Raw genomic sequence first — 144,179 nt, 5'->3', positions numbered from 1 at the left:
TCCCTGGCAACATTCCAGGTCAGGCTGGACGGGGCTCTGAGCAACCTGATCTGGTTAAAGCTGTCCCTGCTCACTGCAGGGGGGTTGGGCTAGATGGCCTCTAAAGGTCCCTTCCAACCCAAAGCATTCTATGGTTCTATGATTCTATGAATGTTGGTATTTCTCAGTCCCACAGCTAGATCTAACAGCCTGGCTGTCCGGGGAACTCCCATGTATCTGTACCATACCTAGCCATCTCTCTGCTTAAGACAAGTGTTATTGTTACTTTGAGGTTATTTTACTGTTATTTTTTATAGGTGCTGTAAAAAGGTTGTAAAAATGAGTCCTCCTATAACGTTGCCAACCCAAGAAGGTTGAGAAACATTATGATAAATGGCTTTAGCCGAGCCTTCGGAGGTGGGTGGGGTCATCATCTTCTGTTTCCTCTCCTGATCAGCCCTTTGCTTCTGTGGAAGAAAACATCCAGAAGACTCGTAGTAAGGTGGGGTTTTTTTGTAGTCTGTTAAAAAAACCCATGTATTTTTATATATGTGTACTATATGTATATACTATATATGCATATACTATATAGACTATAGTGTATATACATACACACTCTATATAGACTATAGTGTATATATTTACACACACACACTACATGCTTTCTCTTTTTCCTTCTCTCTAGTATTACATAGGAGCAAAGCATCCTAACCTGTCTAGTGAAAATACCTCTACTGTTTGCATGAGAAGAGGAAATCTCCTAGCTGGCAGCTGTCTTCACGACACACGCAGCTGAGTAGTTACCTGCTGTAGCCAAGTAGACAGTGATGGACACATGCGTTTTCTATTTTAGATCACAAAACATAACTGGGAGAAAAGGCAGACAGAATTCTGCACACTGACAAAAAACATCTCCTCTCTGCTTCTCAAACTGCTGTTGAAAAACTAAGGACAATCCACTTTTTAAAGCTGTTGTGAAGGTTAAAGAATGTGAGTGTGCTCAGGCACTTTGGGGATTGTTTTGATTAGTATATGTAATTTTATTCATATTTTTTCAGTGATAGGATGGTTCTTAAAAAAGGAGGTGGAGATTTGGGATTAACCTCTGAATTTTATTGAAGTATATCAATAGAGGTTTTGTTTGTACCGACCTCAGTAAGGTGGGGATTCCACCCTTGACCGTAGAAGAAGTTTTTCATTGTATGTTATTTTATGATACATCAAATTGGAACTTAAAACCCCCTATAATGGAACAGCCTGCTAACAAACAGTATGGGTACATTAAGTTGAGCACTTGCATTCTGGGAATTTTTGCAAAATGTTTATCTTCACAAACAGCTTTAAAAAAATGTCTGAGGCTATCAGCCGTGCTGGGCTCAGCAATAAGGAGAGGGATACAGATACATGCAAACTGACTTCAGTTCTCGAAACAGGAGAAGGTGAAAAAAACACATTGAAACTTTGATCTCCACAATAGTGCAGCAAGCTTCCTTTCTGTATTGTATGTGAATTTATAAATAAGATTCATTATTGACTAAGGGAAGTTGATGCAATTCTCCAAGTAATGAGTCTTGAGATAAAAGTTTTGGCTACTATGTCTTCTGCTGGGCTGCTTACCTTCCCATTTTTGCAGCACGACTGTTAAATTAATCCAGCAGTTAAGCCCTTGAAAGAGTCGATTTCTGAAGGCTTGTGGAAAACACAGACTACAGTATTTCCAAGTATTTGTAAGATGTAAGAGGTGTGTGCATTAAAGAATTGTAAATGTTTAAACAGAAGGTGATTTTAATTCTAGACGAAGATAGAAAACTTTATTACTTTAAAATGCAAAGAAAAGACACGCTCGCCTCTCAGGCACCCCCTGACTCAGGAGTTTCACAGAAGGCTTTTAAACCAGTATCCTCTAGTCTTCGGAAAGAGGTTACAGAGCACAGAGTGACTTCAGCTGACTCTGCAGCCATCTGGGATCTCCGCAGGATGGGAGGGACAGAACATACCTTCTCCTGGTTCCTGTGTGAAAACCTACCTGGAGGAAGGGAGAAATTTGGCCTTGATCCCCGTATTAACAACGTTATATCCCTAAACCATGAAGGTACCCTGGTGCCCCGGGGAAAAAAAAAAAAAAACACAGACCTTGGCAAACACAAAACAGAACCCAAAGGCTTTGAAGTGACAACCCAAACAAGTACACACATATACATGTGTGTGCGTGTATTATACATACATATACATGTATAAAGAGCAAAAAAAAAATGTTAGCTCGCCAGCCTTATTTTTTGAGCCAGTTCATGGGTTTTATGCCTGTGGCTGACAGTGTGCCCAACTCCCTGCAGTGGCTGAAACAAATATTTAAGAGTCTTTGGCATACAAGCTGAAGAGCGCAACGCGCTGCTGGTCCCGAGTGAGCAGGCGGCGGAGCTGCTGGTGCTCGGCCAGGCAGGGACCAGCAGCGAGGCTGCAGGCTGGGCCAGGCCAGCGGCGTGCCAGGTGCTGCATCAAGGTGGGACACTGCACCCGAGACCAGTTTTCAAAATCGTATTAAAAATTCTCTGCAGTGATTTTAACTGAATTTAAAAAAGGAAAGCACTGTACTTCTGGGAGGAAATATTTGAGGAAAATAATTTGGGTAAAATTGGGCAAATATTTGTGACAAATATTTCTAGCAGTGGGATATGTAGAAAAGATGGTAAATTTCTTTACCAGAGTACAGACACCAAAGAAATTATTTTATTTAACATTGCGCTCATATTCAGCGTCTTGTATGTGGTGCTACTGCTACCCTCACAGCTCTCATCTTCTTATTCTAGAGAAAAAAAAAAAATCTAATTCCTGAAACATGCAGGCCCAAACCAGAAGCGATAAATGAAGAAATCAGCTTGATGCATCTCGCAAAAGATGAGCTCACATACCTTGGCTTTAGGAGTTGGTATTGCTGCATATCTACTCTCAATTAAATTGACGACTTCTCTGATTAAACCTGTTCAACTAGTCCTGTTTATTTTTTTAAAAACAGTAATTTAAATGTTAATTAACTCTTTGAACTTCAAGAGCTATATTTCTACTAGCATGTTAAAATATATACATGTACTTAAATTGTCCACTGTGTTTTCTCAAGATGGAGGCTTCAAACAGACGCTGGCAAGAAACAAACAAAAAATGGAAGATTCGTTCAAATGTGGCCACCAAAACTGTAAATCCTGCACATGCATCTGGACTGGGTTCTCATTATTTTCTAGTATCTGCCACTGAAACTGTCCAGTAGAGCTGGACAAAAGCAAAGATGTCTAAAATCCAAACTAGCATAAATACATCAAGTTATGCATCTTAATAAATATTAGTAATAAGTAAGTATTAGAGCAGCGCTTCAATGTGTACATGTGATCCTTCCTAAGCATTTTTCATTGCTCAGCTTTTAAAAGTCTTGTTACAAAACACATCCACATAAAATTAGTTTCATTAGAAGCAATTTCAAGTAAATTAATTGGAACCCGTCAGAGCAGAATTTGCCTGTACAAGCCTACGCCTCCCTCATTTCCATATCTTTCTTACTTCCCTTCCCTACATTTTAAAGTCTCTGTATCTATACTCTGGCCGTCACTTTGTACATGGCCCATTTATAGCACAACAACAACTTGATCTCCAAGTTCTTGGTTAAGCAGCGAGCAGCAAACACCTGGAACAGAGGAGCTGAAAGACAATATTGATGTGAAAAGTTTCAGTGAGCCAGTACCTGGAGACAGATAAGAGGCAAAGATAGTTGCATACTTCAGAGTCTTCTCTATTTTTCCTGTCTCCGTTTCTCTCCAGTTCTCCAATTTGCAAGGCAGGATGAACTGAGCCCAAAATGTGAGTTATGGGAAGCAGAGGCTACTGTCAGACTTCTCATTTAATTAAAGGTGAAAGGATAATTAGGATGGTTTCTAGGCTAAACTATACTAAAAAAACAAATTCATAATTCTGGCACTAGGCAGACTGCCAGTTTTCAGATGCTTCTTTCTTATGCTAAATTTTAAATGCACAATCATCCCTGGCTGTTAATGCAATAGTCATCTGTTCCCACCGTGGATACGGCTGTAACTTTCAGGTTTCAGATAGCAGTCGCAGGCATTCCCAAGCAATAAACGGGTCAGTGTTCTGCAACGAATGACTCGGATCTTAAAAAAAAAAAACCCATATTTCTGTTGGGGCCAATTCCCACACAATGTTTATTTGTTCAGCGCTACTTAACCACACACGCACAAAAGGAAACTACATTTTGTTCTTAAAGAAAGCTAGCGTTACCACAGACATCGGTGCCTTGGCTCAGAGTCCCGGTAGAGCAATTCAGGCAGCTCACAAATATTTTTCCCAGCCTGTGCAGGGCTGAGCAGTCCCAGAGAGCTTTGGCAAGGTTTTTAAGTCCAGAATTAGACCGTTGTGCACACAACGCAGCTGGCATTTTCGTGGGCAGTAAGTAGTAGGATTAGGGTTCCGGTTTAAGAGTCGTCATTGTTAAATACACTGTTAAATACAAAAAAACCCAAAGACACAGGCACGTGATACTGAACTGCATGAAGTTGCTCCCCCACTGCCAGGTAGGAGGGTCTCGCTGCCGGAGCAAGCCATTACTTCTCTTGGCCAGAAAGCACCTCAGCGATAACCTGACCTGAAAGCACCCTCCCGTGCACAAAAACAAAGATGCTTCCTGCTCCTACGTGCTTTGCATTTCTGCCAACAGGCAACGTGACTCACTCTGTTTACTTTCAAAGTGTGCTTTCCCTTCAAAATGACTCTGGCTGACCTGGCCTGGACGGATCCCTGCCACTACCATGGCCAGAGCCACGGCGGTGCACAAGCCTGCACGCTGGAAGACCCAAGGATCTTAGCAGCGCGTAAAACCGGGCTGTGCTGGACTCACTTTCCTTTTTACTCCGTTTCTCTAAGGGGAAGCTGCCGTTGTGTGGCTCGGAGGTTGTTCCCTCAAAGCCTCGGCGTTGCTCGTCTTGCACACACCCCGCTAATAAAAGCAAACGGCATGGGGCAGGAGGACCTGGCAGCGCAAAGGCAATTGGGGAACTGAGCCTGAAAAACACGCTGCAATCTAAAAAATACCCGATTCGCTCTCTTGCTTCTCTGTTCCTTTTCTGTCTGCTGTATAAGAAAAACATCACCCGGCGCACGTTCCCCCCGGTTACCACCTTTGCCGACGTTGCGCTGGCCTTTTGGTGAAGCTGTGGTGGCACAGCGCAGCCGGCTGCATGGGGATTTCCTGGACTAGCTGAGTCTGGGCTCTGCGGAGATGCAGCGTCCAGCCTGCGTTTGCCTGCTGCTTTGGCACCGAGGCACCGCGTGAGCTTTCCCCTGAGAGAGGGAGAAAGAAACAAAGCCCATGGAGTCACGGAACAGCTACTGTTGGCCAAAAAAGCCAGGGCCGCTTTTGCAGGCTGAAGCAGGTGGGCTCTAGGCAAGGCTAAATCAGGAGAGCATCGCTGTGTCCTCAAGCCTTGCTTCAAAGCTGGGGTTTTAAAGCATTTTCAACTTTGAAGGAAAGATTTTTTTCTTTTTTCTGTGCAAACAGAAGAGGATAAACCAGCATCAGCTGACACGAAAATGGATTTTTCAAATAGTCCTGGTGGCTCACATAGGCTTGAGTGGCAAAAACGTTCCTGTTCAGGGAATCTGGAAACACCTTACAATGTTCAGGCCGCTAAAGCTCGTTTGTAGGCAGCTGCTACAGCCCCACCTTCCCCCTGCGGCCCTCACTTTAAAAACGTCAAATTCGTAAATGCACAAAATCTGGGAGGTTTCTCGTATGGCTTCAAAAGAAATCCTCAGGGAAAGGCCTTTCTCTAAGTGCTTTCTTACCTACATATTTACATTTCAGTGAAGAAACTGCATAGGTCACCCAGACCAGAAACTTTGCCAATCACAGGCTGCTCTAGTGTTCACTTGAAATCGAGTTTTGCTTTCAAGTTCAAGAGGAGACGATTTTCTCTTCCTGCACACAGCTGCCAACTGCTTCTTGAGCCCTCTCAAGCGCGACACATTTCCTTCGCTGGGAGAGGGGAATTTCCGCTTTTCAAAGCACCGAGACCCTCCCCGCACCCCAGTCTATCCCCCGGTTACTGTATACAACCTCTCAGAAGACCAAAAAAAAATGCAAAATGCTAATTTGGTTGGCCCCTTTGTATTTATTCAGTTGCTTTGTTCATTAACTGTACATGTCTAAACCTTCCTTTCCTCCCCAGAGCAGGCACAAAGAGTTAACTTTAGTACTTCACTGCAAAAGGGAGCCCAGCTTCTGGTTTGCTTCCCTCCTCACGCCCCAGGTCTGGATAAATCAGCACCAGTGATTGCTGCTGACTTGCCTTTGCAAAATGAGAGCCCTGCTAGTCGTTAGAGACTTACGCCTACTTCTCCTATTTCTTTTACTTTATTTTTAATAGCATGGTAGAGCTGGCACATGCCCTGCGCGGTTCTGTTTTGGCTTTGCAGTACTGCAGATAGGAACTTTGCATGCTTTTCATGTGCATGCAAATAGACAAGGTAGCACAGCTCCCGACGGGCCAGGGAGGGACTGAGTCATATGCTTGAGAGAAGTCTTTAACTCCATAGTTAACAAATGATGCTGAGCAAATCAGAGATTACAGGCTTATAAACATGTGAGAAACTGTGTTTATAAATAGGTAAGAAATTTCTAAGTGCAAGTTTATGTAATTATATAGACTATATATTGCACATAACCCACAATATATTATTAATATAGGATTAATAACTATACAATTATGCACAATTATATAATTTAGAATTATGGCATTTGTAATATAAACCCCCATTTATTATATATATGTAACATAAGCACTTCAGAAATTGTATAATAAAAATTTTACTTGGTAAAGCCAGTGAAGAGCTTTCTCTGCAATTCTGGAAAGTACTTTTTACTTGAAATCTACACACCGCAGTTAAAATGCAGTTTAGAGCTTCAGCACATTCAACATGTAAAAATTTTGCTTATAAAGCAAGTGTTTCCAGAAGCAACGCGTCTGGGCCTTATTGTTTTGCTCCTCAGACAGGAAAAGCATTGTACCGCAGGCATCCTCAGCAGCTGCCCTAGGATTCTGAGATATGATCTTCAGGAGTCCTGCTTGTCAAAGTAATTATTCCTAAGCTGCTGCAATTTACCCAATTTGAAAATGAGGCACAGTGCAAGTGTAAAACAAAACACAAAAAGAAAGGGGGGGGGGGGGGGGGGTGTGTCAAAAAGAAATAAAGAAAAATAAAAAGAATGAAAAAAGAGAAAAAAGGAAGAAAAAGAAAAAAGAAAAAGCATGTCAAGCTTTTCATTTTTAAGCAGTTTTCTTTATTTTGTTACTTTGCACATTTCTTCCAACCTCTCTTTATCACATTGCAAAGCAGCCAGAATTGCCTAACATCTACGCTAGCGGCAGAGGAGCAGAGCTGCGCTTTGATGTTGTTCTCTGGATCAGTGAAGCTTCACGCGAGGAGGAAAACAAACCCTCAACCATTTCTGCTAACTAAATTTCATCCTCAGGGTGTAAGTGCTTGGCTGCACGGCACAGCAGGGGACATCAGGAGGGAAGAAGCAGCGCTGGGCTGTTCCCAGAGCAGCGTTACTGCAGCCACACCACAGACAGACAGACTCGTTTCCCACACCTAAAGTATTGAGGGGCTTTGATTTGGGACCATCCATTTGGGGCCTGGAAGCACCACAAGTTAAAAGAGATTTTTTTTTTTTAAATGCAACATGTTAGCTCTCAGTAGAAACACCATTTTTAGAGATGTTCTCACAGAAACCACTGACATCAATATCATGGGGGGCTGCCTCTGGTCTTCACCTTACGGTCTCAGGTGTTGTTTTTTGTGGGGAAAAAAATGGGACCAGGTAGAGAGGAGAAATTCTACAGTGAATTATACATCTTTTGCACAAAATACACGTAGTTTATTCACAGCTGTAGTACTCTTACAGTCTATGTATTTGCTCTCTGGTATATATGATACAGAACAAAATAATACTTTAAAAATATTAGGGGTAAAATTAACAGCTACACAGAACATTAAGGAAGAATCTTTTTGTGGGAACTAGAACAAGAGCTTCACCTAAATTGATGGAAGGTGGAGTCCTGCCTGTCATGCTGACAAGAAACACGGAAGCATTAGCCGTATCCGATAGGACACCAAGGCTGTGGACTACTCCACGCCTCGCTGGTATTCCTGTAATTTCACGTTCTTTTGGAGCCCGTATTTCAACTGCTGCAGTTTATGCACGATTATTACTGAGCTGGATACCAACAGCCCCCTCGCCTGTCTACTTGATGTGCTTACACTGAAGTCCTGCCTTGGGAACTGGCTCCCTGTGGACATTAGCTACTACAGGCTGGGGGCTTATTTTAGGGATGAACGCATAAGAAAAGGCATAGAGAAGTTATCCTCGTTTCTTCCCTTTCCTTCATTCAATGCCACTCCTCTCAGCTGTCTCATCCTTCTCTAGAGAAGCCCTCTGGAAGATGATGGGTGATGCAGAGCGCTCGCACGCGTGGCCGTGCCATCTGCGCGAGCACATCGCCGGGCTCCTTCCCAAAAGCACACCGGGTGAAGAGCAATGACGGCCAAGTCCCCGCCACAGTTTTCAGCCCAACCAAACCCGAGGACTCTGCACCGTCAGGTTGTTACGGGGCTTTCGCTAGATCAAGGGGAGAGGTATGCAATCCCAAAACTGTTGGCTCTGAACTGGGGACTCACTGGGCATGGGGGAGGATGTGGGGAGCCAGCTGGGCAGGCATCTGCCCACCGCCGCAGCCAGCTCTGCCCCTCCTGTGCTTTCTGAGGTGCTTTTAAAAATCTTTCAGGGAGGCTTTCAGGGAGGCAGAAGAACAATTCTTACGCCACAGTTTACTTGTCCTGGTATCTTGACAACCCCAGGAATTGTTCTGACTTAAAAAAAAAAAAAAAGGCTTTGATTCGGTAGCTTGATAAATTATTTTTATCTAGTGCTTACATGAAGTTTCCTCTAAATTTTGTCTATCGAAATTGTAGCAGCAAATTCAGTCTGTTGCAGCTTCAGTGGCCATTCCAACTCTCCATCCACAGAGCTTTCATTACTAATGTTTGCAGGGAAATGTCTAGGACTGGATAAAAATACACAATTCACTGACTACAGAAGTTACTATTTATCTGAACCAGAATTAAATGACTGCGTGACATGCTTTTTGAACCCTGCATCTACTGCCCTCTCAATACACGTATTTCTTTTTTCTCTTCTTTGAGGAAGCCATCTGAAAGCCATCTCAAGTGCAACTTGAGACAGACATACACAGGGGGATGATACTCGGTAAACTTATTTTTTCACATGCTACCTGAAAATGAGGATTTATTTGTTGTGCACATCTAACAAGCTGATGCCTACAGCTCTGGCTTGAGTTGAGAAGGCTGCCCTGTGCCAGTGTTGCTATTACATTATTACCTAAAGGGTATTTCTCAGTGTTGAAGCAACCACACTGTTTGCTCTTTTAAAATACGTATCTGGGGACGAGAGACAGGCTCCAAGTGTTTTTGTGTCCAACCCCAACGCTCCACAATAGCCTGCAGGTCACACGAAGCACCAGGTTGGCAGAGGGGTGTGCAAGTGAGCTCCCTGTGTTCTTCAGCTCACTCCCCTCATAAAAAAACCCAGCTGAAACGGCATTTCACACGTGTATGCACGCAGCCAACCTGCAAGCATCCGGGCTGTGGAAAGGTTTTTGCAGCATTAGAAGCCCGCTCTGACAGACTAGCACACAGCACTGAGAGAGTTCAAGGTAAACCATGCTTTTCTCAGAAAAAATCCTAAGCAGCACACCTCCACAGCAACCTCACATACAAAACTGGAGAGGATAATGCAAGGGACCATTTACCAGCACCTCTCGTGCATGTTAGAGCATGCACTGTGAACATGTGGTTTCTGGTTTGAGGTGCTGCAATTAGAGCAGGGGAAAGCAAAGCAATCTGTGTAGGCTCCGACCTCTCACACTAAGTGTGTATTAAACACGTCGCAATTAGCATGCTAATTATCCGTGAGAAAAATGGCCTGTAAAGCCTCCATCCCTATCTTTTCCGGGGGGAGGTGGAAGGGTGGGGAATGTACTTTCCATCAACTTGCTAGACTGCCTATATCTCTCAGTATTCAACTATTTTTTTCCTGTTTGCAGATTTCTAACAAGTTTTTCAATGCAAGCACAAGCCACTGCTTCGCAGACGTAGGATGCAACAAAAGGCTTACGTTTCTTCATTCTCCTCTCTGTTTTCCTTGGAGTCATTGGCAGATCACCAAAGGGTCATCGGCTGAGAAGGGCAGCGCTGTGTTACAGAGCAGCTTGACCTGGTGGCCCCTGAGGCAGAGCCCAGGATACCCTCCCCACACCAGGCTCCCGGTGCACCCCTGAGCCGACTTCCAAAACCAGGAGCCTGCGAGTGTCCCCCTCTTGGATGCCAGCCGGGGGTGACAGCCACTGCACCAGGGTAGAGAGCCCATGTGGAGAACCAGGAGAGCTTTACTTACGTAGTCCCTGGTTTCCCAGGGCACCCCATATACTTTTAGGTGAGGTGTACCTTTGCTAAGCAGCTTTCCTGGGCAGTCTCGTGAAAGAAAACAGGGTTGCGAGCCAGTGAGATGAGTACAGAGAGAGAGTGAGAGAGAGCGTGCACGCACACCAGGAGTTGTGCAATCTTCCCCATGTGCAGCTGTGACTTTGTCCCAGCCTATTTAGATGTCGTTCTCGGGCTCATGCCCCGCTTCCCCAGTAAAACCGGGCGTGATTTACTAGGTGTTGGCCTTACACAGGCTGTGCAAAAAAAATCTAGAGGTTGAGGTGCTTCTCATCCCTGCCCTTTCTCCCTCCCCACCCTTGTTTGTGGGAAGGAACTTACTCACAGCGTAAAATCTTGATCTGACACTTCTTTCATGGTGTCTTCCTTGCCTGTTTTGTGACCTGTACCCGATGCTGCATAGAGGCCTCCAAGAGCAAAGACTGCATTTGCTGTGCCACAGTGCTGGTGTGTTATTACCTGTATTACACTTTTAATAATAATAAACTGAAACGCAAAAACGTTTCTTACCGTTTAACAAGAGTAATTTCAAGCTGTGGTAATACAAGGTCTCAATTTTTATCTATGATTTCAGCATTGTGAGATTTACTATTTGCACATAGGTTAATTCACATACGAAGACGCTGAGCAGCGCAGAAGAGATTGATTTTGTGCTTACTGGAACCATTGTCAGCTTCCAGATAACGCAGAAAGCTGGGAAGGCTGCTTTGGCCAGTAAATTGGAGGAACTAATTGGATATACTCTTTCATTGGGAAACAGCATCCAGTTCTGAGCATCACACTTTGAACAAGCAGCTGAATTTTAATCCGGAGAGAGTTCATAAAATCACCAACCTTGTGGACCCTGAGGGAGCGGATGTCATCAGAAGCTGCAGGTGACGCACAAATCAAAAGCCACAGTATAAATGCACAAGAATACATTTTTCCTGAAAGCCCAGGAGACTCCAAGGGCCCTAACGGACTGAGTTGTTGGGAACTCAATGCAAAAACCCCAGCCACCATCAATGCCCCCACGAAGCAGTCCTGAGACTGCTCTGACACTGCTCTTAAAAGCTGTGCTCCAGCTTCAATTAGGCTCCGCAGAAGCAAACACGCAGCCCTCGGCTCTCGCAGCGGCAACCAGCTGATGCCGCATCATCAGCAGGTCTGGCAGCCCATAGAGAAATAATTACGTGCATTATGAAGCAGTGACAGTGATGACAGGCTCAGAAGGCAGTCCCGTAATCAAGTGAACGTATAGATGAGAACAATAATAGCATACGGTAATTCAGAGGAAAATAACAAGCGGGTTATTGAAATATGCTTCAAGCAGTAGAAATATCAACTCAGATAGGAGGAATCAAACTGGCATTTCTTTTGATTCAAGTTCAACCTCAGCTATAATCTATATATTCAGGGTTAGGTCCAATTCAGACTAGCAACAGATACCCCCCACCCATCACCACTTCAGCTAGATCACTTCAGACTTCAGCTTCAGTAGAAATATTTTAAAATGTGAAATAGTATTCCAAAAGCATTCAGAAATGAATTTTTCTTAAGACCATTTTTGTGTTGCTAAGCAAAAGATGTAGGAATCATTCTGATTGAACCTTAGACCCAAGGGGCAGAATGATAATTTAAATCTTGATTTTTTTTCCCCCCCGATTGTCATGAGTCACTGAACCTGTCTGAATTATGGCACATTGAAAAGCATACTTATACAAGATTTTAGAAGTATTGGTAGGCTGCAGAAAATGAAAAATTTTAACATACTGGAAGTTATGTAGGAAAAACCAGTAGCATCCCTTTAATGTTACGCCTGTGGCCTCACCAGCTGCACTTGGTAGCAAGTTGTGCAGGTTTTGATTTTGGGGTGAGATACAGCATTTTAACCTAAATCCTGAAGACCATCAGTTTTCGTTGTATCCCGTTGACAGTGGATACTTCTAGACAAATATGCAGCAAACCAGCATCAGCTCTTGCAGTACCTGCCTTAGAAAAAAGGGACAGAAAACAGCAGCGTCCCTGTAGACTTTCTGGGTGCAGGTATGCCTATCGTCCTCTGTAGATATGTGGACATTTACTGCTTTCTTTCCTCCCCTCCCCTGAAATAAGCAGCACGCACTTCAATGTCATGTATTTAAATTCCTACAGTTCCAACAACCAGGGCAGGATCTTCCCAGCAACGGGGCTTTTTCCCCTCCTATTAAGCAATTTAATAAATAAAATAAAATAAAATTTTAAAAATCTCTGGTTCGAGTTCAGTAAATTGGATAAAATTCAGATCATCCCCTATCAGCACGTCTGGAAGCTGTAGGTGGCGTGCAGGACACTGGACGCGTAACAGATGCGCAGCTAACCTGCATACGGGCACCGGCTATACATCCAGGACTCCCACACCCATTTCTGCACCTGGACTGCTGGGCTGCATGAAGTCAGACCCTCTTCCACAGGACCCGGATTGACAAGGAGGACATTACTACTCAAAGCAGAAGAGATGGCGAGTATGAAAACGGTGATCCAAGTTCAGTGAGAGTTCATGTAAAACAATGGTTTAAGTTTCCAGGTGGAGGAAGACACCGTGCGGAGTCAAGCCCCTTTCAGAAGGAAGTGAATTTGCTGGGGTTCGTGAGACTGCACCAAGTAGACAGGCACGCTCAGGACGTGGTGCGAAGGTTTGCAACGGCATTTCCATCTTGATTCAGCTCTTGCTCACTGTCAGGACAGGCTGGTAGCATCTGAAAGGTGGGGAGGAAACAGCCAGGGGTTTTGTTCGGGGTTTGGTAGGTTTTTTTTTTTGGTGCTATGGCAGATGAAAGCTTTTCGCAGTGCACATAACTAGCTGTCCCAGCAGCGTGGTTTCTGTGCCTCAGATCGTTTCCTGTGCACTGCCACAGGCCCTTAATTTCCTTGCGTTACTGCTGAAGTGCTCATCATGCAGCGAGGATTTTTGTCAAAAACAAATGAAGTTTCAGTAAGGTGTCAGGAATCAAATGCCCAGATGGTACGGCAAGAGTTATTTTAAAATAATATATTGGATCATTTAGGTCAACATTAAGTTCCTTTATGCCTTTTGTTATTCTGTTTCAAAACAGATCCCGTTATAATATTTCCAAAGCATAATATACTGTATCAGAGCATCAGTCCTATTGACTTGACTCAATAAAAACCTCAGACTACTTAGGATCATATTCCGCTCTATTAAAATAGTCTGAGTTGTGGTGGGTTTATGCTGTTGCAGCTCTGAAACATAACACAGAAAAAACCCATTTCATTTATATAGCACCAAGACTGTACACAGTAAGTTTCACAAAGCTTCATCAGCTCTTTGCTGTGTAATTTCTCTATTGTTTCCTGCTGTAGAGAATAAGTTACATGTACAATGGCTCTTGCAACTCCGCAGATAAAAGGTAAACAGTATTTTTATGATGCCTTTGATTTATTCACCAACAATGTGTTTACTTGCCAAATTATTATGCAGTACAACAGCATGCCTATCTAGCTAATATAGTCTTTCACTGCCATAATTATAAAACGTATGTGTATATTTTCTATACTAATCTGAAACACTGAACCCAAAGAGTATCTGTGCAGGTCTACTATGCTAAGTTAAAATTTTCCCAGTGGGAAAAGGTATCTTTCAGATTATTCGCTTTTTTTTTTTTTTTTGTAATTGCTTGATTATGTGCAATACATTTAATGCTATTTTAGATAAAATATGCAGCTTGAAACCAACCATACAATTTGGGTCTGCAAAAGACATCAGTACCAGACAGTGCTGCTTTGAATTATATGATAAAACAAGCTACAAAGACTTTTAAGCTCCTATTACAACTGCTTCTCATTTACCACTGACACTGTAAATAAAGAGATGTGTTAACTGAATGCATCTTTTTACATTACCTCCAGAAGAGTGAATCCCTTCTGTGTTTAAAAAGCAGATGTTGCATTCTTTCACGTGATGTGTGAAATTCAGATGACCCTCTGTCTTCTCTGATTGAGAGCCTTGGGGGAGAATAAAGGAGAGTTTTGCTTGTTTACTTTAAATCCCTGAATGTTTGTCTAAAAAGTAACTTCTTCCAGCATTTAAAATAAGCTGAGTCCCACGTGGTGCAATACAATTCCCCAAACTTGCACAGTATTTGACGCATTTTCACAGCAACATCAAGAGTGATTTGCATTACATCTGTTCTCTCTTCTATGTGTCCGCATCAATGACTTAAATTAACCTCCGAGAGAGGCTGCACACGTATGGATGAGCGCCAGGGAAATGCTTACACACGCAGCTGGAGATGTGCTCAGTATTCTTCAGGTACCTCCTTTTGCTTGCATTGCTCCTTTCTGAGGACATATGTCCTTTGACAGTGTCCCAGTGAAAAATACTGAAATTACCCAGCCTGACTAGGAAAACACATTTACATGGTTCAGCCGTTTTTCATCTGTGCCAGACCGCAAAGAAGGGCGACTTCAGCAGGGCTGAGATGTTCTAGGACTGACATTGATTCAGGGAAAGCAAATCCTTAAAATAAGTAAGTAAATAAAAATTAGTGCATTTATTCCATGATCTTTAAACTAAAGAGTTAACCTTTTAAGTGGATTACAGGGAATTTTCAGCTGGACAAACCTGAGGAGTGCCTCGTCCAACCTCTGGCTCAAACCACGGTCAGCTGTCAGGTCAAGCCTGCTCACTCAGAGCTTTAAATGTGCTTGAGAGGGCATTTTAAATAGGTCAATAAAACATTCTTTAGTGCCTGTACTAATACCCAGCTATCCCATCTGTTATCACTGAAAATGCTGCAGTTGTAAACCTTGCCAGCAGATGCCACTACAGTAAAGTTGTTATAAAATACATAGCAGAATCAAGATGAAGACCTTTTGTTCCTTGGTAAGTCTTGGTACCTACCACCCAGCAGCTTCACGGAATTACTTAAATCAGAAGCTGGTCATTGGAATAAAATCCCCCAAATCCTGCACCACCACCATCCCTCCTAGGGGACTGAGTTTTCTTGGGTTTAGCACAGAAACAAAACCACAGCAGTGCAAAATGTGAAGGTATTGCTTGATAGAAGCAGAAAGGCTGGACGTGGCAGATGCTGATCACTGCATTTAACCTATCCTGGAAGATGCTGAGGCAGACAATGAGGGGCACGACAGAAACCTCAAGAAACAGCCACACTTGGAGCATCCTGCCTGCAGCTTGTGCTGCCTGAATGCTCGGAGACCTGCTGGTGCTCAGGCAGCCTGAGGCATCTCAGGTCCTTCCATAAGGAAGGGACTAGAAAAGGGCTTGGGTTTCAGTTTTGGTTTGGGTTTTTTGTCGTTCTGGTTTTGAAGTTTCACCATAAACTCTTGCTTCTTGATACAAGAAACCTGGCCAGGCACAGGCATCAAAAGCCAGCAGTCGGCAGGCAGCAGTAGCCATGTCTAGGGAAGATCAGGCTCCACCTCAGCTGGAGTATTTTCTTGGTCAGGTCTTCATTTGGCTCGCCATCTCTGAACATCCTTATGCTTTTGAGAGGGACAGAGCAGTGCTATTGCTAGTAAACTAGCCAGATGATATGCGCCTGTCCTTGAAGAGGCTGTGGAAAAGTGGTGGAAGAACCCATCTGCTTTTCTTGGCCTATGTTAGCTAGAGACAGTGACTCCGTGATAGGAGAAGTCCAGCTGCAGAAACACCCCTGCCTGCTGCCAGTTAGGCAGCCTGAGAAGCCTGATAAGGCTCAAAATACTGTGCTGGGTCGCGACAGCGGTGGCCTATGACTTATCCATGGAGCAGCTTGCCACAGCAGCAAGGCAGGCAACGCCACGCCCCAACCTCACGCAGCTGCCTGAGGATCTTGACTTTATTTTTTTTTAAATGAGACTTATGGTTACAAAGGCACTGTAAAGGAGGTGGGAGGGACATCATGTACTGTGGGTCATGTACTATAAGAAAGGTTGAATGACGTGGAGTGGGACCTTCAAATCACAGAACGATAATTCACATATCACCGCTTCTGAGGACAGTTGTGGTGGGTGCTGGAAGGCAAGAAAACACATTTATAATAGCTTTACTTAAAAGGGCAAATATGAACAAGGCAGACATTCAAACAAAAAACACGGCGTCCATGCAGTTCCTGGACATCCTATGAACTAAGGGAGCCCACCAGCTTCTGAAAGAGATGGAGAACACAGGAGAAAAGCTCTCTCCTGCCAGGAGGAGAGACAGAGAAGTCTTCCCTGGGCTCTTGGCTTTCCCAGAAGGGAATTTCTCCGCTTGCAATGGCCTCGGGGAAGGAGGCACGTCCACAGGAATCCACCCTGAGTCTCTCTCCCTTTGTAATCTCACTGATCTCAAATTGGATGATAGAAACCTACTTACGATAGCACTGAAGCCACCAGCTGCATAGCAGTCAGGGAACTGGAACATATTCCTTGGGAGAAAAAGAGTGAAAAGGAAGAGCTCCTTGAGCAACTATGGCCCCAACAGCCCTTTATTGCCAAGCCACAGCCTTCATCCTCTGGAGATGCCGGTTTCTCTCCATTGACTATTATCTAGGCTGAACAGTTTACAGTTGAAGATCTAACCTGGGTGTGAAAATGGAGATGGTGCCAATCACTCCTGAAGCTGTAGGTTTCCTTTGAGGCTATCAGCACTACCCTAGGGAATTAATGCTCCTGCTCTTCTCCTGTTCCCAAGAGGCAGTGATTTCTTCCAGCCACGCTTGGGAAAAGAAGATGCCTCAGCACCACTCCCAAGGTGCTTCTCTATCTCTCTATGGACAGAGCAGACTTTCAGGGAGGCTGCAGACGGCATCTGTTCTGCAGCAGGGTGCTGAGGATGCCGTAACTCCCCAGCACACACCACTGTGTATTAGCACCAATATTCAGCCAAAGAAATAATACTCCCAGGCTCCTATCAGCCACAACTCTACCTTTCTAACTCCCCAAAGCCTTTCTGCCTCACCAGCCTCAAACTCCACTGGCCATGGGATGGTACCACTTGTATGTCTTGATTCTGAACACACTGGCAGCTCTCCACAAGGCAATTTTCTGTGAACTTCAATTAACTGTATGTTTATGGCACATGAATGTGTTGCCTCATGTCAGGAAATAACATAACTCAAACCGCAGAACAAAGATTTCCTTCTCTCTTTTTTCTCTTGCAATTTTAGCAGCAGGTTTGGGTCAGCTTTTAGAAATACAATGGTGTCAGTGTTAGGCTTTTGTTAGAAGGTAAAATGAATTTTTTTTTTAATGGTTTTTGTTAGAAGATAAATTTTTTTTTTTTTTTTTACTGGTTAATTATTTGAAGGATGATTATTTTTGCCTTTCAGAAAATTCTACCTGAACATAACACCAAGGGCTGAGAGCCATTCCGTCACTGGAGTAAGCCAAAAGAAATAGAGGAATCCTTTAATAAAATCACTTAGAAGAATGAATGCACTTGAGTAAAAACATCACTAATTTGCATCAACTGCACATTTGACAGAACTGAAGCAGCAGATGCAGACCTCTTCTCCTTTCCCTCCACCGATTACTGGTATTTGATGGTACTCTACCATTATCACTTGACATTTTAACTGTTCCTTTTGTAACACAACCTAGCATTTGTGCATGCTCAACATAAATTTTGGGCCACAGGCAAAGCAGACTAAACACACAGAGTATGTCTTGCTGCCCAGAAACACAAAGTCCACTCATCTGCATCTTTTCCGCTCTTGAAAAAAGCGGAAGCCATTGTAATTGTGGGCTTAGGTTAAGTAAGAGTTAAGATTTATGGATGAAAAGCCCGTCAAGAATTAAATTGCTTTGCTAGATTAAGAAAATAGCAGATGCTGATGTAATGAGAGGAATGACCACAGTTTCTTGTGATAACCCCCATGTAGTTTGCTAGGAATATTTAACACGAGTATGAAAACCTCCTTTTAAAAAGTCTAATCTTGCAGTCCTCACGCAAGCAAGGCTTCAGTTTTGAATGAGAACTAAAGGATTAGATCCTCTAATCAAAATCTTGTTATTGTCACATGCTACTTTGTGTTCTTGCATACAATTTCTATAGACAAATACAACAGAAATGTGGGTACGGATGGGACCTCCAGGCGTCATCCAGTGAAACTCCTGCAATGAGATGGGATTAGGGAAGCCTTGGTCAACATCATTGAGATCTTACGATAAAATCCTCCAGTGAAGAAAAATGCAAGACTTTTGTAACCTGTTTCAGGATTTCACCCCGTGAAATAATTTTAAAGCTTAGATAAGTAATTTTTAAACTTAAAATTATTTTAAAAAGTTATTTTAAGTTAAGCTATTTCTTAATAACCTAGGTCTTCATTGCATCTAATGAAGATAATTATCTTACTGAAAAGCAGCCATGGAGAACATGGATCTTCATATCTTTATAAAGAATCTTTTCACATTGGAAGACCAGTGTGCCTTCTCAGTTGACTGTTTTCTAGAATCAACACAACTGTTCCTTTCTGATTTTCCATGAAGGTTGTCCTAGCCCTCCCTCCTCTCTTATCGCTTGAATAAATTAAATTAATCTATTCCCCTCCTCCCCATTTCCAGGTAGGATGGAGTGAATACTACCCATGCCACCTGTATATTATGCTTTTAAATACCTCTCAATTATTTCCCAGGAATCTTCATTTTGTCTTTCAACAAATACTACATCATGGGCTCCCATCAGGTGTGAAACCCAGCTTACTCCCCCTGTTTTTCCCACAGTATCCCATTCAACTCAACCCCCCCACCCACAGCACCAGGTGAATGTAACACAACCATGTCTGTGTGTCCCTTGCACTCAAGTATTCTGCAGCTCATCTGCACTGAATATCATATTTAGATTTTAGGCCATCTCTTCAATTTATCAGACTTATTCTGAACCCTCAGTCATTTATTTAAAATGACTAGAAGCAGCGAGCCCAGGACAGATGTTCTTCTGGATTCCACTTGACAGCATGTCTTCTTCCCTCACCATTTGGGCAGGGAAACAAATACTCCTTGCAAGTATCTTCTTCCTTTCGTCCTCCAAAGCAGTTTGAGCCATTACCATAACAGTAGTGAGCTCTAGACTACACTTTCAATTCCTTTATGGGGTCTTGTGGGACACCCTTGGAGCATCATTAAAGTTAAGATCCAATCCTGAGCTCTTCCTCCTTATCAACTAAGTAGATGACCTCATTCAAGGAAATGGTTTGGATAGGTTTGCTCTCTTCAAATACACACTAGCTCTTTTTTTTTTTTTTTTCTTTTTAAGTGAAATTACTTTTTGAATACTTACAATAACACTTTTTAATAATTTCAGCATCTTTTGAGGATCAGAGCTATACTGATGTGTCCACAATCCCTTCAGTCCTCCTTCTTCAACCCTCTTCTTGGTAATGTGTAGACTGTGTTACCAAAATCAGCTGGTACAGACAGAGCTTTAAACAATCATTTATGTTCAAATGTCAAACCATGTCTTTCCGGAACCTATCAAACTCACATTGTAAAGACAAAGAGGCTGTGAAGCTACAATGATGTTAATCTTTTCTTGTAAGAATGCCACCATACCTTAGAAAAGCCTCTTTTCCCATACACTTTTACTGCTGCTTACAGTGCAGTTCTGCAAAAGAGATTTATAAGAGCATTGTAAAGCATCATGCTTTTCACATCAATCTTTCTACGACTTGTTCATTTTACAAACTAAGAGATGACTCTTCCAATTGTCAGTCCTAAACTTTAATCCTGCCTCTGGAAGCCAGCTGTTTCTTTTCTGGGAACCCACCACTATCAACAGCAATTAACCTTTATTGGCAATAGCAATCCCACAGCTGGAAATGTGCCACTTCACAATTCTGGGGGCAATGCAGAAAACAGAGTGTAGTTCAACATTACGTCATTGGCTCTGCAGGATAACAGGCACTAAAAAAAAGTCCTCCCGAAAGCGTAAAGGCGTAAAGTGCGATATTCTACCTTTCCTTACAGTCAGGAAAAGAAACTGAAATTATGAACATAGATGCAAGCAGTCCAAATGAACTGCTGGTAAGAAATTAGCCATTTTAAATAGAGGAATTAAATAGGCATTAAAATACCCAGCCTTTACTCCGGGGCTTCTTCCGAAAAGGAAGAATGGTGCTGACCAACAACGCCTGCCTCTTGGCAGAGAGGAGCTGTATTTGCTGTCCCAGCAGCTGCACAACAGCTGGGAGGTCAGAACCACCCTTTATTTCTTCTTACTTAACCCCAAACAGGTACAACCCTTTCTTCAACTCTCAAAACATTTCCATCATTGCTTCCCAGTTCCTGTTTCATGAGATTGTCTCTGCCATTGGTGACTTTTTTTCCTTATCCCTGTCTTGGTCCAGCTTTGTCAGTGATAACTTTTGTCTCTCTGCATCCCACACAGACTGCCATTTCAATCCCCTTACAGCCTGAGATCTTGGAAAGATCTTTGTTCATTTTTTTTCATTTTAAACAGAATCTTCTGTATTTAGGAATAGGGATCATTTGCAGGAGCGTCTTTTCCTAATTGCCCCATCGTATTTTTGCTGAAGCTAGCAGAGTCTAAACACATCCACCCAAGCCCATTACAATTAAGACCTCTGTTCCCACAGACCTTATTTTTCCTCTTCATTGGCTTCAGCTATTTTACACATTTCCCATGACATGGCACAATATTGGCCATTGTATCTGGAGTGGAACCACCCTGCAATTTACTCCAGCTGCTGCCTTTGCTGGGTGATTTCACAGCAAATGATTATTTGCTCATTAATATACAGTCATGTGAGTAACAGTCCAGTTTGAGCATTCTTGGGGGGTATTTCATAGGCTTTTATTTTTAAATTGCACTCTTGATACTGGAGTGAATGCTTGGGCATTTGTACTGCTGTGTCCTGAGGCTTGTCAGGTATTTTTTTCTACTTGTTTAATAGCAAAGAACATTATGCCAAGCAGCATAGTCCACATCACCTGCCTCCTCCCTCCTCCTCCATAACTGCAGACAGACTATTTTTCCATTCATTACAGCATCACTCTTTTGGGGTACAACAGAAGAAGATCCTGATATGGTGGGGCTCTGGCTGCAGGGAACCCATACAATACTAGTATATGATTGCTAATAAAGCCCCAGTGAACTATGGTGAGCTGCAGGTCTTCTGGAACCTAAACCTAATTACTAATTGCTATAACTCAAAGCACCTTACCAAAAATTTGCAAAGTAGCTCCATATCTAGAAGCTCAGAACCACTCTTTGGCTGATGAGGCTCACCAGAAAATCCCCACCTCTGCCCTGAAGTGAGCAGAACATCTCATCTGCTGCACCCCTGAAAGCTCTGTAACTCTGAAATACTAAACTCTGGACCAGAGTACATGGGGAAAAAAGGAGAAGGAAAAAAGGAGGAGGAAAAGAAAAGAAAAAAAGAAAAAAAAAAGAAGAAAAAAAAAAAGAGACTCTCAAGCTCATATATATGATCGGTAGTGTAGAAGTGTCTCTAAACTCCGAGTTGAAGACCCTTTCTTTGTGCAAACCTGTATGAATCCCTTTGTCCCCCAAAACATATAATTTAAATATACAGCACATAAAGAAAATACCGTGCTATGGAAGAAGGGCAATTGAGGCATCAGCAGAAAAGAATGCAACTCTATAATCAGTATTTAGGTACTTAATGGTATTAAGTACCATGAGAGAAAGAGAGAGAGAAGTTAAGAAATCAAATAGTGAAGTCAAGGCAGAAAGCCAGAATACACAACTGCCTTCTTAAAGGAGGCTCACCCTGCTCCAACAGTCTTAGAACGTGAATAACCTATACGTAAGGTAGCTTCATGTGGCTTCAGACTAGTGCCATTCTCAAGAGCAGCCTCAGGGCTCTCCCTTCTTGGTGTCGTGCTGTTCTAAAAGGCTTGGTACACAGCACAGGCGAAGTATTAATAGAGAAAAAAAACCCTCTGATAGTAAAGAGATGATTCCTGATTGACATATAGGGAAAAGCACTGCATTCTCTGTAGCCCAAACAATGGAGTTGGAGGTGAAGGCTGTTCATCAACTAGCATTTGGATGAACTGGTGGGCCTCCAAGTGTGTGTGTGAGGTTCTAGATTGGTTTGTGGTTCTAGACCAGGTTCCTGATCACGTTCTAGGTCGGAGGGTGGTTCTAGATCTGCTAAAATGGAAACTTTAGTAATTGCTTAGTTCAGCAGCCTGAACTTCATTAAATTAAGTACATTTCTGTAAATTGTTGTGGTATTGACTTTGTATTTCTTCTGTATCTCAAAAGACCAACAAAAACAGTCAAATCTTGAGTTCACAGGAAGCCACAAAAAGTCTTTTGGGAATATTTTGATAGTTGAGCAATGAAGCCACATGATTCATGGCAATTTCTAGAGTATATTCTACTGGTTTGCACAGTGATCTGACTTGAAAATTACATAATTTATGTTATCCACAAGCCCTTAACACTGCAAGGGAAAGAAATCAAGATGGCTCAAAGATCTTAAACGAACAACACCCATCCTCCAACATACAAGACCTGCCTTGTGCCAGCAAGTTCTGTTTGCTTTGGAAAGAAAAAATGCTAAAAATACATTAGCCACGTAGAGCTTTTGCGCTTTATTATACAACTGTCATCTTTATCTTCACAGCACCTAGGAGAAATTTAGGTGTCTGATTCTGTACTGTTCCCTACTATAAGCTTTGCAATTTTTACATATAACAAAATTGATCAATGTTAAGCATGACCTGCAAGAAAATAATTTTATTTGACCCACTTCACATTCGCTTCTCATCCTGTCCTCCAAAAATCTTCATACCTTTTGTCATACCGAAGATTGATTCTATTTGGGAAGATGAAGGTCTAGATAAAATTAGTAAAGGACACCAAAAAACTGCAACTGTGAAAACTGACCAATGGAAAACAGTAAATTTAAAAGTCTCTTTGAACCCATGCAAAGATTGAGTAAAGCAACCCAGTCCCCCCCCCCCCAAGCATATTTAGGCCTGTACATTCCCACATATTGTACATTTATTAAAAGTTAAGATAGACAACCTTTACAACGTACTTAACCAGATGAGATGAAGATTTGATGTTCACATCTCCAGAAACATTTCAAATATATAACCAATGGCTACAAAGATTTCGGCTCCTACACTTGAAAAATTACTAGTCTTGAACTGATGCCTTTTGGCATAGAATCATTCAGGTTGGAAAAGACCTTTAAGATCATCCAGTCCAACCATTAACCTAACACTACCAAGTCCACCACTAAAGCAATTCAGGGGAGAGTCATAATTAATTTCATGTCCTGGCTTGGTGGCTGGATTATATTTTAATGAAAGTAAAACTAGAACAGAATTCATTAAGGTTGGAAAGGACCTCTAAAATCATCAGTCCAACTGTCAACCCAACACCACCATGCCTACTAAACCACGTCCCAAAGTGCCACATCTACACATTTTTTTTAACGCCTCCAGGGATGGTGACTCCACCACCTCTCTGGGCAGCCTGTTCCAATGCTTGACCACTCTTTCAGTAAAGAAACTTCTGCTAATAACCAACCTAAACCTCCCCTGGCGCAGCTTGAGCCCATTTCCTCTCATCCTATCGCTAACTACATGGGAGAAGAGACCAACACCCACCTCGCTACAACCTCCTTTCAGGGAGTTGTAGAGAGCGATAAGGTCTCCCCTCAGCCTCCTCTTCTCCAGACTAAACAACCCCAGTTCCCTCAGCCGCTCCTCATAAGGCCTGTGCTCCAGACCCTTCACCAGCTTCGTTGCCCTTCTCTGGACACGCTCCAGCACCTCAATGTCTTTCTTGTACTGAGTGGCCCAAAACTGAACACAGTATTCCAGGTGCAGCCTCACCAGTGCCAAGTACAGGGGAACAATCACCTCCCTGCTCCTGCTGGCCACACTATTCCTGATACAAGCCAGGATGCTGTTGGCCACCTTGGCCACCTGGGCACACTGCTGGCTCATGTTCAGCCGGCTGACAGCCAACACCCCCAGGTCCTTTTTGGCCAGGCAGCTTTCCAGCCACTCTTCCCCAAGCCTGTAGCGTTGCATGGGGTTGTTGTGACCAAAGTGTAGGACCCAGCACTTGGCCTTGTTGATCCTCATACATTTGGCCTCACCCCATCAGACCCCTTGGTCCAGCCTGTCCAAATCCCTCTGCAGGGCCATCCTACCCTCGAGGAGATCAACATTCCCACCCAGTTTGGTGTCATCTGCAGACACCAATCACAGAATCATAGAATCGTTTGGGTTGGAAAAGACCTTTAAGATCATCCAGTCCAACCATTAACCTACACTACCAAATCCACCCCTCATCCAGATCGTTGATAAAGATATGAAACAAGACTGGCCCCGAAACTGAGCCCTGGGGAACATCACTTGTGACCAGGCACCAACTGGATTTAACTCCATTCACCACAACACTCTGGGCTTGACCATCCAGCCAGTTTTTTACCCAGTGAAGAGTACACCCGTCCAAGCCATGAGCTGCCAGCTTCCCTAGGAGAGTGCTGTGGGAGACTGTGTTAAAGGCTTTGCTGAAGTCCAGGTAGATGACATCCACAGCCTTTTCTTCATCCACCAGGCGGGTCACCAGGTCATAGAAGGAAATCAGGTTGGTCAAGTAGGACCTGCCTTTCATGAACCCATGCTGGCTGGGCCTGATCCCCTGATTGACCTGCACATGCCTGTTGAGCGTACTCAAGATGAACCGCTCCATAATCTTCTCTGGCACCGAGGTCAGGCAACAAATGAGATTCCTGCAACCCTCACCATCAAACAGGTGACAAGGGCAAAATGCAAAATGAAAGGGGGAGTTTATCCTTAGCATTGTTGTTGATGCTTTGCTCTCTCTCCAGGCTCTCTGCTTACGCTTTAGGAGTTTTCTTTGCAACCAGACACTGAGATGATGGCTAACACAAAAGCAGTTTGGAGGAACAGCTGGCACATAAACCAGCCACATCCAATTTCTTTCGTCTGTTATCCGACAAGATTAGAGGAACTGTGAAAATAGAGTCCCACCAGCAGTCTGATAGTACTGCTCATGATCACTAGCAAAACTATTAAATGCTGTAGCAGAAAGTTATGCATCTGGTTTTGTTCAATAACAAAAATCAACGCAATAGAAGTACTAAGAAAAGCCAGCTCACTGTAGCTTAGAAGAAAGATTCTATGCCAACAAAGCCAGGAGCACAATCCAGAATCCATATTGTGTGTCCTTGACACAACACTGTTTTCTAGGTGAGGTCAGACAACTTCTGTCCTCCCCTCCAGCAGCTGCAGCACAGAATTTAAGTTTATAAGGCCACAGCTAACTTTGAATTCACACATACTTTCTACGTTAGTAAAAAAAATGCCTTTTAACTATAAAAAAAGCCTTTTTAGCTTAAATAAAAATGCCTTCAGGCTTACAGGGTTAGTCTCTGCAGCTGACAAACGGGGACTTAGAAACAGCATAGCCAAGTTTAACAACTGCTGGATGATGGCAGACTCAAGAAAGAGAGCCAATGAGCTCAGTATGGCAGCACCGGAGTGACCATTACAATTATTTCCTACTGCAACCTATGCAGAAATTAAGTTTCAGCAGCAGTATTTCAGCTTTAAGGTTGTTTTGGTTAAATTGGAGTTGTTCCCTCACGAGTATGGGACAAATAAGTCGCATTTTCTTGAAATGAGCTCTATGTGATGAATATACATGAGAAAGGATGTAAAAGTTCATAAAGGAAGGAAAGCATTTTTCACATTTAGCATTTAATCGGGCACCTGGAGGCCTAAGGTTTTGGTAGGAAGGTTAATGTTTGCTTCACAAGGTGGTTATTTGTATAAACCCAGACCTGATCACAAAGAGGTTAGAGGTTATTCCCATCTCCTGGCAGTCCGGCTGATCAACTGCCAGACCAGCTAGCAGAAACAAAGTAGGTAAAAAAAAAAAAAAAAAAAGGCTATAGCAACTGAAATGCCTTGTTCCTGCCTCAAAATCCAGCTCAGGATCTGCTGTGTGTGCGGTAGGAGAGGACAACCTTGGTCAACAGGCAAGTGAGAGGCTGCTGAGGGAGAAGATTTTGGGAAGCTTGGAGGAAGAACATGAAGCCATATCCATGTATCTACCTTTAAAGATTAATTTAAGCCTAAAAAGACCCTGGCTGAACAGTCATCCCCTGTCTTTTCTGAAACTATTTTAAGACTAAAAATACATGAAGGAAGTTGTTCTCCAGATTTTGAAGGGAACAGTTCAATTAACAGTTCAGCGATGCTTCCACTGCACTGTAGGATATCCTCTAGGCTGAAACTATAATGACTATGAAACAAATCTAGTTTGATTTGCCTCATTGTTCTACACGTTGAGCATCTAAATCCTTTTGTTAGAAGCAAGGCACTACAGATCACAGACTTTTCAGGTTTCTGCCCTCTCTCAAGTACTTCAATTACCTTTCTACAACACCAGAAAAAACAGTACTTCATTGCTAGAAAAGAAAAACCTGCTCAACTTACATTCATGCCAAATAATCAGTATTTATTTCAAAGAGAAAACTGATACTGTGCTGTATCAAAATAGCAGCTCTTTTAACCAGGAAAGCATGGCTATGAGGAGGAAAAGAAAAGTTAATCATTATCACCAAGAAACTTGAAATACAAGCTTTTTTTTTCTTTCTTGTCTTTCCAAACCAACATATTTTCAAGAGGAAAAACTGAAATTAACGGGAACAGTGAAATCTATGTGCAGTTCATAAAATATAAAAGGACCATTTTTAAGTCACTGTTTGCAATACAGAATCTCAGCCCAGCTCGGATGCACCTTTGCAGCAGCACTGCACTGAAGTTTTCCTCTGGGAGCATTAGCTTTGGCAACGACATCTAAAAAAAAAAAGAGACTCTGAGATAACTCTGTAATTGGAGCATTTTCATTTTTATTCCTTTTCAAGCAGACACCAAGCCATTTCTGAATTATTAGCGAGGACCTTCTCCACAAAAAGCTGTTTTCCTTACCTCTAGCAAATTTAGTACTACTGAAACTCAGTAGCAGAGTTCAAAAATCCCCTGATGCTTGTTATGGCTGCATCACCCTGTAACGCTGGCTCCAAACCACAGCAGCTGACAATGCTATCCAGCTCCTTACTCAAAAAGGAGGTGTTACTTGTAATTGCTATTTATTTATTCAGTATTTGTATCTCAGTTATTTTGCAAATCAATTTTAGTTTAGAAATACTGCCAAATGCCTTTTATTCTTTACTCGCAGCATACTATAGTTGCTATAGTATAGTCATACTATAGTATGTGAAGTTACTAGAACATTGGTAACATGCAACATCACTTACTATTCTCTTTAATAGCAAAGACACCTCCGGATCATCAGACGAAGCCTGAACGTGCACATCCCTAGCTAACTGCACTCTGACTTCGGGTACACAGTATTTATTAGGCACTGCACCTCTGATGCACCTGAACTTCCAGTGACTGACAGGATTGCACTCCTCAGCTTCCCCACTGCTTCTGGGTGCAGTGGTCATCTCCTCTTTACATATGCTCCATTAAGTCACATAGAAAACCAAAATCAGCACTGTTAAGTGACGAAGTCCTACTTGGAAAGTCATTTTTGGGAGGTCAAACATGTAAACTGGCTCCATAACTAAGACATCCACTCCCATAACAACTAACAACACATAGCACAACAGTAGGATACAAAAAGATTCTCAACTCTGACAATCCAAACACTCTGGCAAAAATCTGAGTTAAAGAAAATAACATTTAAGGCCGTGTTATACACAGAATACAAAGCTTTGCCCTTTGGGTTGGGCTACGAGGAGCATTGCATTAATGCAGATCGTTCCAGTTGTTCTTGAAGATCTGCTGACAAAACCAGCATACGTGACAACAGTCCTTCATGAATGCCAGTGTCTTCACCTGGCAGTATCAGCTAGCACTCCTCAGCGCTGCATTTCTGTAATTGCTCACTCTGAGCAAGGGAAAGGATTTTTTACTTACCCTGTGAAGCCCCTTGATGGACCCAGTCCATTGAGGCTGGACTCGGGCCCCTCTCCGCTTCTTAGACTGTAGAGTGTTGCCAGCCTGTGGGACTGAGAGCCATGGAGAGCTTTTCTCATTAGCGGAGCAAAGATTACCGGGCAGAGGTAAGGCACATTTTTGGCCAATTTTGCCGCAAATACGAGCATCGTTCATTGGCAGAGGTAAAGGTCTCAGCCTAAGAGCCAAATAAAACTGTTTCTCGTCTGCTGCAGCCACAAGGCTTCGGGGCAGCGACAGACTCCCTGAGATCCACATTCAGGAGGCATTTATGAACGTGTCTGCACTGCCCCTTTCCTCAGGGCTGTATTTCAGCTGCTGGGCTGGCTCTGCAGCATCACAGGACTTACTGAGCTACATAGCGTCAAACTGGTTTCACAACACAGTACTGGGAAAAAATGTCAAGCAGCAGATAATTTACCTTCAACAGAGGTCATCTTTCTTTTTCTTTTTTTTTTCTTTTTTTTTCTTTTTCTTTTTTTTCTTTTTCTTTTTTTTTCTTTTTTTTCTTTTTCTTTTTTTCTTTTTTTTTCTTTTTCTTTTTTTTCTTTTTTTTTCTTTTTCTTTTTTTTTCTTTTTAAAATGTACTAGGCCTGCAACAATGGGCAAGCAGCCTTAAGATTGCCCAGAAAACCACCTCTGCTATCTAAATTTGCGGATTCCAGCAGCGTCCAGACTGGGTTCGAAACCTGTATGCAAGTTTTCAGGCCTCTTGCAGCCCCCCTCGTTTCTAGCTGCTTCCTTCCCTGCAGGTATCAGCCTACACTGAACGCTTCCAGAACTCCCTTACACTTTCTCTTCTTACACCCACACTTCCTCACTGCTCTCTGTTTTTCTCTGCCTGTGTCAGCACCTTGCGGACCAACTCTTAGAGGCCCTGCAAAGACGACCAGGATACAGTTCAGCACATTCACAGCATAGTTAGCATAGATAACTTTATTGCCGAGTTGAAAGCTGTTCAGAGAGTAGGTAGGGACTTAAGTGGCTCCAGCTCACTGGTGATAAAAAATTACGCTTAAGATTTAAGATGGTAAACATAGGGCCATGATGTGAGATCACTTCCAACTCTATTGTCCTCGAGCAGTTGCAGAAGAGACCTGCAGTCGCAAAGAGAAGTGAAAACGTCACAGAGGAGAAGGTCCATATAACTGAACGATGACAGCGGCAAAATTAAGCATCTCAACACAGAAAACTGTCAGCCTGCAGCTGAGAGCTGCAACAGCCAGAGCAGCAATACAGTTAATCTGCAGTTGCTCAACATCTTTGCCATTTAGCAGTTTCTCGAAGTAGGACACCCGATGAAGAATATTCATTGAGTAAGATTCAGGACCCCAAGCTCCGTAAAATAAACGTTAGAAAATGCATTTATTGACTGAGAGTTCAACTGGGCTCCATTTATAAAATGGAGGTAATCTGACAAAGCTCCTGACTTTCAGCATCACTGTGACAACCAACTACCTGCAGAACCACCTGTGCAGTGAATGAAGGTGCTGATTACCAGGTAACATGCAGACACTAGTGCTGTAACTTTAAGGTTTTGCTGAGCTTTCCCAACATCAAGAACTAGACCTCCTCTTCCATATCTTGGACAATTATGCCAAGTTCTATTACACATGTTTTTATTAAGATTACAAACGTAAATCAACTTGAATATATTTTCTAACATGACATATCAATATCAACAGTCTTATGTGACCATCTCCAAGGAATTAAAGTAAATATTTAACTCCTGTCAGGCCTTCATATGGGGTGACTTAAAGATATACTCTTTTGAATGTGTAAATATGTATTGTGACCGTTGATTTAACAGACTTCTCTCTCCATTAAGACTCTCCTGAATAGCATGTAACTGAGCATTAAATAATCCTCAGCACTTCCATACCCAAAAATCACCCCCTAAGACAAACGATTTAAGTGAACTTCAGCCTGTTCTTCAAGTACTTTGCACTGGCCCCAGTTCCACCAAAATGACCGACTCCTTCCCTTTTCACCTGCTCTCTATCAACGCCCCCTACAGCGATAGCCTACAGGCTCAGGAAAATTTACAGTTCTCCAAAAGAATTGTTAGTCTTGGGTACAAAGCCAGTTTGGAGAACTGTTTCCTTACTCCCCATCTGCCCAGTCTTGTTCACCTACCCAAAACAGAGGGAATCTTCTCTGGATTTTGCAAGCTTTGTATGATTAGTCGCAAGAGACACGCTGGCAAGTAATATTTAGCACTGGAACTGAGCCCAATCAAACATTTTCAGAAGAGCCTATGTAAAGTGCTGATAATCACCAGTTTGATTAACCGCAGACCACCTTCCTACTTTTGTAATACCAACTTTTAAAAGTAGATACTGTACATCTCTTGACACAGATGGACAGATTTTGTAACACTGTTCAGAAATTTAAATCAGAATTTTTTTATACTTGTTGCCTAAACACTACCCCAATAATAGCAGACCATTTTAGAATCTAGTGATAATTTTATTTTTAAAAAACCCTTTATAACTGACTAAGGTTGGTGCCAAAATCGGCACTTGGTCCAACAGTTTGCCAAAGCAGGATTATCCCATTATCTCTCTCTCAACAAAATACAACAGCAGAAAAGTACAGCTTTCAGGATACTAAGTCAAGGACATTTAAACAGCTACTTTCAATATTCTGCTGTAAGACAAACTGAGCAAAACTGTCCTTAGTGTACAGAAAGCTATAGCAATCTTTGACGGTAGGTTTTCTTTATTACCAGTATTGAAAATAATTCATGAACATAAAAGCCGCAAAAGAAAAAGCCCAACTAACTGCAATTATTTTTCCCCCAGTCTTTCCCTCTCCCTCCCTTCCAAGTTCTGCATGGATACAGAGACCAAAATGTATGCCATGTGAGAATGTAAATTAAATCATACATTTAAAATGGATTTTAATTTATGTACAACAGTAACCATTCATGAATGTTACGCAGTCCCTGCAGTTACATTCTCTGTAACCTAAGTCTTCACTTTTGTCTACTGAATCTTCTGATGGAGAAACAGAAAGGAGGAGGGGTGGAATCAAGGAGTAAGGAACGATCACAGTCATTAAAAATTTTGCGAATTCAAGTAGTAAACTTCAGAGAGTCTTCTATGCAGTTCCAGAAATAAATGGTGGCAACGTTTATATATTGCAATTTTATTTCATTCGCTCAAACAAAACGTTAGCATGTAAGAAATTTAAAATGACACAGTATGATAAAAATAGCAGAGAATGAACTGAGAAACTATAAAGAAGGTAAACCTAAATGCATGAAAAGTCAACATTCATTAGTGATCATCTTCAGTCTTTGACACTTGATGCTCGATAACTTTTTAAAACAATGAACTGGAAATCATTATGACTATCTGAAGAGATTTCAGCACCAGCACTAAGATTTTTACATTCAGTTGGTTTGCAGTTGACTTGGTAGCCACTTGTCTATAGTACAGGTTTATCACAGGTCAGATCACAGTGTTGAGGAAAGCAACGCCTTCCTGGCATTAGAAAGGATCCCTTAAACTGCCCTCAGCTTAAGACATCCATTGTACAAAAGCACAGAACCACCACAATATGGTTTTTAAAGAACTTAGTTACCAGTAAGCAAAATAATCTTAGCTTCTGCAGTTCATTTTCAATACTGAAATCTCTGGAAACGGTGCAACTGTCAGTAGGACAGGAAATGTCTACAGTAATCTTTAATTCCATCAGATTTTCTGGAAAGAACCAATTGGCAGATTGGGATTACAGAAAGTATGTATGTAGAAGCAGCACAAAAGACAACATCTGTTCCTTTTTCTTTTAAACAGAAATCATGTTAATTGTAGACCAAGGCACAAAACGTTTAGTGCATAAGCCAGTTCCTTGCACAATCTAGTAGTTCAGCCTTTAATTTTGGACCACTTATACCCATTCACGCTATTCCACTATGCTACTCCTGAATTCTCATAGAAACAAATCAAAGATGATTTCTGACAAGGGTAAATTTCCTTAATGCTCAAAAAGTCCGTGTAAAACAGAAAGTTACATCAACAAAGATGAAAATGCCTCCTCTTGTTTTGAGAAAAACAGTACTTGACAAGCTTACTACGTTTTTTTCTTTAATGCCTTCAATAAATGCATGCAGAAAAATGTTTTTGTTTTTCTTTTTACTTTTAAAAAATGATTAACAAATGGAGTTAGGCAATATTTCCACTGTAGTCTTCTCTTAGAATTTGAACGTATGGAAACAGGAAATGTTTGAATTGGAGAAAAAAATTCCCATTGAAGCCTTTCTAAAGCTGTAAGTGCTGTTTTGCTCTGGTGTTCAGCACTTAAGACAGTATGTTATTGAAAGCATTTGTCCTACGAATGGAGCTGCATATACTTTTAAGATGAAACATTAATGTCTCCAAAAGTTGTAAGTAAACTTTTCTTTTGGATCAACACAGATCCCAAAGCAAACATGGCACTGTTACGGCTCAGAAAAATTGACAGTGCAAAGGAAAAGGGAAGATTTTGATCCATATTCTTTATCCAAAGCACTACAGATCCAATTCACAGAATTTCTATTCCACTGAACTGTACCACATTAAAAAAAAAAAAAAAAAAAATTACAAGCATAAAATCTGAATACCCTGGGAAACAGAAAGGTATCATCTCCCCTAAAAATTATTCTCAAATTGTTGAGTGAAACCCAATGGCATACCATTGCTGTTTTTCAGGGTTTGGGTTGTGTGGAGCTGTGGGGTTTTTTGTTGGTTTCGAGTTTTTTGGAAGGAGGGTGGCAGATAAATTAGGAGGAGAAGGGGACAATTACTGTGACCTGATGCTCTGTCATTCTAAGGTAACTAACTGCTGTCCTGTTTCATTAAACAATCAAAAAAGGAGTCTCAGAAAAGAGTGAAGCAGAGGGTCATGGTAAAAAGGTAAAGGACAACGCACTTATGCAAGGGCATCCTCAGTAATTCAGATGCCTACATGTTTGTTCTCTCACTGAGAAATGAGTTAGGTTCACATGGAAGTTTCAGAACCATTATGGAAGTATTACTGAATTACAAATAGAAAACTGAAAAAAGATACAAAAGGATTAAGTACTTGGTTCCATTAACATGGTTACTGATAAAAGTCACGTTTTCCTCATTATTACACATGCATGTAAGATGAAGAAAAAGTGTAGAAAGTAATAAAAATGTGTCACCTTCCCCCTCCCTCATCCCGCATCTTTCTGGGCATAAATTAAGCCTTACAAATGAAAAGGCTACTCTGTGACATGCAATTTTTCTTTTAATTAAAAAGCTGGCTGTGTTGTGTTACATTACAAAAATGTCCACATGCATAAATCTAAAAAAAGCCCCAAAATCTACTGTAAATCTACAACATACTAATGATTTACATTTGACTGCTGATTCGCATTATGTAGAAGTCTTAGATTTGGTAAAGCATCATAACAATGTAGGAAGGCATCTACATCTTTAAACTCTGGACTGTATTTGCTTTTTTTTAGTTTCCTATAAAATTGCATGAAGGCTAACTAGAGAGGCTTCCTATCATAAAATTCCAAAACCTTGATATGTCATCACTGTCTAGGTCATTCACTTACAAATATTGCCCTTTAAAAGCACGCATTTCTAATTGTTCCATGTTTTGTGAACTGAACTTCTACACATCTGATCTTTTAAATTATTCATGGAAATATCAGATACGATAGGAAGACAAACCTGAGATACATTTGAAGTACAACAGTATAACTTGCTAACTCCTTCATTAAGAAAACCTCTCTGAAAAGCCTTCCCAAGCTTCTCCCTGTTTTTTGTCTTAACAACAAATTCTGAAACATGTGCAATTTTATCCTGACATGAGTAGACTTCAAAGCACTGTGATCTTGTCTGATAGGTGTAGGAATTTCTGCATAATCATTACAGTAACTTTAAGAGTCTTTTCCACCCTGCTGTAAAGGTCAGAAAAAAGCTGCAAACTAGGAGGGGAATAGCATATCACCAGAGTGATGTGTCTGAAGCTTTTCAGAATAGGTTGTTTCTCCCTCCTTCCAAGTGTCTCTCTGTCTCCATTTTCTTCTAACAGCTCACAAAACGTAGTCAGTTTTATACCAAGTTAAAGAGCCACATCGGCTTAGTACTAGTCTTTCTATGCAGTATTCGATTTGCTGAGTTCCTGCCTGATAGCTAGAGAGAGAGAGAGAGAGAGAGAGAGAGAGAAGTTAACAAATCAAATAGTCAAAGTCAAGGCAGAAAGCCAGAATACATAACTGACCCCTTAAAGAAAGCTCACCCTCTCAACCTGCTCCAACAGTCTTATAATGTAAATAACCTATACATAAGATAGCTTCATGTGGCTTCACGCAAATGTCATTCTCAACCAGGTAGTACCCTTTTTCCTCCTGTAAAATTTTTGTTAACATCTTATTTTTCAGTCCTGCATCTCCACCAAGTCTATGACCTTACCTGTTGACAATCACTACATTGGGATTATCAAGGAGCATATGTGTGAGCTCATTTATTTTAATTTGTTTGTTTGTTTGTTTTAAGAGCAGCCTCAGGGCCCTCCCTTGTTTGCATTGTACTGTTCTAAAAGGCTGCAGTACACAGCACAGTCAAAATATAGAGAAAAGTACTGCATTCTCTGTAGCCCAAAACCAGCCAGCTCTTTCTACAACATCAGATGATGACATTTGATATTTTACCAGCAGTGGTATCAATTTAATGAGACTTTTTTTCCGTCCCCCCCTTATTTTGGTACTTTCCACAAAGCAAAAAAAATGGGCACCAAGGCAGTAAATCACACACAGAGTTTTATTTACTTCTTGACTGGTGGACCTTTAAGATTATGCTTTCTCAGAGATTTTCCTTAACTACAGAAGACTACATAGGAAAGTATCTTCTGTTAAAATAAAAATGAAAATTGTAAGAATTCTCTTCTTTGACTCTTATGTTACAGACCAAAGAGAAGACTGAAAGCTGGAATCCTAGTCTGAATATTACCAGTTTTGAAATATGCACCTCAGCAGCTCTGGATTATTTAGAAATAACCCACCTACCACCACATGATACAAGCGTAACTGCAAATCACTCAAATACAGCATCCCTCCAACTACTTTTAAAAGATACTACTTGGTGTCAATGAGCTATTAAAACAAAAAGCACAGGAGAGAAAACATACAAGCACATCAATAAGAACAGGTCTGGCACAAATGGAAGTATGCCACCAGACTAACAACAAAGCTACTTTTACTAATATATCATTCTCGGCTAGAAACACATTATATTTACATTGTTGTGCACCTGTAGCTACTTACTGTAAGACTGAACAACAGCAGCAAATAGATTGATACCTACCATCAATGAGTTCTTCCTTTAATTTTGTTAACTCCTTCCTCATTTCATCTAAAATGTCCTACGGTGTCAGAGCATAAAAACTAGATTAGTTTTGCAACATGAACAGATTAGTTTTGCCCCGTGTAATTTTCTGCTGAGAGAAATCCAAAATTCTTTCAACCTTTCATCAACCTTTAACCCTTCTGAAATGCATAACCCAGCCTTTATCTTCCAATCTAATCCCCCAAACCTAAAGCATCTCTAAAACATTCTTATTGCAGGTACAATGAAGGAAAAAAACCCCTTCCATAGGGTCCTACAAATTGATTCCTGTAGAATTTATGAGAGAAGAAGGGACATACTGACATTAGAATATTGCACTAATGTAATTGCTAAATAAAAAAGGTAAAAAAAAAAAATTGGCACATCCCTTTAAAATAAGAAAGCTTTGCTACAGATGAAATGGGATGTGGAATGCAGAAAAAGTAGCTAACAAACTCACAAGTCAACGAAATATTCAAAGAAAAAAAAAGGCGGGGGGGGGGTTGTTTAAGTTATCAAGTTATTCCCAGTTGCCAAGTGGAATGTGAGGGAATGAAGGTGACAGAGTGAAGTGCCGTCCCCCACTTGCTGTTTTCTCCAACCTTTTGTCTAAGTGATCATTTGGTGACAATGTTTTTACAAGCAGAGTTGGGGGTAGTGTCTGTTTCTGCAGAGGAGATTGTCACCTCCTGCCGAAATCTGTAGTCAGGAGGAAACTCATCCAGAAGATTTCAGCTGTTTCTTTTTCAGCTTTGGGGTTAGCATGCTGTTTGCAACTGAGTGTGCAATTTACTCTAGTGTACTCTAGACTTGCTTAGTCCTTTATGAGCTGTGGGTGGGAGACACACGCATGGACACACCTTCCCTGCCTGAAGTCATTCCTGGCGTAAGGGCGCGTACCAAAGCTGCAGAGGTAGGTCTCCCAATTTGCCAAGTCTTAGATGAGACTCTTGGACAAGTGGCAAGAAGCCCTGGAGCAGAAGCATGGCCACCAGTTGCTGGGAAGGGCAGCGGCAAGTAAGAGCTTGCCACGTGTCCACTAGAAACAGCGTGAGACGATTTTGCTTCCAGAGAAAAGAATCTTAACAGAGGCAGCAAAAGCCAGCATGCTGGCAACTTGGGAGAGCTGTGCTTTATGGGATGATAGGATCCCCATCCTCTGCACCTTCAACTCTAAAGAACCACAGAGAAGAAAAAAAAAAAAAAAAAGCACCCCAGAAAAAAAAAAAAAAGAAGAAACCAATGCACCCAGACTGCTATCAGCAGCAGCATTTCATGGAAGCTGTAACGAGTACTGCAAATCCTCTTGAGATGACAAAACAGGAGTACCCCGTGAAGTAGATTCTAGAACAACCCCCACACATGCTCCAGAAGCACCCACTGGGCCAGAACCCACTGTAGAACTGCACATCAAGCCAGAACCCAATCTAGAACCAACCAATGACCCAAAACACACCCTAGAACTTATTGCTGGGCCAGAACATGATCCGTACCTGATCACTGGGCTGGAACATGCTCTAGAACCAATTGCCAAGCTAGAACACACTCTAGAACCAACCACTGAGCTAGAAACCTGCTCTAGAACCTCCCTCCCCACTCAGGGACCAGCCCATTGATCCAAACACCACTTGAGGAAGATCCCTCACCTCCAACTCCACAACTCACACCCCCTCTAAAAACCACTGCTGCCAACACCAACACAATGGCCCTACAAACAACCATCCCCGGAACCTGCCAGGTCTGGAACCCGCCTACTGTACAACCAACCACTGCTCTATGGACTCCTGAATGTAGAGGCCCCCAGCAACAGCAAGCACATCACCTTCCCCTTTTCAAGGACAGAGATCCGACTTCTGCAAAGCCTTGCCTGAAAAAGAGGCAGATCACACCCACAATACACTGTGTGCTCATAGTCTCTGTCAGAAAAGTAACTAGCACCATCTCAACATGCTCCCCAAGAAAAGGAGCTTCCACCAGCTCAGCATGGACAAATGTGGCCAAAAACCAGTACCAAGACCTCAAACATGACTTCCTATACCACACTACGCAGATTGGCACTAAGAAAGTACACTATTGCTTTTGCCTGAGCCTCACTCAGCAAGCAAACACCAGGCCAGCTACCCCACTCATACTGCCCCTCTACACCAGGGACACCATGCTGAAATGCTGCTCAGCTATGGGAATCAGGCTTCCCTGCTGCATGTTGTCCTTGCAGTTCCCAAAGACTCTGAAGATTACTAGACACACCATGAATCACAATGGGGCAAAAATACACAGCAGCATTCTCGCACATGGACAACACCAAACACCTTACACAACAAGTCTGCTTGGGTCAGCATCAGTCTGGTGCCCCAGGCAACAACTGCTCTCAAAAGGACATCTGCACTGAAAGCACCTACCAGCAGCAGCGAAGATCTTAGGGCCTCCTCAGCAAAGGGGGACTTCTGAGTGTCAGACCAACACAAATACCTTATATCCACTTGCTCCTCTGAGGGCTCCAGTTCTTAGGAGCACCTTAGGAACATCTGCTTAGTCTAAAGATCACCAACACTCTTAACTGATAGATCCTGTCTTCATACAAGTCACAAGAGATCCCTTGCCGAGCCTCTGGTTGCACAGCTCTGTTTGGTAAGTGTATTTGACAAAGGCCTGTCACCTACAGGTAACTGTTATCAAACAATTTCCAAAGCATCCCATAACGTCTTTTCCTCATCTAAGAGCAGGCAGCTGCCACCTTCTTCCCAGAATACTCTCCTCTGCTCTTCGCCAGGATAGCTACACAAAAGGTGGTATCACTGGATGCTCTTTCACCACCAAACTCATGACCATGGGTGCTCACATCTAACATAAAACATGGTGACAAAACATTGTTCTGTTAAAACTGCTCTGAGGACTCGTTGTTTGCTTGCTTGCTTGTTTGGGTAGAGAGAAGATAAGGAAAGGTCTTCCAGGGAAACTGGTTTCCCAGTTCCATCCAGAGTATCAACACCATCTTGTGTGTGCTGTCTAATGCAAAAGCAGGAACAAGCATCTGTGAGAAAGTAACGGGGCTGTGTAAGCCGCCATCCTACAGTTACAGCTTCTAAGAATACTGAAACACATCTGTGGAAAAATAATGACTAATAATTATGAAATCATTATTTAAGTTTGGAATTAGTTAAGAAAACAGTTAAAAACTGGTACTGGACAGCTACAAGCCCTAATACCCAAGTTTTCTTTCCAAAGCATTATATACGTACCTGCTTCAATCTGTCATAATCTAGACCTTCTGACTGTACTCCATTGGCACTGGGTTGCCCCGTTGGTGTAGATTTTGGTCTGCAGTACAAAAACACATCCATGAATTACTGGTCACTCATTACTACAGGATACATAGGACTTCCCCACCAAACTCACTAACATTCATCTATCAAAGCCATAGTAAAGAATCAGAATGAAAAAAAATCTTGGGAGTGGGAGGGTGGGAAAATCAGGCAGACCCAAAATACCACACAGAATAGAAAGCAACAACCAAGAACATTTTCCACATTCTGGAAATATAAATTACCATGAGAATAAGAGTTATTAGTTCAAAACAAGAACATTGCAAGTATCAGACAGATTTCACTGTCAGTGTTTCTGATTTTTTCATAATGGGCATAAAAAGCTGAACGCCTTCAAATGTCAAATACTTTCCCTTCTCCTTTTTCAACTGCTTACTCATTTCAAAAGAGGCCCTCTCAAAGAAACACTCCCATTAACTAATGACTACATGTTGATGCTGTAACTGTATGAATGCTGTGGCATCACCCTGGCAGATTTTCAACATTTGACAGGACAAGGCTGAGCAACCTTATCTAACTCCCTTCCAACATAAATTATTCCATCAATTGCTTTCTAAAGCTACTGAAAGCAAATACTGTAACAGCAGCAAGATTTATAAGATAATACTTGAGAGGAAGTTCTAGTGTTTTAGGCTATGTCATGTTCAATGTTTGCTTATGTAATACTCTCCTAAGACATCAAAAACTTGCTTAATGAGATTATCTTGCATTTTTAATGCACATTCCAGAAGATGCCGGTTTTCTACCTTCTCACTTCTCTTTTCTGATCCCATTTGTTTATATAAGGTGTAACTCAGACTCAGGTACTCACTACACTTCCACAGGGCCTTGCATACCTACAGCTGTGAGCAGAGACAGAACGTAGATGCTAACAGCAGGAATACAGAAACTGTTCTCTAAAGCAGGGATGGATGGGTGGGTGGTATGGGACAAAGAAGGAGGAATGTTCTGCTGTTCTTAATTACTTTTTAAATCTTGGCTAACATTCTCTCTCCATTACTCTAAAAAAATGTTAAGCCAAAAGCAGTCAATAAATTGCTGACAGTTCATGTCAAGAGGTTTCCCCAATGTTTAGAATTATGGCAAAATGCTAACATTAAGGAAGGGTAGGGTGTTAGTAGACTAAACTTGGTCCTATTTCATTGTCCTTGTATGTGGCATCACTGAACAAAAAAGCCTGGCCGAAACTCAGCACCTCACTTCAAAATTCTTACATAGGATGAATTCATTAAACACTGCATTTTTCTGGATTCGTTACCTGAAGGTGCAGCCTTATTTATTACAATGGAAGGTGGCCAGGAACAAAAAAAAGACAAACTAGCAGGAAAGGCACAGTTCTGTGCTTTATCTTCTCTCAAATACACAGTATAAAACTTTTTTCAGAATAAAGCAGAATGTGAGGAACACAAGCAGTACATCCATTGCTTTAATTTTTCCTTTTATTTATGTATTTTTAGTTTAGCGAACAAAAAAAGCTGTGTTCCCAGAAGAAAAAGAATAGTTAACTTATATATATATATGTTTGTTTTTACAAAACCACTACCTTCAGCTTTCATGCATCTTCCCTTACATGACAGCAGTTCATCCATGAAGAAACTGATTGCTGTTCAGTATGAGCAGAATAAGCCTCATAATTGGATTGTCTTGATGACTTTTCTAACCTGACAGGACTACTTTCTTATTTGCTAACTGAAGGAAAACACTCAAAATGCTACTCCCAACAGAAAAGGGCATGCATACCAAAATGTCGTTTTGATACTACAGAAACTTCCTCAGGTTTGTGCTCTCCAGCAGACACTTTTACCGCTTGTAGGTTCCCAGTGTGAAAAACGTTACAAAACAACATGGGACACAAGAGTTGCCTATTTTTCCTCACCCTCACCTGTAATAGGGCGTGCCTGTTTCATTGAAGAGCTGGCACATGAAAAAAATCCATTAAAACCTTCATACACATTCATAGCTACCGAGTAATTCTGGTGACACGACATTTTAAATTGGTACACCCAAGCCCACTCATCTTCTCAAAAGGGAGTAAGTAACTCCAGTGTAGGTGGTAGAAACCTCTTGACAATTTTCTTTAATGCTTCATGATTATTTCTGTGCACTGACAAGTTAGACAATTTTCTTTAATGCTTCATGATTATTTCTGTGCACTGACAAGTTAGTTAGGTCAAGCCTAGTAGCACCCATTTAGGGAAAAACTGCCAGCAGTTAACTACACAAAACACAGTCAGCAGAAGACACTGTATTAACTGTCCCTTTGCTGCTGGACTTTGCATCAAAGCGGAGAGGTGCAGGAACATCCTGTGTTGTTTTACCAGCTCAGTTCTTCACTGGGGATCACAATACTCAATTGCTACAGCTGTTTAGACCTAAGTCTACAGATGTTTAAATGTTAAGTTCCAAGAGAGAAATTGCTAACATTATTATTGCTTGAAACACACCGAAATTAAATACATGATCCACAGAGTAAGAAAGAAGATCAAACAGTAAATAACTTGATAGTGGAAGAAGCTGGAAAATAGAATTCACTTTGCAACCACCAGAAAATCTACAGTGTGTGCTAATGCTATGAAGACAAACCACAGTTTAGGATCTTTTACAAAACTCTTTAGATATCAGCAGTGCTTAGTTCATTATGTAAGAATTCCTTGCTCAAAAACACTTGTCCAGATGAGATCTTTGGCAATTGCTGCTTCATCACATATCTGATATTTAAAGTGTTACTTGCAGTTTACACCTCGAACTGTGAACACTGACTTACTCCAAGCAGAGTAGCATGAGTTTTTCAGATTCTCTATATATAGTTTCTGATCATTTCCATTGACTACCACTTTGTTCCCATACACTATGGCACTACAGCATTTACTCAACATGACTGAAAAAAGAATCAGTGTCTTCTCAAATGCAATTCCTGGCAATTGATAACAGGCACCTAATACCTACCTTAATGGAAGAACCCAAACAAGAATATACCTAATATTTTAATAAAATTACTTATGAATTTAATGTTTTAATGAGATAATGTTAAAGAGCAGCTCTCCACAGACAGACAGCTTCAAGTTTATTTTGCTTCAGATCTTTAGAATAAAAAGACAGCTCTACCAATTATACAGTATATACTCTTCCTATCCGTTAAAAATCTAACAGGAAGGCCTCTTTATAAACTCTGCCACTCAGTCTTAAGAACGTATTCCATTTTTGCTTTCTGAAATGCAAGACACTCTTCATTCAAATATGAAAGACTAATTTGTAAACTAGATAATTTCTAATCTCAGGCAAATCTAGCTGTCTTCTTCCCCAAATTATCCTATTTTTCCTTCTTCAGCTTGGTCAGAAGAAAGATTAATGGTGAATGCAGTTTCCGTTAAGAAAAACATTAACTATTGAAATTTAGTGAATAAAACATCCCAACCATTTGATCCTAAGATGGCTAAAGAGCTCTCCCGTGTGGTTTTTCATAGCATTGCCTAACAGGACAGTGAGGCAACCTCGATAGTCCCTAAAACACCTTAAATCAAGCATGCAAAATAAAAATTTGATTCATGCCAACATGCAGAATACACCACCCAAGATAAGTAGCTAAAAGGGGAACTTTTCATACAAAAGATTAAGTAGTCACCACAGTGAGTGCCTTCATGAAAAACAAAGCTGGAATTTGACTCAGTAATTCTGAGGGGGTCTGTAACACATTTACCTGTGGAAAGCTCTTAAAAGTGGAAGGCTTTCAACATCAGTATTTTATGACTACCAAATACACATGATGGGAACATATTCACTTAGAGTTAACAACAGAAACATTAATTTATGTTTAACCAGTCCTTTTTTGGGGTTGTTTTTTTTCTTCTTTTCCAACGTTTAAGTCAGGCAAAATCTATTTGTTATCTCTCCTTAATTTGCAAAAAGCAGATGTGAAAACTCACCTAGAAAATTAATTGCTATTTCTACACTTACATTTTTTAAAACCTGCTTCTCAAAGCACTGCAAATGGTTCACTAAATCCTGGCATATCCAACAGGAATTTGTACTTTTGCAGGTGGCAACTGCCAGAAAACCAGTATTTAATATGAATTCATAGCTAGTTCTTAAGCCGTCTCAATTTGCCTTTGATACCATCTGCTTTTAACCAGTCCAAAAATGGGCTCAACTGGACAAACAAAATGTGAAGAGGAACCTGGTAGTGCGTGTGGTGATTACCAATCCATGTAGAAAAAGTCCAACCCTGAACTGGTCAAAATGGTTATTACAAAGTCTCAAATCCCAACAGGATGATACCTGTTTAATGAATCATAGAACCTGTTTTCAGAAGCAAGCAGATTTTTCCATGGAGATTCCCGTCTACGAAGGGGAGAAACACTACCTTAACAAGCTATAACAAGTCTTAATTCTGTTCAGTTTTAGCACCTTAAATACCATGGAGTTTCACTAGTTGTGTTCCAAGAGTTCTATTTGAATGTTTCTGGAAATACTAAAAGCGCATAGCTTAAACCCTTTCAAAGTCTACTACAAAAAAAAGGCCTGATTTTAAACAGGACACTAGTTATTTTAAAATACTTATAACATTCATTCTGAATAACAACTCCTTCATTGTCTACCTGTTTGGAAGCTCTGAAGAGAAAATTTTGCTTACTTGCCAGTTTCTTAGGTATGCTTTGTTTAATCCCCATGACTCGTATCCTCTCTGTAGAGGTCAGAAGCAGGTTCTCGAGCCTTACCAGGTTTAAGATATCCCCTTTTGGCAAACACGGCATTAGTGTTTCAAATAGCAGCACCATTCCATTAACTCACTTAAAGAAAGTTACTTTAACAAGCTGCTTGCCAAGATAGACTTGCCAACTGTAGAGAATTAAGACAAATGCAAGGACATTCAAGAGAGACTTCTACTAATACCTTTTCTTTCTCAGTCCATGAAACATTCCTCATCCTGGCAGGGCAAACTGTCAACACTGACTAGAAAACTGTACTAGCAGGCTTAAAATATATTCTATGGCACCTTCTAGCAGGTTATGACAACACTGGAAAATAATACTGACATTCAATAAACATGGAATTCTTATTTTGGAAGTACTTTTAGAGTATACACCCAGTGAGGCTCTCATCAAGCTGAATTCTATCAACATTTTCCCCTGGATGACTAAAGACAAAAGCTTGATGGAGAGATTTTCTCAATAAGTCTCAAGAGAAGTCTCAAAACTTCTCTGTACTCTTCTAGGTCAGAAAACATTTTTAAACAGACCTCAGTAACCTCTGAATTTCACCAGCTGAAACAAGATCAATGAAATAGGATGCATAAAACAATTTACAAGAAGCTGTGGCTGTAGGGACAGGTAGAATGAAGTCTTAAGGACATCCCAGACTCCCCAAAGGAGTCTGACATGGAGAGTTGTCCTATTTATTAATCCCTTCACTTTCCTTTCTTCAATTGCTTATCCACAGGGTATCTATAGCCAAAGCGCAAGGTCAGCAACTGTCTTAATATGAAATCTAAAATGCTCTTTAGAAGACTCCTCACACAAATTATTTCTGTGACAAGTTCCCCCTCAATGCCATCTATTGATACCCTGATCTGCTTGAAAACAAGAGACCTCAGTTAAAGCAGGTAAGACCTACTGGGGGTTGAGGGGAAAGAAGGTAGGGGGAAGTCAGAGCTAAAGGTAAAGCAGTATTTTGTTACACTGACAGTACAGCAGAGAGGACATTACCACCAATGTCACCTGCTTTTTGACCAAAAAAAAAAAAAAAAAAAAAAAAAAAAAGCAAGCAACCAGATAGAATCAAGGCTGCAGACATTTTAAGTGCCTGGACTTAGTTATTTCTGAAAGACAGACAAGGGATACTGGTATAGGCTGAGAGTGTTTAGTGCTGCGTTTTAGAACTGAGAACCTTGATGGCAACCTTGACCACAAGTAAAGCCACTTAGAGAATAATTTGGTTTTCTTCTCTAATCACTGAATCTTTCATAGCTGTTTCCAACAGGCCAGAATTTTAAGGAGAATTCAAGTCATTTCAAACACAGCATTCTCAAATTTAACATGTTTTTTTGTTTTGTCTCAAGAAATTCAGGTAACTTTGTCAGATTATTACAGGTCAGAATCCTTTAACCTCTGTATGCAGAATATACAGGAATTCTAAAATGAACCACAAGCCTTCTGCTTAATGTAAATGGCAATTAAATACACCTAAAAAAAAAAAAAGAAAAAAAAAGCTAAAGCAGCCATTTCACTCTTCTCCATTACTGAAATGCCTACCAAAATGCCCACTGCCTACCAAAGTTCCAGCTGACAAGCTACTGAAGATTGGTTAATGCACTGAAGGATGTATATTTCTACACTTCTTTAGGATGGACTTCCTTGGATTGGTATGATAGCTACTGAAAATTGTCACAGAATCAAATCTTACCAAGATGGCTTAAATATCTAGATAACCATTCTATGACTAGCACAGAAATAGAAAGGAGAAAACCTGTTCACTACATTTACTACTGAATACACGAACAGCAGCACTGAATTTGGTTTTCCCTTGCAGGAAATTTCAGACTTTAAATTTTAAAGAAATAGAAAGAATTAAACATTGCTGTAGGCAAACATACACCTTAATATTTGAAGTTATACACCAGAAATTGTTTAAGGAATCTTTTGGGGTTTTACTTTTGACTTTACTGTCAAAAATTTCACTTACTAGCATTTTCCAAAAGCAGCTCTTCATTCTTAATTAAAACTGCCAAAAGCAGTTTCACAGCAGTAATTTTAAACCCATACATTTTGCTTTTAATACTGTTAAGGTGATTTTTGCTATTTTATTCCAATATCTTTAGCAGCATGAGCAACAGCAGCAAACATAAGGAGAAGATAGCTGGTACAAAAGGGAGTACCTGGAGATAACAGGTGACTTGCTTCCATTCACTGTATTTGTTCTTTCCCAAGGCTTTCTTGTTAGTTCTGAAAAACATAACGAGAAGATCAAAAACTGATTTTTTCTATTTGTTGTGTAATTTACATGAGGAAACTCCAAGTACCTGGCAACTTAAGTCAGCCTTTTTTTTTTTTTTTTTTTAACTACATTGCAGTAGTTCTTTCATATTAAGCTACCTCCTGTTGTATTCATCTTCTTTTTAGTCATGCTACCATTTATGTTGTGATAGCATCTTAAAGTTTCACTTTTGTTCTAGTTATTGTAAATGCCATCTGATTCTTAATCCAACTGGGAGAAGGTCTGCCTATACTTTATATATTTTATTGCTTCAGTTGTGAAACATGGAATTCTGGAACTGTAATAAAATAGTAGCTTCAAATACTGGGGAAAGATGTTTTTAAGCTAAACGAGTTTTCCTAAGCTGTTAATGAATTACATAAAATTAATTCAGTATGAATTTCAGTGAAGGGATATTAGGGATAGTACAACGTCACACAACTAGAATACCTTTCAGCAACAAGGTATTTATTTTCCACCAAAGTCTTGTCCCCAAAAAGATACTTCTCAAGTTGCAATATATCATTTTCCCCTTTCAAAATAATACAGACTCAAAACTAAAGGTACCTGGCCCTTGGATCCAGAAGAGTTTGTAGTTTACTTACCACCTGTGATACCAGACAAAGCTTTACTGTGCATCTCTTCTCCTGTCTGGGTAGCTTATATTCTGTGGGCAAGCACTCTATTATACGCTGCAGAAGAGGACTTTTGTGCCTAGTCTATAGACATGAGTCTAATTTGTAGTCAAATTTTAAAAGCCCAGCCTATCTTTGTATATGCCCATGCTTCATTTTCCATTCCAGAGCCTGCTTTTGGTTCTGCTTAGAATCCTCTCCAATAAACTTTGGCTCGTGATCCTGAGTTTATTCCAGTGATCTAGAGTCACATGTGAAAGCTAGCTTTATTATGCAAGTTTGTTTGTCAACAGCAGACAGACAGAAATCACAGCTGAAACAAGGCAAACAGTTCAGTTAAGGGCTGTTTATTTTGTGTTCTTGCATGGTGAATGAGATTTTTTTTTTTTTTTCCCCTCCTTAAGTGGTCTCACCAAAGCCCTTCCTCAGAACATACCTATCACCACAAATGCTTCATTCCTTACGGATTAGGTTTTCATTCCCTACAATCTGCACAAGTTAAAACAGCCTTTCTGTAGTGTGAATTGTTATTACTTACTTGCTATCATTACTTACGCAGAACTTAAACGTGCCACTGATCTTATCAGTCTTTATTTCAGATTTGGGGGTTGTTTGTTTTGTTCCCTTTCTTTTGTATTGCTCAGCTCTACTAAGCTGGTAAGCTAAGAGGCAGAAATGCCTTTTCAGAGTCTCAATATTGACCAGGAGGTTCTCTGGGATGCAGCTAGATACTGAGAAGAATATCTGAATTGCAGAAGTCTGTTAGCATAGCCGGTGACCCAATCAACTACAGGCTGCCAGTGCTAGTAGTAAGTGTTAAGCTTAATTTGATATACCAGGCTTCAGGACTTGTCCTACCATAGGAGTTATTTTACCGGGATTTTAGCTGTATCTGCAAAATTGAGAAACTTCCGCTATGGCTGCGGCTTGCTCAAGGACCATGTGATCATCCTTACCTAGCTGAAACAGCAACATTATCCAAGGGATAATGTTGCCTATCCCATGGTTTTGAGCTTGTTTTGTTTATATTATTACTTAACATGTTTTAACTTAGGTTTTACTTTGTGTGACTGTGTGTTTCCTCCCCTAAAAGGAATATACCAAAAGGACTAATATGTGTAAGTAATCATGGTGTAACTCTCCCTGTACACAACGGGGGAGAGAGAGAGAGTACAGCCCCTTAACAGAGTTGAAGTGTATCAAAATAAATGCAAGGACATCCTAGCTCAGGACAGAAGAAATGTCTCCCCTTTCAACATCATACCCCTCCTAACAAAGAAGGTGGCACTCTGATAGCTCACCACAACAGTACATAGGAAGGGTAAGTGCAATGCCAAAGAGGTAAACGCTAGCAAGTCTGCCTATAACAATTTCAATTGTATTACTAATTATATTACATATATTACATATTACTAATATGTAATTAGACATAACTACACAAATTTTTGACCTGGCCTCTGCTCAGTATGCCAAGCATTCCTCTTAAACATTTAAAAAATGTATTCCAATGATGAGGCACAGCATTACCAGAGCATTTTACATCATCAAGAAATGAAGTGAAATCTCTCTATTGGAAGGCAACAATCAAACCTTGGGATGCATTAGACATTGTAAAAAAGTTTGGTGAGACTTCTTATCATGACAGCCAATTAAAGGAACCACTTCCACTGTTTTTGATTTCTCTCTTTTGGGCCTAAATTATTAGAAGTGTTCCAAAAGCAGTCACTTCTCCAAGGCTAATATCATCTCTGTGTTTAACAGAATGAAGCAAACTCCTAAGCTAAGGTGGGGGGGTAGGAGGAGAAGGGATGAAAAACATGATTTGTATTAAGTCATGTATTGCCTTGCAGTCTAATTTCTTTAGACTACTGGCTGTATCTCAATAGTAACAGTTTTCCAGTTATTTCCATCTGGACACACTTCACTCCTAGCTCTCCTTTTTATCCCACAGCCAGTGGCTGCCTGGGTTTTGTTCACCCTACAGCAGTGGTTTTCAATATTAAGGCCTGCACACCATCAAGTGGCTGAATCATCTAGTGAAGTAGTATACACATGGGCAAGCAATCAACAGAAAAAGCTAGAACATACTGAGGACAGGTATATTCATTACCCAGTCATTTTCCTTCTGCTTCCAATATCTTTTGGGATGACAAACTGCAGGTTATATGGCACATCCTCCCCCTTTCGTATGCACGGAGGGGGAGGTGGCCAGGGAAGCTAAGGGTATGAGAAGGTACTCCTAAAGGACAGGAAAAGGAAGTTGAGTGTCACTTGAGTCCTTTTACCACAAGCGTTTACAGTCTGCATACGCATGCATGCTGACAGTACATCTTAGCCAGCTACTGAATTGGTGAGATGTAAGCTCTCCTTACTGACCGCAGCAGAAGTGTTGGCTTACACAGTTCCAAACCCTGCCACAAGCATACCTCAGCAGAGGAATCATGGCTAAAAAATTTCTACTTATATTGATTTAGAAAGGACACTTGCATGTGAGGGAATCTTTACTAAAGTACCTGGAAGCAGCAACTATTTCTGTCCGACTCTGATAGTCTTGTATCTCTGCCTTGAAGGAAACAAACTACTGTCCCAACTCGTGTCCTGCAATGACTGAGACAACTTGCTTTCACGTTCACTACCAACTGTTTTCTGTGCATCAGCCCCATAGGTTCGACACAGGACCCTATACCAAGTGCAGTGTTCCAGTGGATGTTATTTTTATCTGTCATCATCATCTGCAACACTTCTGAACCAGGACCCATTCTACAGCAAAATCTCAGGCTGTAATCATGGGAGAAGAGGCAGGCTCCAAAATTCAGCACAGCTGGCTGAGATTTCTCATTAGGTTTTAGCATTACAGAGTCACAGCATTCACAAACCTGTGCTACTTACCAGGTGTGCTTGTTGAAGAAACCTTAGAAGTTGAAGAATCTGATTCTTCCTGATTAAAAGGGAGGAGAGAGGGAGAAGTGGGGGAGGTGGAAGAGAGAAAAAAAAACACCTTTGACTGTTGTGAATCTAACAGATTAATCTCGACTGTTCAAATATTTATTTCACTTTTTATATAGATCTAAATGGTTCTGCTCAATTGCATGTAGAAAATGTGCAAGCACTATGCACTTCAGAAAACAGTGATTATGTGTGTATATATATGATAAAGTATAAATAATGTCTCATGTACACCATTAGAATCTTTCTCCTAATCTAGTATTGAATAACATGAAGTCGATAAAATTTCTCAACTCACAGTTTTATCTTCTTTCTGCTCTGGTTCTGTTGATCCCTTTTCAGCAATTCTTCTCCTATAAGCAGAGACAAAAGTTACCAAGATCATCATGGCTTTAAGATGGAAGAATGTTGTTTAGTGTAATTTAAGACATATACAGCTTGATAGCTAGAGAATTGGAAATTAGTGTTTCAAAAAGTACTTTCAAAATACTTTCAAGGACAAAGCCCTCCTGCCAAATGACTGTGCAATTCTTGAAGTCTGTATCCCCTCCTCTACTGCTGCACAAAGACTTACACAGAAGAAAAGCACTCATTTACACTCAAGTCAAAATGGCTATTCACAGAACGTTATTAACTTCACAAAGCAACCACAAGAGCAAGCCGATATTTATTTGATCCTTAGCCAGCTGAAAACAGGCATCCAAAATCCTACCTCTATGATGACCAAGCAGCTACAACACAGGAACAGCTCCTTACCTCCTGGCCAGCAGGGCACTCATTTCTTCCATCAACCCACTGCCTCCCAAGGGAAGTGGTCCATTGCCACGGCCACCATCTGTTTTAGATGAAGCAGAGCTGCCGCCTCCTCCACTTGAACTGGAGGAGTCTTCACCCTTCATCATACACAAAGTAACAGTAGATGTGCAAATAAAATGATAGCCAACTTAATGAAAGAACCAAAGTTCACAGACAAGATAGAAACAGCTGTATAAAGAATGTGATGGACTGGTAGTACATCTTGTAATGCTTTTTTAATAATGAATTAAGCCTACTCCAAAAGTCTTGATACTGCTGTTAATCTTGAACAAAAATTACAACCAGTTCAGGAAGACAGGATTTAGAGACAGGAATTGGAAAAAGAAACAAGAGTTGCATTTACCCGTGAGACTTTCCTAAGTTTGGCTCCAGCAAGCGCAGCTGCTAGTCCAGTTAAAGGGCGATTTTCTTCAGACACGAATCCCACTGAAAATCCAGAGGTGGGGAGCGGGGGAGCAGGAGGTGGAAGGGGAACGGAAGGAGCTTGGCTAGGAAGTGGAGGAGGTGGTGGTGGTGGCGGTGGAGGCCCTGAAGGTGGAAGTGGAGGTGGTGGCGGTGGGCCAGGAGGAGGTGGGGCTGCTACTGAAGACTGAGCTGGGCCAGGGGGTAGGGGGGGTGGGGGAGGAGGTGCAGGTGGTCCTTGGACAACACCTAGTATCAAAGAGAAAACAAACAGACTATATTAAGGATTTAGAAAAGAAAGATGTCCACTGAAACACTGGTTCTTTTGCTCAATGTATGAGACATTAATACTGGTAAGGGTCCTTTTCATAGGCAAGAAAACACTGCAAGTTTCATCAGGAGAGAAGCATCCTTATCAAACGCACTAAAAATACTACATAGTATGCTATAAGACATCAGACAGTTTCAGAGACTTTTACATACAAAACCCCTCCAGTCAGGTTCTGTGCTGCAACCAAGAAGAATCTTACACTGGGAAACAGGCAAAGCTTTTATAAAGAGTCAAGTAAGGCATGAGCACCAGACCACGTAGGAACAATACTGTTTGTCCAAACAGTGCTAAATGCAGTGACTTCTCTTTGTACTAACAAGCATTTAACACACTGCCCAAACATCTGAACCCTTGAACTGTTTGAATTCCAATGCTAATTTCTAAGCTGCATAAAAATCTTTCCTCTAAAAAACATTTCAGGAATCAACTTAAATAATGTTATACAAACACTAATTAGTGAGTTAGAAGACTGACATATTTTAAGCTGATGGGAACAACTCTTCCTTTTTAATCTACCTATCTTTAGTGCTTTAAATTCACATTAACATGCAATACAAAATGTGTTTTGAAGGAAGAATATTCTGATGATTACTGTATTATTATTATAGTCACAATTTCTTAAACTGTTGCTAAAAAAACAGCCCCACACATCCTCCCCCCACCTCACCCAAACTGCCATAAGCTACTAAAAATGCTGCACAACCACCTTAAATGACCTCTACGGGCAGGAATTTCACACATGAATCTTTCTGGTTTCCCACTCTGCTAACCACTGTGTAAATTTAAAAGCCTTTTAAACTCTCTTGGTGTCACTCACCATCCAAGTGCACACTTTTTTTCCATAGTACAAGTGAGGCCATTCACCCTATTTCCACCCCATCACAGAGTAGCTCACACCTTCATTTTAAGACGAGAGTATGGTATAAACAAGACCTACTCTGCATGGCCTGTGTTGATGAAGCCACAGTCTACTCATCCCCCAGGAGCCCCTCTGCCCACACCTTTAGCTGAGCTACTTCAGACTTATGTACAAAGACCTAAATCTATTAAATCAATATAAAAGCAGAATTCAGCTTAACAAAGACATTTACATCTATGTAAAACACATTTCTATCATATTGGTAGAGTGTCCGTTAAGACTGTCACCTGCTTAAGCAAACTTTTTTTCTGAAGTCTTTTTAGCTATGCTGGTAGAATACCACAGGAAGACCTGTCTCATATAAATAAACAAACAAACAAACAAACAAATAAATAAATAAAATGTGTGTGTGTGTGCACACATACAGTCATATATATCAAAATATGACCGCTGTCCAGAAAGAAATGCTGTAGGTGTTACATACTACTTTCTAAACTTGAAACTACATAGAGTATCAAAGTGGTTCGGATTATTCCTTGCTTAAGGTCATTCACACGTCCAAAGCCACACATATGTTCTTCCATGTTGGCTGCCATTAGGAAACTAATGATGCTACCTGTTAACACCATGTTCCAAATAAACTAACAGTGCAAGACTTACCAAGCAAGTATTTGACAAGCTGTGTTCTCAACAGATGAGAGCTTAAGAAATCAGAATTTTACTTATGACAGGCCACAGAACACCAGCTCTTTTCCATGGAGCTTTAAAGTTTCCCTTACCCCAGTTTTCCAAACGGTATTTCGTTGTGGTATTAAGATCACTGCAACTTTGGAAGCATTGTATTAATTCTTCGGAGCAGTTACGGGCTTTGATACCCATTGGTTTCAACTGCATTCCTGATTAGTGCATTAGTAGCAATAACAGAAAGCCTTACCCTGCTGGGTCGTAGGTTCAATCGGCTGAGAGGCTGCCTGCAAGACTGGCTCAGAAGCAGAGGAGTCTCCCAGCACAGAGTTTAGAGAGTTCTCAACAGAGGCAGGGGTAGCTGCAGAGGGAGAAGGGAGAACACTAGGCTTGGATGAGGGAGTCGAGGCATTCGGGGAGTTGGGAGAAGGAGAAGCTTGAGGTCCAGAGAGTGACAGAGGCGGAAAGGAAGGCAGTGGGGGGGGAGGAGGTGGCGGAGGCGGAGTTGGACCTGAGGTAGAAGGTGAAGGAACCGGATAAGCCAGGTTTTCAGGAAGCCCGTTAGAAGCCGTGGGAGACGTGGACATTTGGGTCACTGGATTAGAAGCCGACACTGGGAGGACAGGTCTCGGACCAGTAGCTTTGCCTGGTGGACTGCTTATCATTACTGGAGGAGATGGGGGAAGTGGGGCAAAACTGGGCGCGGACCAGGCAACAGGCTTTGTATTTGGAGGCAAAGTCGCCGGGGCATTGACAGGAGAAGGGGGCCGAGAACTTTTGCTCAGCGGACGAGGAACCGTAGCATAATGGGGGAGAACAGGGTGGAAAGCTGAGCCTAAAGATGTAGCAAAACGTGATGCAGAGTGCCTTAGAGGCGGTGTAGGGGGAGTGGAAGTCGGTGGTGCAGAAGTCACTACAGCGTACTCCGGTGTGGCCTCTGACATTGGTGCTGAGACTGCTTTTGCATATGATGGAGGAGGTGCTGAAGGAGGCTGGCAACTGGAGTATTCAGGAAGTGGAGTGCTATACGGGGAGTTGTCGAAAGATGGAGCTGGACAGAAGATGGAAAGCAGCAGCAAAGGCAGGATAAAAAAAAGGAGAAAGAGAAAAAGGGAGCTAATGAAGCAACAAAACCAGCATTCAAACAAAATGTATAAATGTAGACTACAGTTAGTACCAGAGGATTAGGCACAAGTGAAAATACTGTTAGGAAAGTTTTACATATTATCAACAGCTGCTTTTAAATTTTACCAACTATTTTTGTGCCAACATTTGAATTTACAAGTACGTTCCAGAGTAAGTTTTCTCAAATCCCATCTGTGAGATGGATTAGATACAGGGTTGATTGGTGAGTTTTTATCAGCTTTTATCTTCTTGTTTGGTTGCAAACTGCAAGCAAGTGTAGTGATCTTAACATTTGTTACAACTCCACTAACAAAACTCATACCATAGGCAGCAGGTAAGTATCATCTTTCTCTTCCCCAGAAAAAGCTCCATCGCAAACTTGAAAGTACTGGGAATAAAACTACCAATAAAATCCTCTGCTCTAAAGTGACTAGCTCTTACATAGTACTCCTCGACTTTTACCATGAACTGACTTCTTATGTAAATTGAGTTTGTTACTAAAAAACAACCAAGTGCTTGACAAATGTTCCATTATATTACCAAAATGAGAAAGCTTTCAGTTATCGCTGGATACATTTCCGCAGGCAGTGCATTATCTTATCTACAAATACATACAATACATTTCATTGAAATGTTACTACAATGATAAATTAAGCAAGATTTCATACCAAAAGGCATTTCTCGCACTATTACTTTGCCTTATGTAGGTACATACCTTCTACATTAACACACTCAACCTGATATATTTGGTTGTTGGGTTTTGTTTGGTTTTTGTTGGGGTTTTTTTTTTCCAACTATGTAATGAGAATACATCTTGTTTAATAGAGCAAACAATGATAAGGTAGTTAGAAATTTTAACTCCTCATACTTTAACCAATGTTGGAGGTGCCCAACATGATTCAAGTTCTTCAAGCAATCACAGTAAAGCAATGGAGTGAGCAAATAGTGCAAAAAAAATTATTTCAGAGTTAATGGAAAATTATGACAGGAAAGTCAAAGATCTTGGACTTCTTGCCATAAAAAAAGGAAGCAATTCCAGCAAATAGAAGACTGAAATACTGACTGTTGTTGCACGACTGTACTCACTGCCCTTTGTTGCTTCTCTCCCACTCCATCACCCAAACACATAAAGAGTGGTCTGAAAGAGGTACTTGAATACACTCAAGTTTTGAAATTCTTACCAGCATTTGAAATTCTTCTCTCTCTTTCCCATTCCAATTGTTCCCTTTCCAACTGTTCTTGCCGTTCTCTTTCTTGCCTTTCCCGTTCAAGTCGTTCAAGTCTTTCTCGATCCTGCCTCTCCTTCTCTTGTCTTTCCCTTTCTAGGCGTTCTTGCCGTTCCCTTTCTTGCCGTTCTCTCTCCAGTTGCTCCTGTTCTAGGCGCTCTCTTTCAAGTCTTTCCCTTTCTAGCCTCTCTCTCTCCAGCCTCTCCCGTTCCATTCGTTCACGATCCAGCCTCTCTCGTTCCAGCTCCTTCTGCCTCTGTTGCTCTTGCAACTGTCTACAATTGTGAAAAAAGGAAAAAGACTAAGCTGCAAAGCGAAAACCAAAAATATCAAGCAACGGTTAGAGGAGAAGAAGAGATAAACTAATCAACAATCTTTGCACCAGCGAGAACAAAAGCACAGCATTTGTACCTACATAAAATTCTTAATTCTACATGTTATTTTTCTGAGCTGGATAATAGTTGTATTATGCTTACAGTAAAAAGAATCATATATCCAATTTCCTCTTAATTTAACATTCTGAGAGAGCGCTTTCAAGAGGTAAGAATAGAAGGCTGTTGCTGGTAGTTTACTAACTGATGCGATCTTCCCAGTTTGGAATATGGAGTTACGTTTGTTCTTTGCACGGTATTTTATACTCGAAGCAGTGAACAGAAGTACAGTGAAACAGCAGTAACACAAATACTCATAAAAAATCCCCACCCCCAAACAAATTACGTTTTTCAGATAAACCAGTCAGCTAGTATTTATCCAAATTTTACAGAAGCAACAAAATGTATTCATGTCCCTCTCCACCTGCCTACTGCTACACGCACATACAACTTAACTGGCATCAAGATGACAACACCCTGAAGGCAGGAGAAAACTGGACGTGGTCAGAAAAAAATCCAGGGTGTAGCAGCCAGGGAAACACTGCAGGGAGCTGGCAGGTTTTCCAGCTCATGGGAGTCTTTGCAAAGGAAAGCAGAGAGGGGCAAGACGTGGAGAGGAAGAAAACAAGTAAAAGCCAGGCATAGGAAATATAAAGAACTTCCTAAGGGTAAGAAGGAATCATGCAGAATTTGCTGCCAAAGCCACTAGGGTTGGCTGAAAGAAAGGACTTTCCTGCAAAAATACAGTGCGAAAAGCTGTAAACAGCCCTTTTGCTTTTTTCCTCAACGTGTTTTATATTTTCTTCAGGTTGGGTTTGTTTTTTTTTTTTTAAATTATATTAAGAAAAGATCTAGTTGGCTAAAATACAGCTTTTTGATTTTTCTAAGCTTTTTCATCTCTTGGGGGAACTCACTACTAAAGCAAAAATTAGGCACATCCTCCGCAAAGCTGTGGCCAGTATGTTCCTGTCAGTACATATCACTTAAAATGTTGTTAATTACCATCCTCTGTTTGAATTCTTATTTTTTAAAAAATAATCATGACATTTAAAAAGAAAAACTTGTATATAAAGCACACATCCATTTTTTTCTGCCATGCTTCAGATGCAAAATGAAGATAGCTTCTCACCAAATAGAAAGCACAGGCAACTTTTAACTATAAAGCAAAAAGGGGACCTCAATTTTGACACCTTAAGCTACTAAATATGTGTTTTCTATAGACTGCCACTGGGCAATCTTATTTGGAAAGGTCATTAGTAATTCTATGCTATACGCTTACAGCCATATAAAACTGAAGCTTGAAAATGAAGGGAACTTCAGCAATTTCATTCCTATTCTTGCTCAGAAAATACTGGCAGAGCTGGAAACCCCATCTCATACATTGTTACTATTGAAGTCCATCCTCTTCCAGAACAATGTTTTTCCTTTAAAAAAACAAACAACCCTCCTCCGTAAAATATTGAAATTTCATAATTGCTACAAGCAATTACATTCTAGTTATGTACAGCAAAAGGACTTTTCCCTACTGAACTTGTTACCCAACATCCTCAGAAGCTGCAAAATAGTTTTGCTCCTGTATCAGTGCTTCCGTCAGCTCCTGCTCTCCCATATAATAAAGTTGTAATAGCAATCATTATGAAATCAGGGCTGCAACTCAGCTTGTTAAATGCTTGATTTTTAGCCTCTGAAGTCCACCAAAAAGTCTGGTAATTGACTGATACATATTTGGAACCAGCAGAGGATTTCTACAAAACATCAAGAGAATACAATATAAACCACAGAAATTTAAGCTCCAAAAAGGATATTAAAATTTTTTTTTGGTATTACATTTTTGCTTGCTCTGTATTGGACAAAACTAGTTTTAGCATGTGCTCTTTTTCCCCTCAGATAAAATCTATTATTAGAGGAAAGCAGAGTTTTCATCACTGATAAGTTCAGCTTGGTCATCTTAGGCTCTTTTTTTGTAAAGGAGAGGTGGATGCCCAAGTATTTGTAGCTAAGAAAATATTTAGAGCAGGAGCCAACATTTACAGACTCCAAAGCAGCTTTTGTTTATTTTGTTCATTTTTTTTTCATTCATTTGCCAGAAACTAGCATATTCTACCTGGAAATGTACACACTGTTAATCCTAAAACTAAAATGTAGGTAAGGCATTTGAGGTTGTAAACACTTCATGCTATATTTAATTTATGAAACTAGAAGGTATCGATTCACTGGGCTTAATAACACATCAAGCAGCTGCCAGATATTTAAGTTTTCTTTTTCTTAAGTTCTTCATTTCTTTACAGAAATAGAACCTTGATATAGGTCACACATCTCACATAAGAGAAGTGTCACCAAGGCAGTTCTGCAAAAAGCCATAGCGAGGGCTGTGCCATTTCATATTTTCAGAAGCAACCTGGAAAAGAAACAGTGAGGTGCTCTTGACTAAGATTCTTAATATTATGTTACTTAGGATAGCAAGGATGATGACTGATTATGAAGAACTAATGATGGATCTTCTAATTCCATGTAACTGGGCAATAAAATTGGCAAATAAAACTCAATGGAGATATAACTGAAGTGATGCAGGGGAGAGAAGGGAAATCCGCTAAATTCATATATAAAATGCTGGACTACGATTTGACTGCTGACTCGGGAGTGAGATATTAGCGTTATGACAAGACAGTTCTATGACAACATCCATTCATTGATGTGTTCTGTTCAAAAACATAAACCAGATGTTACACATTAGGAAAAGATTACAGAGCAGTATAGAAAATACCATCATCCTGCTTCACAAACCCCGCATCTCTGTTCTCATCCCAAAAGGAGGGAAACAGCAGAACTGAAAAGGTTCAAATAGCACCAACATTATGATCAAATGTACCAGTTTCCATTCAAAAAAATAACTTAAGAAGCTGGAATTCTGCATTCTGGAAAAGACAGGTCTATAAAATCCTGAGCAACGAGAACACCTCTCTGCACATCAGGCAGATGAGCTATGGAACTCCTTGCAGAGTGACTCAAAGAGGGTAGGAAAAAGCACACAGAAGAAAAAACAACATGGAAGGTGATTTAGAAAACAGAAATTGCATCATGCTCAAAAGCTGTTGAACCCAAAATGCCCAGAGGGTTGGAGAGTACCAGGGGGAAGTACTCCAGGTGTTTGCCCTGGCCCAGAAGGGTGGGGGCTTTTGTTAGTTTTTACTTAAAGCTCTTCTAATTATTGAGAGGGGTATGTCCATGTGTGTGTATGTATGTACTACATACAAGGAGGGGAGGAGGGAGACACTGATGACGAGACCGTATATAAATGTGTACTCTGTCTCTATATCACATATAATTACATGCAATTTCAGCTCAAGTGTAAGATGTATGTCTAAATCAAACTGTTTGGGATTGACTAGTTCTCCCAATATGTGTGAACATGTTCCCGAGGCTCACCTGGGGTTTTTCTCCTCTCCAGAGAGATATAAAGACACACAATGCCCATGTGTCATAACAAAATGCATCTAAGAACTTATATGCTAATTTATATGCTAAATAATCACTATCAAACTGTATTGACTATCTACTAAGATATAGATAAATGGCAGTGAGATAACCACTTTCACCTACACAGGACCTAAATGAAAAAGTTCTCATAATTAAATAAATATTGAGTGATTCAGTATTTAATGTTTTATTTTTGTAAAAGAACCCTCATTTTTCCAATTCTTCAGGAAATAAAGGAATAAACCCAGGATTTTTTAAATGTACAAATAAAAACTATGAACAAGTTGAGCACTTTGCTTATGATACAAATGCTCTACCAAGAGAGGGCAGCAAAATACCTTGCAACCATTTCCTATCTTACACAAAATTTGCATGCAGTAAGATATATGAGATGAAATAAAATTATCCTTGAGAATAATTTTAAGTTTAAATTATTCTCATTATGTATCACTGAAGCATCCCTCTGTCAACAAGGAAAAAACCAACAAAAAAACCCCTAACCCCCAAACCAAAACCCAAAACCAAAAAACACATACTGCAACCCACTACACTTTTACAGTAGTTTTAACTATTTTAATACACCTTTCAGATAGAAAACCAGAAGTGGCACAGGTCAAAAGATCAGTACGCCAGTAATGCAATCAATTTGCTTCAACAAAACTTAGTGAAGAAGGATGAATTTCATAAACTAAGAAAGAACTATAGCTTAACAAGCGTCTGTAGCTTAAAAAGATTAAGAACTTATTTTGCTAATTAAAAAGAGTGTAAATTTGTTTGCATTAAAACCCCCTGGTTTTGTTTAGTTATCATTAGGTTATGTAATTTTATTTTAACATTTTGTCAGAGATCAAAATTATATTATGCAAAAGTATTAGTAGATTAAGAAGAGACACTACACATCAATCATAGCATTTCTGAAATGTCAAGACTTTGGTAGTTCTAAAGCATGGGAATGTTCAAGAACATTGTGAAAGCAATACATGAAAATCCTTCTTAGGAAAAAGAAAAGCCTTACAAAGCACAGTATCTAGCTACCAGGACAACTTTTGAAAAACCTAGAGGTACTAAAAATGCCCCAGAAAGCTATCTTATAGTGAAATGCTAATTATGCTAAGACAAAGTGATTCTAATTATTTTAAAGGTGTAAATTACTAGAATCTATTGAACAGTTGAGAGAGTGCTACAAAACTGAACAGCACATCAGTCCTATGCAATGTAAGTACTGTTACATGTGGGTTTAGATTCAAAGAGTCAACTTCAGAATTTCAGAACAGCTGCTAGCTTTACCACACACTCTCCTCATGAAACTTTCTTTTTGGATTTTAATTAGTTCCATGCCAAAAGCATCTTAGGAAACTTCACTGGGGGGGGGGGGGGGGTGGGCGTGGTGGTGGTGGTGCGGCAGTGGCGGCAGGGGGAGATCGGGGATGGGCATAGGTTGTTTTTTGTTGTTATTTTTAAATTAACTTACTTTAATATTGCAACAGCTTTTAAAGTTATTTCCCCTGTTTTTCTTGCCCTTATACTTTTGTCCAATTAAAGAGGTATCAGGAGGTATAGTCAGAGGATGAAGAAAGAATCATATTTACAATGCTAACTTGTGACTTTGAACTCTGTCAGCATTAACCCTCCAGTTCTTTGGGCAGCCAAGAATCAGGAGCATGACTACATTCTTGAAATAACACAAGGAGAAAAATGCAACAAGCATTAAGTACACACTGTTGCATCGCTGCTGAAAAACACCCACATTTTGCCATGGTGAAGGCGTTTACAATTTCTCCTGCATGACAACTGCAAAACAGAATTGCTGTTAGTTTACCCAGGTATACACAAAACCTTCTTAGTTTGTTCTGAATCAGAGGATAAAGGGGAATAACAATTAAGAAGTAATGCTACTATCTCAGCTCTTGATGTTATACGAAATGAGCAAATACCTCATGTACACCAAGATCACTTTCTGTCATGCCTTTCACTAGCAAGTAACATCACTACATTCAACAGATCATCACATGCAGCAACTAGGAAGCTATCCCAAAATAATATTATTCAATACCTTTAGATCTGCATTTTTTTGGGGAAAAAAAGAAATATATATAGGTTGTTTTAGCTTCTGCTCCTGGAGGTGAATGACTGACAGCGATCCTCTGGTCCCTTTGTTAAGGATTTCAACATAGTCATTCAAAATAATTGAAGCCTCAATCAATTTTCTTAAAATATGACCATTACCATATGGGTTGAAAGGAAGACAAAGATCTCAACTAGATTAAGAAATTTCAGTGTTTTTTGGTAAAACAATATTCTGTGTCAGAGCAGACTTAATAACCAGAGAGAACCTGTCTTTTTTCTGGAACACTTTTCACGTTTAAGCCCATATCTTGGTCATCTGCAGAAGAGTTACTGCAAGTGTCTCAGTTTGTGGAAAGACTGCCCTTCCACCAGAGAAAGTATGCCTCAGCATTAAGCAACTCTCATTGCGTCAAAAAACAGAGCTGCTGTCACAAGGGCACCAAGAGGAAAAAACCTACATGTAACAAATCCATTGCTGAAACAGTCTATGAAAGCAAATAGCTGTCTGCTCTGGCAGGTCACCTTGTTTCCTCAGGTGGAAGTTTTTCTGTACATTCACATAAATCTTCAGGGTTCGAACACTGGCTTGCTTTGCTCTTGGATGCAAGATCAAGCTATTAAATTTTTTCCTAAAAAGATGATGGGAAACTGCACCAAGACGACCGTATATCAACCTGAATTACAGAATTCAGCCACAAACCCAAAAGGCTTCTTGTCATGAAGCCAGATACATTAAAAACGGAGGTATTTCCATGAACAGTACAGACAGAAGCATCTTTGTATCACATCCAAATTCAACAGATGCTAAGCTGATAGACATTCCAAGATGAACAGAAACTGGTTCGAAGTATTTGATCTTAAAACTCACTGTAGAAAACAAAGATCCAAGACAAAGCCTCCAGAAAAAATATCTTGAGGAACAGACCTGACTGAAGTAATTGCTGCATTAAGTGAAGAGGTCAGCTGCAGGCAGATAATACAATGAATTTGACAGCTGTTAGTCATCATTTATGAACACACCAATTTCATATTCCATTCTTTCTTGACTGAGTAACTTGGTATCAAATCAGGGCATCAAATCACTCAGAAAGATCAATAGGAATACCATCCCTGTTTTGTCTGCTTAAAGATACAAAAAGAAGAAAGGGGGGGGGGGGGAGCACTAACAAGATAAGTGTATTGAAAAAGGACATCAAAAACCATCACCTGAGCCACTAAAAAAAAATAATGTCAAATTAAAAAAAAAGAAAAAATCTTAAGACAGGGTTCTCTTGAGGGGAGATTTTCAGGTTTGTGTCCCACATCAGTTTTTTTGCTTTTTTTGAAGAACAGTTTCTTGCTTGTGCTGTTACCTATTCTAAAACAAACAAGCATGGTGTAGCAGAAGCAGACACAAGGATGACACCCAAAAGGCAACGTGAAGGTTGACCATTGCCAGCTTAAAACAGTGCAGTAATATATTCTGCACTTTATCTATTCTGAAAGTTACCATTAAGACATTCTGTATAAGAAACCAAATGTAATTATAACAAAAGTATTCAACCATGTATGCATTTTTCATTGTGTTTCACTAGTGTTTTTAAAACACGTAAATTTTATAACCCAGCATAAACAAGAAATCTAGCAATACTGTTACTATGCCAAAGTTCTAAAGGCAAGCACATAATATCAATCATAATTAAACCTGGATTCATCAATCCAAATCAATGGAGATGTTCAAACTGTGTTGTTGATCTGGCCACTAAACTTAGTTTACCAACTAAATAAATATTAAAATATGTTTAACTGTTAAAAGACATTTACCAATTTAAAAAGTTGCATTGTAATGACTAGCACTACGAGAAAAAGACTGTAGTATTCCAGTCCTGGAGTCTCCATGCCTCTAGGCTTTCAGGGCTGCTCTTGCGCTAGCTCCTCAATCTATGGAGCAATAAACAAGACAGTAATGTTTGGAGTTTTATTCTAAAACGCTGAAAGCCCCAGCATGTGGGCATACATACCATTATCTAATCCAACAGTCACTACCTACTAGAATACATCTTGCATGATGGCTCTCCTCCTCCCACCACTGAGTCACTGCAACAAACAGAGCAGCTGGCTGCAAACAGGCTACACAAAACATAGCTGAGCTAGAGAGAGGTGCCAGCACCAGATGCCGGGTGACCTCAGCTCCATCTGAAGCATGTTGTCATCTACAGAAGAGCTACTTGTGACTGCAAGTGACTGCATGCACTCTATGAACATCCATTTAACTAGATACAGTCAACCTACTTCATCACTGTTACAACCATTTATAGAAAAAAAATTTAAAAGTGAGTGCTTTAACAGGTTGATTGTTTTGAACTTAGCTGCTAGTTTGAGTTTTAATAGCTTAATCCTCTAATCTTCTTCTGCACAAGGTCAGAAAAGGAAAAGGTGTGTCTGCTACGGCCCTTCAAATTTGCAGGAACTTACTTGAATAATAAAACCTGAATATTAACATTAAACTTGCTCTTCCATCTCTAGTATTAAATATTTATTCATCACTCCAAAATTCAGCATTTACCACAGAGCTCACTCTCCTGTATGGTCACATAAACCTACTGAATATGTACCTCAAGACCTACACGTTAATGCTTATGTACCAGGGAATGAACACACACCACCCCCCAAATTTCATAATTCATTTACAAAGATAAAATATAGTCTAAATCATGTCAATACAGATTGCAAATTTCCATCAAACACAGGCAGCCTGCATGGAGGCCGAGAGTCTTCATGAATAAAAAGTATAATTGATGCACCAATAACATAACCTCAGCAGAAACGATCAATACTTAATCTCTTCACATCTTCCTAAGCTCTCTCAGTTGCATGAACTTCAATTGGCATCATGTAAACCAGACTCTTGCTATATGCTCGCTAAAACTCTTACCAAGTTAGCTTTTTTTTCCCCCCAAGTGTTAGACAGTCCAGACAGCTTCTACCTGAGCATACTGCACGTTGTTTCAGAGAAACCCAGACAAGAGCTAGTCAACTTGATAAAATGAGCAAGAAACGGACACTTAGACAATCTGCAAAGTTTGACTGTTCAAAGGCAAGAGGTTTGTGAAGTGAGTTTACATATATGCTCCGGAACTGACAATTACTTCCAGTTTTACTTCCAGTTTCAACAGTGGTGAACCTCTGGTTCTTTGAACAGTAGTGAAAGGTGAGACTGTTTCAATTATGCCTTTTTTTAAAGTTTGTATCAAAGAACACTTTACACTTAATTTAATGCAAAATTAGAAAGGCATTTTAACTGATTAAGTGTATCATGATTTTGAAACACTACGCAAATCTAGAGATCATTACAACTATTTCCAATGTTCAAGCAGCTTTCCCCTGATTGATCGCCACTGCATGCAACACTTCCACTGTCAATTTGATTTTCCCTGTACGCTAATATTAAGACATCCTAAACACTAGTATTCTGTCTACAGATTGCAGTTTTTCCCTCCTAAAAATATCTAAAACCAGGACACCAGCTACGTATTATTTCTCAGTCCATTTTGATCACGAAAATCTGCAACATCATCCAACTCCTCCTGTTCTCCTTTATACTCACGTATCTCAACCCGCATGGGCAGCAAGGAATTATTTTGTTCAGCAAAACACCAAATAAAATTTGATCGTTCCCAATCCCAATGATGCAGGAGGAACTGCCTGTTCTTACACTCCTCACACTTCCACAGCAATCCTCCTCTCTTCCACCTTAACTGGGAACTTCCCTCTTGGTATCTGTCAAGTGCTTTACTGAAGCCCAGGAACACTGCATGAACAGCCTTTCTTTTGCAAAAGAAAATATTATCTGGGTACAGTTTACTGTGCTATGTTTTATCTGGTTAATTATTCTTTCCTTCAAAAATAGTTCTAAAGCTTTTCACATTAGCAAGGTCAAACTAAGAGGCTTTCATTTCCTTGATCAAAAGGGATTTAAGGTCTAACAACAAGCTTTTATGTTATAAGCTCAAACCACATTAGCTGGAAATAAGAAAATAAAAGAACGAACTAGGTTTTATCAGTCAAGCAAAAACGGGTAACCAACCACCATGACAAAGACATGAAGAGGCAACTATAAACTTAAAGGCTATTAGATACAGGATTTCTAATAGAGAAAGGAATCTATTAATGCTCTTTGATCAAGCCTCATCAAGCCTAGTTTTCCTTACCTTGATCTTTTCAACTTACTGAGTTCAAGTGTTCTGTTAGTTTACATATCTGGCAGAAGCCAGATTGCAGGAAGCCATCTGTGCCCATCAAATTTTAGAAAAAAGATAAGATTCTCAGTAGTAGAAAAATCTACTTCCACTGGCAACTCCCTCAGTGGTATTCTAGTGAGTATGGTCAGGACAGAACTCGTTTCATAAAAGGGAACCTCAATAACCAAAAATCTGGAAAAAATTGAGAACACTTTCTAATCCCAATTTCATGTTTTGCATTAAACAGAAAAAATGCACAGAACTGAAAATTTTGCAGAAAGGGTAAGATTTCAAAGAGACATTTTTAAAAGTGTTAACTAAGATACTTGTCAGAACCATCCTTCAAGCAACATCCATATTCAATTACAGCAATTAAGGCAGGAATTTTGCCATTGTAGTCAGAAGACTGCTTAATGGAAGAGTGCTCTTCTCAGTCTGCTAAACATGTCAATGTTACCCAACATCTATAGCTATTCAGTACTGTAACCAGACGGCACCCATTACCTCTCCATCAAGCCAGTTATTAAGTCTCTGCAAGCTAGACTTGACAGAACTAAGGAAAACTTTACTATGAATGGGAAGAAACTGTGAATGGAAAGAGAGTGAGAGGCACTAAAAAAGTCATTATTATACCAGAACTCTGTTTTCCAGAAACTTTGAGGGCAAGAAAAGAAAAAACAAAAAAAGAAAAAAAAAAGAAGTCTTTAGGATGAGATAAACAACACTGATTGATGGGTCTTTTTGCTTCTGTCTCCTTTTGTCTCTCATCCTATTATGCAATGCAGAGGATGGAAAGATCCAAATGGCTGCAGGCTATGCCATGAAACTACCTTGCAAGCTCAACTTTAAAAGTTCACACTCTGTAACTTTGACCTGCTGGAAACCCTTAGCTTAGGCATTAAAAAAAAACCCCTTTGATTCCATCTAAACCATGTCTCTGGGATGCAAACTTCATGCAGATTTTGTAACACGCACAGCACAATATAATCATATGACAGCATTCTACTGACCACTCATACCCTAAACCAAAAAGCCAACTATTATATTTATACGCCTATCTCAGAATAGAACTGTTTGCTTAGGTATAATCTAATCAACCCATATACCTTTAAAGAAATCCTACTTCCTCAAAATAAGCCTTTGGATAAACGGCACCATTTTGAAAGCAAAGGAAAACTGCAAACAGCGTATCTGGCCACTAACTAGGGAAAGGTCACAGGATGCAGGAAATCGGTAGAAACCTGGCTACCAGGGACAGAGTGTGATGGGAAAACTTTCCTTCCCTTAAATTATTATAGCTGCATTGCTACTGAATTGTGGGATGCAGGGTTTTTTTCCTTCAGTATTTCCACACACATTTTCAAAACAGCTCAGGAATTATACATGTAATAATTACTAATTTACAGGGGAAAAAAACCCCCATAAATTCTTTAACTGTAGTTAAAGATTAGCAAAATCTCAGAAAAAGTATTTTTATTCTATAAAATAAGAAGCATTCCTTTAAGTCTATCAGTAAATAAGAAACTGCTACCCTTGTCAGCCTCTGAACTTGTACTGCCTAAAACTAAGAAGCCTCCCAAAAGATGTTATGAAAACCACACCACACACCATATCAATACTACTTTCCTAGCAGTTGCACACCAAGTTTTCTTTAACAGTATCATCCCAACCCACAGTATAAACTAAAACTGTAAGCAAACTTGAAGTATTTAACAATTACAAAACCCCCTAATATTCCATGGTTCTCTTTATGCAAACTCCTAACATTTTTGAGTACTTACGACAGAAGTCGGTCAAGTTTTGGTCCATTACGTCCCTGAAGTACAACAGGTGGCTTGTATACCTTCATTATTCCTTACAATCTATACTCTTTCTCTGTTTCTGGTGCTCTTGGTCTCTTTATTTATGAAGCAGTGATGATTTTTAAGTTATTTATAAACATTAACTCATTAAATTCCCAAGTGTCAGATACCAACTCAGTGACTCATATTCCTGATAATATATTTATCATAGCTGGAAGAGAAGGTAAATTTACATGCACGAGTAGCACACAGAGGCATGCCATGAACTAATCTTATATTTTAAAATGGTATTTGACATTAAGTAACTCTGAAGTTATTAACAAATACATATGTCAACTGAAGTTGGCTCATTAGCAAACAATCAGTGGAATTTATAAACACTGCCTGACTACCACTCTGACAAAATGAAAAATAACCCATATAACAAAAATTCCTTCATTTTTGAGGATCGAAAAATGGAAGCTGGAGTGTTTTAAAGCTTGTTATTACTGTACTTAAATGAGTGCAAGTTAAGGAAAATTACAATTATCTTCAAGTACTCCCTGACAGGGAAAGCATACATCATGTATTAAGGTTTCTTAAGAGAAAGTAATCAAGTTGTCAATCCGCCAGACAAAATTATTTAATTGACCACCTTATGTGTAATCTTGGCCTCATAAAAACCTCAGTGTTTTAGATTGCACATCTGGTCCTAGTGGCTTTACAGATTGTCATCACTGCACAGTAAACAATGCAAATATTCAAGTAACAAGCTCTGCAGCAAAATAAACAAAGTAATATTACTACTTTAGCACTTTTACTCAAAAAGAAAGGCATTTAAATCCTTTCTAAAACAGAGAAAAATCTTTGAACCAAAATACACTTTTGTTGGCAATGATCTAATTTAATTCTTCAGTTCCAAATTTCCTCAAGATTCTTGAACACCAGTTATAAAAGTGAAGGAAAACATCAGATCAGTTGAAGAGCTCTCTTTAATATGCCATTCTTCACCAGCCACTCCTTTGGCAAAACATTTCTGGGGAAATGTTTCTATTTGTGCCTAGGAAAACCGTGAAGCTACAAGCCACATAATTTAACTTTGAAATTAGTCCTGCTTTGAGCAAAGGGTTAGACTAGATGACCTCCACAGGGTCCCTTTTTCAACTTTAAATTTTTATGTAAGCAGATTTTTTTCCTCAGGCTTAGAATAATTTCAAAAAATATTTTCCTGAACTTTTTTAACATGGGAGTCGGTCAAACACTACTGAATCCAGGTACACACTTAAGGGGAGGGATATGAGACCAGCACTTAAAGACAACTATTATCAAGCTACATCTTAAACAAAACCCTCAACCATAGACACACAGTTCACCAGCAACAGACTTCACAAAGCCTGCCTTTTTACTGATCTGTCACAAACCGCATGTTCCTTCCTACACAGTAACATTTATTCCCTTCTCTTGCCTTCCCTGTAGTCTTAACTGCTCCCCACAGAATTCAACTCTGCCCACACTGCCTTCCTTTACCTTTTGCTGAGACTGGAAATGTCACTTGTAGATATGTTAAAAGTAATATACACCTAAACCTTTTCTTCCCAATATTCACTACTCTCTACATCATGGTAGTAAGACTATTGTTATTACAGTCTGAAAGCTGCAAGACAATTACTACAGAAGAGAAATTCTAGCTTACAGTTAATTGAACTGTATAATAACCATGTAGTTACAGTAGTAAAGAGACCGGAGAAGCATTTGTGAAACGTTTTAACAAAATTACATGTTGTTCTTAGGCTTAATGACACAACAGCAATAGTCTTTCCACAGACAATCTGGCTAGCAATATGAGTATACACTCATTCCAGCTCTCTATCCTTTTTTAGGCGAAAAACAAAACCAGGACCAGACTTCAAAGAGGACATTACATTAGATGAAAACAAGTAGAGCACACTGATCAAATAAGAAAGTGAAGCCATAAGAATGCCATCTGATAATATGTCCTTTACACACAAAAAATTTCAAGAGACTTGCAGAGCTCTTAATAGGGGGCAGCATTTTTTTCCTGAAGAGACCCCTATCTACAATGCTTCTCTGAAAAGTATTTCAGCATTATAAATTTCAATTAATACAGCCTTCTAAAGGAACAGACAGGAAATAAAAATATTAAAAGCCATTACTGTAGAACAGAAAAAAATATCAAAAGAAAAAAGCTTTTTAAAAGTCTGTCAAAAGAAGTGACATGAAAGACCTTTATCATGACAGCAGACTTGCACGTAAACACATCAGACAGATTTGTAATGAGCTTCTTGCTATTTCTTTTTAAACAAGGAGACTTTCAGATAAAACGATCCCTGCTCAGATTTAAGAACATACTGCAGAAAAAAAGATAGACAAGTATGACCAATTTTGATGTCAAAACTTTGTTTAACACATATAGCTAGTTTATCACATCTGCAATATGAATTATTCCCAAATTAGCAATCTGCTTCTGCTCACTTTTGCATAATGAACTATATGCAAAATATCAAAGTAGAAAAAACTTCAGCACCTAACAACTATTAGACAACTTTAGACCTAACATGTTAAAATATTTCTCCAGTTACCACTGAAAGCTATTAAGTGCATTTATAAACCATCAATCTGGACCACTTCCTATTTATTCAAGGATCCTGTTCCCTGCATCTGTACTGCATGTGACCTAAATCATTCCCAGCATCCCTTCTGGAAGGGAACAGCTAATCTCCTGGGAGTATTTTGATGGTAAAATAATCCAGGATTGCACCACAGGCAGTATGCTTGACACATCCCAAGGTCTTGCTGTTTTCACTTAACCCAGTCTGATAGCACTATTCTAGAAGACTTCACCATCTCATATACCCATATCCCAGACACTCAACCTACAGCACTAACCCATACTGCCACACAACAAAAGCAGTAATATGGCAACTAGAAAGTTTGTTGCTAGAACTTGGGCACATGATCAATACGTAGTGATTATTAAAAGGAACTGAAAAAAACCCGTATGTTAAAAATGCTGCGGGTCTGAAAAATATCCCACGGGGCATGGGACAGTGTACAGTGGCTTCTCATTGAAGGGAACAGCTTAGCTGGGAGGAGAGCCAACTGGTCAGGGGAACAGGGACTACTCCCTGAGGGCAGCACAGATATAACCAGTGTTGCTACAACTGAAAGTTAAACTACTAAAGGTTCCATAAATTTATACACTAAAAAGCAGAAAACGAAGGTTTCTTTGCTAAAGAACTAATATAATATAAAGGCAAACAAGCTTTCCAATACAATATTTTGATCTAGTGCGTCCACATCCAGGAAAAAACCACTGTCATTTTGCGTGATGATTTAATTCTCTGCTTCTAAAGGTTAAAACTTCCTTCCTTGCTTGCTGCTTTCTTCTTTGTAAGCGTGTGTCAAAAACTGAAGACACAACCAGTCACTGGAAAATTAATTAGTCTGGTTGAAAATGACAGCAGTGAAATCTTCCAAGGCTTCCCATCTGATCTTCAACTCTTTCATGACAGGCCAATAGCAATTGCATTGTTGGAATGGGTGGTGATCACAAACAAGGGATCTAGCTACAATCAAAGTTTTCATACAGGAAAGCTGCACTACTGAAAACTGGAAGCATACAAATGCTGCCCTAATGCAAGAGAGTAATTACAAGTCCTTGACGTTTAATTTCTCATCATTAGTGAGGAGTTACTACTTCTTTAATTGAACAGCTGTTCACTTACAATACCATACCTTCTCTGGATTTCCAATTCTTCTTGTGATGGACCATTTTGTACTTGAGAGGGAAGCTGTGAATTCTGTCGAGGCAATGTCGGACCTAAAAGCAAAGACAGACCATAAATTAACGATTTGAACTTTTACTTTGCAAAAAAGCACAAAAATCAAGGAAAGGCCAGCCATCACATGACATTATAGGAACTGTTTACTTCTGCTTTTTAAGCCAAACAAGCTCAACAGCATAATACAGCAAATAAAAACTGCAACAAATGTTACCTTACATATTCGCAGAATGGATTTATTTCACATGGATGAAAAGGTTTCACAGAAATGCAAAATAAATTCTATATAATGATGGAACTTGACAAAAGCTTTGAAAAGCGCTCCACGTCTAAGAATTTCTTAAAACAATGAACAAATACTGTTGGAAGAACAGAAAAGGCTCAAAAAATTAAAACACTCACCTAAATAGAACACTGGAAATGGGGGGGGGGGGGGGGGGAGAACAGGAGAAAAAACATCAGAAGCTTATCATCATATTGAGAGAAGGAAGATAAAGTATGTGTCTACAGGTCACACCAAAATTTATGCAGATTTTCGCTTGTCAACTTGGATCAAAGACCTTCCTTTGTGTCCAAAGGAACAGAGGCATATAACAAATGTACAAACTGTGCATTCTGCTAAGCACAAGAAATACAAAAGAGAAGGACATGCAAATTAATTCTCGACTTTTATTGATGGGCAAGTCTGAATCATACATCTTTCAATTAATTATATAGGTTCGATCTGTCTTCTAAAAACAAAGAGGCTTTTCCACATTCCTCATGACTGTATTTACAGCACAAAATTATTTAGAAAGAATTAACAGAAGTGAAGGATGAAGGAGTGTGGAATGGAATACAGTAGATCATGAATGCATTGTTTCCGTAAAAATGGGCAGTAAACCAGGAAATTATTTAGACCATAGCTACACTTAAGATTATGGAATTTATAAGCATGCATAATTAAAAACAATAAAAATGTATCCAGTTCTGAAAAGGTCCCAAAGCAAACCAGTAATTTCTTGCTGATATTCCACCAAACTAGCTAGAATAATGGAGTTGTAATGAGATCTCCCCCATCTCAAATATCAAAATGTAAAAGTTGTTTGGCATCTGAACTTGTGAAAGTCATCCAAAAACATGAAGAGACAATGTGTGATATATTGAGACATCAAGGACAGGTGATCTGCCTCAGACTCAGCAAACGAGTGCCCTGTTTAAAGGCTATACAAAAAGGTTCGTTTACTCAAAACAGCATAGTGGTCACACCATGGTCATAAAGACAGCAAATCCTGAGAATTGCAAAAGTGTATACTAGCTACTGTACCCTACAGTTAAAAAGTAACATAAGAACTTCTAGAAGATAAAAGCAGGAAATGTCCTACAGAGGTTGTGTCTTCCTTATTTATTCTTTTCAGCAAGCATTAGGTCCTCATACCTAAGTACATGATGTCACCCTGGGTGTACTATTTTTGCTCAGAGTATCTCCAGGAGATACCCACAGATATAAATCTATATTATTTTTAATGCAAAAGATTTTACTGCAATGATAATTAATAATTAAGTTATCAGTAAGTAGAAGCATCTGTCATATTGCTCATCTGGAAAACTTTTCTGCTTTAAAACTTCTGAAGTCACATATCCTCCTCTGTCATCTCCCCTGCGTGACAGGTGGTAGGTAGACTTTTATGCCCATTAAGCCATGACTGCAGCTCCCAGGCAGCCGGGCTGTTTGTCGTCTGCACCATGCTGCAGCCTTTCATGGACTTTTAGAAGTAGAGACAATCCGACAGCAGCTGTGTTGCTGCTTAAAGGTGCTATATACCGCTAGCGCTTGCCACATCTAATATACTCCCTTCCCTCAGATCTGCCGTTTCCCAGTAGGAAACGCATTGACCTTAAAAATTAAAAACAAAGAATAAAAAGAAATGCTCGTACTATGGCCATTTACCAACTGGAACTATTTTGTACTGAAAATACAGAAATGAAAACTTCAAACTTCCACCCCTTTAATCTTTAAGAGTATTTAATAGGTTTTTTGAACAAGGCATTATCATGCTGCAGTAGTTGAGTGTGGGCTGCCACTCTACCACCTTTCTGCCAGTGTCCCCCCAACTCTTTCTTTTGCTAGCACCACTGGAAACCAACCATCTAGCTTCACTTGTACTGGCTATTCAAACCAGCCTAGCTATCAGAAAACCTGTTCTCATAGTCTCAAACTTCATTCTAGAGCACACAGCATCAGAAAATCATGTTCTCTGAAATTCTGCTGAACACAACCATCAGCAAGCCAAGCTAGCGTAACCTGGCCAACCTACTCCAGTCAATTACATGCTTCTTTCATAGCTATACATGAGAGAGAGCCAAAACCAATCACCTGCTAACAATTAATGTGGTTGTGCTAGTATTCCTTATACATTTTTGCCATAAGGAAATCTAATTTGAGAATACCAAAGGCTTTCAAGAAAGAAAAGTTCAGCTACCAAGTAATTTGACCTGTTCTCTGACAAATTCCTCTCTACATGCACAGACTTTTAATAACCACCATGCTAATGGACGCTGGCAAGTTAAAGGTACATACTAAGTGGAAAAGCCTATGTTTTAGCCTATAAAATTAAGTTATTACAGCAAGCCAAGACCACCACTTCATTGTTAAAATACAACTGTCTGGATAGTGGGACAGATGGTATAATAAATAAATAAGCAGGAGCTAGCTAATAAAAAGCGCTCTCAGATGCTTTTGAACACTTCAAGCTACTTCAGAAATATCAACCCCCAAGAGAAATATTCACAGATACTGCCTGGAAAAAAGTCTGATCCTTCTACAGGATCACTTTATCTTCAGAGACCAGTATGAGCCAAGTAAGAGATGAGGCTGAATGGTCTATTCATTCTGAGTTTTAAGGAAAACCTAACATCTTTCTTTTTCTAAAGAAAGCACAGATGGTGCACTCTGCGGTGCACTCTGACAGACAGAGGATATAATTTCATACCAATTTGTTCAGCAGCCATTCCAGTTTAAATGCTTTCTGTTTTTCAGCTTATTCTCACCTTTGCTTCACCCTATGACAGTTCAGGCAACTGTGTAGTGAGAGATGGACTGGAAATCCAATGCCTTAAAAATCCCAGGAGAAGAAGCTTACAAGAAGTGTTTTCACCAGCTAGATCAGTGCTGGTTCTGGTTCTTCACACAGTCACACAGACAACTATGCTGCCACAGCTCAGAGAATGACATCAGACTGCTGGGGCTGCTTGAGATTAAGCATGCCCAACATTACCTTTTTAAATCACAACCAGAGTTGAAGTTTATCAAACTCCGTAACTTCATTTTCACCTCCAATTGACTTCTTACCTCTGTATGGTAAGAGCTGAATTAATTCCCGTTGCACAACCGTATGAAAGTATAATTAGTAAGCTGGAAACACTTGGTTTCTCCTCCCTCGATGCCTTTTGGTTCATCAGTTCCTTCAATCTTTGCAATTACATTGTCTGCTTTGGAGTTTCACCCCACTTCTTTTAATGTCACCTGCCTTATGCTAGCAGTGTTGACATAGCACCTGGCTGACACTGAAGACATCAGGTCTCTATGAGGTAACAGCCCTAAAAAACCTCAAGTATCTCCTGTTCAAAATTGGAAGAGTACATGTACTACAGGTTATACAACGAGCTACAATGTGTCTTTTCATTTGGCTGGACAGGCTTGCTTGGCAGCTGGTAACATAAGGATAGGCCAGTCGTTTTTTGGGGGGACCGCTGACAGCCAGATCACGTGAAATCTTCCTCAGAACCCCGCATGCCCTACCTAGGGTTCAAGAAAGCTAAAACCACACAAAAAAACCACTCCTGCAATTTCTGTACTGTTCAGAGAACAGCATTAAAAGACAAAATCTTATTTTTAAAAAATCTAGTACCTTTAGAAAAAGTTGGTCAACTATCACACAGGAGAATTTGAGTTTGAGGCGAAGATCTCAATTTTTCCCCCAGAGAAACAGTTTATATAAACAACTCAGTAATTAAGGAGTCCCACTCTTTCATTTCTCAGTGTGTTAGTGCCAGAACTAAGCAACATTCCAATTATACCATCTGATATTCAAATCAAAGTATGACTGACTTTTCAAAGGAAGAATGGATTGAAAGCAGACAGCAAGTTGATGTATATGGGCATATGCTACAAAGATAAGTGTACTGACTAATTATAATCTTTAGACAAGACTTCCATTAAGGAGAGTTTGAGTACACCTAAGCAAAGAACACAATCCAGGCAAGAGTTGAAATCACAGCAAAACGATGTATTTCTGTTGTAGAATATAAAAAAACCCAACCACTACATTTCACTAAATACTTTGATGTTTTCCGAATTAATGGAAAGCAGGCTTTTTCAGAGATCTATACTAGGAAGCAATAAGAAAAATTATTATGGTGAAGTAACCTCTTTCACTTGTCTCTAGCTCCTTCTCCTCCCATTCAGAACCCATCCTGCTCTAGGATTTTACAGAACAAAGTCTGGGGAGACTTGCTAACTAGCCTTCAGCAGAAGCAAAATGGCATCAGTCCTCTAGACCTGGACTTGTATTATGGATTTATAAGCAAGACTATGATGGTCAAAAACCAGGGCATTAACAAGTGACAAAACTCTTCTCCAGTACTTCTGTTCGCTGAATCACCTTCTAGCCAAGACTTATCTTTCCTTCAAATATCTACTTCCTCACACAGGTACCATTTTGTAAGTACCTTCAGCTGAGTTAATTTACTCATTACTTTGATTTATTTTAGCATAGTAGTAACTACATTGCATTTTCTATATTGAAAGTGAATGCTTTCCATTTCACTTCACAAGCACTTTTACCTGATCAAGGTAATAAAAGGGGCCAAAAATAACAAAAATACTCATTAAAATACATTTGAATATAAGTAGAGATAAGCCTCCTATCAATGTCAGCAGAGCCTTGGAAACAGAGTGCCGACAACCTGGGTGCTAGGCTTGGCTCAGCACTAGCTTGATGGGCGACCTCAAGCAGGCTTTGCAGTTTCCCTCTGCCGTCCTTTTGTGCAGGGGGAGACAAACAAAGCTTAGACAGTAGAGTACTACGGTTATTTAATGAAACTACAATATCACAATCTTAAGAGAAGCAAGTATCGAAAGTTAAATATATCAATACCACCTACTGCAGGATATTTATTACCATTTTTCCCCAGTTCTGTCAAAATTTAAGTAGCATCGTTATAGATGATGACTGTCACTTTTTGCATATACTACTAAAGAAATGAGCCATTCTAACAAAGCTGTATTTCTGCAATTATGCTCATGATATGACAACAACCTGCTCCCAAAAGCCAGCAGATTTAATATAGCTACAACTTCTACTGGTGATATTTTTAAGACATCAATATGAACCCTCAAGAGAAAAATATATTAACATTCCCCGCTGTTTATTAAAACAAAACTTTATCCACAAAATTAATGTACTTCTATGTATGTTTGCCATCCAGCTAAGACCAAATACCAAATTTTAATGAAATTCTTTGGGTTGCCCACCTAGACTTTAATGCTTTCACCTGATATAATCCTGAAGAACCACACAAATCAGAAATACCACACAGGCAACCCTTAAAAGGGAGTATAACTGAAAACTTAGCAACTCTCCTTTCACTTCCAAATACCACAACTAACACTGATGATGCTTTCAATCATCTTATGTGCAATTAAAATGGAACGGAAGTATTTTCTCCAACGAACAGTTAAAACATCCTTTAGGTCAGTATTTTGGCATATAAATCAAAATTAGTTAACCAGGATTAGCTATTATAGAATCTAGTAGCTACAAAAAAAATTCTTTAATCAATCCCACATTTAAAAGGGAAAGAAAAAACTTACGGGGGGGGGGGGGGGGGGGGGGGGGAGATATTATCCAACTTCTGACAACACAGGTAATAATACCACATCATGTTACTCCCATCCTGACAGAGAGTGCTGACAGCCTGCTCCAGAGGCTTACCAAGAGTACAGGTATAGCATAATTACTTCATTGCAGCAAACCATTTTTCTCTCAAAACAAGTTTTAGCACGATGTGAACCACAACAGTACGAGGAGAAGCATTTGAAATCTCCCCCCAGCCCTGCATACACCTTTCTCATTTCAGTCTCCTATAGTTTCTACACATATTCCGATTAGGCAACCCCAGTTTTTTTTTCAGTTTGCATTTCCCAAAGATATTAAATTATTCAGTCTATGATATGAGCAAGTGCATTCCCCTGTCAGCAAGGATTTAATGAACTATCTTCACTGTAAGAGAAAGGACTGCACATCAGTATACAGCCGTGGGAAAAGCATGCATCTTTTCCCAGTAAAGGTTTGATTATTTAATAACTGGACAACCTAAGTTCTAGCATTACTAGTAATTTCAAAGAAATTTAACCTCAATATTTTTCCCAAGATAAGACTAACAAAATAAAGACACCGTGGAAACAAACAAACAACAACAAAAGTTTCTTTTTCCTCCTCCCAATTTTCTACAAATCAGGTGTCATCTAAGGCAATATTAGAACAGCTTCACTGAAGCCATTCCTATCCTTGCCTTTATATCCAGAATATCCCAAAATCTTTTCAAAAACCAATATATAACTGTTAAATATTAGTATAAAAACCATCATGAATCTTACGTATATGTAGTTCTATTAGAAGGAATTAGAATAGGCTTATTTACGGTTGTATGACACCTTTCAGTTCTTCTTTTACCGCTTTCACCTTCTGCAATGAACAACTCAAATGCAAACTACACGTATATAAATCTCATAATTAGTTTCTCATTCTCTTAGCAAGGCTTTCCTAGGACTGAAGACAGATGCCACACAAAACAAAGCCAATTACAGCTGAACTAGAAGGTACTTTTTGCAGCAAATCTGAGCATGATACACTCCCATCTCCCAGCGCTCACTTCTCTTACTTGCCCTTATTCCTTCAAAGGAATAATCGAATAATCCATTTTCTCATACATCAGAGAATTTTCTCAGCCATCTAATTTCCCTTCATTGAGGCTTTTCTCTCATTCTAGAGTCACTTTGATTGCAACACTGAGCTCTACTTAATGAAGATATGAAAATTTTCTTTGTAATGCAATGCAAAACCTTCGCAGAAAGCAGTCATCTTTACTCTAGACAATTAAGACCAATTACTGAATATCAGAACACACTGTGTACAGCCTTAAAGCCAGAAATCCTGTTCAAATGACCTCTTAAATTGATGACACATACTTGTCGTTTGATGAAGGTGTAACTTTTGACCACCTCAGACAATTATTTACTGAATAGGTCTTTCAGAATTTTCCCAAATGAGTACCAGAAACAAATCTTGGTTGTTTTTTAATACATCTCCTAAGGAACTTGTAGCAATAGTAATTGATTCTTAAAATTCCAGGATAAAGTGCAGTTCTGTGGTGTTGTCTTTCTCTTCTGGATTTGCAGGTGGCCTACAATCTGCTCGACCAGCCAGCAGGAAAATAGGGTCTGGTTGAATAGCTCTCTAATACAATCATTCAAACCAGAGTGGGGTGAAAACACTTCGACTTTTACATTGATTTAAATGTAAATGTTCCAGTGTAAGAGAAATTAGGATGATCACATGATCAGCACTACAAATCAGGGAGGGGGAAGAAGAGAAAAAAAAAAAAAGAAAAAGACACAGTGTTTTTCAGACAATTTCACTGACAAAGCAGCCATCAGTTCAGAGTCCTTCAAGACAAACCTGTACTGTTTTTTAGAAGAAAATTGCCAGTTGCGGAAAAGCGTTTACGCTACTCCAACTTCAAACACTTTAATTCTGCATTCTGAACTCATTAGAATGACAGAAAGCCCATCGTTGCGTGCTCAGTGGTGCAGGCACCCAGTGCCTTTGCCTCTGCTTCTGCAGGTCCACTAGAGGGAGATCCTAAATTAAACAACCTCAAATTATGCCAGCAATATAACAGGTGAAGATGCCAACTGCAAGCAAGATCAATGACATTTTTCAAATATATGCAAGAAGACTATATGCTTTTTTTCTTTTTCGAGAGTGAGAAAGAGCTGTAAGTAACAGCTGACTTGCAAACCAAAAGGATGTCCACAAAATAATCTTTATTATTCCTCAGAAGTTGTTTAGATTTCTGTGAACCCTTGCATAGAGTTTAAAATTAATCTACAGCTTTATGAATTTCTGAACAGTATGCTCTGCTAACATTAAAACTGCTTTCCTTTTATGAACAAAATACAACTTAAAATAACCAAGCTAATAAAAGCAATTGCCAGAATGAGAAAACACAGCAGAAAATAAGGATACTGCAAGAATCAAACTTTAACTGTAAGCAATTCTAGAGTAAAAGGGAGGTTATTTATATAGGATTTCTTTATTTTACTTGAGGTGGACATTCTACATGCTGTTTTAGATACTAGGAAACACAGCCATTTACATCAATTACTAGAGACAAGTTACCCTCTTCAGGTACAGATTTTTGAAGCAGTATCACCAGAATACCAACTTGGATTGCATATGTTAGAAATTTTAAAAGTCTACCAGATAAATTGGAAGAAACAAAACTATCAATATATAATGTATTGATCTTCACATATTAGCACAAATTCATAACATATACTCCCCAACACCTTTTCAAAAAAGATTAATTTGTTTATAGAAGTGGGTGGTAGGAGGGTGGTGCAGCTGCAATCTGTTTCCTAAAATGAAGAGCTGGTATTAGAGCCTCAGAGCCAGTGACCTCTCTAAGTAAATATTCAGCTAAGTCACAGATGCTGGGGCAGGGGGTGGGGGGACATGCCACGGACAGAAATTACACCAAGGGTTCATTTCTAGCTGCACTTCTAGGAAATTATACCAACTATAGAAAAAAGAAATGCATCAAACTTTGACCAATGAGTCCAATTAGTTTGTTTCTAAACTGCAAGCTACTTAGTATCCTATTTCCATTATTGAAGCAGACATGTTCAGAAAGATACTTAATCTTTTTTACTTCTTACATCCATACAGGTCAGAAAAATTAAGTAATAGGTAGATCACACACTGACAAACCTCCCAGCTGATAAAACTTAAGAACACTTGTTGACAGCATTCTAACATAGACACATTATGAACATTTATCTTTAAACATTGTCTGGAAATGGTAACAGGCTTACAAAGTGATTCTATAGGCATAATTAAGAATTCTTTTTACAAGCAGCAGTGCAAAACTACTCATCTTCAGACACGTGCTGAAGTGATGCTGATAACGTTAGGCTTTGTTTTTATTTCATCTTGATGGAAGCTAGTGCGCTTCTGTGTCTGTGAAACAGGTAAGTGATAGCTAATCTTAGCCACAGTTCTTCTTGGCTGAAGAAGTTACAGAACAGTTATCTCCTCCTGCGCCGATGGTGTCCACCACTAGTTTGTGATGCAGCTAATTAATGCATCTTGACTTGTACCTACTACTACCAAGTCAAATCACAGCAAAGAGAAACAAAGTGACTATCTTACAAGTAAACATAATTATGCAGCTTAATTCACATACTTGTCAGACCTACATCTCAAAGCCGTTAAGCACAAACTAGGTAGACTACAGCACTGTAGCCAGCAACCGGGACATGATATTACAGTCATAATCAACTCTCATTTCATGAGCCACACAAAAATCCACCTGAAAACAAAACCAGCCCCCAGTCATCAGGGATTAACGGTATCAAACTGAATGAAGCAGACAAGCTCAAACTTCAGAGATCAAGGAAGAGACTACCAGCGGAATGATTTGGAAGAATTCACGATTGCGGATGAGCAGAGGACTGAATTCTAAATACAGTGATTTTTAGACTCATTGCAAAGATCAGCTCCCCTCCTCCTCCGCCTATCGTTTAAGAAATTACTGAAGTGATGCAACAAAAAGAAGAGTTATTTTCATTGAGTTGTTTCCTCCTGTGGAATTACATTGATTCTAGGCTATTGTTTGAATGACATTTTGTATTATTAAAGTCACATTCAAGGAACCCCCTAAAAACAATTTTAGTTTTGTCCCAGCCTAAATAATGAGTCTTTATGAAATGAAGTGGCATCTTAGTTTGATACAATTTCTACTACTGAAGAATGTAACAACATAGTTGTTAGCCCATATATACTGTGCATAAAAAAAGCAATAGAACTAGTCATTAGACGAATTACAATAATCTGTGAAATGAAAAAAACCAGACACACTGACCAATTAAAAACTGAGCACTGTCACACCTGCCTGTCATTTCAGCCTCTCTAGTAGGTCACAGTTTTAGTGCTAGGAGTTAAATTAAATGATGAAAAATATATATGTGTATATACATATACACACTTGTTTGAAACATGTCTACCAAAACTCTTCAAGTATAGGTAACAGGAAACATAAAACCCTCAAACTTGTGGCGATTACCATAAATCAGCCCTTTTCAGACTTTACGTCAAATGAGGAGAAAACAACACTTTGCGTGCTCCCTAATGTTGGTTGGGAGATAGACGATACACAGTCAGAATGCAAGAAATATTTACAATCAAGTAACCCTTAGGGAAAGGAGAACGGAGGGATTTACAGGAGAAAGTATCCAACCAAGAGGTAGGAAAATGGGATACGCAACTGGATTATTTTAGCTGGCAAAAAGAAACATTATACCTCTACCCTTTATAGTTTGGCCTCGTACGGTGCGTAACAGCATAAGCACTGCAGAATGTATCATCCTTCTTGGTCTAGGTAGCTTGAAACAACAATCAGAATGAAAAGCAGCTTGATAGTGTCACCCTTTTTGCTGTAGTTGAGACAGCGCTAGTAAGGTTATCTACAGCCTCTCTTCTACACAAGAGAAAGAAAACTGGCACAGAAGCACTATCTCTTGTTACACAGGCAATCTTTAAAGTTTAATGAGGACAAAAGAATTCTATTTGGCTACAAGAACACAAAAGTCTCTTGAAGTCTTTTAAAATAAAAACTCCCTCTGTGTGTGTCCCAGTGTTATACTGATCAATTTGCTGTAGAGCCTATCTAGAATATATTACAGACACCACTTGAAGACTGAAAGCTACTAAGTGTTCCACCAATGTTTTAAACCCTCTATGTCACCCTGTTCCCCAAAAAATTAAATGACAGATCTGTTGTCTAAATTTGTATGTGCTCATCTGAATGTTACCCCTGGATCCAAGGTCTCCAAGCTAGAAAACTCTGTATGGTAGGAACTGCTGAAGAGGATGACCTGAATTCCAAAGTTCAGAGGGAAAAAACCTAACATTTTCATAATAAAGCAGTACTCAATGAGAAGGAAAAACACCAGTAAACATTAAGAACATTGGCTGTCTCTAGAAATCCTGAAAAGTACCCTGATTAAGAGCTACACATTTGTTGGGCAGGCATTTTGGTTTTGTTTCCTAAAAAAGAAAAGCAAACTCAGCAAGTTTCTGTATGTAATAGATTACATGAAAACAGGCTTACTGTTAGGAATTACATTTACACAGATGGCAGTCAAATTGAGAATCACTATTAAGCAGCAGCAGTTAGGCAGACAAAACACCCAAATAATTAAAATGGCTAGAGGCTGAATCATGATTAGAAACAAGACTTACTTTTATGCATAAACATTTGAATTTTTTCCATCTCTATATTTGAACTATCTTAAAAAAAAAGATGTTAAGAGACTCTTACCAGCTTCCTGTGAATTTAATACTTCTAAGGCATGCATCATGGCACTTGCGAAGACATTGGCATCTTCTTTGCTGCCAAAATTCAGGCCATACACCTGCCTAGCATCACGCCACTGGTGGAAGGTCTGCGTAGCTTGATTGTACTTCAGCCCTTTCGGAATGGCACAATTTATTACCACCTATAATCATTAAAAAAAAAAAAAATTACTTATGTTTAAAATTGTTATTTCATCACAAGTTTCAGCTTCATGTAGATTTTATTCCCTAACCATGTGAGTTAATGCCAGTCCCACAATCCACGAGATCACAATGTTGAAGCACATAGCCATTTCAATTTTAATTCCAATGTCGCATGAAATTAGTGAGGAGAATACACAAGGGAACTAATGAGATATTTTGTATCAACTTTTGTAGCTTAAGCATTCTCATTTCAAATGATGCAGTAATGTTTTGTAACAGCAATGTAGTAACATCAACAGTTCTGACTTTTAGCAGCAGAGTACTTGATGTGAATATGCATTTGGATTTCAGAAACTCACTTTTATGTTAACTTCACAGGGTACTTGTTAGAATTACGGTTTTTAACCAAGCTACCACCTTCTCACTGTGGCTGCTGCATCCCTTAGTTTGTTGTGCTTTCAGTAAAAGTTTATGTGGACTTCTACTATGCATCACAGGGTATCATTTTGCAAGATCATTATGGCTCACATAATAGGTGATAAATTCTAGCTAGTAGGACAACCATTTATTACAAGCTACATCACACTAAGAGGAACCCATTGCACTTGGATAATTATATCCTCTCACCTTTCTCCACGAATAATGGCAGGAAAAAAACAGGTTTGTTCTCAAGATGAATGCACAGAGATCATTTATTCTTGGAATAAATGTTTAATGATAAATCACACAGGAGAATATCAGTCTGTGCTTCAGGTGTGTGATAAGTGACCAAGAACAGGTCAAAAGAATTTTATGAAATGCTGGGAGAGAGGGAAACAGATATAGAAGCTTTTCTCAAACAAAAATATTAGATCTTTAGCCCCAACCCAAATATCACAAGGCAGAGCATATTTCAAGACAGAGTGACAAATTTGCCATTTAATCAAGATCTAATGACTTCTTCATCAAGGAAATTAAGATGTAACCTTTGTTGCTCCCTTCTCAACCTCTCAAAGTGGTACATCAGCATTACCAAATGTCAGAAGTTTTTTTTTTTTAATGAACCGATCTGGGGAAATGAGAAATCATGCAAACACTTTTCATAATATAGGAAGAGCTGCAAGAGAACTGTTAGTACCTACGTGGACTGCAGCTAAGAGCACAGAGTAGGGAAGAAGAAGAGTTCTTAGGTTGACACTGCCTTAAAGAGAATCAGATGACTTCTGTGTATGCCACTAGCCTTTATATCTGTCTGTATGAAGGAATGGTAACGAGTGTACAAGGATGTATGCAAAGTCCTTAGTTTATGGGGAAAAAGCCATAATACGGTTTTGCTACTTCAGTTCAAAATAAAAGTAAATTTATTATTTACAGTTCCCGTAATTTTACTGAAGACCTTATTTCTTAATGTTAATCACAAAAATAGTGTAAGATTCCTATTCCAAATTTTCAGCAATTTGCTTACCTGATGATCCTGAATCTTCCTGCCCACTACTCTGAATGTGTTGTTGCCTGTGTGATGATATATATGAACTCTGCTGAATCCAGTTGATCCACCAGCTGGTACCCATTTTTTATTGGCATCATCGTAGACCATTACAGCAGCTCGTGCTTGGCAGATACTCTGTTCACTGTCAAAATACAAGAATTTTAGAGTAGAACGTAAAATTACTTATGGCAAATCATCTTTTTGGTTAACTTTTTTTTTTTTTAAACTCAAAACGTTAAAATACTACTCCTTGCAACTTGCTGAAACATCCACCTTTCTAAATACAAAACTGCTAGACTCTGACTTTTGCTTCAAGGTGTTCGTTCTGAAAAGCTGTGGTCAAGACAAACAGACCAAACTACTAATGAAAGAGACCAAGAAGAGATTTACTTTTCCTCCTCCACCCGCCCCCCCCCCGCCAGCTTTTTCCCTTTGCAGGTGTCCCCCCCATTTTCTCCTCACCACCAACCATGAAGTTTAATTAAATGCCATAACCATACACAAAGTTTTCTGCAAAGACTGGAGAACAAAGAATCTGGAGTTGCACTAGCTTCATACAGTTTACATTTTCCAGTGGCAATTACTTCTATGAGAAATGAGGACTGGAAGGCCCTTGCTCCTTTTAACATATATAGAAGAAAATACACACACACACGATAAAGTTCAGGAAAAAAAAAAAAATCACCTGCTCATAAATGAAATGCTTTTTGGTTTTAACATATTTTACAACAGATGACACCTAGATGTAACATTTTCTCCCTAAGAAAAGGTTCTACTGATTACTAAAAAGAGCATTTTCATCAGTAGCTAATACCGATTATGGCAGTCATCTGGAAGCTAAGGTACAGCCTAAAGTTAAAGGGGAACATAACATGAATGTCATCATATTAGAAACACAAGAAAGCAGAACATACCATAAACAGACTATTTATTAGGAGAGGAGCGGGTGATACTACACAAGTTGTCTTTATGGGAAATGTCCAGATGCAGACAGGAAATAAAAATAGAAAGGAATGATTTCTTATCAGTAAGTCAAATTCTCTGAACATACCACTCCAGCACATCCAACATTATAGAAAGCACATGATGCCTGGCTTGCAAGGAATGCGGTCTGCCATTTGGAAAACTGAGAAGGTTGAAGAGACATGCATTTTTCATAGATTACAAAAGGAAAATAATGAAATATTTCTTCATATTTTATGAAGGAGGGAGAAGATGACTCCCCCCAGTCTTTCTTGGGGGGGGGGGGGGGGAGTGTGGATTTTTATTGTTTGGTTGGTTAGTCAGAGGGGGGTAGGGGTGGGTGGTGGTTTTGTTTGTTGGGTTTTCTTTAAAAGACCATGCTGAATTTCCCAATATCTTATTTCCATCTCCCAGAACAAGAAAATTCAGCAGTGTAACCAGCTGTTTTGTTAACTTTCAATACTGATGTTTTTGAGAAAATACAGCATCAATTTCTATCACACTTTCCATGACACTCCAACAATTAGAAAAGCGCTCAACACTGGGATGCTCTTCAAGGCTAGAGGAGAAAAGAGAATACTAAGATCATGTCTCTCATGCACGTGAGAGATTCAAGATCAGATAAGAAAATACACTCTTAATTTTAAAAATGCACGTTCTAGTTTCATCACCTATTCGACAACCAGATCAGAATGGGGTAACAACCTCTAATTAGATGACCCTTTTCCTAGCCAGAAATTGGTTCAATATAGGGATAGTAAAATGATAATATACATATATACAATGCTTCTTTTCTAAGCATAGTTTACAGTTTAGACCAAAAGAACCACGTCTGATTCAAAAAGAAAGATTAGATGCAAAGTAAATAAAAATAGTTACAGGTTTCAGGTGTTTCACAGTCCCATTAAAAACATGCCACAGGTAAATAAGAAGGTTCTCTCTCATCTGAGAAGAGAACAATGCAAGAACCTACTTGATTTCTTTATTTTTAGAGTATTTTGGCACAAAACTATCTTAAAGTTCAAACCCAGAAACATTCTGTACTGTTCACAAAGAACAGGACAAACAGTAGTGCTTTTCTAAAATGCATAACAGTATTACAGAAAACCTGGAAAATTTCTGATCCCGAAACAGATTTTTGCTACATTTGAATTTGGATCAATCACAGGCATGATAAACCACAGGTGACAGGACCTAGACACTGGCTTGGAAGCAGAGCCATGTGGTTTGCAGAGTTCTTGCCAAAAAATAACTTCATCTTAATCATGTGTCAGACAGATAAAAAAATAATTTAGATTCTATTAAAAATTGAGACTATGAATATAAGCCAATGTGTTCCAATTACAATGAAGGTAGAACCAGAGAGTGCTTAAGCAATGGTACAGCAATCGGAAGAATTAATTAGTAGGACAGACCATCAAGTTCAGACGTTCTTATTTAGAGCATTCTCACTCTTTGCCCTGCCATGGTCCTAAGTTTTATAAAAGTATTTACATGATTTTATTTAACATAACAGGTGAAAAAAAAAAAAAAAAAACCTACTCATTTTAGAACTAGTTGGTATTCAAGTGGCACAATTCATAAGCACAAATAAGATGACCTTGAGTAGAATTCCTAGCTTTTCTTTAACAACTGCTAAACTATTTTTAGTTCCACTTCTCAGGCTATGCCTTATAACTGGATATATTACGGAAGTCTAGATCTCAAATATTTCATGCTCCATTTAAAAGAATTTCCTTAATAGCAGGGGATGATTCTTACCCATATAAAGATATGAGATGATTCACATACTTTAAAAAAATGACAAACAATTTCCAGTTGACCTATTCAATCACTACACAATAAGCCTTCTGCCTTCATTTCACACAAATCCTATAACTAAAATTTTAATGTTCCAGGTCTATAATTTTCATATCTAGGTACAAATTTGAAGTTGACATACTCCCCTCCTGCCAACAGTTCCCACCACCCATCACTTTGTTTATCAGACTGCAGCAGTAAGACAGAAAAATGAAGCTATCACTATCAGAAACAAATTAAGCCATCACAGTGTGCTAGCCTTTTTCCAGGGTTCAGTAATTGCACATTACTAGATGTAGGGGAGATTAATTCAATTCCTTTCTCTTAGTAAAAACTTCTGCACTCTAAAGTGATTACACTTTGTTTTAAAGAAAAGCATGGCGGAGGGTCTTCAGCAAAGAAGAATCTTCAGGTGTGCTCTTCAATGACCATTTGATAGTTCAATATTTGAACATAGCATATTATATTACAGCAATTAGACACCATAAAGTTAAGTATTTAAGTCTCAAAAAAATTTTGCTTTTTAAAATTAAGATGCATACCTGAATTTCACTAACTTCAAAGGGCTACACCAAATCCAATATCCATGCTGTCAGCTCATGACTCTATCTTTGACAGGTCTAATGAAAAACAACATTTAGTTTTCTTCCCATGATCCACCTTTTCCTAGGAAAAGGCCGAGTTTAACATACAGACTGTTACTAGAATCTGAGCCAGTGCCCTTTATATTCCTCTGCTATATATGAACTTAAACTTCAGTTCAAAGGAGCAGGAGCCAGGTGAATCAGAACAGTGTCATTTATCATATTTCTTGCTCTTCAAGCTTATTACACTTCCCTGCTGTACTTCTAACAGGAGACAGGTCTTCAATTATCTCAGTGTGTGTGTGTGTTTATATATATATGAACTCTTCACAGTCCACACAGTTTCCTGCAATATACATGTCTCAAACTGCAGGAACTGACCCTAAGATGCTAGAAGACGACTGACTTCAATCACAGCACCAGAATTTTGGTCTGATCACAAATGCTTTCTGTTTTGGTTTTGTTTTTTTACAGACAGGTTACTTTAGCACTAGTGGCAAATAAACAATTTGTCTACAGTCATGTTGCAAGAGAAAAAGAAAAGGGTCTTCATCTATTTGCCATGTCATTAGGCCTTCAAAAGCATCTACAGGATTTACTTGCCCATCTACAAATTTTCCTTTTTCTGGTGTGCTGTACTAGTGTAATGGTTCCAGAAACCATTACACTTAGATTAGCCTGCACCTTTCCAACATGAGAGCTCATTAGGGGATGTGGGAGAATGAACGAAGGGATCCATCTCCAGCTTCAAATGCTACTGCCAAAGGCACAGCTGCTCAAAGAACTGACTGCTAACTTATAAGGGCAGTGGGTTGGGGAACTAAAGTGACAATCTAAATATTAACTAAGAAAAATTAATAAATTGTCTGTTGCCAAGTAAACTTACCAAACTAAGTATGTGAAATTATAGGCAGAAAAGGGAAAATTCATAAAAGGGAACATTCATGCAAAACAGTGCTTACCAAACCTCAGGAAACAAAGTGTACAAGCTCTCTTCCTAAAACGTAAAGCTTGACAAATAGCTGGATAAATGTATGTTAGGAGGAGTTCTTCTCTAGACAAAGATGTAAGGCTCTGATTGTTAAAGCCAACCATTACTCTGGATAAGTCCACCTACAGCAATACCATATAAAGGCGAAGACAGGGTGGTTATTTTTTATTTGGGGTGGAAGAGTGGGGGGAGGTCTGGCACTCAAAAGGCTCACACAAAAAACCACAGTAGTAATGAATCATAAGTATGAGATTATTCTTATGGGAGAATATACTTTCCTCCTCCAGTGATGAGATCATATGGAAAGCTCAAAAACCATAGCAAACTGAACCCTAACAGACATCATTCTTTCGCCCAGATGGAATGTGTTCATTCTTTCACATCCCAAGTCTTAAGCTCAATGCACAGCAACACCAATGCACAGTCTGCTGACCTAAGCCTTTTTTTTTTTCCTCTCCCCAAAAAGTGGATGTTTGGTTTTCCTCTCTCAAGAACTGAAAAGGATAAACAGACTTAAATGATCAAACTCATATGGAAAACAGCATGATTGCAGCCACAGAAAAGATCATTTAAATATAATAACAAGAGCAAGGAAAAGCTGCGATTGCTCTGATTCTCAACCTTCAGTACTTTCATCAGTGAGGTAACAATGAGGTTTTTTGAAAATCATATGCCACTACCACTTCTTCTGGTGATACAGGGGGGGTTTGGCTATGTTCTCAATTTACGGAAACATAACATGTTCTTAAATGTGCAGTGTTTGTGGGGCAGAAGGAATGGAAAGAGATGCCAATTCATCAAATGCCTGTTTAGGATTTTCAAACCATGTAGCACAAAGCTAGAAAGAAACTCCAAACATTTCCAATACTAACATCTTAAAATACACATTTTTAAAAAGCAGCTAAATGCTGGTCCAGATATCAAGTTTTATATCTTGGCTGTGGTGTTTTGTGAGATTATTTTCCCTGCTTGTTCCTGAACCCCAACTGGCACATCACAGTGAAAATGTGTGTTCTCCACTTCACTACCAAAAAACCAAAAACCAACCAACCAGAGAAATCCAGAACATACTGTGTACTGTAGCACTCCTGTACCACTACTTTGTATTAACTAAAACAGACACTTTGTAGACAAAGTTGTCATGTATTTTAAGCTGCTTATTTGGCTTAACTCAATAGCTCAGCTACTTGTTAGCATCTTAAAGTTAACATAAAAATGTTTCCAATGCCCCCAAAAATGCTCCTCACATTATGGTCTGCTGAAAGCCAGACTGAACTCAGCTACATAGCCTAATATTTATTTTGGGGGAGAAGGGGAATGGGTTTGGAATTGTTGGGGGGGATGGGGGATGTGAGTGGGAGAGGGGAAGAAGTTTGGGTCACTTAAGTTTTTAACTCATAATCCACTGCTTTAATTTTACTCATTTTTTGAACTTTAGCACTTTAGCCAAAAGCAAGTCTCAGAGGAAGCTGAGTATACCGGTTACCATCTCCTCCTGCCAACTAGACCGGCATCCACGCCACCAACAGGACATCAAGAAAAAAATATAATCCACATGGGCTCAGCAATGGTTAATATAGTAGTTCTTAAAATAAATTAATTTTCTCTGTAACACATCCTCAGTTGAAAGCTAAGAACCTCAACTTTTTCTGCATTACTAAAACCTAGCCGAGTATGCTGCTGCAGAGGAACATATCATGCTTGGTACAGCAGACGGAACTATGCCGTGCTGTGCTACTTGCATCCAACCTCAAATGATGTGGCTTGTGCGCTCCAACGCTTCAGCTAGTACAGAATTTAGATGCTATTCAGGTTTTAGAATAAGACTAAATTGAGACCAGCTGATCTGACTGCTTTTCAGGCAGATTCTTCTTCTGACACTGTAACCCCCCTGAGGACACGAGTGGTTGTTGATTTCTTCCAGCAGGTCAAACTCAGACAAGAGCTGCTGTTCAAATGGGAGGTGAATGTGCAGGGAGTAGTTCCAGATTGCTTCACTAACAGCTCTCCTGCTAATGAGTTAGTACTTGCCTGTGCCTAGAAAACTTTTGATTGATAACTGAGAGATTCATTCATCTCTCCCACTTTTTCGTCTCTGATAACCGAGAGATTCATTCATCTCTCCCACTTTTTCTTCTCATGAACTACTCGGATTAGCTGCAACATCAGAAACCAGAGGGAAATCCTGTATGGGGAAGTCCCAACTAGAAATAAAACTACTACTGTCGAGGAGCAGGGGAAACTGAATCTAAACACTGGGATTAATAGCTGGCAAAAGGAAAGGTGCTTTGCTTTTGACACAGAATTCTGCAACACTCCATTCCACAGGTTTAGTTGGTACACAGTTTCTTGAGGCTAAACTTTCTTTGCTCAATGAGCACCTTCCACTGAAAGAAAATTGCTTTTCATCTCATGTAGAAAAGCATTTAACATTAACTTAAGAGCAGTCCGCTCTTGGAGCAAGTGCAATTCACAGAATAAATCTCTCGTTGCTATAAATCTATTCCTTCGCAATTTTGCGGTTTTAGCTTACTCCATAGCAGCAGGTGAATATCAAACACGTGAAGGAAATCATTGCAGGACACTCAGGCAGAGAAAGAAATATTATTTCAAATAACAGCTTGATGTCAAATGAAAGTCTACTGTTCACATAGAATTACTGATTCATAACTCTGGGAAATTTTTGTCAACATTGTTTCACATGCCATATTTAACATAAGATTATTTCATACAACGGACAAAGTAATTTTGAGTTGGCAGTTCAATATTGTTTCTAGGTTCGTCATATGCCGATTCACATAACAATTCATCTATTCTTTTCATTAAGAAATGTTACTTCAGTTTGAAAACACATGCTGGAGTTAGACTGAAATGCTCACAATCTAGAATAGCATCCTAGAAATATTCATCATCATAAAAGTTCTGTAGCAATTGGTTTTTAAATGGACAATAATACTTAGAGAAAGCAGACAAGCCAAAACAATCTGGAACAGAGACCTAAGAAATTGGAAGAGAGAACATATTCTAACCATAGACAGTGCAAAGAGTAGCAAAAGCCACTGAAGTTACATGAACATTTCAATCGAGGAAGAATACTGTAAAGTTCTGAACTATCTTAACATATTAACTGGTATGGTATTCGTGCTCCACTGCAACCAAGTGATAGGTGGACTTCAGAGTAATTTGACATCAGTGTTAATCCATAACCTATTCAAACTCAAAGGGAATCAGGGATATCTAAGAAAATATGATGACAGTCAAACCAAGAAATAGACATACTACAGAGATGAACCTCAATAAAAACAAAGGATCGATAGGAATCAGTAATAGCAGACTGAAAACCATGGATTTTGAATAGCATGAAACTAGTTATATTACCAATGGCTAATTGTATAGATAATATGTAATAATATGCTATAATAGTAATATATTCTTATACATATGTGACTAATTATCTTCACTTACAATCTCCATCCTAAACTTAAATTCATAAATACTCTCTGAAGTCAACTTTCCCATTTGCATCTCAAACTGAAGATGACATTAAGATACCTAGCACGTACGCATTTCAGGAAAGGAACTATTTAATCAGTACAAGAAGTCACTTCTCAAATCTTAAACTAAAGAGATTTGTATGATTACCCAAAATCAGGTATCAGTTTTCAAACAGGAACAGAAATTAAAATAATTTAATAGACAAAGGAAGGGGCGTTTTTTTAAGCAATTACTTCAGCAGACAAAAGAAATGACCGTATTTTCACAGTTTCTTCTAGAATTTTCATCCCATAAAGAATCACGAAGATTTTTTTCAACAAATGCTTCCAACAGGTTTTTGGGGTGTGGGGGGGAAATCGGGACTACGCAGTGGCTGGCTATTTCATTATAATGCATTTGCACTGGGGCGGGGGCAGAAATCTTTCTAGCCATTATTCTTATACTGGTAAAATAAAGTCTTACATTTAGACTCCATAGAACCATGAAATAAGATAATTCAGTTTACACTTCCTCCATACACTCATCCATATTCTTGTTTTCTTTTATCCTCTTACACAGGGTGTTCTCTTAGACATGGCATTTTTGGTACTTTATTCAGATATTTTTTCCTGAAAATACCGCATTGTTATAATCAAATCCATTTTTCCACTGATTCTTCAAACATATTTCTCAAGGGCATTTACTACTTTATACTAAAAGGTTATGCAGAACCTATGCAGTAATTTAAATAGATTACGTTTCCTCAATGCAGATTTGATACAGTGGCATTACAAGCCAAAGGTTTTGCCACAGTAAGGTTAATACTGCCTGGATAGTGATTTTACTCAACAGTAAAACAGGAGCAGAAGATTCCTACCGTGATCTTTCATCCATCTCAAGACAGATTTTTATCAAAAATCAGTTTCGCAGTTTGTCTACCTTTTGACAAAGCTAATGGAAAACAAGCTCTACAGCACAATCTGGGAATGAACCAATTTGTAAGCACCAGGGTACACTGTAACTGAACAAAGCTAACAGCCATAAAATCAATACCTTTACTGAACAGGAACAATCCTGACAGATTTAAAAGTTCAAATCTTTTAACTTAAAGGTCTTAAAGACCAGGGGGCCAAAAGCTAGCCAAAGACTTCTTTCCTACAAATAGTCTATTTTTGGTGGTTTGTTGCTTTTCTTGCTACATACAATTCCATGAATCTGAGCCCAGTCATGCTGTGGAAAGCCTTTTTAAGTGGGCATGAAAAACAACATCATCTTCAGCAACTAGACTGACAGTTGATGTATTAAGTGGTTTTTCACAGGAAATAATTTCCTATCTTCTATACCTATTTTTAACAAAAAGTGACCTTATTATATTATTTCTTAAGCTTTCAACGCACAGTACAAATCACAGCTTTCAGAGTCCAGATTCTCTGGGCAATCCAAGTTCCCAAACACACACTGCAACAGAACCCATCATTACATTACCATCACTGCAGATCATGTAACTCATTTTACTTTCAGATAAAGCATGCCCAACTCCTCCTGGAATAGCGAGATAGTAGCATTTTTACACTACCTATTTAATATAATGGCTGCCTCTGATGTAGAGAGCTGTGTAAAGGGAACGTGCCTGGTCTTTGATTGAGACACTATAGCCCCAGTGTTAATATATGAACATGCAATTCACAGTTCATTACAAGAAAGATTCTTGTATGAAGTGTCTTGCTAAAACTTAATTTCACCTAAAAAACATGAAAGTAAAAATTGTATTTTGTTAATTGAGCACTTGTTTTTAAACACCGAGTTGACATTAACATGAATTAACCAAGGAAAACATTGAGTCCACTGCAGAAATGAGACAGGTTATCTATCAGCAAAGGACACAGAAAAGGCTACATGTATTTGCCTTGAAATTGGATACAGAAAGTCTACTGAATTAAATAGTATGCACCCAACAAAGGTGGAGGTAGGTAGCTAGGTGGTGACATCGAGAGGCCACTCTAACATCTTTACAAGGTGATCAAGGCAAGTTCCTGACAGTTGGAAAAAGGCAAATGTTGTGACCATCTTCCAGCAGTGCAAGCACCAAGGTTCAGGGAACCAGAGGCTCAAAGGGTTGCAGTAAGCAGTTTGACGTCTAACTGGTAAGCTATTACTGGTGAATTTCTCATGGGTCAATACTGGCTCTGATACTGTTTAATGTCCTTGTTAATGACCAGGAAAATGGGACGGAATGCAACTTCAGCAAGTCTGTGGATGGGATAGATTGATATGCTGGACAGTAGAGCTACTGTTCAGAGGAGTCTCAGCAGGTTGGAGAAGCTGGCTGACAGAAACCTCAAGAAATTCTTAGGTAAAAGCAAAAAATTGCACCTGGGACAAAATAGCCACCATGCTGCAGAAGGTGATTATTCCCCTTTATTCAGACCCTATCTGGTACATCATGCCCAGTTTTGGGCTCCCCAGTAGAAGGAAAGACTTTGACAAATTGGAGCAAATCAATTGGAAACCATTATGGGGGCTAGAGAAAAAGATGCGTGAGGAGAGGCTGACACAGCTGTGTTTGTTCAGTCTTCAGCTAAGGCAGGAACATAACTGCCATTCTCAACTACTCAATAGGTCATTACAGAGAATACAGAGTCAGAATCTTCTCAAAAGCGAGAGAGAAGGATGAGAGGTAATGGTCAAAAGTTGCATGAAAGGAGCTTTCCGCCAGATAAGAGAAAGTTGCACCAAGAGAGCAGTTAAACACTGGGACAGGCTGCCCAGAGGAGCCGTGCAATCTTCATCCTCAGAGACTTAAAAATTCAGCTGGACAAGGCCCTGAGCAACCTGACCTAACTTAGAGGATGGCCCCTTCCGAGCAGGGGACAGGAGCAGATGAACTCTGAGAACTCCCACCTTGACTAAGTCGTTCTAGGAGAAATAAAATTCCTTTGAGACAGTCCCACTGGTTTGCAGACATATCCTAAGTACCTTATTCATGACAATAACTGCCTTAGCACCTCATTTTATTGGAACTTTCTTCCCAAAAATAACATCATGCATTTCACACTTGAAGTTTCAACCAGCCTCTCCTTCTGTAGCCTATAAATAAAGATCTTAAACACTAGTAGTAGTTCTAATGTTCAATGCCTGAAAGTAAGAGGTTTAAATAAATTACATAGTATTTATATTGCTGACCTGTACTACAAAATAAATGTCTGAATATTTAAAATAGCATTTTACTAAGCTATTTTAGATTGTTATTATTAGCAGAGTAACTCAGTGAATTTGACTGTGGAAGAGAAACAAAACATTACAGTTCTCAACTATGGATGGAATAAGGGAGAGCAAAACAAAAACCACTGAACTCAAGGATTTGGTAAGTAAAGATCCAAGAGAAAGGAGACCCCTCAGTATCTTCCTTTCTAGATCAAACCGACCAAGTTTTCAGCCTTCACCAATGTGTAGCTCTTCCTAAGCTTCTCATCATTCTTTCTACTATTAAGAAAGCCATAATACCCCATGAAACTATTAGAGGTACAGTGAAGCGAGACAGAGAAATTTGAGCACATTACTTCAACTGAGACGCTGCTCAGAGCAAAGTGGAAGGACTACTCCAAACATCTTATATGCAATACTTACATAATCCTAATGTGGTCCCCTCATTCCACCCACCCCCCCCCCCCTTTTTTCAAGCACCCAGCAGATGCATAGATGGCAATCAAAATCAGCACTCCCACTGGAGCAAGGCAGAAAAAGTAAAACGTGATTTTAAAAAAAGCAGGTGACGAATTGTTTTCCATGTACAGGAAAAGGAAGAAGAAAAAAAGCTTTAAGAATAAATTTTGGTCAAACATTAGAAGAAATCAATTATAACTGTAGTTATGCTCCAGAACAGTTAACAAAGGAGCTGCTAGAATCCCCTTTCATTTGAGATTCTTTTTCAGAAAAGATGCGACAAACACCTGTCTATGCTGATCACAGTATTACTCACCTCCTTCCTCCAAGAGGAGACTGGTTAGATCAGTCCAGCATTCCTGTATGCCAAAGCTCTTCGAATCTTTCTCTTCTTTCTGTCCTCATCCGAAGCTTTCCCCTTTCATGTCTACTGTGCTACCGCTGCAACCGGCCCAGCCTTTCACCTCCTCTCTCCTGTCACCCTCCCTCCTCTACTCTATGTTTTCTTGCCCCAGCAACTGCCCTTACTTCACTCACTCCACAGCCCTTGGTTAACATGACCGACTCCTCAAATGCCCTCATCCCAGATAGGCGCCATTCTCACTCCTCCAGGCAAGACCACCTTTCCCCATAACCAAGCCCAATACTAACTCCTGCTCCTCACCATGTAGCTGTTTCTCGATCTCACCCATCTCCATTTCATCACACATTACCCTTACTACCAACTAGCAGTAAGTTGAGCTGCACCTATACTGCTATTCTGCACTGGCCCTGAATAAGCCACACATTGCAGGAGGCCCTAACGGTGCAGATCGCACGGAGACCTGCACCTCGCTTCCCTGGAGAAGACGTTCACTAGAGAGATGCCTCTAATTTCTAAATCCCTGATTTAGAAACACTGCACAAGAAAAGGCTCGTTTCAAAAAATAGTATTCTTTTTCTTTATGCTTCAAACACTCACCGGATTTATGGCCTGCCAGAGAAAGAGCTGTAAAAACTGACAATGACTAGCCTGCATTTTCACACAGAAGTAGCTCATAGGGCACAGAATTTATTCATCATTAAGTTCACAAGAAAGCCATGGAAGAATTCAAAACTGAACAAACGTACACTAGCCTTATAAATGGTAGTTTCTTTGGCACAGCAGTCAGTATTTACTAAACATGGCAGAAGAAAGGTGTCAGCATACCTTTTTACAACACTGAGATACTGAAAAGTGATTAACTTCTTTTAAACAAAGAAAAAAAAAATCTGCGTCTCCAATTAAAAACCCTAGCTTCATCACCACGATGTTGTGCAACTAAATACCTCAGTACTCTCAAATATTGTGCCTGGTAAGTCAGCGCAGATGTACCTTGCTCACCCAGGAGGCCACCTTCCACTAAATAAACTGAACTCAGTTTTTAGTTTGAACAGCAGTACCTGATAAACATCCTATTCTCCTTTCTACCACCTAACCAAACAGCCCAATGAATACCTCAAAAGTAGAGAGCATCCTACTCAAATGATTTAATTTCCAAGCAATGATGCTAGATGACACTTACTAAACATTACAGATGTGCTTATGCCTGTAAGAAAGATTCTTCCTAAAGACTATTAGCATTTTCTAAAACCATTATAAAATTTGAATAAAAACAGCCAGGGTAGTTTCAAGTTACTGAAACAAAAAGTTTACTAACATGTTTATAGGCAACTACAAAACCAGAGAAGTATCAATTGTGTTAGTAATCCTAATATTCTGAAAAGGTATACCTAGCACAAAGCTATTTTCTATTCTTCACAAAAAGCAGCAGCAAAGACAAAGCAACACCTCAATTTTCTCAAGTCAATCTTGAAATACTTTCTGTTCCCTAAAATAAATGTACTGCTAAAAGCTTAGTCTTGTGCCATATTTATCCTACTCCATCTTACTCTTCTTTAGAAAGCAATACATGTATTCTAAAGCGTATGCAAGAGGCAGCAATTTTCTCTGCTTGAAAGACTTGAGACAAATAAGTTTCCTAGCCTGGCACTGTATCACAGCAGCTTAGTAAACTGTTCTAATATTCATGCCAGTTCCTTATCTCACACACACATACGTGTTTTCAATACACACGCTTCGCGTTTTTAGATTTTACATCAATTCTACACAAAAATGGCCTTTTTTTTAAAAAAAAGGAAATATTAGAAATAAGAATAACTGATAATACTAAATTAACAAGCAGTAGAAATCTCTTAAATAGAAAAAATTAGGCTAAATTCATGTTAAACAGAATCTTACCATTTTCAATAATTATTTCTGAGACAACAAAAAGTGAAAAACATTGTGGTAAAATTACCTATGGTCAGTCAACAAGACAAAAAGACACAGCCTTTTGTACAATAAGCCTTGCTTCTTGCATACTCTCCTCCCAACAAAGCATGTAAGATTGATTCATGAATTTCTGAAATCTCTTAACAAGCCTGTACAACAAAATACTCCCAATATAAACACACCTCTTGACAATCTTGTCTGTATTTCCAAGGGCTCCAGGATAAGGCAAAGTTACAGGCCTTATTCAAGCAACTCTAAACAAGTGAATTCTTAATCAATCCAAGACCAGTCATGGTGTAGGTAAGCAAACACTAATCAGTAAAAATTACTCTAGCTACAACTGCTTCCTGGAACCAGGAAGATCCAATGAGCATTCTCATGTTGTGTAGTCAGTATAGACATTTACGATAATCTGTATAACAAAGGAATACTAAATTTCCACTTTCACGCCTATCTACAGTAGAGCTCTACTCCCCTATTTGAGTACAGGTTTCCACATACAAATTCCACCACAATTCAAGGAGAGATTATCATCATTGAGTTGACCCAAGCTGAAATTATTCTGCTTCCACTTCAATTATGGTTTATTTACATTTGGCTTTGAACACAGTCAAAGTTATCACGTATATTAAAATATGAATTCAACTTTAATGCCAAACTAGTGTATTTAGTCACTGAATAGCACATTTTTCTTTCAGTCTTCTCTTCTTTGATCCAAATTACTTCTTGGCAAGTCTAATTCAACCTTATTTTGAATAACTCTGATTTCTTTCCCACACCATTTAATCTCTAAATATCACTTTTTAAATGAGTGATTATTTTTTCACTCCTCCTATACCCTACTCATTAGTAATATCCTTCTTGAAGTGGTTACTCACATAGCTATTTCAGAAACCCTTCTTCCAAGTCTGACTTCAAGTCAGTCAAGATATTAGCCTCTAACTTGAAGAAAGTCCTGATTCTACCCTACACACACCCCAATTCCTCACTTCTTCCAGCAATTTTTACTAATACACTTCCCTCAAGTTACTAAGGCTTGTCTTTTCAAGATCTAGTCCCTTAAGTATAAACCCACTTTCATACACTCTTCTATTAAATGCAGCTTAAATTAATCTACAATCATTCAGACCTGTGATCATTTTTCCTCTGAATATCCTTCATACAATGCTATTTAATAACAAATAGTAAAAAATTTCACATTTCCCAGAGTCTGAAGTTTGGCTTCATCAGTTTTTGATCTAAAAATTCTACCACTGTTTTATGGTAGCCATGCTTGATTTAAAAAGAAAATCCTTTTTCAGGAGCTGGTGGAGGGATTCAGGTGATTCCGTCCTGTAATGTATGTGCTACTGTAATTCTAACAGAAGGGACAGGTTACTTTTACATTAACGAGGCTATAAGCAAAAGGCTTGAAGGTTTTTCTCTTCCTCTCTAAACTAGTAGCCAAAGAACAACACAAGCAGAAACACGAAAATCAATGCTAGAATTCATTGCAAAAGTATTCTGAGTCTCGATGACCCACTTTGAACACCAACAGACGATTGCAGTAACTAATTCAATCTAGTTAATAATTAACATTTGTGCATTCATTACATCTAATGTTCTGTCCTAGAAAAAGGGATGATCTAGATGCACCACGAACCGTTGAGTAGAAGCTGTTTGATTTTTCTCACAATGTCAGCTATTTCATGCATCTCTTGCAATAAAAATTAAGCAGCTAGAGTAAAGTGGCAGTAAGCAGAGCTCTTGAACAGAAGTGTATCAAGGCAGATGTATGCTCACTTGTTTGAAGGGGTTTTATCCATGTAGAGTAGCTAGTATAAATGGACATTTGAATTGTCATCTCAATGAGTAAAACAAAAACTATTTTTCAACGTATCTTGCCTCTCTGAAATAGGTCTATTGTCAAAACTCTACAAAAATGGTTACCCTGTGAAAAAAAAAACCACAAAGAGCAGTCTTACTCCATCCAGAGCAGACAACACACACACATAAGAAATGACTAAATTATGATGCAAGTTCATAAAGTTATAAAATTTATCAACATCTTTATCATGACACCACACACTGTTTTTCCAGAAAGCAGCTCTTCTAGTATTTCAAACCTCTTAGCAATGTAATTATTGTCTAAGATTGCAATACTTTATTTCCCCCATTTTAGGATGTTTTGTTTGTTAGCTTCTTAAATATTGTCATGAAGATTTACCTTCACACAAGAAAAACAGTAACTAACTTAAACAGGGAGAAACTGTGTTTGCCCTGGTTTCCTGGTCTCAATTCCTAGGCGATACAGCTGTCTCCCCAGTTGTTCTCTCTGCTTTGCAAAAGCTCACATTTTGATACAAAACCTGAATTTTAAGACTGGGAAGTCAACTACTATCCATTTCATGATAATAGTAATCTTAAATAAGCTAATCTGTTAAACAGTAAGATCTACAGTAAAAGAGACATATCCATGTTCACCTGAAGACCTTCTGTTCCATTACAATACCACCTACCCTCTACCCCCAAGTTTTAGAAAATACTGCATCACATCTACTAGTGATAGCAGCAAAAGATCGTATTTCCCATGAGTCCTTTCAATTTAAAGCTTTCCCAGACAGGACAATTCATACCATTCTTAAGTATATCTGCATGAACAAGCACAAATAATTATTCAACAAATCCAAACCTCTGCGTGTGAATTTCTATTTGTATTTGGGCACAAGATTTGACTCCAGAGTGGGTTAAATCTGCAGACAACATTACTCGAAAGAAAAGAGCCTATAGATTTTTATATTCTCATATGTTATATTGTACACATAATGCATTATATAAAAAAAATTCCATTGTATAAGTCTTTTATACACAATGGTATTACCAACACCACTCGGGAAGTCCCTTAAAGTTCTGAGAAAAATATCTTTTCCTTTTAGGGCAGGGAGAAAAGTAGTTACTGGCTTCCTTTACTAGAAAAACAGGAAAATAAAGTTTTCAAAATAGCAGTAACATCAAAAAAACCCTGATCTAATAAGAGTGCATTTGTTACTTTACTATCAAAACTTGAAGAGATGTTTAGACACTTTTTTCTAATATTAGTTATAATCAGATGTCAGTTATTAGATCTCCTACTCTTTAAGGAGTGTAACTCCTTAACTTTCTCTCACATTGAAAGCCCAGTATTTAACCCAAAAGTAGTGCATAGGTTACTACTACTTTGTACTTAATTTTTCTGCTAATCTTTTCTTACCTAAGTTTCTTCAGTGAATCATCACATAAGCAAATACTTCTCATGAAACTGAAATATAAATTCAGCCCAGAAAGCACCAATACAAACAGCCCAAACAGAATAGCAGCTCTAGCCAATTAAGGCTTTTATTCTGCAGTTTTAATATTAAAAGTATTAAAAATACATCAGAGGAATAAAAAGCTAGAGACCTATACTAATCACTACTTTCCAACTGAAAAAAAAATCATTGGTAAGCTCCAAGTGGAAAAAGAATATTTAAAAGCTTAACTATGTATTCCTTGACTATTTGTGCTAATAAATTATTTAGTGGAGTAACTATAATGCAAAGGTGAGTTGAAGAATGATTTTGCTCACACTAGACAATTAAGACTCCTTATCAGCATATCCATTGTTTAGGTTTGTGCTAACTGCAAGTGCCAGAAAGCTTTATCTGAACAAGGATTTTCACTAGTTCAGCTAATCCAGCAGTAATTATCAGAAAATGCTCTTTTAAAGTATAAAAGCAGTACAATCCAGCTGGCATCCCATGGGCCTCTTTCATTGTACAAGATGGCTGTTACAGAGCTAGAAGTTTAATGTGGCTTTCGTTACTCCAGATCAACCGTCCAACCATTGTATTGTCTTTCCTCTTGAGCTATAACTTCATTTTAGAAACCACATTTCCAGGCAATCTTGCATTATTTTAATCAGCATTTCAATTTATTATGTTACTGTCTATGACAGCCATTTAAGTGCTAAGATATCTTAAGCTTCATGCCACAGGACAAAGTTCTGCTATTTACAGCATTTACTGCTAGGCTAGGTTTTTCCAGTGTCATGACACCCTTCTAACAAGTACTTCAGAAGTTTAATCTTTAAACCACACAGGGAGTGTCTTGCATCTTCCCTCTTACAGAAGGTAAGAATAATCCTGCTCTTTAACCAGAGTCTTCCAGAAGATTTGCTGCATTTACTTCCCCATCAATAATCACTGGCATTAGCAGGTTCTGCTTGCAAACAAAGATTTTTGAGGCAGTTTTGGTTTTTTCATTTGTTTTTTGGGTGGGTTTTTCCTGTTTGGTTGGTTTTGGTTTGATTTGGGTTTGGTGGTTTTTTTTTTTGGGGGGGGGGGGGGGGGGTATTTTTAATTCAGGCTACAGTCATATACTACTATGCTATACTATACATCACTTTGATAACACCAGCTACACACTTAACAAGACTTGGTTATCTTCAGTTGTTACCTGCCCCACAAAACCACTCTTAGGTAAGTGTTGCACAAGACAAGGGGCTTAACACAATATTGCATTTTCAGACTAGCTAAGCATTCATATTCTAGAATATATTATGTGATCAGCTGCAAACTTAAGGTAAGCAAACAAAAACAGGCAGACTGCACTACCAACCACAAATGCGTATTTTGTGGGGAGACACAGAGAAAAGAGAAGAAGTTTTATTATTAGTTTTATGCTGTATGTGGGCATATGCTACAGACACAGTTCAGTTAGTCAGTCTCTGATATAGTATAATACATTTTCTGTTTATGCATATTCAAGTGTCCAAATGCACTTTTTAAAAAGCATGTGATTAAGTATTACAGTAAAATTTGGTTAATGTAACATGAAACAAAGTCAACAGAACTTAGTTTACACTTCTGTATGCATAAAATTAAAAGGTAATGTTCCAGAAAACACTAACCAGTTTATTATAGACTTTAGAAAATTATATACATTAAACTTTTTTCCATATTGACCTTTTTTCTCCCCTACATCAGCATGTTAGTTGTGGGGGTTTTGTTTTGTTTTTAAAGTTTATCACTGTCTTTAAAAGGAAAAAGGTAAACTGCTTGTTCTCCCTCCTCCTCTGTACAAAGGACAGCATTCACTGCATCTACGAAGTACCTACAGACCGAGCCATTTGTTTTGGAAAAAAAAACTCCCAAAGGCTATCAAGCAAGACTGTTGAGATAAAGCCTTTCAAGACTTACATCAGTGTTTCCCAGACGCTACGTGTACCGGTAAGTGCAGACTAATCATATTTTGTCAGACTGCACACTACTTCTGAATCCATCTACCAGCATGCCAGTGAGGATAATGTAAGCATAAACTATTAGAAGCACATGCTACTCCATGCAGCTCTGCTGCTTCTGCATCCTCACGCAAGTTGCTTCAGAAGTGCTTCATGGCTTTTTACAAAATTAAAATTAAGACAAATGGACTCACATGAAGCAAAAACAAGCAGGGGGTACTCAAGGTTCTGATTGCCAGCAGTGAGCGAACAAAGCCGAAAGCTACAGAAAGGCTGTTTCAGACCGTAGGAGAAAGGAAGCCCCGGCAAACTGGCTAGCTACCCCGTCAGCACAATCCACTGAATAATCCAAAGTTCTGGTTTGGTTTAGAAACCAGTTACTTCAGCTTTTATTCCAGCAATCAAAGGCTGCCAGTGACCTAGGCAGCCTAATCAAATCCAGGCCTCGTTAAAAACAGTAGTTTGAATGTCAGTAGCTGTTTTTCTTACAGTACTTAGACTAACAGCATGATCTGTACTCAAAGAGGACACAGTGTATTTAAATCTAGATATGGCAACACAGCTCCCTCCACTAGCAAGGACATCAGGCAGTGTTCTTTAACAACTAGGATCCGTTAAATGAAGTAGACACACGTGTAGATGCTCACAGGAGCAAGAATCCTCAAAGAAAAATCCCCAAACCAACACAAAAAGCCCAAAACTTTGATAGTCACTTAAAAAAAAAAAATCCAAATGAAAAAATATAATAATAAGCACAAGCATGCAGTCTTACCTCTTCAGGCCTAACAATGGTCAGAAAAAAAAAAATTAAGTCAATACATTTTAAGTGAGCATTGAAAGCAACTGGAAAAGTCTGGGCATGGACCAAATACTATTCACAATTCCTCACAAAACACAGCATACAGTGGGACCCACCATGAGCACCAGTCTTTCCTTCACCTCAACAGCTAAAGGAACAGTCAGAAAAGCCTTCAAAGGGGTGAGGCAGCATCCTGAACTACCCAGAACTACTGTTCCGTCAGGCAAAGATGTTCAGTTTATGGGGCAGACTCATGAAAACACAAATGAAGTTTTTTTATATAGCAGCATAAGCCAATAGGGAATACCTTTATACAAAGTTAAAAAAAAAAAGAATTGTATAAAAAACAGATGTATAAACCAAAGGTTCTTCACCTCTATTAAGTAACCAGCATTCATACTGTAAGATCTAGAGATGTTAACACTGGCTTAGCCAAAACAATTCAAATAGTATCATTACTGCCAAGAGCAAGAACTTCCTATTAAGACGTAAATCTACCCCAAAGTATGAAAAACACGCTCAAAAAAACCTAGATTCCCAGTTATCTGTAGAATGTAAGATTTAGCACTTTACAACCTTTTCTGTGACAAATCTGTGGATGAGCAGCTTGTCATGAAATAGTGCATTTGGAAAAAAAAAGTTTTAACTGCTAGTGGTCATTTGGGAACTGTTTGTAATAATCTGGCTCAGGTAACACAGGCACATACCAGACTATATGCAAAGTACCACCTTGCCACCAGGAAGGACAAGAGATCACACAGAAGAGACAGGCACTACTTTTCATCATTACCCAACCTACCTGGGCGGGGGGGAACACTGCACACTAAGTATATGGTTTTATATAGTTTTGCTATCTAAAACATTACAATATAAATAATTAGTAAAAGGGAGGTAGATGTAAAATGTAAAGGATAAGGAAAAACTAACTTCAATTAGCTTTCTAAAAACATGAGCACAAAGTGGTACGCTTTGCACTACAGCAGACACACAAATCGGGAAAACACTGGGAAGGCAGAAGTGCATCAAAAGAAGACATGGGGGTTACAAAATAAAAGGGCAAACCATGCAATGCAGAGGAGAAAAACTTGGAACGTACTAACAACCTCCTCCATAAACAAGAATGAGCAACAGGAAAATTCCCCTAACAGTAACAGCAATGAAATACTAGAACAGACTACTTAGAAGTATGGTGAAATCTCACGGTAGATCCTGAAAAAGTTGGACATGTCAAGATAAGTTTATTTGATTCTTGCTCCTCCTCTCGGTATTTTAGGAGTGCCCCTGTGCATAGGCAGCCCTTGAGCCTTGCCAGAGTGTGCCAGAGCACACTTCCAGGCAGAACTGCAAGCACCCCTTTCTGACACCCCTGCGGGGAGGGCCAGAACCCCATTGTACGGATCCCCCCGGGGGAGCGATGCAAGGCAGCGCCTTTGCCGCCCCAGCACACTCGGCTCGCAGGTATCTGCTGCAGCTGAACCCTGCCACAGAAGAGGCCGGCGCTGGCTCTACGCAAAGTAAGGCCAAGATCCAGCAGTTACTAAATGTATTGCAGCACTTAGTAGGTGCCGATTTTATTGTCTTCAGATCAGCAGGCTGCTGTTTCAGAAGATATGGAGTAAGAATCAATCGGCCAAACGAATCTGGCTCAGGTGTTCCCAGACCATGGCTCTGGTCCCATGTCTGAGAAGCACCCAAGGAGCATGCATAACTTTATTAGGACCTGAAGCTACAGCTCAACTAATCTGTAATTAAGGCACCAGCTGGTGGCCCAAAACACCATGCTGTGTCATTTGAGCCTCTGCATCACAGCCCTCAGTATCTGTGGCAGTAAAAAACCCAGATGCCCGGAATATCCCAAGTTCCTTTAGCATTTGAAAGACAAAGTTAAATGTAAGAAACTAAGGATCTAAACACTCGCACTTATGTTAGTAGTTTAGGAAATGGAAGAGAGTCTTCTCAAACACCACCTACTGAATTCAGAATACCTCATCAACACAAGTGAGACACAGCTTTATATCCTTAGAAATGTTCTTGCTGTTTTCTCTCACCCTTCTCCAGTTGATTTGTATTTGGCTTATCTGCCCAGGATAAACAGTCCCTCAAATGCAGTCGTGTCTAGAAATGTTCCTGGTAAATTATGAGTTGGCACCTGATTAATTCTGAGTCCCAGGATAGTAAGTTACGGAATGAGATCTTTATGGTTAAAGCAGAATGTTCTGCCTCCTTAGATACACCTTCCACAAGCTACACCGAAGACTTTCAGGGCTGCTAACAAATAAACAACCTCTCGCCCTAAAAAAGAGGGCAGTACTATTTGCATAATAATGGCCCTAATTAAGTGATTCCCATATGCTGATGGAGAGACTAAATTGTATGTTGTCAAGGTCAAAAAGCAGCATTTGTCCTAAAGATTTCAGAGAAGTTACCAGAGACAAATGTTCTCATTCCAAGTTTCAAATATTACATATGATAGCACATGTAGACATAACTTCTCTGGGAGGAAGAAACAAAACAGAAATCCTGCCTTTACCTTCATAGGAGGCATTCACATTACTATTCTGAGAACCAGGAGATATTCCATACAGCACTATAATATATCCTTATGGATGGCCTTCACAAACGATGAGAGATCGGGAAAGGAGAAAAGTGAGGATGAATAATCAACATCAAGTGTTATCTGTCTTTATAGTTTCTAGAACCCATTAGCCTTTAGCAGTAATCTTCCTTAAAATGAAACAACCAATCCCTAAATAGTCTAGGAACAGACACTTAGTTGCAGGTCCCAACAATTTTTAATACAGTAAAACTGATCATTTTGTGTTTACTATTATTCTACTTAAGTTTCTGTTGTTTCAGATTATAAAGGTGTCTGGTGAAACTCATTCCACTGCTGTTACTCAAATTTTGTTTGTTCCAGCTGATTTAAAAAAGAAAAAAAAAAAAAAAATCAAGTTTTTCCCTCAAACAGTCTGGATCTTTATCTGCTTCTTTTAAAAGTTCTGGGGTATAGATGGTTCCCAAATTCTTAAGCATGTAGAGCTTCTCTTCACATGTAGTGCACTGTCAACTTTGCTACCAAAATGCTCAAAACGCTCTGTTCTACCTGAGGTGTTCTAGAAACCCAAGGATGTTAGCCAGCACAAACATCTACAGGCGCCTGGCAATTGCAACTATGGCAATTTAGTATCTGTTCACCACCCTACCAGAGGTGTCTCTGCAGCACAGCTGCAGAAGCATACATGCATTAGCTTCTCAGATGCTGCAGTCCATATTTAAGTCTAATTTAACTTCTGTTATCCATAACTTCAGAAGTTTATCCTCTAGCTGCTACTACTGCCATAGCAATAAGTAACAACAAATGCTTGAGCAATGAATCTTACCACTGTCCCTGAGAAACCAGGCATCGGTTCTCCTCTGAAATCCTACAGCATTTGGATAAATTCTAACACCTTGGGACAACTCTGATAATTCCATTCAAACAACTGACTGCTGAAGGTTGAATAACTATTAACTCGCTCTCCCTAAAAAAAGTTTGAGCATTTTCGTTTGTGGTATTTGGTGATGGTTCTGAAATCTGCTGTTTACTCTACAAAGCTCCAGCCACTGTGACAATGACCTTTCATGCTAGGTGCATAAATATTTTTTAAAGGATGAAAAGGAAATGCAGAATCTTCTGTTTTTTGTTATAATTGGTCTGAATCTGTCTGCAAGAAAACAGAGAAGAAAATTGTGTAGGAAAGTTTGCATAGATGTTCTTTGTCCTAGAATCAGGTTGGTGCTATCCATGCTCTCCTTTTGTATACAAAATCATGTTTTTTAGAAATACTGGCTAATGGAAGCTTACACAGACTTAAATCTTGCATATAACAGCAATAGTTGCAGTCAAAGATATGTACAGCAAATTTATGTTTTTTAAAGTTCTGACTCCAGCATATATGGAGAGGTTACATTTTTAACAAATTGAATTAAAAAGAAAAAACTGTCAGAAGGTACACAAGGTCTGTTTGCAGAATGCCTGCTCAAATTCTTGCTCTGTGCACGTCATTTGACTGAAAGTGCAATCTAAAAGACAACAGGTCCTCATTTTTCGCATACCGATTTTTAGCTTGAATCAGTGAATACATTGTCTGAGTTTGCATGACCATAGCTGTAATGGGAAAATATATCTTTAAATTAAGAAACAAAGAAAATTCTATCTTCAAACTTTCAGAAGTACTTCATATATTTTTTGATATCATAACATCACTTGTTATTCTAAAGCAGTCTGCAGTCTTAAAAACTATACAACTTTGCCAGGGAAAAACTGCCTTATAAAGCCCCACATTCTTGATTCTGAGACTAAAATAACTTTCCATAAAGTCCTATACCTTAAAGAGTTGCACTCAATTTCTGATGTCTCTGAAGCTTCTTTATGATCAGAAGCCAAAGCATTGATTTCTACCATCGTACCATGTTTCATATAGTTTTTAAGTGGTATCTACTCAAACAGTAAGTTATTGCAGAATCCACCTAAACTTTTCCTAACAGCTAGGCTAAGCAGCCTGGGTGGGGCAGCACTTGTGACTGAAGGCTCCCTCCAGACCCCTTCTCCGGTTGATAACAAGCCTGCTAACAGCTAAGAACACTTACAAAGGAGAATTTCAATACACCAGCACTCTCTCTGAAGAGAAAGCCATAGCATGAAATTAATATGTACTGTAATGATTAGTACTGTAGCCTAGGTTTAGTTTACCTGATGTAGCCTAGATTTAATTCACTTGAAATCTCTATACTTACAACATTTAGCTACCAATCCCACCAATTTGATTGTTATTGGAAAAATATTTCTTCTTGCTTAACACTTTTTGTTCAGTTTGTTTTCTCTACACCAATGTAGAGTCACAACAGCCAAGAAATGCTTTTCTTTGCAAGATTTATGGGGCAACAACAGCCAGAATCATGTCCATTCTTCATCAATATTCAATTTTGGGTACTCCAGCAATAAAACTCAAACCAAATGATTCAATTATAATAGCAAGTTGCTATAAACAGAATTTCATTACCAATTTATTGTCACTACAATAGTAGGAGGAGGAATTTCAATTTATTGCAGTATTTTTTGTATTTTAATCTAGGTTATGGTATTATACATGCATATGAAAACAATTACCAGAACAAACATTTATAGTACATTCTTTTTTAAGTACAGTCTTTTTTAATAAGACCAACCAGACCAAACCTTGAATACCTTTTCAGTCAAGAAGTTGGATTTCCCAGGAAAAAAAAAAACCAAACAAAAAAACACCAAACCACACACCAAAAAGGCCCCACATGTAAAAAGAAGCTACATTCAAAACATCCAAGTATACTTTAAATTTTGCAGCTAGCTGCCTGCAAAAATACTGCAGAGAAACAAAATAGTTAAATGCAAAGCTAGACATCTTAATTGGATCGAAGAGAGAATTCATTAAGCTCAAAACAGTTTTTAAAGGAAAGACAAGGCAGAGTTTTGATGTAGTAGAAAATACAGTTCTCAAGCTATTTATAAAGGCATCTCATTGTGATCAACATATATGCTTACTAGGTACTACCTCTTTGTAATTCTAATATACAAGACAAGTAAGGCCTTTTCTGCATCGTTCACTGTTCCAAAACATCCAAAAGAACCTAGTTTGGCTGAAATTTAAATTATATAACCTCCGCTTCTTTCAACAGGAGCTTTACAAGCGTAAATAAAGACAGCTTTTGGTCCTGATGTGGAAACTTAATTGAATTTTGAATGAACTAGAACACAACTACAGTTTCTTACACACAGCTACATTCATTCTTTACAGCTAGCAACTGTCAGACAAGAATATGAATTTTGATGCAAGTAAATATACCCAAAGCCCAGCAACAAAATTGGCACCTTCCATCACTGAAATACTACTCCTGTTTATAGCAACGGAGGATATGAGAGAAATCAAGCCCAAAACCTTCATTAGTGTCACAGTAAGACTTAAAACATCCATAAACCATTAATTTATGTTAAAATTTCCAGAAGAACCCTAAGTTCATGATATACAAACTATGTGTGGTGGGTTGAGCCTGGCTGGATGCCAAGCGCCCACCAAAGCTGCTCTATCGCTCCCCTTCTCAACTGGACAGGGGAGAGAAAATATAACAAAAAGCTCATGGGTCGAGATAAGGACAAGGAGAGATCACTCAGCAATTACCACCACGGGCAAAACAGACTTGACTGGGGGAAAATCGGTTTAATTTATTACCAGTCAAAACTGAGTAGGGTAATGAAACAAAAAAGAAAAAAAAAGAAAGAAAACGAACCAAACAAAAAAAAACCCCACCACCAAATCTTAAAACACTTTCCCCCCACCCCTCCCTTCTTCCCAAGCTCAACTTCACTCCCGATTTTCTCTACCTCCTCCCCCGAGCGGCACAGGGGGATGGGGAGCTGGGGTTGTGGTCAGTTCGCCACACATTGTCTCTGCCGCTCCTTCCTCCTCAGGGGAGGACTCCTCACACCCTTCCCCTGCTCCAGCGTGGGGTCCCTCCCACAGGAGACAGTCCTCCATGAACTTCTCCAATGTGGGTCCTTCCCACAGGCTACATACAGTTCTTCACGAACTGCTCCAGCGTGGGTCCCTTCCATGGGGTGCAGTCCTTCAGGAGCAGGCTGCTCCAGCGTGGGTCCCCCGCGGGGTCCCAAGTCCTGCCAGCAAACCTGCTCCAGGCGTGGGCTCCTCTCTCTCCACAGGTCCTGCCAGGAGCCTACTCCAGCGCAGGCTTCCCACATGGTCACAGCCTCCTTGGGGCACATCCCCCTGCTCCGACGTGGGATCCTCCCCCGGCTGCAGGCAGATATCTGCTCCACCGTGGACCTCCATGGCTGCAGGGGCACAGCCTGCCTCACCATGGTCTGCACCACGGGCTGCAGGGGAATCTCTGCTCCAGCGCCTGGAGCACCTCCTCCCCTCCTTCTCCACCGACCTTGGTGTCTGCAGAATCGTTCCTCTCACATATTCTCACTCCTCACTCCAGCTGCAGTTTGTGTCCCCATGGTTTTCGGCTTTTTTTTGGGCGTGTCCCCCCCATCCCCTGCTTCTTAAATATGTTATCCCAGAGGCGCTGCCACCGTTGCTGATGGGCTCGGCCTTGGCCAGCACAGGTCCGTCTTGGAGCCAAGCAGGCATTGGCTCTATCGGACATAGGGGAAGCTTCTGGCAGCTTCTTACAGAAGCCACCCCTGTGCCTGTAAGCACCCCTGCTACCAAAACCTTGCCATGCAAACCCAATATACTATGCCAACCCACAAATATAAGCAGCAAAAATGTAATAGCCACCATACAACTTTAAAGCAGAGTCATTTCAAGCATTTCACTAGATTTTAAATGTGATATTCTACACGGTGGGGTTTCCTTCCAGGCAATAAATACTTACACTGGAAACCTCAAGTGTCAAGTAAAACACTTCTATCAAAGTCACACTATACAGAGTGCTGCCACCATAACTATCTTCTGAGGTCACCATGTTTTCTCCAGTTTGGTTTTACAGCTCTCATAAGGAGATAGAGGAAAGGAATGTGGAAGAGTCAACTGATACTACTACATCATAAAAATTTACTGAGGTTTTTCCCTGACCTACAAGGGATCTGTGAATTTAAAGTTTAAGAAGGTCTGTGAATTTAAAGTTTAAGAAGACTTAGTACTAGCATTTCTGGATTGCAGGTCTAAACTTGCAAATTTAATATTCCTCTATAACATAGGATTTCTACTTCAGTTTTCCATGTTTTGCGCTATACACAGCTACCTAGGTATAGTTTAAAAAAAAAAAAAAAAAGAAAGAAAAACAAGCAAAACTATACTGACCTGTAATACAAGTAACGAATGAGGTACAGCAGCAGGACAGTGACCTGAAGCAATAGCTGCAAGGAAGCCCTGCTCTTGCAGTGTAAGTCATACACAGGAGCTGTACAAGTTTCAAGCTCTTCCCTCCAGCCATAAAAATTATGCAACATGTACTGCCTCTGTGCTATATACACAAAGAATACTTTTATAGAAACAGTTTCATAAAAATATTACAAACTGCTAGAGCAGTCACTAAAGTAACCTGTCAAAAACTCGTCAAAATGTTTAGAAAGATCTTTCCTTACTACTGCAGACCTTTATTTGCTAAAAGGAATAAATTGGAAGGTGCTATCTGGATAGTCCAAACTATTTGATCTGCATATCCACTTAATCCACACTGAGGGACATTAACAATGCCCTTTTGGCCTTACAGTAGCACAAGCAACGTGATTGCTCTTCCTTTTCATTTCACTTGCAAAGAAATAAATTCCCTATACTGTACTACGTACCATAAAACAGACTGCTTAACAGAAGCAGAACAATGAGGGGAAAAAGTGAAGCCAGTTGCCAAATCTGAACTTTTGATTTGACTTGAGGTTAAAAAGTTACAAAGACAGTGAATTTCTGGAGTTTGTTGCTACAAGAAGTTATGGAGGCAGATAAGATCAGCAAGCTAAAAAGGGATAAGAAGAATTAATAGATAACAGGTTCTTTAAAAAATAATAAAAGGAATCAACAGGCATGTTCCAAAACATCTCAAATCAGACAATGGATTTTAGGATGCTGGCAGAACGGGGGGTAAAGGGATCGCTAAGTGGCTGCAGGTAGTTTCTTCCAAGCAGTTTCTCCTATTGCTACTCTCCAGGACAGAGTATGGGACTAGATTGACCATTGGTCTGCCCCAACAGGATGCCTCTCTCATTTTTAATGCTACTCTGATATTGGAATCTCTCTAGTTCACATAAAACCTAACTCCTTCCATGGGCAGGGAATCTCGAACTCTGAAATTTACCTTCTTTGAATTATACATCCTGTTTTCTTTGTTATCAAGGGAGTTACATCTAAGATAGGAAGCAAAGCCTTTTAGATTAAGAGTCATTTTCTATTGTTTTACATAGTCAGAAGGAAGTCCCCGTTTAAATAAACAGCCACACTGCCCAGAGATCAACACTAGGGAAATCTTTGCAAGCTTTCTTTTTTTAATCTGACATTAATTTTAGATATAACAGCTTTTAAACCTGTTTGCATGATTTCACAGGTAATCTATTGCTACGCTACTTTTGATATATTCTTATCTAATATTTCATAACAAAACACTCAACCTAAATCAAGTCCCTAAAAGCCCTTAGTTAGCAAACAACATCAGAAAAGCATTGCTACATGCCCCTCTTATCACATGTAAGAAATTTAAAAAGACAATATGCTGAAGTACAATGCAGACTAAGACTGAATTTTAGACAACGAACTGTGTGCGCTCCACGATGAAACTGTGAAGGGTTCAGTATCCAGATTTTACACTGAAGAAGAGATGATGATCTATTCTGCAACAGGCAACAGCAAAGAAGCATGCATATGTGGGTTAGTGACACTGTTGTATTTATAGGGTAGATGTGAACAATCTTGTCCTCATTACTATCACACACACACAAACACATGGTGTTTAATCTCCATGGCAAGGAATTATCCAGGAAAAGGGCTTATACTTCCAAAAGACTCTAAACTGAACAGGAAAGCTGAACCCAGTGAACTTTATAGGCTTCTAGAGATATACTGCCTGCAGTCCTCCTAAGAATTTAAAAGCAAAACCAACCACATAAGTTATGCTCTCCCACATCTCGGCTCCCCCACAGCTACTAAAAGGATGGGAAGTCTGCCAACACTATCACCTTTAACTACTCAAGACCGATACAGCAGTGCAGCAGGTCAGGCTAGACAACGTCAAAAGAGAAAAACAACTCCTGCTCTTGCTTCAGCAGGAGAGCTAACAATAGATGCAGTGCATTCCACGGATCAAGTAGAGCTGCAAATAATCCCAGCATTTTTCGCCATGGTCACCCAGAGTACACAGGCTATGTCACTGAAGTTCTCCCCAAACTGGGGAAATACTGCGGGAAGTCTTGGGGCTTCTGTAGCCTGCAGCCACTTTTTTAAATGGCTTTTTAAAATTCTAATCTCTGAAGATGAGTGTAAGCAAATAGATTCTAAAGTGGCTTGAGCTGACCAAGCCTTGCCTAAATTGTAGATCAAGACATTCTAAAGCTAGGAAACAAAAGCTCCCATTTTGGACAAGAACCTGTTTTGCAAATAAGACATGTCAAAGAAATTTACAAAATGCAAACTAAATTTAGGCTTGATAGTTCAGCTGAAGTTTGTCCAGTTAATCCCAATCATAGAAAAAAAAAAAAAAAATCAAAGATCTTTATAAGAATAAAACAGCATTTTTAAAAGTAGTTTTAATTGGCATCACAAAAAAATAATGTTCAATTAACTTCAAAACTCTTAAAACAAGAATAATAGCAAAAAAGCAGACCTACAGTTTTAGACATAAAATATGATTCTGCTTCTAATGTCCACAAAGCTCACAGCAAACTACAATTTTAGCAAGTGCTAGACATCGCTCATCAGCATTTACTGAAGTTTAGACAAAGCACAGATCAGAAAAAGCTTCATAAACAACATTTATTTTGACCAAGCATAATTAAGTTCCAAAACCCTGAACTGAGCTACGTTATTGAGGTAAAACACAGAAAACAAGGAGAACGGCTATATGCATTAACACAAGTTCGAAAATTCCGCTACCAATCAAGTCCTCTTTACTCTATTGAATTTTTTGGTAGCAGCTCCATGACCTCTGGGCTACAAACCCAAGCTATAAAGATTGCCTTGTGGATGTTCTCCTGATCATCCCATCTACAGGTACCTGTAACCCTACAGTAATCGGCTGGAAAGCGCACTTGGCAGGTTGAGCCAACAGAAAGGCATTAACTGCCAAGTGAACAGAGAAAGCATTTGTTTCATTAAGAACTCCACCGACACAGGTTTAAAACGCAAGTATCTATTTCAGATTTTCATTTGTGCCTTTGCTGGCCCCACTAGTCCAGATGTACAGGTGGGAGTGAAAAGCAGCTCTCATTTTTTGAAAGGAACATGATGCCACTGCTAAGAAAAATGGTCACTTACCTTGCACCTCTGGATTTTACTTAGTACAGTAACGTGAATTCTTTCAGTATATGCATTCGCTAGAGCTGGATAAAAAGACTGGACACTCTCCCCACTCCCATTCCCTTTTTGATCTGTTCTTCAGTATTATCTATAAAGCGTTTTAAGCCTAACATCCGATAGGGAGACAAGCAGCATGAAGTTACTCACTAAAACCTGAAGATACTCAGCCGTGTACAGCAGATTAAAGGAACTCCATGAAAAGACCACAACTACAAATAGTAGCTCGTTGCAACACAAAAGGAAAGCAAAATGAAAAGGCTTCCACATTTTTGAGCAATTTTGCAAACAGAAGTTGTCACACTGACAATTTTTAATGAAAATTCAGGTAGTTTCCAGCAGTAATCCATGATTACCAGTTTAAGAGCTTATCCCCTAAGTGTACCAACTAGCTACACAGAAAACCAGTATTTGATAACACTGTGTAGCAGTATTTCCAACACTTTCAGGCTGCTATGAAACACAAATAAGCCATGTACAAAGAAGGCAAACTGCGCCTATATTTTCAGGTAGTATTTTTGCTAGGTGCAGAAGCCATGACTACTGCTAATTACATCTCAGCAAAATTAACTCTCATGGTACAAAACAAAACAGCTTCAATCGGAGATTTATTTTCAAGTAAAACATTTTGCTCTAAAAACAATTAGCTTGAACATACTGACTATAAGTCACAAAATATTCGCTACTGTGCTAGACTTCCTTGAAGGTTTTTAAACTATGTAGATTCTGTTATGACAATATACCTCATTCTGATGAAAACATGGAGTTTCTCCTGAAAGTCAGAGCAAGTTCAAGCATTTTAGATTCAGTACAGAACTCAGCTACAATCCACTGCAGCAAACAACAGCCTGGGTCAAAATGAAAGGATTTTAATCAGGCGGCTGTGACACACGGGTACCACGGGTAAGGGAACAAATCTGAAGCATACTGCAGTTGTGTAACCATAGCAAGACAAGAGTTTATGGTAAAAAGAGGGTTATTCCTGCAAAACCAACCTACTCCCCTCTTTTAGGTTATTGTCAGTACACTGTAGCTCAACAGCTTACCCCATAAACTGTTACACCCTTGGATCCCAAGAGGGTAATCCTTCTTGATGTGATGCCTTGAACATTACCGGGGAATCTCATACCATTCTTGCTCTTTACGCTACAGTCTTTTCTCTGCAATACTATCAGTGATGCTAGCAATGGATTGCTCCGTACTGCTTTTTACAAAACTCATGTTCTCAACTGTGTAAAAATTTGCAAGCTTCAACCATAACAGATGACTTTTGTATACTTTGTGTCTGCATTTACAATATGGATTTTTTCACCATGAGAAAACCCTGAATGTCATAGCTACAAGCCTCAGTTTTCATTAGACTGCAGTTGTTGGGCTTAGACTGAATGGATTCCATTCCAAACTGAGGAGAGACTCAGAAAAATTTTCCCTGAAATGACTACCATTGTATTTTCAGCTAGTGTTCAGAATCTCAAATGATGGAGGGATGTCGATCAGATTTGCAGAAGCCTGTGGCCCAGTGGTTACCTCTCAGAGCGGATGCGAGGCTCTGAACAGTGAAGGAAGCAAGCTGTCAAGTTTATAAAGATCCTATGTTTAACTTGAATCCCAAGAAAAACAGCAGCACAATCTATTAAACACCTGCTAACAGATAACAAATACATCTTTAACATTACTTAAGAACTAATAATGTCAAATAACTTTCATTTCCTCTAGGTCTTCCGGAGTCCTACGCTAATTACCTTAGAGAAGTAGCAGATGCTGTAGTATGACTTGGTTCTTGACAGAATTTACAGGGCATTTTCATAACTAAGATATACACAAAAATTACTGTAAGTAGAGCAGAAAGGAGTTTTGAAAACCATATTCAGATAGCAGCAATCAATGCTACACTCAGAGAAAATACATCAAATGCAGTTTTGCAATGCCTGCGCTGCAGGAGAACCATAAAGAAATGGAACAGTATGCTTACTATCATCAGAGAGGACAGAAGCCCACAAGATGCAAGCAGAAAGGAGGACAGGGTAAGAATTCTTAATGATACTGGCATACTGGAAAAGTGACTGGAGGGAAAGAAGTTCAGGTCTACATTTTGATGTATTCCAGTGAACAAATGTAAATCAGTACATGACAGCCTAGACAACAATCAGCCTTGGCTTCCAAATGATGTTGTCCAAGAGGAGAGTAATAACTGGCAGGAGGTCTAAGAACCAGCCCACAATGAAAGATTAATGAAATTGGTGATTTTAATCTGGAAAATACTTAGGAGAAATGTAAACCCTCACATACACTAGAGGTAGCTTCAAAGAGGAGAATAAAGTGTTCTCTACTGTCCACAGTTAGCGAGTATGGAAGCCTTAATATACAGAAAGGAAAATTTAAATCATGTAGCGAGAGAAAAACTCCAAAGGTAATTCAGAATAGGAGTAAGTTTCCTGATAGAGGCAATACCATCTCAGAATAAAGATACATTTAACTGAGGTACCCAAATTGCAGTCTACAGACCAGACTCTGCAAGAAAAATCTGGCTGCCCGGACTGCTCCCTGGCATCATTTTTACCCAGAGCCTCCCAAGATATAGCCAGAGAGCATGTGCAGTTATTTTCAAAAGGACCCAGAACACCTCCCTCTTTAATAACCAGGCCTGCATCTGCTATGTAGCCAAAACATAAAAGTGACCCATTCCATCATTCATCATAGAGCAGTTGCACCTCCAACTATCTAAAAGGAGTCACCAAAGTTGACTGTCCCATTATATGACAGGTAAATATTAGCTGTCTCTTAGTTATACGGTAAAGGAGAGATAAAGACAGACCAATTCAAAGCATCTTCAGAAAAAGCCACATGGTCTAACCCACACAAAACACTTGAACAAAGAGCTAAGTGTCAAGGTTCTTCCTATTCCTATCATAAAAACTGATAAATCAATATTGATGGATCTTAGTTCGGTTGAAATTACCGAGTCTGATTAAGCATAATATGAGCAAAACGTAGATTCCTGAACTTACAGTCTTCCTCTCTGGTGAGCACACACTGTTGTAATCACAGTTTCAGCTTCCTTCACGTGCATGCTCCACCAGCAGTAAAAGAACTACCAAGAGTTACACTGATTTTAGGTAGCACACGTGGTTGAGAATCTAGCTGTTCCAAATCTATGCATATTTCAAGTATCACGGCACATTATGTTTGGCTTAGTATTTCAATTTTTAAAGAACCTGAGAAATTACACTGTAATATGGTTAAAAAAAATAACATTCAGAGTTTAAAAAAGTACAAGAGTTAAGAACGACCAGAAGTTCTGGTTGCTTATATATGAGAGAAAGGACGGACTTATGGTTGCAAAACCGTTAAAAAGTCTTAATTACATACTTAGTCCTGTCGCCCCTCCCACCTTTTTTTCTCAGCCTATCTGACTTGGGATGCATAGACTGAGGAGGAAATGAACAGCTAGTAGGTTTCTTCATTATTCAATGTGTAGTGACAGTTTTTGCACATCAAAACTTGTTCTGAATACCAAATTCACAAGTTATTCATGGTTTAAGCACAGTGCCATAAAATACAGCATTTGAGAGCTTCAAACTCGAACACGTTTATTTTTAAGAAATTAGCAAAAGTTGGAAATTAAAGAAGAAACAGATGGGAAGTTGTTTCCTCCACTGGAGAGCTGAAGCACAATGACTGGTGTACCAAGTCTTCTGATGTTGATCATTTAATCCAAGATGATCTAGGCCCTTTGTCTTCAGTGGTCATACAATGGTCATAAGGTATATGCTGAATAATTTAATGTTTTGACAGGTCAGGCCCACAGTCTTACGTTAGTCAATAGGAAAACAAGTCAGGACATAGCTAATGAACATCCCTGACAACTCTGAACAACTCAACCAGCACTGAAGGACAAAAAGTCTTTGAAAAATAAAAAGGAGACAGTTCTTGCGGAAAACACTGAGCTGAGACCAGGAAATCATCTTCTCTTCAAGCAGTTCCCTACCTCATTCATTAAAGACTTTCCAACCTCTGCAACAGAGAAAGACAACCTAAAAACAAACAAACAAACAAAAGCAGCCTTCAAACCACAATCTAATTGTTTCTGCAAACCAGAATCCAGCCTCTACTGTAGGGGAGGAAAAATAGCATATGATCGTCCACATGCTTCCACATTCCTTTTATGTAATTCTGCATATAGTGTACACACACAGGTATTAATTAATGACCAAGAGCTTGTAGGTGAGTGTGACTGAGCACACATACATAAAGAATGTATTCACTTCTTTTCAACAGCCAAACAGAATGTTGGACTACTACTATCAAATCTACAGGATTTGCCCCAATTGAATTTCAATTTGGGGGGTGGGAGATGATGGATATGAAAAGCTGACTATTTTGTAATAGCCCTATTAATAGCAGCATAGCACCTGAGCTTAAAAAAACCCCACAAAACTGTATGCACTACCCATACACTGATTACTTTCATCTGGCAACCATTAACATGGAAATGGATTATTGCTTTACCTGCTGCATCTTTTTGCTCATTTTGGATTGCTACTCCATTAACTATGAAGCACAACTGTACAAACTCCTCAAAGTTAAAAAAAAAAAAAACAAAAGGAAGAAAAGATTGGAGGGAACAAAAGGAAAAAAATTTTTTAAACAGTGTTTGTTCCTAGCTATTAATTTTTGCTCTCAATCGTTTGCCACTCGATCCCAGAGTTATACTTGGAAAATTTCTGTGGAGATTTTCTTTAGCCCTGGATGCTGTCAGCAAAATCATATCTGTTACCAGACTTGGAGGAAAAAGGAGAAGGTGGGCTACATGGTAACAGAAATTTAAGAGACTACTCCCACAGCATAACAGTTGGGTTTAGGGTCCAATCAGATAAAAGTGGAGGGGCAGTTTAGACACCTGAAGATAAAAATAAATTGATTAGCATTTTAAAGCATTTAACTTTAAAATGCTCTTTGTCCTACAACCAGAATGTTTTTAGAACATCCATTTTCTACTTTGAGTTCCTTTAAGATTTACCTAAGTAGCCTACCAATGCAATGCTTATAACTTACACTGCTTATAACATGTAAATTATATTTCCTAATTTCCTGTGCGTATCCTAGAACTTCTCCATTCTACACATTAAAGTTCATTTCATTAAAGTTACAGATAAAACTGTTAGCTTCACAATTAAATTATGTTCTGCCCCTCTCCTCAAGAAGAGGAGGCAGTTTTACAAATTTCTACTGTTTCCTGTGCCAGAAGATACCATTAAAACAAGTCATCATAGCATTGAAAGCCACAGGCAGTATTCCCATTCTCGCCAAACAGTTCTGCAACAGAAGCAAGGATTCATCTTCCCAACCAGAAAGCAAAAAGCCCCCAAGCATCCCCATTCACGTCTTTAAATCATTTCTATGTAACAGAGCTCAGGTTTGATCTCACCAAATAATATAGAATGCCGTAAGAATTTTTTTAGGTTGCATCGGGTTCTCTTTGTGTACACAGAGAAACAGTTTTTATTGAGCCTGCCTAGGAACAGGCATGCAATGCTCTGGCATTGAGCTCTGAATTAAGCAGCAGACTACAAGAAAGAAGATGGTATTATCAAAGGCTGCTTGCTCCTGTACTGATGCTTTATATATTAGAGGCATATATTAGAGGCATCCCCTTGGCAAAATGAGCAAGAGAACAGTACTGAGAGATGTTTCGAATCTTTCTTAACTTCATTTTGACTCTTCCTTTTGAATTCTGCTTTATTAAGAAGTCACACATATAAGTAAATTTACAACGTTAAACACACAGCTATTACAAATATACTTCAGACTGACAATTTAAAGAGATGTTAGACAATGGCAGAAGAGCAGAAAAAGTTACAGTATTTGACCTGCTAATTTTAGCACCTAACTTAATTTCAGCTTAGATTTTGTAAATTGGCTTTCAAAATCCACAGCAAAATTCAGAGAACTGCTTCAAGTAAGACAGATTATTATATAGGATAAATGTCATAGCACATAAGACACAATGCATGCATTTTATTCTTAAAAGCACAGTATTAAAAATCCACAGCTTTCAAGTTTCTGTATTTCAGTTATCTATATTGCATGTCAGCCTTTGAAACAAAGATCAAATTAACATCCTTCTAGCTTTCAAATATTATTTTTGCCTTCTCTTCCACTACGGAAGTCTAACTAGATTATAAAATAACGCCTTACCAGATGTTGTCATTTGTCCATTACTTAATTACTCGTTCCAGAGCCATAGAAGGTAATTTTCCCAAACACGCCCTAAACATTTATTCCAGAATCCATCTAGAGCAAATGTAAAGAGTTTGGACGCTGAGATTGGTTGGTTTTAGCACTGGGGGGAGTGGGGAGGTAGGGAGAGGAGGTATCAACATATTCAAATATCAAAGTTAATTCTAATAGTTAAAAATTAACTGGATCTTTTGTTTTAAAGATTCATATAGTGCCATCTGCATTAGTCTTCTCTGCATCACATTTAAAGGTTTTCAGAATTCATAGCCCAAGATTTTTTCCCATAAAAGAAACTTCTCCCTTTTGAAGTCTTATCATGTTGCTTGGCAATACCATCCCACCTCACGGAAGATAACCACCACCCCTTTTTGTCTGGTTGGAAGCCTGATTGTGTTGCACAGGTGTCCCATCCATCTGAAAACAAAGAAAGGCTCTGCAACTACGCTGACGTCACCGCAGCTACAGCAAGCACCAGAATAGAAACTCAAATATATACTCCATGCTACAGTCCTACAGGAAGTCAGAACCATAACCTTCTGTTAAAGTATAAAATGAACGTGCAGAGATATGTGCCGGGAATACAAATTTAATATATCCTGTACTAAGTGACATTCTGTTTGTTGCATAGCAACAGGAATCTACTGCAGAAAAACAATATGGAACTTTTTTTTTTTTACTTGCCAAGCTACAATTAACCCCAGTCTTCCTGAGAAACAGAACATCCACAGCATAAACATTACCCTTGTCACCAATCTAACCAAAGATGCTATGTCAAACACTTACTCTGTTTTACGTTAAAACGATGCTGTACATATAAATGGTTGTAGGGTATGGTGCTACTGAGAGAAAATTCATTGCTACAGTGCACATGCCAGCAACATTTTAATTCTATAGTAATGTCCAAGAAAAAGTTCTTAGATGCATAAAATTTCCATTCTTAAGTGTGGAATACTTTCATCTTTTTACACCAGATTTTTGTCATACTATGTAAAAAACCTAAAACTCTCAAATTCTAGAAGAAAAGCCTATGGATTTATTTCTAAATAGTTTTGCTTGTGTTGTGTGCATTTGTTTGGGGGGCTGGTTTTACAAAAAATAAAAATGAGCATCAACCCAAACTACTTTGAATTTAAGATCTGTTATGAATTTTAAAGCTAAACTATGTGTGGACATCTAAACTCTGTTCTTCTTCGTGGGAGAAAGAGTTTTTTGTAAGACAGTATGAATTGCATAAAATCTCTTCCCCTTCCCCAAAGAACAGGAAAACTATGATCACTTGACTGGTTGGGAAATTGATACATTGATACATCATAAGTTATATGAAAATATGCAACACCAAACTGGGGAGATTCCTCTCAGGTTTTTTGTTTCTTTGGTTTTTTTAAACACCCTCCCCATTCCCAGACAAGACCATGGTAAACTCCCTGAGAGTTACAACCAAAATAGCTAATGACTGGCCTTTGGCATGAGTCCACTCCCTACACCCACCCCAACTGCAGACATACTTGAATACCAGCAGCTCAGTTCAAATCAGAAGGAAAAAATGCGAGATTTCAAATATATGGATGCTGAATACTAAGATTGCCACTACATAAATCACCAAACCTGAAAGCATTCCTAAGAGTTACACTAACAGCTCAGTCTTCATCCTAACATCACTTACAAAATATGTGCCGTTTACTTAGAACAACAAGTTAAGGAAAAAAGTTATGAAGGCTTTACTATATAAGGCCTAGATAACGTAAAGCATACCATTAACGAACAAGCTTACAAACACTTCCCAATTCAAGACAGCTAAGGATTTCTCATACCATACAGTCACTTCTCTCCTTCATACACAACTAGTGAGCCACGGAACGGACCAGACAGAAATCAGATACCTGATCTTCGGTGAAGATTGTGCATCAAATATTGGGAATCCTAAACAAGCAAACACCTTCATACACAGGCAACACAGAGAGGTTAACAGTACACATCAGTAACAGTTTTCTTTTTGTTGTTGGGGCAGGGAGGAGCGCAAGAGGAGAGGCTGCTTGTTTCACATCCATCTGCCCTAAGAAAAGGATACACATGAATTGAAGGCAAGATATTCAGAGTATTCAGAACTGGCTTAACTGTACACTCTTCTATCCTGCAATGACTAACTAGGGGCCTTCAACAGTGCAAAAATAAAATCCTACTATTAAGTATTATTAAGCATTAGTCATGTCTAAAGATGCAACCCTTGCACTGCAATCCACTTTTATCTGCGTCTTATAGATTTACTATACACAAGTCACACTAGAGACCAAGACCACATCCCCACAAAAATAACACAGATGGGCTCCTCAGACAAGGCACTCTGAGCATTTTTTTTTTTTTCCACTGATTCCCAGTAGTCAGATGCTTCAAAGGAAAATACACCTTCACACTTTACACGGGAACAGTAACATTTGAAAACTATTTTTGCAGTTTTTGACATTTTTCTCTGCAACACAATCTCCAGTTCCTTTATGCAGACATCATGTTTTCAGAGTAATGCATAAATAAATAGTGGTTTAAATAGTATCCTACAGCTGCTTACCCATTTTCAAGCACCTAATTCCTTGTTCTTTGAAATAAGAATTATACCAAATATTGCTACTAGGTCAGACATCAGAACAACGAGCTACCTATAAAAAAATAAAACACACAGCGACATTTACCTGTATCTGCAACGTGCCTGCAACAATCCACACAGTACAAAATCTCCACATGGTGTCTCCAAAGAATTGACTAACTTTCTCAGGAACTCAGCACTTGAATGTCTGAAAGCTTGCCCATGTCCTGTTCCCCACCACTGCGGCAGCTGATCTAATAAAAGACATTGCCTCTCTTTATAAAACCTTTGTATCCTTTATATCCTTAGAGCAACACAGCTACAGCAACAGTATTCATAACCTGCAAGACAACCTTTGTGTTTATCTTACTGCCATCCATTCATGGATTTACCTACTGTTGGAAACAGTGGCAATTACAGGAACATAGAACTTGTCTAGCAGTGAATAAGAAATGTACAGCAAATAAAAAATATACAGGAATACCCTTTGCTTTTAAAGTTGCCTTTATAGTATGCCAAGCCAAGAAGTCTGAGATGCACTATTTTTCCAAACTTCATGAAAGACTACTCTAAGATATCGGCAAAATACAAAATGAAGTCCCTGAACCCAGCAGTCCAGATTACTTCACCTCACAACTTAGTTGTAAGGTCAGATGTAAAGTTCAGCAGTAATAATTCTGAGAATAATTCATATATGATGCAGTTAACTGAGCTGATCACTAAACTAAAGGCTACTAGACTCACCACAGATTACAGATTACAGCACAAGGTCTTCAGGGTGCAAGATTTGTTTAATTTACTTCTGGTATGTACTTGATGCTTTGGTCTTCTCCCTCAATCTCAAGTCAAAATTCCCATCTGAAACCCACTACTGCATTTCCAGACTGTAGTGAAAAACCTGATGAGACCACTGAAATGCTACGAAACCTCATTCTCAATTACTCTCCAAAACAAGTAATGCTGAAGAAGCAGCTGAAGTACTGGATTCAACTTCTGCTTAAGTTTATTAGCAACAACTTACTACTCAAGTGCTCTAGCCATACATCTGCTCTTCCTTCTACTCTTGGTTAGACATGGATTCCCTGCTAGCTTTCTAAGATGAAACTATCTCCTCAGCCTTCTCTTGATCCGAAGAACATTGAACTGGATAGGTCTTTCATGTCTTCACTCGCCCCTCAAACAGCAGTCTCTAACCTGCTGTTAGAAAAGTAGTGACCACTATATACAGTGACTGCTGTCTCCATACTCCATTTCAGACTGGATGGTTCATATCTGACTAGGAAGGCAGCCCTGTGTTCAGAACATGTTTATTTCATATACATACACCACACTGAATGGAGATACAATGTATCAGCTACTTCCTGCACCATCCTCCTGCTCTACTCACACCAAAGTGATTCAACTAAATACATCAGTGTATAACAATAAATTAAAATATAATAGTAGCTTCTTGAGTTCTGACTATATTCAGAGACTCCTATCAAAGCAGGAGTATGCTGAACTAGAAAAAAAGCACCTCTAAGCCTAATTTCAAAAAAAAAAACCCAGTATTTTTGCTAGAATAGTATGTAATTACGACCAAACTATGCCTGCTCTTAAGTAGTATGTTCCGTGATTAGTCTTATACATACAAATATTGAGCTTCAGCACCGATAATTTTTGTAACAGTGCTGTCATTCACTAGTTTGATTTATTATCTCTGCCATAATTAGGTTCATTTAGATTAGGCTTCACTGTTTAGTCAGTCTGGCCACACCATCTATTTCAGACAACAGGTAACAATGTTTATTCTGAAGTTGTAAAGACCATTTAACTTAATCCACAGTAGCCAATTGCAGTTTTCTAAAAATGAGCTGTGTAAATGCGTTCAAGAATGCAATACAAGTTTTCTAACAAAGCTTTGCTGTGTTCAATTTTAAGTACAAATCCAACAAGTTAAAAAAAATCTATTCCATTAACTTAGGCTGAGTACTTTTATAGAAGAGTCAGCATTGTTTAACAGACTAACATTTGCCAAAAGGATCATATACTTTCCTCGAATAGCAACAAGAGTTCAACACAGGAGAGGAAATAAAAGATGTACACATGACTATGCACTGTTTATAAAAGACTCCAAGCTTTTAAAAGAAAGCAAAGAGGGGGAAAGGGATTTTTACAGAACAGGAAAATATACAGAGAAAACAACTTTTCAAAACAAGTGGCAGTGTACAGCGTTCACTGTAACACATTATCAACATGAGCATTTACAGTAGCTAGAAAAGAAAAATTCTTGCTAGGCCAGAGTTGGAAGCTTCGTACCTGAAAAACACTTATATTTAACAAAAGCTATTTCAAGAGCTAGTGATTTTAAGCAGCAACACTACAAGGTTCAAGGCCCAGATTTACTCAGAGCATATGCTTAAGTCAGATTTGCAAAGCCAACCAGAAAGCTGAATGGAACCTAAAAATACCAACTGCCTCTTTCCACCAATGCCAGTAAAAATACCACTAATACAGCAGCATTGAAAGTTTTGTTGGAAATACATGAACTACAACAGAATCCTAATCATCTTCCCATTTAGTATTTGCATTTTCAATCCCATACAATAAGAAAAAAATGCAACTTCAATGGAAGCCTCCACAAATCATACAATTCTAGCAGATATGACCACCTACGAAGTCATACACTGGTCTATAGAACTGAAATATAAAAGCATTTACCAGCCGCCAGACGAGACCACAAGAAAACGTTCCCTTAACTACATGCCCTTCAAAGTGTTCCAGTTAAAAATCTGGTATCACTGTATGGTAACCTGCAATAAAGTGACAGCAGTCAGTGGCCTAAAAATATTTTAAGTATACTTTAGGAAGTTGCTTTAAGGAGAATAACACATACATAGAAATTTATTTCCTCTAGAAAGAAAATTAAAATATTTCTCTAGTTGCTGTAAAACTGCAACTAAGGCACAATAAAGGCTTCAGCTATACCAATGATTACTCTTGTTCTTTTACTATTCTGCTGAATTCCAAGTTTTAAAACTTTTTCTTTTTTAAATTAGGCAGCTAGTATGCTCAGAACACACAACCACCTCACCTTCTTTACAGAATTTGCAATAAGTATAGATTACTTTGTAACCTGATTCAGGAAACTGAAAAGAAGTTTCAAATTTGTGAAAAATAACAAAAGAATGAGAGAACATTTGAAACAAAATCCTTCCATTCTTGTTTGTGCTGCAAACTAGGAGTTCAAAGAGTTATTTCTGGCAGCACACCAGTCCAGCAAAGTAGCATTTTTGTACCACCCTCTGGAGTGCAATCAGTTTCCACTTCTCTCCCCCATACTTCACTGGGTGTCAGCACCTTTCTTTACCGTAATTTAAAAAACAAAAAAGAAAAAAAAAAAACCACCACACCTACACCAACCTACACACTTAGCAGAGAAGCATACTAGTTTTGGACTAAACTGAAATTGTTTTTACTATTCTTCCTTTATATGTCAGCTTTGCCTGGACAATTTTCAATATGTGAAACTAAGAGCAGATTTTTTTTTTTTTGCTTGAATATTGCTCATGTTTTCTTTTAATGAGCCCTGCCTAAAGATTACTCATGGACAGCAAGAGAATCTTACTTCAGCTCCTCACATTAACTTGTGCATTGATTCCCAAAACATGTGCTTATTACTAGCAGCTCAACTGGAAAGACTAATCCAAAGTACATTGACAATTTATCTCACTTCACATTGAACAGTCCTGTTTTCTCCACCAGGCTGTCACTAGCATTTGGGCAGTAAACCCAGAAAAATGTCACATCACCTCCCAAGTAGTAGTTCCATAAGCCGCCCATAAATGTCTACAGAACTATAACACGAGGAGCAGCACATGCTTAACACTGTCAAAAGGTGGTAAGCATGATTTTCACATTTTTTGGAACTTTATTTAAACATTAGTCATGGAACAGCTGCAGTGAAGGGGACTTGTAATAAGTCATAGTAGGGGAGAGGCTTATCAATTATTAGAACAATTAATTACAAGTATCTGAAATAAAACTCAACATTTTCCTCCAAAACCTGTATTGGTACAGAGCATTTTAAAATGAGGCAAAACTACTTCCGACTCAGTTACTTAGATATATATTTTTATTCCTTAAGTTAGAAAATTTGAAAGTTAAAATAAGGTAGTGCAGCCATTTCTAAAAGGGAAAAATGATTTTGTATGTTATTCAACAAAAAAAAGCTATATGCAAACCTCGTTCTTTTCCAGGTTTGTGAGAACACATGGGAAGTTACAGCAGGAGAAGGACAGCAGGGACAACACTGGCTTTTCATCTGGCAGGTTTAAATACTGACAGATACAAAGGTGGCTTTGCTCACGTATTAATCCCAAGAGAGGTGCCAACAGCCCAAGAACACGAGGTAGTTTTATACAATTCACAAGGACTGGCAGGGAAAGGCAGGGGTGGGGTGGGGGAGTGAGGTAGGCACTATTAAAAATTAAACATATTGAAGCTGTTCAACAAGGCTTGTGTGACTGCGGTCTCTGCTACATTTACTTTTAGCTGCTGCTAAAAGTAAAATTTTTTGAATGAAACATAAAAAGCACATATCTTCTGCTTTCTCTCAACACTACAGCACTCTTAAAACCTAAACATGTCTGGATGTTTAGAGAGAGCTGGCACATGTATTTCTACACTGCTGAGTGGAAGCAGGCATGAACTGTCAAGAGCAATTCTAGACGAAAGGTCAAAGTACAGAAGGGAATAATATCTGTTTCACAAAATACATTTGCTCTCTAGTAATGAAAGCAAATGACTCTATCCAGTGGTTCAATAACCTACTTCTATAATAGTTCTGCATGAAATGCACTGGCATGGCAAGAAGCAGTTCTCATTACTAAGTATTTCCAATCACATGCCTAAGGCAGTGCCACGATACATCACTTAGGGCATAAGTGTGCTAGCAAAGCATCCACTGAAACAGGTGCTGGAAGAATAATTCCTCTCCTTTTTACAGAAGTGTAGAAAAAAGGCTTTTATGCTACAGAGGTCTGAAGTAGGACGCTAACTAACTCGGTCTTGTTTTCTGACCTCCAACAACAAACAACATGAAGCTCTGAATCAGAGTCAAGAAAAAACTTGTACATACCCTTCCAGAGAGCATTCCTGAATTATACACACTCCCAGACTGTTTCTAATTTTTAGAGGCTGACAATGTAACTGCTAAGATGGTCATAAATAGCTTTTTCTAAAAAATTTGTATTCTGATTCCCGCACCCTCCATTCACACAGCAATCTTTAAAAGACTTATACTTTTACTATCAAAATAATTCACTAAACTATCCAGGGACCTTGAGGGCAAAAGAGTTGTCAGATTCCATTATCAGGTGGGCAGAAACAACCCGTCCAAAAATTACTTGCAATTGTCACAAATAAAGTGCTAGCTAAAGACTGCACTTCTATCAGACAGATGACTCAGTCCATCTGTTAGTTTACTTAGGAACAAGGAAAGTAACCTGAATTCTTGCACGCACCTGAAAAAAAAACCTGCCTACACCACCGATTTTACTCTTGAGATATGAGCAATTTTAGGAACTGTATTGGTTGCAGTTATGTGTATCCAGTCTAATTTAACTGCCTGCTTGCACTTCCAACATTTTGTCAAATATTGCAACTAATTTAAGCTTTCTACTTCAAATATGCTATTCGTGCAAGTACTAAAACTAAAGCAAAGGCACAATTCCAAAGTGCTACCCTCCATATTGATGTACACAATAACTTAATGCCACCATCAAAATTAATGGCTTTGCTACTCTGGTATTTTACTACCTTAAATAACTGCAGTTATTGCAGTAGACTGAACCATATTACTGTCACTAATAATACAATGCTCTTGCATACCCACTTTTCTGGAAACCCTGGGAAACATGTGTGGGTTCCTTCAAGAATTCCTAGTCCTAATGAAGGTACATGTTTTGTTACTTCTGCCATGGGCTTTCACTCATGTATTAAAGACATAAAAAAACCCCAGTGAGTATGGTATTGGATTTCTTAGCACAACATTTAAAATATAATGAAGGCTTACTAACCCAGGCACAAAATACACTGACTTTTAAATGATAACATGAATTACATTCTAAAGCAACATACTTGAGTAGAAAAGCTGATGAATGTAAGTAAGTAGAAATTTTAACATGGTTTACAGACCACAAATGTAGCTTTGTATCTTGAAAAGACAAGTGAGGATATGACATGATTTTCTAAAAACTCAAAATCTGTAATAATTTAGCTGCTTGCTCTATCTAAATAAATACAGAACAAACATTCACTCATATGATATGCATAGTAGCCCATTGTAAACACAAATTAATGTACTGGGCTCTGGAAATACTGGAATTTAACATTCTGAAAAAATAGTTTGTTTCCCAGTTGCTGCAACTTGGGTAATGAAACCAGACTAAGCAGTCTGCTTTCTGACTAGCACACTAATGAAAAACAATTCTTTCCCACACAAAGAAATGGATGTAGTAATCCCAAGAGAAGGCTGTACAGATTGATTAAAAAAAAGTCAGTATCTTGGAAAGCTCATTTATTTTTATTGGAGTTAGCATATAAAATGAGCTAGATACCAAAAAAAAAAAAAAAAATTTAAGAGAATTCAGTTAACCTTCACTGTAGAATCCCAGCTCTAGCAGGAGAGTTATGTTTATCAGCTTCCGTAATACAGATTTCAACATACACTTCAATAAAAGTCTGTTCACACATGTTCTTCTTGTGCGAATACAATGGGAAGTTATGCTATTACTAGAACTGGGGCACCAAATTGTGCTGTTACCTAGATCTTAACTACCTTTTCCCCCCCACCACATTCCAACCAGCTACTAAATGGAAACCTCACTGAATATGCCTATTCCTGGATACCTATTATGGGATAAGTGCATTCAGGAAACTATATTAAGAGCAGTACTTAGTCAGCTAACCACAATACAATAAGAACAACAGGTGTTCATGGGAATCAACTGTTTACCTAAAGTGGGGGAGAGAGATACACACAAGCCCTATTCAAGCTGGCTCCTGAAACAAGTAATTTCATACTTAGGCTGGAGACCATTTAACTGGGATATTTAATATTCAAAGTTTATCAGATGCTACTCAAATAGCATATAATTTTAATGCGAATACAAAACAGACTTCTACAAGAATTAATTCTAGTGGTCAATTTGTATGGCTGATGTTTGCGTCTTACTGAATGGCTGACTATTTTATAACATGAAGATGCTCTTTACAGTGATGGAAAACCAATTCTCTCTTCAGTAACTGACCAGCCAACCACCCAGACAAGATGTGAGATCTTGACAGGAAATCATGAGAATTATTTCAGGCTGGTGATGGCTGAAGCATAGGCTCTCGCACATGTATGTGCCAAAGGACAGAAGAGAAACGGAAGGCTTTTTTTTTTTTTTTTTTCCCCTTTCTTTCTTTCCCAGCTCATCTCAGAATAACTTCCAGTATTTATTTCTTTTTATATTCTTTGGGGCAGCAGCTGCATACTTACCTGCAGAACAGCAATAGCAGAATGCAGTTTATGCATTCCAGGAGACCATCAATATCATGTCAAAAGTACGTTTTTAGTATTAACTGCTAAAATTTAACACCACCTGCAAACAGGGGAGCTATACATGAAATGCTGGTCATTTGTCCCATCCACCTTGTCACTCCTCCCCCATCATGACTTGCCTTCCTGACCAGCAAATACACATTAAAAGACATTGCCCAAACAAAATACAGCATGAAGGTATTGTTTAAACATGTTTCAGAAATATACCGTCAATCCTAGTCTAAACAAGTCCAAAGAGGGAGCGTGCAGTGAAAGCTTGCCATTGTACTGGAGTCGGACCAATTAAACAAAACTGAGTCAATTTAATAGTGCCTCTATAGAGAGAAAATAGTTCTTTAACCACATCATTTTCTTAGCCTGTGTAGTTTAATTGGTACAGTTTGCTTCTTTTTTTGAAAGGCTTGGAACCGAGCGTTCTTGAAATCAGATGTCTTTGAAATAGCCGATGACCGCTCAGAGCAGCCATCCAACTTGCAATGACGTTTCCCTCTCACCAGCTTAATGCTCTGCACTCACGAGCAGGTAGAAAGTTTCAGACCTATAATATATTCATTTGCCTGTATTTACTAACTGCTTCAAGTCAACTATTCACACATCTAAATAAGCAACCTGAGGGTAGGTTCAACCTAGACACTTTCCTGTTATGCTGGTTAAGAGAAATATTTGTGCTACCTCCAAGCTGGCAGAAGTCCTAGCACACATAGAGTTACATCAGTGAAAGAGTAGTCTTGCTGGTACAGCTTGCTTCACTCAGCATCAGCCGCAGAATTAAAGTACTTTTTGGCAGTACGAAAACCAAATTCATACACGGCTTCTCAAAATATTTATGCCAACTCCTGTTAGATTAACAGCAGTCATTGTGTTAAAGACTGTCAAGATAATTAAAAAAAAAAAAACCAAACCTCTCGTTTAAAGGATCTGGATATGAACTGTAAGTTTTGTAAGTCATAACTTTTTATTTGCAGGGCATCTGACTTCTAGATGAGCAACATGAATAAGTGAAAATAAATTACCACAAGCCAAACAAAGCTTAAAATAACATAGGACATAAATGCCTACAGTTAACAAAGAAAACTAGAGGGAAATGCAGAACACAATTCTAAACAAAACAGCAGGGAGATTGTTCCCATGCTTCCCGCTGCAATGCTACGCTTTCCACTGAAGGTGTGCACACATTGAGGGGGGGACGGGGACGCACACCCTTACAGTTCAAAAAACGTAATTAGGATTTTACTGTAATTTACAGAGAATTCTAATGGCTCCTCAATTTTTTGCGGGAGAGGAATTGGCTGATTTTCATCGTACAGATCTTGCCAAGCTACACTCCAAAGGACCTCACGACTATACGGTCATCTTTAAGACAAAGAAGGTTCACATGCAACTACAAGCCAGACAGTATCTTCCGGGGGGGGGGAAGAAAAATATGAGAGTAACTCGGTTCCCCAGTTATTTAACTGAGGGACAGGCCTACAGGGAGCACACCGTCCCCGAAGAGACAGGCTCGGGCTACCGACCCGCATTTCTCGCCGGGTCCTGCGCCAATCCAGAAAGAAGATTATGGAAACAGAGCAGGCACTAAAAAGAGCTGGGGGGGGGGGGGGGACGGGGGACGGGGGGACGGGCCAGGGAGGCAGAAAATCGCCTCCCAATGAATGAGCCGGCGGGGAGCGGGAGTCCCCGGCGGGAAGGCGGGCGGGCAGGCACCCACCTCCCTCCTCCCCCGGCCCCCCGCCGCGTCCACCTCAGTGTTTACATCCGAAAGCTCCGAAGGCGGCACTTTCCCGGCTGCCGAGAGGGGGATCCCCCCCGCCCGACGCCTCTTGATCGATCACAGAGGGAAAAGCCCAGCTGCTGCTGCAATGCAACACGCGCCCGGGAAGGCGGAGGGGAAGGGAGAAGAAGGAGGGAGAAAAAAAAAAAAAAAAAAAAAAAACCAAAAACCACCAAACCCTACCGGGAGAGAAAGAAAGGAGACGGGCGACCGGGGCTCACCGGCGCGCACGGCCGCGGCCAGCCCGGGGGAGGCGCCGGAGCGGCCCCCCCCCCCCCCCCAAACTCTCCCCGGCCCCGGCCCCGCTGCTGCCCCCCGAGCGCAACTTCGCCGCCGCGGGGGACGGGGACGGCGGGGCCGCCCCTCCCCCACCGCCACTAACAATGGGCCCCTCCCCCACCGCGGGGCTCCCCTCAGCCAGGCCCCCTCCCCCTCCGCCGGCCGAGCGCACACCCCCCCCCCCCAACGGCTGTGGCCCGTTAGAGGCGGGGGGCACGGAGCGCCCCCCCCGCCGACCCGCCCGCCCCGGGGCCGGCCCCTCACCTCATGGTGCTGCCGGCGGTCGGGGAGCCGCTCCCGCTTCCTCGCTCGCTCCGCTCCCTCCCCCGCCCCGCTCCGCTCCTCGCCGCTCCGCAGGGGCCGGCGCGTCAACGGGCAGCGAGACCCCCGGCCGCCAGCGCCTCCCCGCCCGTCTCCGCCGCTCCCTCCGCCGCCGGGCCGGGCCAGACCACCGCGGGGAGCCGGGGGGTGGGAGGGGACGAGAGAGGTGGGGGAAAGGGGCGGGGAGGAGCGAACCAACGCGCGGGAAGGGCGCGGGGGGGGGGGGAAGGAGGAGAATGGGCGGGCGGGGGGAGCGCGGGGGAGGCCGGAGACACCGGCGGGGCTGAGGGAGCGGCGGCGGGCGGCGGGCGGGGCGGGAGGAAGGGGCGGGGGGCGGAGGCCGCGCCCACCGCCGCGCTGCCGCCCGTGCGGGTGGACGGGGCGCGGCGGCCGCGGGCGGGGGCGGGCTGGGGGGGCAGGACGGGCCGCCCTCAGGTGAGGCAGCGGCGCCCGGCGGGCGCTCCTCGGCCCGTCCTCGGGAGAAGCGCTCGCCCGCGGCAGCTCCTTCCCTAGCGGCCCCCCGCCATTGTCCTGCGGCGCCGGGGACAGGCGGGGCAGGGCAGCGCGGCGAGACCCTGCTCCCGGCCCGCCCCGCGGGGCCGGGGGACGCGGCGCTGGGCCCGCCTCGGGTGGGCCGCGCCGTGAGCCGGGAGACGCCGCGGGGCGGCGGGGGCGGGCGAGCGGCGGGCTGGGCTCCCGGGGAGCCGCGTCCCGGCCGGCGGAGCCCGGCGCCTCTCGGGGCTTGGGGCTCGCCGAGGCCGGTTGCGAGCATCAGCAGAGCTCGTCCCCTTCCTCAGGCCGGCCCCCCCTGCTCCCCGCCCCGGGGCCCGCCCGCCCAAGCCGCCGGCACTCGGTGCAGCGGTAACGATGGAGTCCGTGCGTGTGTGTGTAGGAAAGACACCCCGTAAGCCGTGCAGCCCGCCGCAGGAGCTCGGCAGGTAAACGAGTCGGGGTGTCCGCCACTGCCTCTCGGTGCCCTCGGGAGCCTGTGGCCTAAGGCACGTTTTCAGGAGTACGGGAATGGTATCTGAGCTCTACATCTTCCGCTAGCCCCGCGTCTGTGCTAAATCCAGATTTATGTTTGGCTTTTAGTACTCCCAGCGGATCCAACGCACGGAATGCGTAACTTTAACCCAGCTCATGTTCAGCTGGTTTCTGCCAAGCACCGAATACCCATTCTCTTTTGTCTCCGTTAATAGAAGTGATGAGCAAGTATCTTTGCAATTTCCAATGACGTTAAGGCATCTTAGTGCTTTTGCATCTCTGATTTCATTTTTCCCTAACAAGTACCAGTGTTTCCTAGCGTTTAGTTATTTAAAATGTATTGTATGCGAGAAATAAATGTGTATATACTTTATAAATCTCTAGACCTTTAGATATAGCGGTAAAGAATTTTAGAAAAAAAATATATGTATTCTTTATACATTTCTGATCTAGGTTTCACCCATTTAAGTTTTTTTTTACCGTGAATCTCAGTTATTTGACGCTACGCGTACAACTTCTTCCTTGATCGGTACGGTATCTGAGACAGGGTCATTCACTGTCAATTAATGGTGTCAGTAACGCAGTAAGAGAGCTAGTCAGTGAAAAAAATGGCCAATTGTTAGAAAATACTAATTCAGGAAAAAAGGACAGGCTCTGAAACTGACGATAATGAGTAACAGTTTAGGAAGAAAATTAACATGTTTTTACTGGCATAGGGATGATGTCAATGAAAATGTTGCAGTAGAGGTGAATCACAAAATGCAGATGAGTAATCAGAAGAAAAGCAGCAGCACACTCTTAAAAATTAAGTGGGTACCTTTGACAACAATGTAAACGCAGTCTGAAAAAGGGGACACAATTGAATCTGGTAAATAAATTTATCTTAATTGCTTCCAGCAAATACTCAGGACTCTAATGACTGACAATGGACCTCAGTTCTTAAGGAATCATGAATTTTCTAAGATCTGGGCTTCCTATCACCAGAACATCTTCCAAATAAAAGTTTTGAGAAGAAAGCCATTCTGACAGTGAAAAATATCTTGAAGGCAGCCAAATATAAATGTTAAGATCTGTATCTAACTGATATATCTGTGTATCATAGATAGACAGATATCTAACGGGCTTCAGGAGATATATCAGTAGAAGGAATGGCAGAGACAGTCGGAAGAAGAAGGATTTTGTTCTAAGATCCCAGTTGTTCTATGCCAGAAAAAATCAGGATCATACTGTGGCTATTCTGATATGACTGTTTGGTCCTATTAGTCAAATGCAAAAGAAGTTTGGCTGTGACAGGTATATAAAAACCACTGAAAGTATGCCTGGGCTACAAGTCTGCCTGAGAGGGAATGAAAATAGCCAGAAGCTGTTAATCCCACAAAATAACTGTTATCGTTATTTGTGTTATATTACTTGGTGTTCTTAGCCAAATCAGATACGGTCATAGCTGGATTTCTCAAGACATACTCTGTGGTACAATAGAGTTTGTAAAAATGCCAGAAGAATCATTTTGCATGCTGGCATCGCAGATGTCACCAAGTGCAAAGTCATTCTGGACGCTAGCTTAGTCAAAAATGCCATTGAATTAATCTGTAACAAAATACTAAATCTGCAGTAATTCATGTTAGCAGTTACATGAGAAGGAGGGGAGCCAAAATGATATAGGGCAGAAATCAATTATAAAGGTTGAGTGCCTTTTGCTTTCCAGGTCAATTTAGCGATGTTATTGTCAAGAAATTAAAGTAGTCTAGCAGAAGAATGAGTTAGTGTCGTGTACATACTTATGATACTGAATTATGCATTGAGAAATCCGTAATCTCCTGTAGTGGGCCCGTGTGTTCTCAAGCTGTAACCATTCGATGTGTCCAAGTCACTTTGTGCGATTGTGCCGTTATCTTTCTCGCTGACGGGATCCTCCAGCGGCACAGCATGGGTGTTAATGCCCTCCGCATCACCTCCCGCTGCTCTCCCTTCTTCTGGCAATGACAAAAACAATGTGGCAGAAAGCCTTCGTAGCTCGTGGTGTCACGCTAATAACCCGGGGACGCTGGCAACTTATGAGGCAGAGCCACGTAATGGCTCTTCTAATGTGTGTCCGAGGACCGTGTTCATGCCCTCCTTCCTCCAGATCCAAGAAGCTCAGAATACCCCAAAGCCACTTCCCATCCCTCCCTCTTGTATTTTCTGCTGCTCAGCTGCCACCGAGGACTGGAATTCAGATGTTTCCAAAGGCTAAGCCAGCTCAGGTTGAGCAGTACGGTGTGCCTCCTCTCCAAACGACCCGATTAATGAAGGCTTTTTGAATGCTAAAGAAATGGCTCACCCAGGCATAAACCAGAAGAGAATGTGTTTCTGTTTAGTATCAGCCAGATGCAAGAGGCTTGGCAGGCTGCTCCTGAGCAAACCCAGCCGAGTCCGTCGCATCTCATCAGCATGGATCACCCTTAATACAGGGTCACAAGGAGGATGCATGACTAATGTTCTGGAGACATTAGGGGAATCCAAAAGCTTCAAAAAGCGGAGTAATCCTTCCTCTCACGGTGAGGTTTCCCCCATCTTCTCTGAAACAATCTCCCACTTTGCAGTCTTTGTTTCTTTGGAAAATCTGTTTGTATTTAAGAGGAAAAAGTAGCTGAGATCTTCATATGTCTTACTACAGTCAGTGTCCTAGGACAGCAGCACTTATGCAAGATCACTTTGGCCTTCTTTGATGATCTGTAAACAGCATAATGCAGGATACACAGTCAGAGAGGTTTCTGGAGTGGGGGGAAGTGGGTTTTTCTGGTGGTTTTGGTTTTTTGAAGGTTATTGTTCTTTTTACTTAATGTGTCTAGAGTTTGGTTTTCAAATATGTAGGAAAAGATTTTTTATTTCACTTGTTTGGATTATTTTCCATAGAAAGTGCAATTTACTATATAATAGAAGTGAGAGAATTGCAACAACAAAGCATGAGCTTTCTCACTGGTGATAGTGAAAGGCTTTCCAAAAATGGTGGACTAAAAGAAAATGGCTCTGACAGTGTGCTCCTGTTAGCATCTAAGATTATCAAAACAGAAGTGAATTAAGTAATTTAATATATCATTCTCATCAGTGATTATGTTAATCTAATTTATAAATCCATCGTTTGCTCTGGACCAGACACAGAGCTGACGCCTGAACCAATTCCGTGAGGTCATGGTTAGTTGAACAAGATGAGGATCAGACAACTATATAGATAGCTAAAATATACTGTCTGGTATAATTCTTCATGTCATCTTCTCTCTTTCCCTCACCCCCAAGTCATTTTCAATTGCAGGTTGCCATGAGTCAGCCGACTGCTGAAGTGTTGCATAGCAGACCACTGAAGGAAATGCTTTCAACCAAAAGCTCTTTAGCTTTTTTTTATTTATGAAATTATGCAGTATTTCTCAACTGTCTTCTGGGGGAGGGAAAGTAAACTATCTCTAAAAGTCTTTAAGAATGCTAAAATAAACAATTATTGGCATGACTCGGCAGATAATGACAACAATAGCCAGCAAGGTCTTTTCTTAATGGAATAATATTTTTGTTTTGTTGTGAAAAAGGCAAAACAACATCACCAGAAAAGGAAGCAAAGCTTTGCTTTTGCTACCAAACACAGTCCTTCGACTCCTGAATGTGAAGCTCGGTCTTTCTACCAGCATACCCTGCCCCTTGTTACACAAGTAAACAATTCATAGATCTTCCATCAAGCACCTCTGAAGAGGAATGAAAACAACAGCTGAAGCTTTCCTCTGCGTGTCTTTCCACCAAGGTTCCTAATAGTGCCCCTTGTACTGTCAAATAGCATCAGCAAATCTGACCACAAGCCTCTGTAGACGTGAGTCTGGAGTATGGTATGCGTCTTCCAGTCTGTTCCCAATAGACTCAAATATTTAAGTGAAAATTCCTTGAATAAAATGGGATTGTTTTTTCCCCCTAGATTTATCACGAAAAGAATTTGTATTGTGCTGCAGGCTATTCAGTGAGGGCTGAAGTCTTTTTTTGTGTAAGTGTTGTCTATCAAGTGTAAATTGATGCGTTGTGTACTAAGTGTAAAAATGCTTTTCTGACACTCAGATAAATTAAGATTGTTGTTTTGACCCTTGTCTTTCACTCACCTCCACTCAGTTGCTGACTTTTGTGGTTTCTGAGATGACATGTTGATTTAGGACCACTGCGATAGACCAATCTCATCTCTTACTTTCCATCTAATTTTATACTCTTATACCCTAATGGTCTTATTTGCCACCAGTCTGCATTCTTCTTATGCATTACCAATAAAATTTATTCATTATGTTCTTTGCTCTCCCTTGCTAATGCCTTAGAACAAATTGTACTCTGCTGCTTTATCTTATGCTGGAGGGAAGTCCAGGCACAAAGCTGGCCCAGGATTTGGTTAAGATTGTTTTGAGCCATCTTTTCTTACAACTCCAGATGAGTTATGTTTTTAGTTCCTCAACCACAGCCAAGGATTCGGGCCATTATTAATTAGTTATTATTAATAATTGTTAAGTGCCTACAGTGCACTTGTAGCATGAAAAAAGGGCAGGCTTCTGCCTAAAAGAGCTACTACTCTAAGGGGATGTCTACACCACAGTCTCCCATATCTGGGCTGGCTTTAAAGTACTTAGCTCAGTTAGCTGGTATTAGTTATCTGGTACATTCTAGCTGAAATGGCTTTGAGCTCTGCAAGCAGCCACTCATCTCGCTTCTTGGCCCCAGCACTGGCAGAGATTTACCAGAGCATGTTCACTGCACCGTACCCCTTCATTCTGTCCGAGTTTAGGTACACAGATGCCAAAGGAGGTGGTGTAGCCATTCAGTTGGAAGCGTGTACCAAATTTCAGCAATTTAAAGCTACCTTGCACTTTGCAATTTATCTTTAACGGACAGAAAAGAAACCCCAAACAACTGCAAAACGTGTTGTGAAACCCTGGGAATATTCTACTCTGATTCCATTGCAAATATGTTCTGTCTTTTGACCACCTTTCTCCTTTCTCCTCCCTTCTATTTTAGATGACTGACAACATGCTTACTATTGCTGGTTAGTTTCCATTCACTGCAAAGTTGGAATAACTTACGATGAAAGTACTGTCCCAATTATAGATGAATGACAACACTTTTACTATAGCTGGTTAGTTTCCACTGACTGCAAAGTTGGAATAACTTGCAGTAAAAATAATGTCCCGATTATAGATGAATGACAACACTTTTGCTATTGTGAGTGAGCACCTGTGGACTGCAAAGCTGGAAGTAACTTACAATACAAATATTGTTCCAATAAAGGTAGAAGCTTAGTAAGATGATGATAACCTCTTTAGTCCTTTCCAGCACTGCAGATTTTGCTTTCTGGCAATAGCTATAGCCAACTCCATAATTTGGATTTCAAATTTAGTAAGTGATAAATCATGCATGAGACCCAAAATATACAAAGCAGCAGTTGCAAAAATATTCTTCTTCAGTATTTTAGAAAGAACATCACAAAAATATTTGCCAAATGAATTAATGTTTCTATAAAAAGATGTGAAGAAATGAGCTCTTAAGAGATTACAACACTAACACATGCCATTATTATTACTATAACTAGTTAGCAACGATTTCAGAATTAAGACATACTCTATAAAATCAATGAGAAGGAATTCCTTGCAATTGGCCTAAGTCACGCTTCCAGGACTAGGGATCTGTATCTCAGCAATAATCGCTCTCTCTGCTGAGTATTTATTCTCCACTTCCTCTGTTAGTTCAGCTCCCATGTTTCACTAATACAACCAAACAGTGATGGATTTTCTGCCCCTTCCAGCCTCAGACAGAACAGAACCATCTCATACCCTATTTCCTATTTCACAGTTTTTTTTCTAAACAACTCATACCGACTGTTTGCCACTGACTGGCATGGTGCAGTCAGGAACTTGGGTACTACGGTCAGCTGACTGCTTTCCAAGCATACCGCTCATTAAAAGTACTGCTGGAGAGTCTGCATTCACAAAACAAAGGTATTCTTAGGAATATGGCCTTTTTCAAATGCTTGCTGAATACTGGGGTTTCTAACTGGCTAGTAAGAAAGAGAATGTAAATAAACAGAGGTAGGAAAAGACCAATAAAGAAATGTTCCTCACTAGACTGTTTCCAGAGTTTTGATTAAAAAACAACCTTATACTATCTGGAATACATTTCACTGTCAGGAAGTTCTTCTTTGTAAAACTGTACTTGTTTCTCTTAGGCTTACTATGCTTAGATAAATTCTACCTTCCCTGTATTTTTCTCTTCTAAATAGCTGTAAATTTTATTATGTGCTTCTTCAGATGTCAGCTATCCCTAAGATATTAACTGCTCTATGTCACTAAACAAGATATTTCAATGTTCCCATAGCCCAGTTTCTCAAAAGCCTCCACTATCATTTTGTTGCTTTCTTCTAAGCTCCCTCCAATGTTTCTAGTCCTGGGTGCGTAAAACTAATGTCTTTATTCAAGGTGCAGCCAACTGCTCTTTGCTCCTGAACACGGAAACAGAAATCACATTTCGCAACACTATTTCCACTAGGGTTGTTGTCACTTGAAAAGATTCGTGGATTTATAATAAAAAACAGGTAGGACCAACTGTGTGAAGACAAACTGATTTATAACCCTAAGGGATGCTCAGACAATCATTTTATTTAATTGTCATGACTGGCTGAACATTTCTAACCTAATTGTGAATAGAAGTTGCCTTGTGCAGCGAAATGACTCTTACAACAATGAACCATTCATTCTGCTGTGACTACACCAGTGGGTGGAGGGGAAGTGCCAGCTCTGTAATGTTTGAAATTATTATTATTAAAACAACCGTGCAACTAGGATATTGGCATATCTACAAAGAAATAAAAAGCCTTCCATCTCTTACCTGTTCATGGTTTAGAATCACTCTAAGCTGGTAGAACCATAACCATTAGCATCTGATAGGGTTGGTGTATTCATAAAATCATCAGTAATAGGAGCTGATGTGATGGTAAGAGCACATGCTCAGACAAAAAATGCTAGAAAGATGAGAAGCCTGTCCCTTTCCACAAGAGCTGACTGACAGGGTGAAAAATGCAGAACTGAGTGAGAAGCGATGCAAGATTTGCAAGCCTGTTCCTAAAACCCAGCAGCAAGGGAAATCCTTGTGTGCTCCTTTGAAGCAATGGCTGAGAACAAGAGCAGGAAAAGAAGTGTTATTTTAGCAAAAAGGTGGCAAGGTTATGATGCTAAAAAAAGGATAAAACCCTGTATGAATTAGTCAGCATTTTTCCAGAGAAAAGAACAATATACGGATCTACAAAGGCAGGGAATGTATTTTTTTTAAAGAAATACCATATAATAGTGTTTCACAGACCATTATTCTAAGGCTGATCCCAGAGAAAATACAATAACAGTCTGCCTTGGCAGAGGCAGGCTTTGCATTTATCATTTTAATTTTGGTTTTAAAACCAAAGAAAGGCAGCTATTTATTCTGATGAAGCTGCTATGCATCACCCTTCCATCTCTTAACTTCACCATGGAAGCTCAAAAGTTTTTAAAAAGTCACATTACAAAGTTCATTTGACAAAAATCATCGTTCACTTCACGTGCTCCACCACAATCTGGAATAGATGGTGTATTTGGAGGACAGCTGAAAGGGGAGATGTGTCCCCCATCCCACCAAAGTGCAGGGATTTCTGCTTCATCATGGTCCTTTCGGGTTGACTATGCTTGTGGTAACTCAGAGCAGGCTAGAAGCTGCTGCAGGCTATGCTTGGGAAGGGAGAGGAGCTAGCTAAAGCAGAGAAGATGAGCTAGCCCAAGGAATCCTAGGGGGATTTTATACACGAATCAGGTCATATTAGGTCAAAGCGCAACACTAGAAGCTGATGCCTTCAAACCTGAACAAAATGGACTAAAAGCATTGCTTTTGAATCATTGCCTGTGACTTGTACAGAGATGTAGGAAACTTCACCCTAGTAAACAAATACTGGTTGTGCTCATATGTTAACTAAGGAAGAGGTGTTCTTGCCTCTGCTTACATACGGATGACTGAGGAAAGCCCAAAGCGCTTGATTTTTTCAGGAAGATCAGCCTGGTATAGACTGCAGGCAGGTCTCGGACACAGGCGCTTTGCTTGAGCACAGCTCAATCAATGAACTTACTCTACAAAGCTCTTCATTTGTAGTATTTTCAGGCGAACTTTGGAATGGATCTTTTAACTCATAGAAATAAGCAAATTACCCTCATCATCTGTGCATTATGGTCTCACCCATGACAACACAATGCTTGTTTATATGCTACACAAGTGTCTGAGCATGTTGCTTTCTGTATCAGTTGGACCTTTAGCACATGCTAATCAGATGACACTCTGACCCACATAAGCTGTGACCTTAAACAGGGCATTTCCTCTTCCCTTCGGTTTCAAACATAGCAGCTCGTATTTTCATTTACGTGAAGATCTTTTACATCAATTACATCTGAATTTTATGCTATAATTAAGATCCCTTTGCACTGAAAAAGCATTTTGAAATGCATTAATTAATTACATTAAATAAGCACACAAGAGACTGCCTTGCAGTTTTTGTTCCTTCTCTAAGAATTTTGTGAAGTTATCTGCAATTCACAAAATTGCTCAGCTTCATAAGCATTTCTTCCTCAAATTCTCTGACTCACCTTTTGCACATCTTACTGGTTTTCTTGAGGGCTCTCAAGCAGCCACAAATGTGTTTCTGTTCCTATATCCTAGTACGTACATTTGCTAAATCCTTTACAACAGGTTTTCCTCAAAAGCTAAGAACTTTCCATAACCTAGTTTTAGCTATCAGGTTCTGCAGGTGTACTCTCCTGAGATGCTGACCTCACTCGTTTAATGATTTCTATCCAGCTACTACATTCTTAGAGCAGCTGTATGAAGGAGTTCTGAATGACTGTAAGAACCAGGGAGAGGCTTGTGGAAGTGTATTCAAAGGACTTAAATGTAAGAGCAGAACATCCACAAGGTAATTAAAAAAAGATTCCTCTTAACTGTCCAGTATTGCATCTTCATTGTCTCTTTCCCTGTTATTATGGAAAGAAACTCTTTGTTTAATGTTAAATTTATTATTACAGCTGTGAAACTGGGTGAGAGATTTAGATGGGTACAGAAACTACAGAGTAATTGCACAGCGGTGGTCATTAATAGGGGAAGGCAGAAAGGAACGCTTAGTTGGGAATAGTGGTCTTCCATAATTCATCAAAATGCCAAGATTTCTGAATATTCACCTCAAAAGAGGGAATTTTTGCCGCTATTTCACTTTACCATGACTTTGTCCGAACTGGAGTATCATGCAGAATTCTGCTTTGCTGGTTTCTGGTGTCTCTAGCACGATAGAAATAAATGATGAAGAATCCC

At 39.6% G+C, this 144,179-nt stretch overlaps 1 protein-coding gene across 1 annotated transcript; it reads right to left on the bottom strand.

The window, feature by feature from the left end:
* Positions 1 to 34,650: 34,650 nt before the first annotated feature.
* Positions 34,651 to 108,454, bottom strand: ENAH (ENAH actin regulator). Its single transcript, XM_075706707.1, has 16 exons — positions 108,378 to 108,454; positions 84,184 to 84,349; positions 82,561 to 82,738; positions 71,317 to 71,328; positions 70,868 to 70,952; positions 55,151 to 55,470; positions 53,095 to 53,895; positions 50,912 to 51,219; positions 50,509 to 50,645; positions 50,051 to 50,105; positions 49,696 to 49,744; positions 46,074 to 46,140; positions 43,478 to 43,540; positions 39,119 to 39,197; positions 35,859 to 35,916; positions 34,651 to 34,688 (listed from the first exon to the last, which is right to left on the bottom strand). The coding sequence occupies exons 1-16, from the start codon at positions 108,452 to 108,454 to the stop codon at positions 34,651 to 34,653; spliced, it is 2,493 nt and encodes an 830-aa protein (XP_075562822.1).
* Positions 108,455 to 144,179: the final 35,725 nt, after the last annotated feature.

This window comes from Pelecanus crispus, chromosome 3 (assembly GCF_030463565.1).
Source record: "Pelecanus crispus isolate bPelCri1 chromosome 3, bPelCri1.pri, whole genome shotgun sequence".
NCBI lineage: Eukaryota > Metazoa > Chordata > Aves > Pelecaniformes > Pelecanidae > Pelecanus > Pelecanus crispus.
The sequence above is the reverse complement of the archived record's forward strand: the minus strand, read 5'-3'. Positions and strand labels throughout refer to the sequence as shown.

Excerpts from the sequence above, each read along its gene's own strand:
- ENAH (XM_075706707.1), bottom strand. The coding sequence starts at position 108,454 with ATGGTAGAAATCAATGCTTTGGCTTCTGATCATAAAGAAGCTTCAGAG. Across the intron at positions 84,350-108,377 it reads ATTGAGTGCAACTCTTTAAG|TGAACAGAGTATCTGCCAAG; the intron begins GTATAGGACTTT and ends GTATTTTGACAG. Across the intron at positions 39,198-43,477 it reads TTCTATGATTCATTAAACAG|ACCAAAATCTACACCAACGG; the intron begins GTATCATCCTGT and ends TTTGTACTGCAG.